The following is a 121896-nucleotide window of genomic DNA, read 5'->3' on the forward strand; positions in this document are numbered from 1 at the left end:
TTTAAAACTTTGATAATTTTTTTGTAAACATTTTAGACAGAAGCTGATATGACATTTTATAAATTTATATCAATCTTATTAAAATAAGTTCTCATCACTTGCTCCTCGATTTTTTATATGTCGCCGTGAAAATCGAGGAGCAAGTGATGAGAACTTACTTTAATAAGATTGTGAATCCCACACGGCGACATATAAAAAATCGAGAAGCAAGTGATGAGAACTTATTTTAATAAAATTGTGAATCCCACGGCATCAATTCTTTTAATTTTAAACGTACCATTATCGGACAAACAATTCCAACCATTAAACATCTGCTGCATTTGTTAATTTTCTGGAAATCAGATATATAGTATCACGCCACTATTTGATTGGCATATTGAAAAGTGCAGTAAAGCTTTATTGGTCAGGGGTTAACCTTTGACATGTGTCATAGTCCATTAATGTTACAAATCATATATAGACACGCCTTCCTCATTAACATATTTAATCTACTCAAAGCTTCGCTTTTCGTGAATTAAATAAATTAATTCGTAAAAGGCGTGCTATATATATAACTTGTAACATGAATGGTAAATTTTCCTTTGATCTTCTAATGAGTTAATTTGGTTATTTTTAGAGGAGAGCGTTAACTGAATATTTTTTTATTTATTTCACTCTACAATCCTGCCGTTGAGGATTCTCGTTTGAATAGCAAAGAATGAAAGGAGCTTAAACCAGTGCCTTAACTTCCATCTAAAAGGTTGTTAATGCACAGTCTAGCTCTGCCTCCTTGGGATAGTAATTAGGGAGTAACCATTTAACTTCAACGGGGGCTATGGTTTAATGTCTGAGTCGGAAATTTGTTTTACGCGCAAAGCGCTATCAATCTTATTTAGTTTTTCAACGATAACAATCAAATTATTTTTTTCAATATTTAAAACTATAAGATAGGGGGAAATCTGGATGCAGATTTATTTGTCATCTGCTTGACCAAAATATGTTTTCTCTCTCATCACAATGGGGATAAGAATATCTTTTTAGAAAAAGAAAACCATACCTCTCCTTCCTTCTTATAGTAAAATGTCATTCCCTCAATGAAAGATTTAAACAAAATGAAATAGATATGACTAAAAATTTTCCTACAGTTGTTTTGCATGGATATGTTCCGGACCATAGGAGTATTTGGACCATACGCGTATGGTCATGACCATATGCGTATACTAATATGGTACGACCATACGCGTATTGTCCGACCGTACGCGTATGGTCGGACCATATGAGTATAATACTCGTTTGGTTATTAGCAGGCCGGACCATATGAGTATTTGGACCATATAGGTAAAAAAAAAATCAAATTACATCATAAACGTTTCAATAATACTGTTTTACAAAAACTTTATCTTAATTTGTGCACGATCCTTTTCATTTACACCTTTTGTTTGCGAGTGAAATCTAGCCTTTTTTGCAGCTCCGTACAGTGATACCGAGGTCTTTGGCAATTTTGATGTCTACATGACTGCAATACACCAAATTCACAAGACAAATTAAATAAACTATGTTTCTTTCCAGTGACTTCTTGTGTAACGGTTCATTAAAAAAAAATGGAATTTATTTTTTTTTAGTCGACATATTGACATTCATTCGTAATAACAAATCGGTAATGACCATGGGTAATGAACATCGGTAGAAAATGTGTTGACTATATTTGACAATTAAGTAAAATTAACCATGCGAAACTTCTTATTTTTATTTAGCCTATCTTTTTATTATGATATAATAATAAAATTACCTATACGATAGCGTCTTTTTAATGAACGGTCATACCATATGAAGAGTTAAGAAATATTAAAAGTAAACTGTAACAGAGGGTTAATTACCCCGACCATACGCGTACGGTCGGACCATATGAGTATATACCCATATGGTTGTGACCATACGCGTATGGTCCAAATACTCATATGGTCCGGAACAGATACATGTTTTATCATGTCAAAATTAATAATAGTCTAAAAAATATATGGCACTTGATGTTTAGTAATTTTCTTAATTTCATAAAGGTATATTTCCGTGTATTGAAAATGCTTCAAACATTTGTCCCTGGATCTTGCACACATACAACACGCAACCCTTGCAATCAATGGAACGATTTTTCTCCAGTTTTTTTTTTGGAATGAAAGAAGATTTTGAGTTACCTTTTTTGTTGGTATAAGGGATATGTTTCCTTTTTATCACAATGTCCATAGAAACTACACGTCTTTTTTTCGGATTTGAGGGCAAATAAACAGAATAAAATTTTGCATTAGCCCGCCTCCCCCCTTTTTTCCCTCCCATCCTCAACCCCTTTTTTCAAGAATTTTTGGGAAGAAATATATGCAATGATACATAAATGACTATCGAGTATGAATACCACGGGAACAATTCTTTTAATTTTCAACGTACCTTTATCGGACAAACAATTCCAACTGACATCTGCTTTTGGCGTCTCAGTGCTACTTCAATCTTGAATGTTAACTTTATAGTGACTTACGGTATAATTTATTTTCCGAATGCTCTAAATATATTGATCACATTAGCAATCTTAATATTGACGGTAAATTTATACAAGTCATAAACTGTTCAAGTATACAACACTATTTGTGTAAAGTATTACAAAAGTTTTTTTTATTCGAAGAAAGCTATTTTCATAGTTAATATATTTTATAGTATCAGAATTTACAACTGTTCTTTAACGCACATATTTTTATCAGTAGAAAATTTTAATACAGGCAATAATTTTTAAGCTTATTACATTGTATACGTTAATTTTAACCATAGTCAAGAAATTGTTCATATATTCAGATTTTTTATTTGTTTTTAAAAACTTTGATATAAGAAAATTTTACAAGTATATAAATAAAATAAATAAATGATTTATTTTATTATAGTGTAACATATTTGATCAGACATATATATATACACAATTACATAAACAACACAAAATAAAATGACCAAATATCCAGCCTTATGTAGACTTATGAGACACTTATGTACAAACATTTCTAAAATCTAAAGGTTAAAAAAAATAAAGAAATCCCTAAACAAGTCATTTTAGTCTATATGTATAAAATTCAAATTCTAAAAAAGATTATCATCACATTGAGCTTTAAAAATAAGAAATAGAGATAATAATTGTCACAGTTAAACTTACAAAAAAATAAAAAGGTTTTCCAGAATGAATAAATTATTTACGTTAAAATCATTGTTTATAAATATAAATAGAAAAACATTAAATATTATTGCTAGATAAATTCCATGTGCTAAATAGTTTTCGCTCTGAAAAGATTTAAAAATTGCGTATGACAAAGAAGTTTGTATATCTTCACAAGACATTATTTCAATAAATTTACTGTCCATATCAAGAGTATCAAACCCATCAATTAAAGTTCTAGCTTTTGCAAACAATTCAAACCTAATATCGTCATATAATGGGCAAAACAACAAAAAATGTTTTTCACTTTCATCATCGTTCCTATTACATAGTCGGCACAGTCATTCATCTACTGGTATTCGCGGTCGGGCATATCGTCCTGTCTCGATAGCCAACGGCAGAGACCCGCTACGGAACAGGGAAACAGTTCGACGCACATTTTTTGGGAGTTGTATAAATTTGACAATTAAGTAAAATCAACTATGCGAAACTTCTTATTTTTATTTAGCTTATCTTTTTATTATGATATAATAATAAAATTACCTATATGATAGCGTCTTTTTAATGAACTGTCATACCATATGAAGAGTTAAGAAATATTGAAAGTAAACTGTGCTTGATACTGTAGTGCTTGTTTGGGAGTTGGCTCCAGGGTACAAAAATTTCAGCAAAAAATTTAAACCTTTATTTTTTCATTACAAGGTTTATTTATTACACTTTAGTTATTACTTTATGATATGGTACAAAAATCAACCCAACAAATTGATTCGGTTTGGCCCCAGATGACTTTTAAAATGTTTATATTATTGAAAAAGCTCCAAATTATCTCCCTTTGGTGAAAAAATGCCATTTTTTGGCATTAAATTTGAAATATCTTTTTTAACTCATCGGTGACCTATATTTTTTATTTTTGTTTTCAAATAAGCTGAAAATAAACTAAATAATTGTAAAATATAAGAGATTTCTGTAATTAGTTTATTTTTTTTATTTTGAAATTACACCTATTTCTCCTATTAGTTCAACAGAAAAAAAGGACATTAACAAAAATGTATGCTTCTTCCAGAGGCAGATTATGAGCTTAAATGAACTGTGACCCCATCTTTTTATTTCATTTTTCTTTTAAGTATATGATAAAGTTCATTTATAAAAAAATATAGCGAAATCCTATATTAGAAAAAAAAATGATTTATACCCAGGAGCCCCCTAGAGGTATCGCTCAGTTTTAACGTTTGTTTTGTATAAACGGTATGTCCTTAGTTTATTTCCGTTTACATTGTTCGAATCGTCAAACAACTTTTGTTTGAATTCATCGTTATCAACAACATCAAAGCGTTGCTTTATTGTTCGCACAACAGTTTTTATAGAAATTAATGTATCATTAAGAATAGCAGTGGCATCAACGGTTTCAGCAAAACTTTTCACTTTAACGTACCATCCTTTACGTCGATATTTAGTCCACTCGGTAATCTTTCGAGTTAAACGCGTATCATCAGATCGCAATATCCGACTTAATAATCGTATACATGCAGTTCTTTGTTTCGTAAAACACGAGGTCCAACCCATATCTCCTCGAATCGCAGTATTTGCCGTGTATCTTCCAACAGACATGAAAAATTTAGATGCTTTGTTCTGAATAGAGTTTATTACTGAATGCACTTTTGTGCCCCATATTCCCGAGCTATAAAATAACACTGGTTCAACCATAGTAGAATACAACTTGGAATACACAGAGTGTGTCATTCCACCTGCGCTTATAAATTTACCATACAACGCACCGAGTGCTCTGCTCGCTGATTTTGATAGTTCGCGTACGGCTTTGTCATACGTTAAATGTTCATCTAACCACATGATGCCTAAATATTTATATGATGTAGCATAGGTAATGTTTTGTCTGGAACAAGTAAATTTAAAGCTACTACGATCGATAGATGGATTTCGTAAATGCAATTTGTCACTCTTGGACGGATTAACATCAAGCTTCCACTGACTACACCAATCTGAGACAACATCTAACATTTTTTGCAAACTATCTTCATCGGGTGCAATAAGCGCTATATCATCGGCGTTAAAAAGGATACTTAAAAGATCATCTCCTATTCGAATGCCGCACTGTAGATTGTTAATGCGTTCGGACAAATCATTAATATAGATCGCGAACATTGCCGGTGATAACAAACACCCTTGTTTTACACCACAGTCAACATCAAACCATGGAGTGTATCTATCATTCACACGGACTGTACATTTAACATTATCGTAAAGTGACTGTATGGCGGAAAGAAATTTTCCGTGAATACCTGCACGTCGGAGTTTATCCACAATAGGCTTCTAGATACTGAATCAAACGCCTTCCTCATATCTATAAAACTGACGAATGTAGATTGTTTTGATATTTTTCTGTTTGATATAACTGAAGTAAGGCTATATATATGTTCTTCACAACTGCGTTTTGGACGAAAGCCATTTTGTTCCTCACACAGAATATCGTTGTCCTCTAACTGCTTTCATAAACGTTAATTCAAGACACTAAAGTAGATTTTGCTCGGTACGGATGTAATCGTGATTCCCCTGTAGTTTGTTGGGAGGCGTTTATCGTTTGTTCCCGGCTTTAATACGGGATTTACAACTCCAGATGTCCACTGTTCAGGCACTTTACCCAGTTCAAAACAACCGTTGCATATAACATGCAGTAAGTCGATCGCATTTTCATTCTTTAGCGCCTCTGATGGAATTTCGTCATATCCAGCTGCTTTGCGTAATTTCGTATATTCACGGCTTTGACTATTTCATCACGGGTTATGTTATTGTTAAGATCAGGTAAATCATTTATGGTTTCCTCATTGACTAAATTATCGAGATCGTCTCTGTTATCATTTCTTGCGTACAATGTTTCAAAATCGGACTTCCAAGTATTGAGAACTGCATCCCTGTCTGTATTTACCGTACCATCCGGGTTCACGATTTCCCATGGTATATTTTCCGTTCTTTCGTTTGCAACACCCAGTTTTCCTATACTTCTCCAGAAATCACGCTTGTAATTCGAATTCAGCTGCTATTGTAAATCTTTTTCTTTCTGATTGTTGAATTTTCTTTTAAATTTCCTGTTAAGTTTATCGAAAGTTTTCCTTTCGTTGCAATATCTATCTTTCATGAGTTTTTTACGTTGTGGAGATCCATGAAATTTCAGCCATTGCTTTTCATATTCGCAAGCAATATTCCACTGATTCTGTAGTGTTTCGTTCCAATACGGTTTATAAAAAGATTTCGACCTTTTGTTTTGTATTTGTTTCACCACTGGTAATCTATTGCTCATTTCACGTTGGACAAGCTCTTGAAATTCATTGTAGGCACTTTGAATATCCTGGTCGACGTGAATAAAATTTTCTATTTTCAAAATTGTGTTTCGAACCATTTGTTGCACACTTTCGTCTGTAAGAAAATCATTTGGAACGTTTTTGGTATTGCGTTTGATCCTTTTACTGACTTTACAATCGTAATTTTCACTGTTTTGTTTCATAACACATTTAAGATCAAATAATAGGATGGAATGATCTGGGATACTTTCCGGGTGATAATTCACAGAATCAATTACATCTGACATTCGTAATACTTTAAAATCTAGAATACGGTTTAATTGCTCATACGGCACACAAGCGTAATCCACAACAGACTTTCCGGCTGGTGATATATATGTATAATCGTTAACGACTAAACGACCATTTAGCATAGCAAAATTGACATCTGATAAAAAATCGCTAAATAGTTCTCCGTTATGGTTTTCAATAGAATCAATAACCGATATAGGTATAACATCGTCAATGCCTTCAATATAATCCGTGTTAAACCCACATCTAGCATTAAAATCACCACAAATAATCGTATTTCCTTTCAATTGATTACAGTAAACTTGGTGTAAAAGATTTTCGAAGAATTTTTCTTGATCATTCCGCTGTGTCGATACACTTGGTGGTAAATAGCATATTCCAAGAGAAAAAATAAGATCACTATATTTACAATTAAAATATATTCACAATATTCCTTCAACACTTATCTATTATTTCAATATCAAATGAGTTAAACAACTCGGAACGAATAAAAGCACCCACTTCACCAGATCCTCGTACTGCGTTTCTATGCAAATTCGTACGGTTATGACCTATCCATTTATATCCTGGGACACTAAGTTGCTCTTCCTCTCGTAGAAACGATTCACAAATCGCAAGAATATCACAATTAGAGTGTTCGAGAACTAGCTTTCTGAACGTCGAATTGTCGTTTCTGCGCGTTGACCATCCTCGACAGTTCCACACCTAACCGCAATCTATCATAGTGCCGTTTATGTACCAATCTGTTACCGACAAATACCATATCTTGTTCCTTTCCCATTTCTTTGATGATTGTTCTCATGTTGTTTTGGACAATTCTTGTTTCTAGAGGCAAGTCATTGTCAATATAAACTTTCTTATAGCCGGCATTGTTCTTTAGTTTATGTTTCTGGCTAAATATTGTTTTCTTCTGAGCTGCATCATCTAATTCAACAATGATTATGCCATTGTGATTTTCCCTTCCATACTTTCTAGAGGTGGACTTTATCTTAACGTCGGGAATTGTCATACCATCTCTAAAAAGGGCTTGTACTTTGTGTACAGTTATTTGATTGTCATCTTTCTCGCGGGCATCATATTCTAAATTCTTAATCACAATGTTTGCTGCTCTTGTAGAGTTTATGGTTCCATTGTCTTTATTCTTGGCAAGATCGTCGTATGATTTCTGTACATTGTCGATTTTTTCATTAATACGATCAAAATCTTGTTGTATGTCTTTTTTTTTCATTTTCCTTCTTCTTTGACCTTAGTATCCAATGCCGACTCAATTTTTGCAGATATTTTTGCTTCAATACTCGATTCCATTTGTGTAACGTTGGTAGCCTATATATATTAACTAAGAGACAAGCCATGTGTACTGATTAACATACTTTAATATAATGTTCGAGCTAAGTAATCAACACAAATACATAAAGCAATACGATGCGACCTTATCTGCTATGTACATCAACACAACACGTGCGTCAACTCTGAACTGTATAGATATTTATGAATGAATGAAAGTTACAATGTTACATCTCTTCTTTTCTCAGATTAAAGTTCTACTTTAATTAATTATATTACTGTCTGTGTAGTCATAAAATCTTTAACTGTCTGTGTAAACAAATTAAGTGATAAGATGCATAAAATTGTATCAATAGAAAATTCGAACTTTATAGTCTGTGATAAATGTAAATTATTCGGTACGCGTACTGTAATGTCAATATAATTAGTGGATCGTCTGATCAATCTGATAAGGATATCATTACGAGTGTGAATAGTAAATTCCACAAAATTGATTTGTATCATAAATTCACAAACTTATAAATCAACATCAAACTTAACTGATACATCAGAAAGAGCACAGGATTATTATGCCTGTAACACAGCTCTTTAACGCACATAATCATCGAGATGTTTCGGTGTTTGTTTTTCTCGTGATGATCTTCTTAATGGTGTGTTTGGTATAATGTCATCATCAATGATTTCTTCTATTTCCTCATCAGTCATTATCTTAGATTTCCCAACCTTTTTGAAGTGTGACGAATTTCGAGTTATATCTTTTTGTTGTTCGTTCGTTGCCGTAATCATACTACCCTTTTTATTCTTGATTGTTAATGGTTGAGGATTGTACGGGGTAGATAGTTTATCTTTCTTTTCCTGTTTAACTAGAACGGTATCTTCTGCTGTAAAATCAGGAACTTTTACTAAATGTTTTTTCTCGAAGTATAACTTCATTATACCCCCGCTTTAAAAAAGGGGGGTATACTGTTTTACCTCTGTCTGTCAGTCCGTCCGTCCGTCAGTCAGTCCGTCAGTCAGTCCGTCAGTCAGTCCGTCAGTCAGTCCGTCCCATGAAACTTTCGTCACATTTTTCTCAGGAACTACACATCCACCCTTTCTGTAATTTGGTATCAACATTTATATATGTTAGCCATACCGTGTGATGCGTTTTCAGATTCATCACTTGACAACTTCCTGTTTACCGAACACTTGTATGATTTTACACATGATAGCCAAGTTGAAAATTTTCGTCACATTTTTCTCAGCAACTACAATACAAGGATTTCTGAAATTTGGTTTCAGGATTTATATAAGTCAGCTATACCGTGTGATGCGTTTTCAGATTCATCACTCGACAACTTCCTGTTTACCGAACACTTGTATGATTTTACACATGATAGCCAAGTTGAAAATTTTCGTCACATTTTTCTCAGAAACTACAATACAAGGATTTCTGAAATTTGGTTTCAGGATTTATATAAGTCAGCTATACCGTGTGATGCGTTTTCAGATTCATCACTCGACAACTTCCTGTTTACCGAACACTTGCATATTTTTACACTATTAATATTATCCACTTGCGGCGGGGGTATCATCAGTGAGCAGTAGCTCGCAGTTTCACTTGTTTTACTTTTGTTCTTGTGGTCTTCTTTTCGAACTTCACTGTCGGCTTGGTCATTTGTTGAAATGTTCGGCATTTTTGTATTGATTTTCCTTCCAAATAAAAGTTCTGCAGGAGACACGTTAGTTGTTGAGTGTGGTGTTGCTCTATAATTGCGAAGAAATGTGTGTATTTCATGTCTCTAACTACGATGTTCCGTTTGAGCTGCACGAATTGCTTTTCCTATAGTTCTCATGAATCTTTCACTTTCCGCGTTAGCGCGAGGCCATAACAGAGTTATTTTGCGGTGCTTAAAACCCATGTTATCTGCAAAATGTCGGAACTCTCCTGAATTAAACGGCGGTCCGTTGTCTGTTTTCAGTTCTTTCGGTATTCCAAAAATTGAGAAAGTTTTGTCTAATAGCGGTATGACAGACTTTGCGGTTAAACTGGTTAAGGTTTCTATTACAGGATACCTTGAGTATTCATCAATTATTACCATAACGTAATATCCATTCGGAAATGGTCCACAAAAGTCCATGCTGAGATTCTCCCATACATTATTCGGTATCTCAGACATTTGTAACGGTTCGAAAACATTTTTCGGGGTTGACGCTAAACATGGTATACATGATTTACATGTTTGTTCAACAAGTTTGTCTATTCCAGGGAAGTATACCTTTTCACGTAACAACTGTTTTGTACGTACTATGCCCTGGTGCCCTTCATGTGCGAGGTCAATTACACGCATCTCTAAATCTTTCGGAATGACAATTCTATTATCATGAAGTATGATCTCCATATCATTAACGGGAACGACTTTTAATTAGTATTGTAATCTTGAGAATGTATCTAGCGTATTACTCTCATACTTGTCCCACTTGTTTGATTTTAATGCAGTAATTACGGTTTGCAGGTCACTGTCCTTTTGTGTACTTGCAGCTATCTCATTAAGGGTCATTGACTTCGGCACAGCGTTGTCAGTTAAGTATCGGACATATTCTTCAGCTAATTGAGAATGTTTACATGCGATTGATGTATTCGGGGTCGGATGTCTTGATAAATAATCGACCGCGTTCACCTTTCCTGGTTTGTACTGTACTTTGAAATTGTATCCCTGTAATCTTAATCTCCATCGTTCAATGCATGCTGGTGTTTTTGCCTTTGGACTGTTGAATATAGTTTCAAGCGGTTGGTGATCGGATACCAATGTAAATGAATGTAAATGAAAATGTTCAATTGCCCATACAATTGCTAATGCTTCCTTTTCTGTTTGCGAATAGCGTGTTTCAACGTCTGTCAATGATCGGCTTGCGTATGCGATTATTTTCCCATTTTGTGTTAATAATCCAGCTAATCCAACGGGACTTGCATCTACTATCAACATTGTTTCTTTGTTAGGGTCAAAGTATGACATCACACGGTCAACAACAAGTTCATTCTTTAGCTTGTCAAATGATTCCTGTTGTTCAGATGTCCATTCCCACTTGGAATCCTGCTTTGTTAATCTGCGGAGCGGTTCAGTAATAGTTGAGTAATTTGGAATGAAACGTCCAACATAATTAGTCATTGCTAAGAAACTACGAATTTCACCTACGTCTTTCGGTATTGTCGTGTTCCTGATAGCGCTTATTTTTCTTGGATCGGCTGATATGCCATCTGCACTAAAAATATGACCATAGAATTCAAGTTTGTTCTTATTAAATTCACATTTTGCCTTATTCAATGTTAAGTTCTTCTCTTTAAGACGTGCAAATAGTTTTTCCAATCGTTTATCATGTTCGTCCTGGTTCCTTCCAAATACGATTATATCATCGGATATATTTCGAACTCCGTATAATCCTTCAAGTGCATTACTCAGTGTGTTTTGAAATAACTCTGCGGCTGATGAAACACCAAAACTGAGTCGTTTGTATCTACGTAATCCTACGTGTGTCGTGAAGGTTGTGATGTTCCGGGATTCTTCGTTTAACTCCAATTGATGATATCCACTTCGAAGGTCCATTTTCGAGAATACTTTAGATCCGTTTAAATCCAAGATCATGTCATCAAGTGTTGGTGTAATATGACGTGAACGCAAAATAGCCTTGTTCGGTTCCCTCATATCCACGCATAGTCGGATTTCGTTCTTGTTTTTCGGTTTAGGGGCCACAACTATCGGGGACACCCAAGGTGTTGGTCCTTCCACCTTTTCAATTATATCCTGTTTTTCGAGTTTCTCGAGTTCTGCTTCTACGTGTTTGCGAATGTGAAACGGAATACGCCTATGTGGTTGAATTACTGGTTTTACACTTCCATCAATATGAATTTTCACTTTTTCATCTTTTAATTTTCCAATTCCATTGAACACATCGCTATATTTATTGCATAATATTTCATGTTTATCTGCTACTGCCGAAATGACTGGCACTATGCTTAAGTCAACAGATGTATCATAGCCCAATAAATTCCCGTATCTTCCTTTCATCACATACACCGGTGCGGTTGTTATTTGATGGTCAGTCTCTATCGTAGCGTGAAATTTTCCCATTAATTTCAAGTTTTTATCTGAACCATATGCAAAGACTTTAGTGTCGGCGTGAGAAAGTTTGGGTTACACTTGATGTTCTCGAATGTGATTTCATCAATAACATTAATAATTGATCCTGTGTCAATTAAGATATCCACATTAGAATTATTAATTTTCACGTTTATTTTCGGTTGTCCTTTCTGTACTTTATTCACAGTATTTTCTCTCAATCCAAATACATAACCATCATCTGAACTGCTGTCATGAGCATCGTCATGTTCGTAATTGTCAACTTTGTTTACTTTTCGTTTGAAAGTGCTAGTTCCATCCATACGTTTGGATCTACATACAGAAGCGAAATGATTCAACTTTTTACATGAGTTACAGCTTTTTCCAAATGCTGGACACTTGTTTGTATGTGGAAAGTCACCTCCGCAGTTTCTGCATGTAGTCTTCTTCTTTACGTTTTGGTCAGTTTGTGTCTGTAGAAATCGTGGTCCGTTTCGACGTTTTCCAACTCCTTTTCTCACAGCATTTGCGGATTGTTTGTCTGATTGTTCAATTTCCGTTGCCTGTTTTTCGGAAAGTTCTAACGCTCTAGCTGATGAAATTAATCCTTCAAGGGTCGTGTCTTCCCAAAGATCCTTTCGTCTTAGTCTAGTTGAATGACAACCTTGAATTATTTGCGATTTCACTTCTTTAGATGTTTCAGTAAATTCACAGTTTACAGCTAGCTGGCGTAATCTCGTGTGAAAACTGTCGATAGTTTCATCAGATGTTTGTTTGGCGTGCCTAAATTTGTAGATTTCATATTCCGTATTCTTTTTCGGAGCAAAGTAAGCGGTTAACTTGTGTTTAGCGGCAGCAAAATCTTCTCCTGTATTGTCAAGGGTATCAAAGACTTCGTTTACATCTTCTCCAGGGTAATGCAACAAGAGTGCTCTTTGTCTTTTACTGTCCTTAATGTTCAAACCAATGAATAAATTTTCAAGTCTACTTATCCATTTACGCCACCTTATTTCAGCATTATTCTCATGTACCGGAAAACTCGGAAAAATTGGTAAAGATGCAGCCATGGTTTGATTATCAGTGTCACTAATTATTAAATCCATAGAAATACATTTTTAAACATTTTCAACTTTTGTTTTTATCCTCGTCGCCAATGTAACGTTGGTAGCCTATATATATTAACTAAGAGACAAGCCATGTGTACTGATTAACATACTTTAATATAATGCTCGAGCTAAGTAATCAACACAAATACATAAAGCAATACGACGCGACCTTATCTGCTATGTCCATCAACACAACACGTGCGTGAACTCTGAACTGTATAGATATTTATGAATGAATGAAAGTTACAATATTACAATTTGGACCATCCTATCACTCAGCATATTAAAACTAACAGTTATATTGGTTACCAAATTCTGTATTGCAGAAAAAAGAAATTTCTCGAACTCTCCCATTACAGGGATTTGTAATTGTTCAGTTACTTTCAGCTTTTTATTTTCTATATCGTCCTTTTCCGAATGTGCCTTTTTCTAGACGTACCTGTTGTGTATTGCCGTCACTGTTTGTAGTATTATAATCCAGCTGATCATGAGTAGGATTTACTTGGCTGATCATGTTTATTTTATTGACGTCGCTCACCTGCATTGTGTATTTTCAACTCACTTTATATCGCACAAAGACAAAATATTTCTACAAACTTCTTTTGCTAAATTGTCTCCAAAACTAAAATAATCCTTCAGAGCAAAAAATAATCTACAGAAATAGCACTAAATTACTTTAAAACTAAGTTTTTTTAAGACTAATATGTTTATGACTTTCACTTCTTGCACATGCGCATTAATCTCTCGCATTAGTATAAGAACTACGATATAAGAAACAATTTTAATGAGTAATGTTTAGTTGTTTTAACTATTGCTCATTATTATATAAAGCTATTAGAACATACTCACCCCTTTTCGTCCAATGAAAAGTCAGTTTTTAGCCCTCTAATTTTCATAGTACATGGTTTTCAATGCACTATGAAATGCTATACATGAATGACTTTCCATTGTCAGTTAATTATGACAATGAACTCTTGATAACTGCACTCACGAAGTGTACAATCCCCTGAGGCATTTTCCATGGGATAAGAGCCTACTGATTAAAGATGAAAGAGCAAAGATTAAAATAAAACGTTTTGAATTTTGCAAATTTTCATACATTGTCTAACGTTACACATATATATAAAAAAAACAATTTGGGTAAGGATGTAGGTAAAATAATACTTATTTAATTTATATGTACCTGACATTTGAGGGATTTTTCTTTCTTTCAAGAAAACAATGCCAGACTGCTCATATATAAAGCAAAGATTTTTTTCGGAGAAACTCAATACATGTACATGTAAATTTATCAATAAAAAGTAAGCATTTAATGTTGAATGGTCTGATTTTAAATATTTATACAGAGAGTTTTATTTTTATAAAAAAAATCAAATTTTAAAAAGGGGATTTATATAACATTGTGTTGCTTTTTAAAATAAAAAAAATCTTAAGATACAAAGTATTTTACCTGTAGCAGAAGAAACATAATTCATCCATTATGTCCTTACAAACTATGTCCGAGCTTTTTCATTCCATCCATTGAAATGATTATTACCTATGTTTTACATTTAGTTCATTATAAAAGGTGAACTCTTATTTAGGTTTGAATATTACAATGGGAAAGGACAATTTTATAAGGTCACTCGAAAGTGTGAATATGTTCTAAATTGGTCAGACTGTCAACGTATATGTATATATGCAAATTGTGTCATGGAATACTTTTTCCATCTGTATTATATTTGTTCCACTGATATTAGAATCTTATATGTTGATGAGTATAACAAATGTTCCTATTATGCTGAAGTTTAGTTTTCACCTGATTGATTATTATATAAATCAAAACAGATTTTAAATGCTGATTATCATGATTATATTCTAAATCAAAACAGGTTTTAAATGCTAATTATATGATTATTATGTAAAATGAAAAGTGTTAATGAGTTGGATATAGTCACCTGTACACAACACCTGAATGTATACTGAAACACAGAGGCTGATGAGTATGAGAAAATATTTATGTTCTTAAATGATGGAACATATGTTGAAGGTAACTAAATATGTTAACAAGTTCAGCTGTGAAATATAAATGTTAATTCTAATGAGAAAAATTTCATTTAAAGGTAAACTATGCATATACCAGTAATTGTGGATAATTCAGAAATGATTGTTTAATATCTACAAGATTGGGAACAATTATTTCCTATATTCACGATACCTGTTCTTATAATAATTGTAAATACCAATTTACCAATCTGGCATTAGTAATGGATAGAAATAATAATACTTTTGGGTCAAAAAAGATATTAAATAATATTTCTTCCAATCGAAATATATATTACATAATTTTTTTTCCAATCGGAATAATTATTACATAAGATTTTTTCCATTTTTTTCATTTTAATGAGTGATATGTCAAAATGATAAAAGTCAAAATGTTATACCAGTCATAAGATGAAATTTCTACCATAATATTTATTCCAAAGATAATTTATTATGTGATAAAACATCCTATTAGAATTTGTTTTATGTTATGAAAATTCTGAGGCATCGGTCCTTTTATTATGCTGAAGGAATAAATATCACATAATAATGATCCCAATTGGAACTTTTGTTACATAATAAATTATCTTTGGAATAAATGTTATGACGGAACTTATATTCTGTGACAATGTTTATGAAGATTTAAGACCTCGGCTTCGCCTTGGGCTAAAATCTTCATAAAACATGACCAAGTATTGTCTAACCTATAATTATTTACGAATCGATTATATTACTCGTGCTTCGTTTTTCCCTATTTTTCTTTTTTGAGCTACTTTTGCGATTTTTATTTTGTTTCCGTGTTCAGTACACAGGCACTTGTTTCTATCCATACGAAGGTCGACTATCCATATAAATATAGTTTATATGGATAGTCGACCTTCGTATGGATAGAAACAGGTTAGTTATATTATCCGGAACGCTTTCCATGTCGATTACGGATTTATGTTTTAACATCTTATTTTCTGTGGTCACATGATAACAAAATGGCAGCGCCCACAAAAATCTGTAGTGTTTTCAGAAATGGTTTATTTAATGGGAAAGTGGCTATTGTTACTGGAGGGGGAACGGGTATCGGAAAAGCAATCACACAAGAATTGTTGTACTTGGGTAAAGATCAAAGTTTGAAAATTATGAATAACAAAAAAAATATTGAAATATAAAAATTTAAGATGTGAATATATATGATTGCCAATGAGACAACTATCTACCTACATTCATATAAAAGTGGGTGCGAGTAATTACAAGCCACCCTGTGGACTCTAACATTGAGAAAAATCCATACCGTATCTGCAAGTTTAGAGAATCCCATTTCTACTGGATACCTTTCTGGACTCTGCTTTATCAGTTTTATAGATTTATAAAGTCAGACTATCTATAACGTTAGGGTACCCAAATTGCTCCTATTTTGACAGAATTTCCCCTACATTTATCCTCGATACAGACAAAAGATTTCATTCTGTTTTTATCATGTTTATATCAAAATAAATTCTCTTGTGTAAATTTTAATATATTGGTTGATGGATAGATAATTTGGTACCGTATGTGATATTGAAAAATTAATATCATATGCATAATATGTTCTGATCAATAATTGGAGAAACCATATATGTTATTTCAAATCATTTTTGGAAAATGACACTTCAGCGGCATTGTTCCGATACCATTGACCAGAACAACAGGAAGTCGATAATTGCCTCCGCCTACCGCACTCGGTTTCATATTTACTATTTTACAAACTAACTGGTATCTGCTTGTATTCCGCTACACTCGAACAAAGTGTTGTAGTCGGAAGGGAACCAGTTTACAGACTTTATTTTATTTACAACAAAAATGTTGACCTGTCCATAGAAAGGCTTGTATAGTCCGCGGTTTTATTCTCCAAAATTGGACCTTCCAGAGGGGGTGCGGACTATAGAGTACAATAAGCAAGAAATAAGAGAACAAGTTATATTTCGCGGCGAGGTGGTTGTTTACTTTCCGCCATCATTTATATTGTAGAGGGCGCTCTCATCATTTTCCAAACTAATAATTTTAACTCATCCATATTAATAAGTAATTTCTATTTAATATAAAAAAAAAAACTGCATGATTAATATAAAAACTAAACCTTTCATTACAAATTTCTCGTTTCTTTTCAATGCATTTGAAATAAACTGGTATCTGCTAGATTGAAACGATCCAAACATAAGAAAAAAGACAACCGTAATCCAGCTTAGAATTTGTAAACTACAAAACGTAATCGGCTATTGTTCATTCTGTTTTGGTGTTTCATACCGACTTATATGGTTTGTATAAGCTTAAGACCCTTCAAACATTAATGTGATAGGTATAATAAAGACTGTTTTACAAGAGGATGGAACTGTTTTACTTTCAAAGTCGTATTATAGTGATAATCTGTACGGATTTCGACTCTTACCGGTTAATTTCTTCTTTTACGCGTGATTTTTAAACTTCCTGTTTAAACATCGCAAGTTTCAAAATTGTTTTTTAAGTGAATTAAATTTATTTTAACAATCATGAAGCGGTTTCATCTAGAATCATTTTGAAGCAGTTTCTACTTCTGTTTGAAAACAGGTTTTCTCAAGAAAATACCGCAAACGATCGCAGAGGATTTGAAATGTACAAGTCAAATCGGCACCTGGTTAAATCAGCATCTAGTAAAATCGGCACCTATTTGAAGTCAATTCGGCATTCAATAATATGTGTTATAATATTTTCTATTCGATTGATTAATAACTTTTACCAAGTACATAGTTAATATGCTGTTGTGTATAAAGGTAAACAACAAAGCCCTTACCCAAGCTGTTGTTTTAACAATGAGACAATTAGAAAAATAAAATGGAAAACTATGAGTCCCTTTCAATAAATCAAACTTTCATACCAAATAATTAGCAAATTTAAGGTGTTTTTTTTTAGGAAAGTTTATACAGCATTAAACCAACAATCCTGTAAAATGCTCAACTGGTTAAAAAATGCATAAAGAATATCCAATACCTCATATATATGATTAAAAATACACATTTAGTTGAGAAAAATAAATATATACAAAATATACAGGAACCCCCAAAAATGTGATAGGTAATATTTTTGGACAATCCCTTCCTTAGGTATTTAACTCTTTTTGCTAAAAATACAGAACAAAATTCTGGCAACCCCTTTCTTATTTTTACTCTTTTTGCTTAAAATACTGTTAAAAATATATATTTAACATGGGTGACGAATTGACTATATCAGGTGTCGATTTAACCAGGTGCCGATTTGACCATACCAAGTGCCAATTTAACTAGGTGCCGGTTTGACTAGAATTCTTTGAAATTACCTGAGTTTCATTAGACCTTTGATAACAGTAACAAAAAGATTATTTACCTAAAATTTTGTGGGGAGAAGGGGGTTCGGACTATGTACCAGTGAGAAATATACAAGCCTTTCTACAGTATTTATTTGTACAATTCAGATAGTCCTATTCATTTGTCTTAAAAAAAAACCAGCCAGTGTCATCTTCACTTCACACACACACACATATACGAATATCAATTATATGCTTACGAGACATGTTGCATTGTTAAACTAATTACGGTATGTGAAAATCAAGACTTGCATAAACAATATCCCAATATTAGAGACAGTGGCGTCATTTTTCCTCAGAGCTTTCAGCTCTTTGATTTATGTTATGATATTTAAGCATGTTCAAAAATATAGCATCACATTACAATGCTGCTGAAAGACACTGAGGATAACACTGATTTAAACCAATATTCTAAACATACATGTAATTTCCAATGCTTTTAAAAAAAATCATTAAATATGATACATATCAATGCATGTTTCAGCTTTTTGTGCTACAACCATTAAAAACATTAGAATGAAATTCAAAACAGTGTGGCTGTGGCCATTGATTGACACATTAAATTCATCCATTGACTGCGACAATTTACGTGAACGTTTGTCTGTAACGACCACTGTTCACGACGTACCTACGATAGACATTTAAACTGTGGGGTCACCAAAGGTTTCTTAACGCCTTTAATTATAAAATAATTCGAAAAATTAATCAGGAATAACCTTTATGTTTTAATTTATATAATTGATATAAATCAAAACATCGTGTTATTTCTGATTAATTTTTCGAATTACTTTATTAAGGTGTTGAGAACCTTTGGTGACCCCATAGTTTAAGTGTCTTTAAAAAGTACATAGTGAGCAGTGGTCGGTATATACAAACGTTCACCTAAATTGTCCCAGTCAATGGATGAATTTAATGTGTCAATCAATGGCCACAGCCACACTGTTTTGAATTGCATTCTATTTTTAGGATGTAACGTAATGGTTGCTTCAAGGAATGAAGAAAGACTGAGAAAGGCAACAGATGAGATGAAAAAGAATATTACTTCTCCTGCAGAGCTAGATCACATGCAGTGTAATATCAGGAAAGAAGAACAAGTAATCTTAATAATGATAAAGGATCATTTTTAAAAGAATATTAGTCACAGTTTTGTATGAGAAAGAACTTTGTAAATTTATTATTATAGTAATTTTTATCATTTTCGATATAAATTCTCAAAGTTTTATCACTCAATAAAATGTTAATCTTTGAAACCACTTGTCCAAAATGTTTGAATCATGTCATTCCCCTTATCAGAATAACTCTTTTACCGGTACTATATGCTGATGACTATCAACGTTATTTAAACGTTTACTGGATCCTTGCATCTTTAACTGGCTAGTAATTGTTCCTCAAGAAGCTTGACAATTATCAAACATCCATCTTTATTCTAATTATGTACATTATCTTACCCTGCCTTAAGATGTATTAATTTTATCATATTTAACATGTATCTAAGCAGTCAATAAGCAAATCATCCCCATAATAGAATATTCATCCCTTTTCTCATCATACTGACGTAGATTTTATATACCCAACAAACACAAAGGATGTTTGAGTCTGCACCTAAAACTAAACTATCAGACAACAAAATAATGATTGGAATCAAGTGACACTTACTTTGCTTTATATCTAGTATCAATTAACAGGAAAGGAAAAACCCCTAATTAATACAGTGTTAAATATGTGGACCATTTAATGATTTATATAACATGTTTATAGTTAAACTAGTCTGACACATAATTTCAGGTGTACAAATTTGTTTTTAAATGAAAAAATTGTACTCTAGCACAACCATTTCTTTAAAATTGAAAAGAATGGTAGACAGCCAAAATTTCAGCAATACAGCCACCCCCTTATATCCAACAAAAGAGAAAATCTTATGGCAATGAAATGGCTATTAAAATGTTAATTGTTAATATATTTCTATTCATTTATGACTCTTAGAGGGGATTTTATTAGATTTAGTATTAAAAGAATATTTTAGGTACAAAATCTGATATGAACAACTTTAAAACGGTTTGGGAAGTCAGATTTTTAATCATTGTAGGTACAAAATCTGATATCAAAAACATTAAAACGGTTTGGCTAGTTAGATTTTTAATCATTGTAGGTACAAAATCTGATATCAAAAACATTAAAACGGTTTGGCAAGTTAGATTTCCTAATCAACAATGGTGGAGGCCAGTTTCCTGCCCGTGCTGAGACATTTTCATTGAAAGGATGGAATGCTGTTATAGAAACCAATTTAACTGGAACATTTCTATGCTGTAGAGAAGGTAGTACTTTACTTGAAAATTTAAAACCTTTTAAGAATCAACTTTTTAACTTTAAACCAGGTTTTCCAAATAATTTCTAACCATACATGTAAACTACAGCTTTATCCAAGAAATACATAAAAGTTACATCTTAATGTAAAAAATTCCAACAACAAAACTTAACTAATTACCACAAGAAGAAAAACAATACCTCTAAAAATCAAAAGAAAAATGGTAAAGGATTATCATATGAAAAATTAAGTTTTGTAAATATTATTTTCTTCTTTTCTGGAAGAGGCTGTCTATGAGAACTCTTGTAAAACTCCAAGAAAGCAAGTTCTGCATAGAACAAAACCACTTTAAGATTATCATTTGAAAAAGAAGATGAGAGATAAGCCTATTAATTTTTTTTTGCATTCTTTGATAACTGTTTTGTTTTGTTTTATTTTATGACATTATTTTTTGTTTATTATCCAGCCTACAACCAATGGATGAATGACAATGGAGGAGTTATTGTAAACATTATTGCTGACATGTGGAAGGGAATTCCCATGATGAGGTAACATCTGATTTTTTGTTATTATAACATATGCATTATGCAAATGTTATTGTGAAAGAAATGAAATTTTTCCACAGAATCATTTGCAGTTCACCTGTCGATTTAAAGTTTTGTCAGTTCGCATGTACCATTGTATAAATGCAATATTTATTGTTCTCTGTGTAGGTTATTATCTGGACAATTAAATTTCTTCTAAGAGCAATCCATTACTCATTGATTAATTTACCTGAGTAAAAAAACAATTTTCTAAATAGATGAAAATACATGTTCCAACTCACAAAACTGCATGGGATTTTGTACTTATTCAATATCAATAGTACATGTATTGAGACTCAATCAGTTGAATGTAATCTGGGATTGAAACATTAAAAGTTAATTTCAATTTTTTTTTAATTGTTCCTATTGAAAATGCACTTTTTTGTGTTTGTTTGGTTATAGCATATATGTTTAAGAAGGCCTTAATTTAAACATCATCATTTCCAAGTTTTAATTTGTCAAACTCACACAATAAAATTTTAACAGTAACAATGTTTTAAATCTTTTTTAGCCACACAGGAGCAGCCCGGGCAGCCGTAGACAATCTGACGAAATCTTTAGCATTAGAATGGGCAGAGAGTGGAGTGAGAATTAATTCTGTGGCTCCTGTAAGCCTCCATAGCAATCAATTAGCTAAGAAAATATAGGTCTTATATTATTTAATGTTATACATGTATTATGATGATATAATATAACTGTGCAAGTAATTGTCTAGCTAAATGGTCCAAAGAAGTATGACAATAGGCCATTTCTCAAATTATGTCTTTCACCTGGAATTACATCACACACCTTTATAACATCATTAACCAGATATGCAGGTGCTCCTGTATCCTTGCTCTATTTTAAAAAGTTTCAAGCAATTTCAGAATCGTCATTCTGCAAGGTAGTTTATATTTTATATTAATAATTATGTTCAGTAAGTACATACTTAATTTCTGAACCACTTAAATTGGGTGACCATCTTATTAGATTTTAACTTTCCAACCTTTTTCTTTGCAGTATATTAACATCAAACTTTTTCACCTATTCACTCAATAATTGTTGGTAGTGACAATGCCTATATTTGAGTCACATGGTGATGGAAGTCAAATGATAGATTCAAATTAACTACCATATCCCAGAACTGGCTTATTGAAAAAATCAGGATTAACCATTATAAGTTATAGGAAGATGTGGTGTGAGTGCCAATGAGACAACTCTACATCCAAATAACAATTTTAAAAAAGTAAACCATTATAGGTCAATGTACGGCCTTCAACACGGAGCCTTGGCTCACACCGAACAACAAGCTATAAAGGGCCCCAAAATTACTAGTGTTAAGCCATTCAAACGGGAAAACCAACGGTCTAATCTATATAAAATAAAAAAACGAGAAACACGTATAAAGTACATAAACAAACGACAACTACTGTACATCAGATTCCTGACTTAGGACAGGCCCCAAAATTACTAGTGTAAAACCATTCAAACTGGAAAACCAACGGTCTAATCTATATAAAATAAAAAACGAGAAACACGTATAAAGTACATAAACAAACGACAACTACTGTACATCAGATTCCTGACTTAGGGCAGGTGCAAACATTTGCAGCAGGATTAAACGTTTTAATGGATCCAAACCTTTTCCCTTTTTCTGAAACAATAGCATAACATCACAACATAGAAAAACACACATTAAAATATCAATTGGCAGGCTTAACTCAATCAAAAAACGTACATACACTATAAACGATAAATTCGATCTGCGATATCTGAATGCAAATGCACAGTTAGTAAAATATTAATCTACATTGTTCAAATGATCGATTTGTTGTTCACAACGGCTAACATTAATGTTTCGCCTGAATGGATTTTCTTGTCATCCTTTTATCTGTATTCTTAACGTCAGAATTTAATATCCGTATCACAATAATATACATTGCACGTTACTATTTACAAATTATACAGGTAAATAGAATGTCATTGAAAATCACACTAATATCAGTAGGTGTTTTCCCTTTGGACCATTCGTTTGGGTGTGTTTGATTATTCAAAATATCCATTGAGCCATTTGTTTGTTTTCTTGTGTATAAATATTATAATAACAATAGTTGTATTTACTTAATTATTTTTCATGCCTTCATGCTTATTAGAAAATAACAAATTTATGTAAAGTGCTATATAAATATTATGTATATTCATGCATATTACGGAGAAGACGGAACTAAGTTGAAAAAACTTGTGTCTAATCCATTTGTTTTGAACAATAAAATATGTTTAAACTAATGGCCTCCCTCACTTGATTTTTCTGAAGACATTTTATTCATGACCTACATCATAATAACAAAATATATTTTTTTACAGGGAGGTTCCATATACTCTGAAACAGCAGCAGCAAATTATGGTGACCCAAAAATATTTGAATACAACATACATAAAATTCCACTCAAAAGACTTGGTACTGTAGAAGAGGTAATATTTTAATCACAGATTCTTCATCTTTATTCGAAGCAAATAAAAAAAAAATCAATTGAAAAGGGAAGAAAATACTTATGAACATTGAATGTCAATAAGGGTTTTATTTGCCTTAATGTATGAAAACTAATATAGTGTGTAATATTTTTTTCCCACATATCAACAATATTTGTTATGCAATTATAAATATATGAGTTGAAACTGTATATGTTTAAAATATTTATACCAGCATATAGGAAGTGAACCCATCCCCCTACCAAATAAAAACAGTGAACAAAGCTGAATTAGTCTGTAATTTTATGTAGGTAACTATGATTTTTCTATGACTATTTATAGATTTCCACTTCAGTATGTTTTCTGTTGTCCCCTGCATCAGCCTATATAACTGGTGAAACAATCAAAGTAGACGGAGGAGGCAGTCTTTATTCAACTATGATGTTTGAAGTACAAGGTAAAAATATCTATTTGATTTTAATCAAAAATTATAAGTTAATTTCATTGCATAGTGAAGTTTATCTGTATTTGAAATGAGGGAAGAAACATAAAACAGCAGGTAAGGTCACATCTTTTCTTGCTAGGCCACTATACCTACATGTATGTGGAGGCCTCTGGTTCTAAATGGTTACTAAATTGCTTAATATCTGCCTTATAAATGACTCCAATCCAAATTTGTCAATCTGGGTTTGGGTTTATACAGTTGTGCAATATATAACCACTGTTGTTCAGTGGTTGTCGTTTGTTGATATGGTTCATAAGTGTTTTTTATTTGTCCTTCTTTATATAGATTAGACCTTTATTTTTCCTGTTTGAATAGGTTTACACTTGTCGTTTTAGGGCCCTTTATAGCTTGTTGTTTGGTATGAGCAAAGGCTCCATGTTAAATACCGTACTTTGATTTACAAATGTATAATGGTTTACTTTTTGTCAAGCCTGCGACAAAACTCGACATAGGGATAGTGATTCGGCGGTTGCGGCGGCGTAAGCTAACTTTTTAAAAGCTTTATATTTTAGAAGGTGGAAGACCTGGATGTTTCATACTTTGTATATATATGCCTCATGTTACGAAGTTTCTGTCAGTCACATGTCCAATGTCCTTGATCTAATTTTCATGGTTCAGTGACTAATTGAAAAAAAAGTTAAAGATTTTTTGTAGTGTTAAATTCTCTCTGATATTAAATAATAGGATACCTATATTTGGTATGTGCGTACCTTGCAAGGTCCTTGTGCTTGTCAGACAATTTTCACTTGACGTCAACCTCATTTCCTGGATCATGGAACAAGGTTAAGTTTTGGTGGTCAAGTCCATATCTAAGATTCTGTAAGCAATAGGTCTAGTATATTCGTGTATGGAAGGACTGTGAGGTATACATTCTCAATTTTATGTCCAACTGGCAGGTGTCATCTGACCTTGACCTCATTTTCATGGTTCAGTGGTTACAGTTAAGTTTTTATACCACGGCAAACAATTTTGCGGTTGTATATTGGTATCACATCGTCAGCGTCGTCGTCGTTGTCATCAGCGTTGTCCGAAGACGGATGGTTTCCGGAAAATAACTTTAGTATAAGTGAATAGAAATCAACAAAATTTTAACACAATTTTTATAACCACAAAAGAAAGCTTGGGATTGATTTTGGGGGTTATGGTCCCTTAGGTTTAGGAATTAGGGGCCCAAAGGGGTCCAAAACAAGCATTTATCTAGTGACAGTACAAAAAGTTGTGTATAAGTATTTCAATTGTTCTGAAATTGTACCACAATGTTTAATATGATAGGTAGAAGGTTGGGATATATTTTGTGGGTTATGGGGCAAACAGTCTAGGAATACAGGGCCAAAAAGAGGCCAAAAACAAGCATTTTTGTAGTTTCAAGACAATAAATTGGAGTTATCTTTCTTTTTCCAGAATGGCTGCTGAATTACCTAAAACAAATGCTTTATTAAGTCTTCTTTGAAAATTGGAGTTATCTTTCTTTGTCCAGAATAGTAGTTGAATCAACTTAAATCAATCATGCTATATACAATATACAATGCAATATTCACTTTACTACCAACTGATAAATTAAAGCAGTCTTTACCATTCAGTGGTTACAAGCACTTTGATTACCATTCTAGAGTTATGCCCCTTTACAAATGGAAAAATTGAAGAATTTTTTAGTTTCTGTTCTCTTAACTTAATTTTGACTCAATTAGATTTAATTAAATGTGTATATAATGCGTATTACCTCTTAACTCAGTTTAAGTTAAATTTTTGGCATCTTCACTTTTACAGTTCTTGAGTTATGTCCCTTTATAACGTTATATGCTAGCGGGGGCATCATCTGTGTCCCTTTGGACACATTCACCATTTATTTTTTTAGAAGTTACTATTAATTAATATTAGTTTTAACCAAGACTGTATGACATTTTATATTTTAATATTTAATGATGTATTTAAATGAGTAACTCCATTAAAAATTTGAATTGAGATCATTTTTAAATAAGGAAAAGGGGGAGGTGAAAACAACATTTGGGGAGGGGGTCAATTTTTCTCATTTCAGATTTCAGAAATTAAAAAGAAAATTTCTTTAAATATTTTTTTTTTTGAGAGGATTAATATTCAACAGCATAGTGAATTGCTCAAAAGCAAAAAAAAAAATAGTTCATTAGACAACATTCATTCTGTGTCAGAAACCTATGCTGTGTCAACTATTTAATTACAATCCAAATTCAGAGCTGTATTCAGCTTGAATGTTGTGTCCATACTAGCCCCAACCGTTCAGGGTTCGACCTCTGCGGTCATATAAAGCTGCACCCTGCGAAGCATCTGGTTGTGTTTTGGTCTGTTTTTCTTATACTGTAAGCAATAGGTCTACTATATTTGGCGTATGGAATTATTGTAAGGTGTACATGTCTAGCTGGTAGGTATCATCTGACCTTGACCTCATTTCATGGTTCAGTGGTCAAAGTTTGTTTTTGAGTTTTGGTCTTTTTTTTCTAATACTATATGCAATTGGTCAACTATATTAGGTGTATGGAAATGTTTTATGATCTTTATGTCAGTTTCGCAGGTTTTATTTGACCTTGACCCCATTTTCATGGTTCATTGCTCAGTGTTAAGATTTTGTGTTTTGGTCTGTTTTTCTTAAACTTTAAGCAATAGGTCAACTATACTTGTTGTATGGAAGAATTGTTAGCTGTAAATGTCTGCCTGGCATGGTTCATCTGACCTTGACCTCATTTTCATGGTTCATTGGTCAATTTTTAGTTTTCTTGGTTAATGTAAAGTTTATGTGAAATTTATAATAAAGCTTTATATTTAGGACTATCAACATAATATCAATGATTAGTAAAGAAGGCGAGACATTTCAGCGTGTGCACTCTCTCTTACTAATTGTGACTTGGATGTTCAGATGTCTCATTTACACTCATACCATCTATGGTAGTCATTTAAAAACATTATAAGGTCAAATAAATTTACCTGCATGCAAAAGAGCTGGACAACAAATTCCAATAAGTTGCAGGTTTACCTGGTAATGCTAGTTTCTTTAATCAGTAAATTGCATTTTTTTCAAATGCACGCTATTATTTTAGCAAGAACTACTGCCCTGTTACAGAACTTCCTTATTCACTCTGGTTTTGGCATTGTTATTGTTGCTCAATTTGTTGTTGTCTGTTAAGTATTTTGTAAACACTGCACTGCAACAAACATTACTGTAAATTCAGAAATTATTGAGATGTTTTTATTATTGTGAAAAATGTAACAGGGATATAACAGCAATAATTTAAACTTGCATTTTGAATTATTTGATATGAATTATACAGGATTTATCTCAATATTGCTAAAATTAAAACCATATTTCAGTCTAAAATAACAAAATTGCAATAATAAATGCGCGCAATAATTTCTGAATTTACAGTATTATATCATAGGCCTCTAAGCAATACATTTCCCATTTTTATACAAAATGGTTTTAGCTATTCTTTTAATATATATGATGGTTTATTAATTCACCATGAAATGTCAACTAATACAAACATGAATTGATTATACCAAGAAATTATCTCCACTTGATCCACGAATTAAACCGGGATTTTCTGTCTGGCATTGATTTTGGGGTCATAAGGTCAAAGGTCAAGACCACAGCACCTTTAAATATGGTAGTCTTAGTTTCAGTATGTTTAAAACTAAAAGAAAACAGAGAGAAGTATTGTATAGTTTTATAGTGACTTGAATAACACCAGTATCACTCAGATTACAATTCTACCTTGAATTCTAAGTTTGTATTTAGCCTATAAAATACTTATGTAGCCTTGAGAATTGAAAGGTCAGTTTATCCCATTCATGCAATAGAAGTTTACCGATGAGGGTCTGAATGGGGTTTACAGAATAGAGAATACATGTAGTAGCAATAAAAAAATAGAGAATAGAGAAAATAAACAACAAAATAAAGAATAGAGAATAATGGGGTGCAAAAGTATAAAGAATAACTGTGCAAAATAAAAGGTAACTTGGGTAACCGCAATGTAATACTGATAAAATAAGTAATCAATGTACAGAATTAATAAATAATCTTGTAACAGAAAGACTAAATAGTAAAATCATTTTTATGAGAATTTTATAGAATGAGAGTTATTTTTAAAGCCAAAGAAAATGCCCTAACAATTTAAAGAATACAGATATTAAAAAACCCTATCCAGGTCCTCATGTCATTTACATTGTTAAAATATAGGACACACCATTGTTATTCCAAGACTAAACTAGACATCTAGTCAAACGGGTTTTAAACTAGACATCTAGTCAAACTGGTTTGGTATAACTGACTGTTTGCTCCTGTCCTAGATGCCTATTTCACAGTGACCTTATGTGTTTGTGCTTAATCAAGATTAATAAGATAGAAATAAAGTCATTCATGTCCAGTGCAGGATGTTTATTCAATATTGTCGACATGGCGATATCTACAATGTTAACACGATATCGTGCAAACATTGTTTACATTGTTTGAACCTTATATTATGTTTACATCGTTGACATTGTTAACTTTTGTATACAATTTTGAAAATGTATTGTGTTAACATTGTTTATATCGCGATGTTAACATTGTTAACATCATGTTGTGTCAACATTGTTTACATTGTTTGAACCTTTTTATATTGTTTACATTGTTGACATCGTTAACATTGCGATGAAAACAATGTAAACACGATGTTATGTAAAAACTGTTTACATTGTTTGAACTGTTATATATTGTTCACATCGTTTACATTGTTTGAACCCTTGTATATTGTTTACATCGTTCACATCGTTCACATCGCGATGTATACAATGTTAAAACGATATCGGGTGTACATCGTTTACATATTGATATTTACAATGTTAACACAATAGCTTTTTTTTTGTTAAAAAACCCCATATAAATGCAAACTGTATGTTTGTAATCTACAAATTTTATTGAATAAGATTAAGGAATAAAAAACTTTTTTGTAGAGATGTAAAATTGATATCTATAAAATAATTACACTTATTATTTTGTTTTAATTAAGTTGTAATGTGAAATAAAAACCCGATACTGGTAAAAATAATAAGAAGAGATAATTATTCATTTGTATTGTCATTTAAATAAGGTACAGGACTAACACTTAGATTTTTTTCTATTTCTTACAAGTCGGTCCCTATTAAACATTTCAGACAGTTTTAACATAAACAAATTATATTTTCCATTAAACATATGCTTAGTTGCATATTTATATTTTGCAACGAATTGGAATGTTTGTTCACATGCTTCTGTGTTGATTTTTTTAAATTGTTCATCTGTGTACGGGTTGACATTACGTCGACACCACTTGTCTACATGGTTGGCAAAATGCATTTTGTCCACAACTATGCTCAATGCTGTTAGAAATTGCGACTATCGGCTTTTATTCACTCTAATTGGATTCATAACGAATTTCTTTAAGTGGCAAGCATTACCATATGCCAACAGGTTCGGGAAATGTTCTAATTCCTTCGCAAACCAAACTAAAAACATGTTAACTTGAGTTGAAGATTCACATCCGTACAATTCTTTCATTCCGTTTATTATTCCATAATTATAAACTGAGGCACAAATTCCGGCTGTTTTACACTTTTTTAAAGGACCATTTTTCTTTAAAGATTTGCAATCTATGTATACAATATAAACACGATGTTGACACGATATTGTCAACATCGCGATGTAAACGATGTGAATGATGTAAACAGAAAGGGATAGACTTTATATACAATATAAACACGATGTTGACAAGATATTGTTAACATCGCGATGTATACAATGTAAACGATGTAAACAGAAGGGGATAGACTTTATATACAATATAAACACGATGTTGACAAGATATTGTTAACATCGCGATGTATACGATGTGAACGATATAAACAGAAAGGTATAGACTCTATATATGCAATATAAACACGATGTTGACACAATAGTGTCAAAATCGCGATGTATACGATGTGAACGATGTAAACAAAAAGGTATAGACTTGATATACAATATAAACACGATGTTGACACGATATTGTTAACATCGCGATGTATACGATGTGAACGATGTAAACAGAAAGGTATAGACTCTACATATACAATATAAACACGATGTTGACATGATATTGTTAACATCGCGATGTAACCGATGTGAACGATGTAAACAGAAAGGTATAGAATATATTGATAGGATACAATGTAAACACAATAACGACACTAAAAAGGTGACATTGCGATGTTGACAATATTGAGAAAACATCGTGCACTGGACATAGTTCAATAAAGTAGGAGGATGACATTATTGGATTGTATTATTTTGTAAATACTAATTATTAATTTACATTTTTGATCCTTTTACAATATTTACAATGAACAAAAAGGTTTGTGAATCAACAGTAGTTGTTCAATCAAAACACAAAATATAATTAAGTTCAGATCATTAAATATGCTACTTTCTTTGCAGATCACAAGAAGTCCAAGGCATATACCTGGAAAGATGACGAGGAAACCAAATCTAAATTATGATATACAAAACACTGTTTACAAACACTTTTCAAATTTACAAACCCTTTAATATATACCAGAAAAAGTTTGAATTCAGGTTGCATTTGTTAGTTTTGCAGATTTACATTTTTTTGTCATTACAGAGTAACAGAACTTGGTACATGATTTTTTCACATTTCATTTTATAATGTAGATTCATTATTATTTGTTGGATACTAATTTACATTGATTTGTTTTTAAATATATTTCAAATTTTTTCATTAGATTTAACCTACTTTAATTGGATCTATATCAATACAAATGTACATGTATTTAAGGTGGTAAAGAGATTTCATATCTACTTTCATCTAATGTCTATCTAATGTTGCTTAAGTGTAAAGGCACCAAGAAAAGTAGATATTTGGTATAAGTCAATGAGACGTCAAGTCTTCAATAATAGACAAGTATCCATACAAAATGTAATTTTCCAAAAAAGTAAAACTACAAAAATACCAAACTCCATGGAAAATTCAAAATGGAAAGTGACCATTAACAATCAAATGCTCAAACATCAAACAAATGGAAAACAACTGTCATATTCCTGACATGGCACAGGTATTTCCTTATGTAGAAAATGGGGGATTAAACCTGGTTTTAATGCTAGCTAAACCTCTCACTTGTATGACAGTAACATAAAATTTCATCATATTGACAGCAATGTGTAAACAAAATTAGCCGTCTAAAAAAGTTATGAATAAATGTTAAAAAGAAAATGCAGATCTGTCATCAACATGACATAAAACAAGACAACCACTTATGTGGTTCCTGGCTTAGAATAGACATTTGAACAGGTGACAGATTAACACAGGATTTTGATTCTTGAACAGTGGAACTAATAGAGGTATATATAAATAATAATAATAATAATAAATTCTTTATTTAAAGAGGGTAAACTCAGTTAGTTACAATAAACTAATCTTCCCTGAGGCCCTCGCATACAAATTACAATACAATCAACACAGATATTTACACATAGTTAATTTACACTCATGTAGTTCGATGTATTGTTAATAACATAAGATATAATGCTGTTTAAGATGTATACATTTGGTCAAAAAATCAAATGAAAATATTAAAAAATAAAAAACATACAAATACATTGTAGCAAACATTTCTTATCAGGGTTGTGTTAGGTACTTCTTGATACTTTGCATAAAAGTAAAAGTGTTTTGAGCTTTACGCATTGTGTGTGGTAGTCCATTCCATAATACTGATCCAGAATAAGCAAAGGATTTCTTAAATAGTTCAGCTTTTGGCTTAGGAACTATCAGATTACCTTGAGTGACACCTCTTAAGGAGTAAGGATTATTATCTGATTTCAGTTTAAACTTTTGAACTAGGTACATTGGTGCTTCCATACGAATACATTTATATAGAAGTAAATATGTGTGGTATTTTATTCTATTGTCAACTGTCATCCACCCAAGTTTTTTAAACAAGGGGGCTGAGGGGGATAAAGGATCTGCATCTAGAATTAATCTTGCTGCCCTTTTTTGGAGTTTTAAAATTTTTGTTATCCCTTCATTTTTACATTCACCCCAAATAATACAGCAGTAGTCAATTAAGGGAAGAATATACCCATTGTAATATGTTTTTTTCTTGCATTTATATCTAAAAATTTCTTTATTTTAGAAAGAAGGTATATTCTGGATGATATATTAGCACAAACTTGGTCAATTTGATTTTTCCAGTTAAGTGTGTTGTCAATTTTAACACCTAATAATTTTTCACATGAAGAATAGTGTAATATTTTTGAATTTATTATCAAGTTTGGTTGATAGGTCTGAATTGATAGTTTCTGTTTTGTTCCAGTAACCAAACATTTTGTTTTATTTGCATTAATGAACATGTTGTTCATTTTACACCACTCTTCAACCCGTATAAATCTTCTTGAACATCATCATGTATGTTTTCTATGTTTTGGCCAGATTTATGAAGAGTGATGTCATCAGCATATAGGTCTGTTTCACAATTTTCAATGCATAAGGGAAGGTCATTTATAAATAGTACAAACAATAGGGGACCAAGTATAGAACCTTGGGGGACACCAAATTTTACATGTTGTTGTTCAGAATAAATATTACAAATGTTTACCTGCTGTTTTCTGTTATTGAGGTATGACTTGAAAAAATTACCAGAAGCCTCACTAAATCCATAAATTTTAAGGTTTAAAGTGCCAGTCTTTGTAAGAATCAGGCAATTTAGGTAAAAATTAAAACATGATCAGAAAAAACCCACCGAGCTAATCATGCTATTTAATACTAACCATCATCCTGAGTTAAAAAGTGTTAGTCTTTCGTTTGTGTGTGTCTGGTAATATCAAATAACTAGGTTAGAAAATTGGTAAGAATGATAGCAAATTACAGAGTTATCTCCCTTTATTCGTTAATTTCTAGTGCATTTCAACCAACTTGTATCTTCTATTACCAAAACAGAACACGGAAATGAATGTGTTTTTTGTGCATAACTACATATTATGAACTGAAATCAATGTCAAATTGGGTGGGGTTTTTTTGTCATGTTTTCACCACTGCCTGATTCTTAGGCAGACTGGCACTTAAACAAAGAATATCATGATCTACCAAATCAAAAGCTTTTTTAAAATCTAATAATTTAATTTTGGATGTAACGCGTCGTCTGATTGGCTGACGTTATTTTGTTATCAGACCATAGACATAATTTAGTCATGTGACCGTGACGTCATCAACGTTTTTTCAAGGTTTTCTACGGTTTAAAATGGAATTTAGAATTAAATTATAAGAAATGACTAATATTTTTTCTGTCTATTCGAAATAACATAAAAAATGTGTAACACACTGTTAAATAACCCGCTACGCGCGTTATTCAGTGTGCACCAAATTTTTTATGTTATTTCTTCATAGACAGAAAAAATATTACCGTCATTAATTCCTTAAATAAAATTGCTAGATTTAAATTACCATCATTCATTTCTTGCAACCATTTGTCAATGATATTGATAAGTGCAGTTTGACAAGAATGTTGCGGCCTGAAACCAGATTGTGTAGGGTGTAAAAGTTAAGTTTAGATAAATATTTGTACATTTTATTAGAAACATGTTTTTCTATTAATTTTGATAAAGTTGGAAGAACAGATATAGGTCTGTAATTTGTTGCTAGAAGCTTGTCACCATCCTTGAAAACTGGTGTTACCTTAGCATTCTTCAGTAATGAAGGATATATACCAGTATCTATCATTCTGTTAAATATATATGTGAGAGGTGATGCAATAAAAGGGGCACTTAATCTTAGCATTTTTGTTCCAATATGCTCAAAAAAGATGGTTACATTATGATTTATGAAATTCTTTGATTAATAGATTTCCTTGTATATCAGAAACATATTTACCAACAGTTAGGACATAAGGAAACTGTTTTTATGTCCCATTTATGGACATTACGTTTTCTGGTCTGTGAGTCTGTCCATTCGATAGTTCGTTCGTCCGTTTGGTCATCTGTCTGTTCCGCTTCAGGTTCAAGTTTTTGGTCGAGGTAGTTTTTGTTAAAGTTGAAGTCCAATCAACTTGAAACATAGTACACATGTTCCCTATGATATGATCTTTCTAATCTTAATTCCAAAATTAGAAACTTCCCCCCATTTTCACGGTCCATTGAACATAGAAAATGATAGTGCAGATGGGACATCCCTGTACTGGGGACACATTCTTGTTTCATCCTCTTTAAAATATGTGTATGGTTGTTGATGTTACATATTTATGATTGACTGTAATTAAACTTTCTTGTACAAAGTTATCTTTTTTTTTATACAAATGATAATAAAAATGAGTATATAGTATTCCGAAAGTTATTTCAATGAATATGTCATCAAAGATTATACAAATGATATTGTTGGGAGATACTACAAGGTATAATTCCTTGACAAGATCTTAAAGAAAATACAGATATTTCAAAGATATCTATTTATTAACTTAACCAATTGTCTTTGTCTTGAATATTATAAAGTAATGTGGAGATCATTTAAAATGCATTTTAACAAATTAAAAAAAAGTTGAACTGTGGGCTTTTGTTTACCAATGTTACCCCACCATAATCATACTGTAAACATGAAGTTGATGAGAGATAGATTTTAAAAAGCATCACACAGTAAGGCATACCAGCACAAAGGCAGATTCAGAATTTAAAAAAACCTAGTTCTAGATGTGTAATTCCTGACAAGAGCATGACCAAATTTTATGGGATTGACAGAACGGCAGACACCCACAGATTTTAACCAGTATGTTTACCCTGACTCCTTTAGGAACAAGATAGAAATAGAACAGTTACATAGCCACTGTAACAAGACTTAAATCCTTAGGACAGTAAAATACGAAGAGAAACTCATAGATATGTTTTTTTCTGGTCCAATATTAGCTTGCTTAAAGTAATCCTGTAAAAAATAATAATTTACCCCATATCATCCACAAATAAAATTCACACTTGTGAATTTCTTTTTAAACTACTTGCAGTCAAAATTGAGCTCATCTCAATTACACCACCTTTCCAAAGTTCTGAGGTTACACAGAAGTCAATCTATTTGCCTGTATCTAAGTCTTGTCTGGACAATAATTTTGAACACCTTAAAGGATATCAATGATACATAAAAGGTATTATTGACAACCATCAGAAGGTGTGTGGTTTTAACAGGTTATAATGTCAGTCTGCAAATAAATGGTCACTGGTTTCTTTTAATTTACATTTTAATAATCATATACAAGTCTCTAATTTATAGCACTTATTTATTTGACTGTTCAAGTTTGAGTACGTCATAAATTAATATTATATATGAAATTCTGCATAATTTTTTAGTGGATTCAAACATGTACATCTTTAACATTTTCAACCCCCGTATGTAAACCTTCATACAAAATAAATAGTGATACTGAATGACAAAATTAATCAATAAATTTCTATCTAACAATGTAAGCTTTATAAAACTAAATGATAATAAATAAATGATGTATAGAAATTTTAAATACACCACCTGTTTATCAAAATATTCATGTATTATCAAATGTAGAAGAAAATATCATTGAGAAAATCGAGTGCACCTTTTTATGTTAGGGCTTGTTTGAGTTGAATATTTTGTCTTGAAATCGTACAAAACCAGTGGGATTTCCAGTGACACTAGAACAATAGAAAAGTCACTCTTCTTATGAAAGAGATAGAAAAGGTCTAAAAACAGGAGAGACAATTTACGCATAAAACCCGATATGCATAGGGATGAATATCTCTTAAAACACAAAACCATTATATAACTTTTATACAACCACTATAAATAAAGTATATGTTAAAGCTAAATGTGTTAATATATGATTTTTTAATTGCCAAACATGCTGTTAATTGAACAACCTATTGTTCAACATAGGGGTGTGTAAAAAACTGCCACATTTGACTGCATATTTTTCTTTTTTTTTTGAAAAAAATATATATCAAACCTTAATAATGTAGCTTTCTGGGTATCCAATTTTTAACGTGTTCCGAAATGTAGTTTCGTCACAAGAATTTTTCAAAGTTGTGTCATTTTGTCTATATGAATGTCGGTAAATTCGTATGATCGAGCACACCGACAAGTATATCGTTGGGACAACTCGATATAATGTAATCAATATACGTGAAAGATTACCTAATGTGAAGTTTATCAAAATCATCATAACATAATTGATCAACACATTATGTTTGAACAACATGAGTCCTACAATATAAGATTTAAAGGTGCATATCATTTACATTCAACGTTTTTATTGGATTTTTTTTTACTACAATGTAACCTCGAGGTTCAACGTTGATAGTTAAAAAAAAAAAATCCCAGAATTTTTTTGAATGATATTGTAAATGATATGAACCTTCGAATTCTTATAACATCGGAATAGAAAATATGTGATCCGAATTAACCATGCACGTGTGTTACAGAAGATTATGAACTTTTATGATTTAAGGGTTTTTCTTAAACAATATTATGATCCCAAATTTGATGAATTTTGTTGGCAATACTTTAATATACACACTACATATAACAAAGTATATATTAAATCTCAATGTATTATTATTAGGAAAAATGTTTGACTCTGTAAAAAAAAATCTTCCCCCTCCCCCGTATTACATGTAATGGTTTAAACCTAAAGGATTCGCACTAACTGCCAAAAAGGGGTCCGCTCCAGTCTTGAATCAGTGATTTTGTTTATCATAAACAAAATATTGTCTCACACTGAAAGGGGCAGTCGGGCAACATGCACAGCCCGGATTGTCAAAACAACTAAGATTTACAAAAATGATTACAAACAAAAACCATCAGTTGGACAATCTTACAGGAATCTGACTATCTCTACTGATAAATAATGCAACACTAATGACACATTTAAGTTTTGGAATGATTTTATTCACAAAGAATGTTTCTCATTGGTATACATTTCTATGCTCTTGTCTTTTCAGAGTTTATATTGGAAATTAAAAATTGCTGCATGAAAGACACTAGCTCCACATTCCTATGCATATGATTTTATATGTATGAGAATCATTCCATAAAATATCCGTTTGATATCCTTTCAATGCATGACACTGTCTAGTGTTTTTTCTGCCACAATTACAAGGAAAACCTGGCTAAACTTGTGCTAAATCAAACACTTAAATCTTACATCGCTATTGATGTTAAGCAATTATTTAAAGGGCCATCCGGAACTGTTGGGTTTTATGACAGTCTTCCTTCCATACACACCATCGCTGCAAAATAATTTGAACATTCAATTAGATGATTATAATATTATTTGGCAATCCAAAGAGAACCTGAAAACATCAGACCACAATAAACAGAGACCCCAAAAAAAGCCAATTTTACTTTACAATGAAATTGAAAAAGTAGTTAGTTACATGTCAAATCATCTTTTGGCTGTCGACAAAAAATAAATGAAATCTAAATTTCGTAGCATTTTACCCCCCCCCCCCCCCTTTTTTTAACTGAATTTGTTCAAGGTATGGTGGTTTTACCCCTTTTCAGATTTCAGTATGTCATGTTGTGTATCTTTTATAAATTAGATGAATTTCTAGCAAGTTTCTACGATATTCTTTATCATTTGACAAAATACAATGCATCTGAATTAAATTGTTTACTATTTGAAAAAGCGCGCCTTCTTTTACTTTAATTTACTTCCCTTTATTTCACATAGCAACAAATATTAAAAACTGCCACATTTGACTGCATATCAATTTTTTTCCCCAAAAAAAATATATGTCAAGCAGCATAATTAACTTTACAAATTGGGAGAAAATCAAGATGTTCCGACTATAGGTTAGTATTAAAAAAAAATAATGAAAGGTTGGCATGATTCCAGGTTTGAACCCTGACGACACTTAAAATCGAAAATTCACTTATTTACCTATCATATGGAGATACGATGATGTGATAAACTTAACAATTAATAATTTACCTGGTGCATTATCATATTCACATTACGTTGACACGTCTCAGTTCGTCTGTGTTAGCTCATTTCAAGCTCGTAAACAATGTACACCATTTTCCGCTATTCTTTACCGATTACCTCTAGTCAGAAGAGCCCACTGTTTACAGGGGCGATAATATTTTGTCACCAGTTCACGCACTGAAAACAAGAATATTTGATACATCATCCCGCTTCAGATTCTATCATTTTTATATGTCAAAGCTACAGGTTGACTTTATAACATAAAAAAAAATCACATATTTGATACATCATCCCGCTTTAGATTCTATCATTTTTATATATCAAAGCTACAGGTTGACTTTATAACATAAAAAAAAATCACAGTACGAAAAGATGAAATATATGGGTCAAGTGAAATACCTATCTAATGAATCACAAAAACAGAGTAGGTGTGTTCGATTAGCTATTTTTTTTACTAAAAGTACTTGACAACCGTCTTTCAAGTTGGGTGATGAAAATGCATATCTTCGAAAAAAAATATTTTTGTGTGTGTGATAACTTGAAAAGGACAAAAGACAAACAAAAAATAATAATAAAATATACGACTGAATTGATATTAAAAGATCATAATTATTATTAATGAAACATAGTTATTACATTTGTACATGTACTCATATAGTCTCGATGCACCAGAGTTATCGTTCCTACAGCCTACAATAACGTCTGGATCCAATTGTAGAGATGGATGTTATATTCATGAGCCTCGCCTTCAGTTTAAGATTTTTTTTCCTAATACGCGATTGGATGGTATTTACATGTTGAATAATAACATCCTCCCTTACTTCAATAACAACAACGTGGTCGAAGAGCACGTGTATCGTGATGTTTTATTTTAAAGAGGAGAGTTTTATCTTTTATTTAGATGCATTTAATGATTTGTGTTAAAAGCAAGATGAACAAAATATTTTCATTCTATAAGTATTTCCATATAAGTCCTTGGTTAAAAATAATATATATATATTGCCAAAGACATATAAAATATGTCTCTGATATTGCCTTTGGTATAAAAGAAGCATTATAAATCTCGAACCCATTCTCAACCTCATCAAAAGATGAATTATTGACCCTATTTTTAAAAGCAAGATTTAATTAAGCCTATTGCTGGCACCACTCTCGTTTTTTTTTTTAATGCGGAAAAAATATATGGGCTGATTATATAGGGAATAGCCTTACCACAGTAGTCTGCATCGGCCCCTCTAAGACAGTCGGTGATTTTTTTAGATACGCAACTCACGACCACTTCATGTATATTGACAAGCATTCACGCTTTGTGTATTATATCAACAAAAATGATCGGGGTTTTAATGGGTACACAAATCACTGATTTGTCAGTATCAATACAATATCGAATATTGTGTTTATCTTGACAACTAATGATAGTGCCTTTACTCCCCCTTCCATTTTCGGAAAGCTGATTGATTTGTTGTTAGGAAAATAGTTCATGTATGCATTTTCCAGAGGATGCAAGCTGTATATGCCAAGCAGCTATACCGATTGTTCATTACTGATATAAAAAATAATGTTTTACCTGATTTATTTATTTTCTTTCTTTTGTATACTTTTGACCGTGACGTTAAACCAAGGAGTTGTGTACTATCCTTCTGGAAAATGCATGCACTATTTTCCTAACAACTAATCAATCTTCTTTCCAAAATGGAAAGGGTCTTTCTAAGTAAATAATTAAACCTCATAGATTTAATCATATTGACTTTATTTTGTTTTCCGTTTTGCTATTATCCTGACACGGTAGAATTGGACATAACTGCTACATGTATACTTAAAATTAAACTTCCTGGTGCTTTTTTTGTATATAATTAAGTTAGAATAATTCGGCTGGGGAGGTGGGTTGCATTTGAAATTAATAAAATGAATATTTTTCACATTGACATATCAAGATTTAATAAAACACTTCTAGTTCAATTTTTGTAAGTCTTTCAGTTTACACAGATTTTTTCTAAAAGCTAACATTGTATCGCTGTTTTACACGGCAAATAGTTTCATGCGATGGTAAAGGCCCCTCTCTATATCTTTGGGAAGAAAGAGGGGGGAATGGATTTATCATCGCACGAAAAAGATGCAATTGTTCAATGTTGCTCCTTGTTGACGGCCTCACTGGTTTTGAGAAGAAAACAGCGCTGTCCATTTGTTTGTATATGCGTGTAGTGATTAACCAAAAAAAAATTAGAGAAAAAGTAATGATGACCACTAAGGCAGAGTAGGGAATTAATAAACAAGGTCAAATAAATTAGTATGACCGATGTGGAAACTTAACTTGAAATTGATAGAAAATAGCAAAAAAAGTGAGTTGTAGTATATTTTAATTCATGACATAGAAAACGGGAAAATTTAGAAAATTTTACGGATATTTGAAAAAGTGCTCAACTATTACTCGGTCCACAAATATCTAAGAAATGTCCTTGGTTTAAGTATTGTAGCCCACCATACGACATCAATGAACACAATTATTACCGTTTAGTCTAAACCAGATCCGACATAACCAAATGAATAAAAATTTAACTAGAGGCTCTTGTGAGCCTGTGTCGCTCACCTTGGTCTATGTGCATATCTAACAAAGGACACATGGGTTCATGAGAAAATTGTGTTTTGGTGATGGTGATGTGTTAGTAGATAGTACTTTACTGAACATTCTTGATGCTTACAAATTTCTCTAACTTGACCCAGTAATTTCAGTGGATTTCTGTAATATTTCTTGTTGCAGTCATAAATTAGACTGTTAATGACAGCTTTACACTTAAATTGATTGGATGTGTGCTGATTGATACTTTAGTCTTTAGAAACAGATATTTTTACAAGTTGTTTCGGTAACTGCCAGTAAATACAAAACAAGTTGTCCTAATCAACTGATTTTCCTAGTTCAAATTCATCTATGGTACTGTTAAATCTTTGTCCCAGGTTAAAAGGGGGTTTGGCGCTGACCAACCACTATTGAATTCTGAATGTGCTTGTTCTTCAGTGGCTGTATATCATGTTTGCATTTAATTCATTTTTAACATAAATCAGACTTTGTTTTCTCTCTGGAATTGTTACACATTTCTATTTTGTGGCCTTTTATAGCTGACTATGCAATGTTGGTTTGTCTCATTGTTGAAAGCAATATGGTCATATTTAGTTGTTATTGAAATAGAATATTCTGCACTGAATAAAATTGAGAATGGAAATGGGGAATGTGTCAAAGAGACAACAGACCGACCATAGAAAAAACAACAGCAGAAGGTCACCAACAGTGGCGGATCCAGAAATTTTCATAAGTGGGGGCCCACTGACTGACCGCTCCAGTCACGCTTCAGTGATTCCCTATATAGGCAACCAAATTTTTCCCCAAAAAGGGGGCCTACCCCCCCCCCCTAAATCCCCCTCTGACCAACAGGTCTTCAATGAAGCGAGAAATTCTTTTTTCAAGACTTGTAAAATAAGAAATTTCACCAAGAGATTGATGCCTAAATCAAGCTGAAATGTGTTTCCTGCTTAAATGATTTTATATTATTCGTTTAACAGATAAAAGTTTACTACAATTTTAAAGATATTTTAAATGGTTATAACAATGAGGTCAAGGTCTGACAGATAAACCAAGCCTGGCAGACTTGTTCACCATACAATCATTCCATAAACCAAATAGACATTTAGAGACATTTTGTTTCTAATATTTTAGAGGAGTATCCACCATTGATTTGAAAAGTTACGCTGACTTTTGAACCATGAACAAAGACAGATGATGCATGCCAGCCAGACATGTAAACTTTACAATCAATCTAAATAAAAGCATCTTTGGGGTTTATTATATTTCATTACATGTAGGTAAATGTTGTCACTTTTATAAAAATTGAAAACTCAACACAGATTTAATCATTTTATGGTTCATAAGTTTTTTGTTTTGCACCATTGCACAGCTTTTTCTTGTTCAAAGAATTAACTGTTATTGTTGTATTAATTTCATCAATACATCCAAATTTCATCCACAGCAAACTGCAAAAATCACTCTTAGTCCTGAATCTTCTCTCTTTTACTGTTGATAGTAGAATTAGCAAGCAATAGTAGTGTAATGTAATCTTAAGGGCTAGAGTTATAGCTCTAAAGAACATTGTAAATATCTGTTTCATGTATACACTTCATGAATGGTTCTCTGCATCTTATTTCCCTACAAAGATATGACACAAATTCAGACAACTGCTTTATTAATTGGAGACAAACATCATGTATTTAAAGAATTACTGCATGCATGTACTCTTTTAATTGTTTGGTATTTGACTGTAGGGAGCATTATGTTTGATTAGACAGTTAAAAAAGTATCTTGATTTGTTCCTTTGGTTATTCTTGTAGTTGAGTTGCTGTCTCATTGGCATATACCCACATCTCTTCAAACAGTGTAAGCTTCATGTAATGATCTGAAAGAAAGGTTCATACGAAAGCTTAAATCAAAAAGGTTATTGTGTACAAATTATGTGCTTTATTTCTTCCAATTGAAGAAATTATAAAAGTAAAACGGAGAAAGGAAATGGTGAATGTGTCAAAGCGACAACAACCTGACCATAGAGCAGATGCATTGAACAAAGTTAAAACATTTTATTTTTCTTAAAAATATGTTTAAATAAAAAAGTTAAAGACTTAAATTATACTTTATAATGTTTTTTATGGAAACTTAAGATAATACCATATGCATATACATTAGTTCCTTAAAGCCTTACAATTTCAGCTTTTAAAGTCTTGAGGCATGGAAAGTCTCCTGTCCTTTGATAAATGAAATTAGTCTCCTTTAGTTGACCATAGAACCGTGGTAAATTTTGCAACTCCATCATTTTAAAAGGAAGTGCTAGAAAATACAATAATGGAATAATCATTAGTTAAAAACTATCAAATTTTATGAGTAACAATTTATCATTATAAAAGGTAAATTTTAATGAGTATACAATGAACAATGTCTCTAGATCTGTTTTAATTTGCAGGGTTGCAAAATAATGAATAATACCTCACAGCCATAATACATGTTATATTGATCATGTTGATAGCAATTATGAATTGATAAAATTATATTCACTCATTGCCAAATATGGTTGTGGTTAGAACAAAATAAAAGATTACTACCGTAATATATCTTTTATTGATAAGACAGGGGGATAGGACCTTTATCGGGAATCCGAGATCGGGTTTTTTTAAGCTCGGGATTTCGGGATTGACCCTTTCGTGATCCGGGAATCTTTTTTTTCGGATTTTGGGACGTCAAGATTTACTTTATTTAAATTCAGGACCTTGGGATTTCGTTTTTTAAAGTAGGGGAATTCGGGATCAGGACCCCTCCTATCCCACCTCATAAGATCATCATAATATCTGGCAATTTTCTATGATCTGAAATACCAAAAAAATCACTGATCAGTGAGTTGTGGTATGCATGCTTGCAGACTATATAGTTCTTCAATCTTGAAAATATTTTCCCCTGATGGTCCTGCAAGAAAACCTGCTGGTCCTTACTATAATGAACTATAACTTCTATAAAAAAAATAAGCAAAGTCATATATCAGTCCTTTAAAATATTTGATTTTCAAATCTTTGGACCACCACTTTATATAGGATTCTGTGCTTGATCACATTATAAATGATTAAATCAGCTTGTAAATGAAAGAAACTACATGTACATTTTTACATGTTGTTTTGGAAATTCTTGGTTATTTAAAAGTCAGTTTAAAATAAACAATTAACGATTCATCATATCATTAAATTTATCAAATAAAGGCAACATGCAGTTGTATACTAACTGCTGTTCAAACAATTTCCATATTCAGCACTCATCACTTTGCCACATTCCATTTGTTTTAATTTCTCTCTAAGATGTGCAAAATTGATCTAAAATAAATATTTAATCTTTAAATGACAAAATTGTAACTTTTATAATGATAAATACAAATACAAATATTTTTATTGGCACAAACTCATTAACAATAAATGGTTAAGACCTATGGCATTACATATAACTAATAATTGACATGGTAGAATGAAAGGTTCCATGATAACATATCATACTAAATTATGAAAAGTTGCAAAATGATGTATCATATAAGTTCACTATATCTTATATTTAGACACTCTGATATGAAAGAGGAAGACAGTCTAAGTAATAATGCTGAGCTAGAATTGGTATCAGGTCCGTTCGCGCCCAATATACTTTCGCACCCTACACGTTCGCACCTCGCACATTCGCACCCAAGGTCCGTTCGCACTCTACACGTTCGCGCCCAATTTAAATTCAAATTCCAGTTGAATATTTGGAAAATCATGATTGTTGATTTTTAATTGATTTGATGTAAATACATAGCTTGGTATGAGTAAAAGATTGAATATTTTAACTGAAAAACCCAAAAGATAATTGTTTTTAACAGCTTGGTCCGATCTGAAACAATGAAATGATAAAATATAGCAATACACTATTATATAAACTAAAACATGATAAAATTTATTCAACTCACAAGAAATATTTTTTCATCAACGGTAATGTTACGCTGTATTTGAAATATATAACATTTGTTTTATTTTCTAATATTTCTCGCTTTGAGGTAAATCTTTTACATTTTAATAAGAATTGTTGTTCATCCTCAATCTCCCCATTTTAACAGGGGGTCTTAATGGGGGGTTCCGATCCCGGATCCCACTTACTGTTTTGTCAGATTCCCATATCCCGCTTACACTATATACGTTAGCAATTCTCATTTTTTTGTCATTTCGCGGGTCCCGCAATACCTCATTCCCCTTTTTCACAACACAATAATTTGCCTTTCGCTTGTCACGCTTACAAATAATCGCCAATCCTGCGTCACGCTTAGACCCCAATGAGACCCACTTTACAGACAGGACAGTATCTTCCCTCTATAGAAATATTTATATGATGTCTTCCCCTTTCAATCATTAAAGGATGTGCACTTATGCTTATTTTGCATATTGCTTCTCTATTTAATTTAAATTGTTTAGTGATGGTCTTTGACCCATTTTGTAGACTTGACGAAAGAAACTGAGCTTAGAAGACTCCTGTATGTTTGCATTTTGATTTTACAAGCACTAATCATAAATTCTCAGTTTTACTTCTCCCAAGTGCTGCTTTGTTAGACAATTTTTTTCAACAAGATATGAATATCTCATTTTTTGTAAAATGCACTGAGTTTTTAGGATCATAATAACATAAATGATAAAGGAGACTGTAAATTAACAAACAGACGTATCTAAAAAAAATGAATGCATGTACTTGAGTATGCAGTGTTTTATTTCATTAAAGGTACCTAGTTCTTATTAGATATAATGAAGTATTTCAAAGTATATTTACAAATGCACAAAACTTCAGATATAATTACCTAGCTTTGCAAATTTCAGGCATGGTGTTTGCTACTTCCTCCGTTTGTTTTTATCTAGTTTTAGGCAGCAACCATTTGATTTTCTGGGGGGGGGGCTATGGTTTTTTTTGAAAAAAAAAGTTTGTTTCCAGTTTTTGGAGAAAAAAATAATTTGTTTTTGATTCTGAGAAAAAAAAATTGTTTGTTTCACCCTCAGCTGCCACTATATGTAATGCTAAAATTGAAAGAAAAAAATTGTTTTCGACTTGTTGCGAAAAAAATAGAATGGTTTTCGCCGCAGGCGAAAAAAAAATTTGTCCAGAAAAAAAAACCATAGCCCCCCCCCCCCCCCCCCCCCAGAAAATCAAATGGTTGCTGCCTTACCGCAAAGGAACGATAAGTCTAGAAACATTTCGAAAATATCTCACGCTTGTGTTTGCATATTTGGACACGCCCTCTCATTACAGTCATTCGAACCGATTGAATCCAGACTCTACATATGCATATGGAGTGTCTGGATTATCGAGACTAGTACTCATAAAGAAAATTATATATATAGTGACATATATTTTGTATTTTGGTGTTATTTTCTCTTCTCGACAATATCTCAATATTGAGAAACGTATACGTAAAAGTAAAGCTACAAACGCCACTGATGGTATCTCACCTAAATTACTGCATTTTGCTTAACCTGCTATTACAGATATTGTTAATTTATCATTATCATCATCGATCTTCCCTGACCGTCTTACGGAAGCGCAACTTGCACCTATTCCCAAAAAGAATAGTGTATTAGAAAAGGGTAATTATAGACCGTTAAGTGTATTACCGGCTATTTCTAAATTTTTTGAAAATACCATAGAAGTACAATTAGTACAGTACTTTGATAAAATCTTCAATCCATTTTTGGCAGCTTTTAGATCAGGTTTTGGATGTCAGTCAACTTTATTAAGAGTGATTGAAGATTGGAAGTTAGCCTTAGATCAAAATAAATACCTTGCAGCTATCCTTATGGACTTGTCAAAAGCATTTCACTGTCTCCCCCATGACTTACTAATACTGCTACTGAAACTAACAGCTTATGGTCTCTCCAAATCCTCACTTGATATGTTATATAGTTATTTAACAAAAAGAAAACAGTGTGTGAAAGTAAACCAAAATTTAAGTGGTTTGCTTGACATATTTAAAGGGGTACCACAAGGTTCCATCCTTGGACCCATCCTATTTAATATTTTTATAAATGATTTTTTTCTTTTTTGTAAAAAAAATGTTCTTTATATAATTATGCTGATGACAATACTTTGTCAAAGTCTGGAAATTCCTTACAAGATGTAATTTCTGCTCTTGAGGAAGACAGCAATTATTTAATACAGTGGTTTTCTTCCAATAAAATGCAGGCCAACCCAGAGAAATTTCAAGCTATCTCTCTTGGCAAAAAAACACATGATAAAAAGATTGTGTTTGATTTGAATGGTATTTCTATATCATGTGAGGATGAGGTTAAACTACTTGGAGTTACAATTGATTTTAAATTAAACTTCAATTTACATACTAGTATTTTAAATGTTTGTAAAATGGCTGCAAGGCAATTAAATGTTTTGAAAAGAATTGGGAAACATCTTAACAAACTGAGTAAACTCACCATTTATTACTCTTTTATTATGTCTAGCTTTAGTTACTGCCCTTTGACTTGGCATTTCTGTGGGGAACAAAATACCAGAAAAATAGAAAAAAAAAGAACGAGCGCTTCGCTTTATTTATCATATGAAGACCATCAGAGCTCATACGAAACACTCTTGCAGATTTCAAATCTTCCATCATTAAAAACTCGTAGAATGCGCTCAATTGCCTTGGAGACCTTTAAAATAATTAATAAAAAATGTCCTTTATTTATTCAAGATTTAGTTGTAATAAAAAACAATTTATATAATTTCAGGTATGTGAATACTGCTGAGGTACCTAGACCTAGAACCTCAAGTTATGGTAAAAGATCCTTTAGATTTGAGGCAGCACAAGTATGGAACTCCCTTCCTAATGAGACTAGACTCATGACTTCTTTTGACCAGTTTAGGAATTATATAAATTCCTGGTGTGGGTGTCAAAAATGAAACTGCAGTTCATGTCGTTTCCATCCAGTGCTGTCTCAAAGCTGAAATTTCTTTCTTTCTTTTTATAATGGCATTTTGCTCTGCTTTTATGCATTTATTGAATACATCTGCCACTAAATGCTAGTACTTATATTTATTAAGATCTTTCCTCTACGCGAGGAAAGACCTTATTGTTTTTTATTATTATTTATTGTTTTTATGCTTTTAGTTTGATATTATTTTATGATCTTCACGTGATTTGCTGACTCCCCTGTGCAATGCACATAGAGGCGCTTGCCACATGAACTTTGACTCTGGAGGCTCACAGATCAAATATATTTGTTTTCATTATACTTGCATGCTTTTTTTCACTTTTTTATTTGATACTAGTAGTATTTGCACGATGCTGCATGATTTGTTTATATATGTGATAGTCGGTTAAAGAGCTCATCAGAGCTCATGTTTTGTCTGTTATTGTGTATATATATGCCGACTCTAAATAAAATTTACTTACTCTACTTACTTATATCTGGAAATATATAAAAACAGTATTTGATGGTGTTGTTTTAAACGAATGTGGTTACTCTAATGATCCAAATATTATTATTGGAAGATGGAAAGAAGAGTATCCCACCTTTTTTGGGTATTCTAATAAAGCGAACTATGAATTTATAGACGGAATAGGAAAATTGAACTGAAGATGGGAACAAGAACTGAATTGACATTGATATTGGTACTTTTTTTATTTCCCAAATTACATAAAATGATCACACCGCCAACACAATTAATGATCAGATCTCCTTAGAAGAAACTAAACAAGCTCTTCGAAGTGTTACACTTGTTAAAGCGGTAGAAATTGATAACTTTCCAAACGGAATTTTGAGTAATGATGAATTAACTACTCTATTACACGAACTATAACACATGCTTTTGAAACAGATGAGCTCCCGATGTATGGTGTCAAAATAAAATAAACGTTTTAGAAAAGTCGATACTATTGTTGGCGCTCGTGTTGGGTGAAAGTTGAATACAATATGATGTGGGGTCATCTCCAAAAGAATATATACCATATCGTTTTTTATTACCTGTATAGCCACCGGAGTAACGCTATTGATATAAATTTGTTTATTAAAGTGTCACATATTGATTGCCATAAAACATATACATTTTGTACATCAATTATAATATTTACACATAAAACGATCAATATCCAGCCATAAATACTGACTTATTAGACACTAACAGTATTTGTAACATGAATGGTAAATTTTCCTTTGATCTTCTAGTGAGTTAATTCGGTTATTTTTAGAGGAGTGAATATTTTTTTAGTTATTTCACTCTACAATCAACGGATTCTCGTTTGAATAACAAAAAATGGGAGGAGCTTAAATCAGTGCATTAACTTCTATCTCAAAAGTTGCACAGTCTAGCTCCGCCTCCTTGGGATAGTAATTAGGGAGTTACCATTTAACTTCAAAGTGGGCTATGGTTTAATGTCTGAGTCGAAAATTTGTTTTACGCGCAAAGCGCTATCAATCTAATTTAGTTTTTCAACGCTAACAATCAAATTATTTTTTTTCAATATTTAAAACTATAAGATAGGGGGAAATCTGGATGCAGAATTTTTTGTCATCTGCTTGACCAAAATATTTTCTCTCTCTCATCAAATTGGGGATAAGAATATCTTTTTAGAAAAAGAAAACCATACCCCTCCTTCCTTCTTATAGTTAAAATGTCATTCCCTCAATGAAAGATTTAAACAAATTGAAATAGATATGACTAAAAAAAATTCTACAGTTGTTTTGCATGGATACATGTTTTAACATGTCAAAATTAATAATAGTCTAAAAAAATATATGACACTTGATGTTTTAATTAGTAATTTTCTTAATTTCATAAAGGTATATTTCCGTGTATTGAAAATGCTTCAAACATTTGTCCCTGGATCTTGCACACATTCAACACGCAACCCTTTGCAATCAATTAAACGATCTTTCTCCAGTTTTTTTGGAATGAAAGAAGATTTTGATTTACCTTTTTTATTGGTATAAGGGATTTCCTTGTTATCACAACGTCCATAGAAACTACACGTCTTTTTTTCGGATTTGAGGGCAAATAAACAGAGAATAAAATTTTGCATTACCCCGCCACCCCCCTTTTTCAAGAATTTTTGGGAAGAAAAATATTCAATAATACATAAATGACTATCGAGTATGAATCCCACGGCAACACTTCTTTTAATTTTAAACATACCTTTATCGGACAAACAATTCCAACTGACATCTGCTGCATGTGTTAATTTTCTGGAAATCAGATAGTATCACGCCACTATTTGATTGACATATTGAAAAGTGCAGTCAAGCTTTATTGGTCAGAGTTTAACCTTTGACATGTGTCATAGCCCATTAATATTACAAATCATATATAGACACGCCTTACTCATTAACATATAGCTTCGCTTTTCGTGAATTAAATAAGTTAATTCGTAAAAGGCGTGCTATAATAACTTTATATAATAATGATCAATAGTTAAAACAACTAAACATTACTCATTAAAGTTGTTTCTTATATATAGTAGTTTGTAAAATTTTCTTATATCAAAGTTTTAAAACAAATTAAAAATCTGAATATATGAACAATTTCTTGACTATGGTGAAAATTAACGTAGACAATGTAATTAGCTCGAAAAATTATTCAATAATATTGCCTGTATTAAAATTTTCTTATGGTAAAAATATTTGCGTTAAAGAACAGTTGTAAATTCTGATCAAAATATATTAACTATGAAAATAACTTTCTTCGAATAAAAAACTTATATAATACTTTACACAACAGGGGCGGATCCAGAACCTTGATGTCTGGGGGGGGGGGGGGTGTTAGATCATAGTTTCTATATTTCCATACTACACTATTTCACTTTATACTTAATTTTCCTGTCAATTGATCTTTATTATATTCGTCATTAGCATGCATCAAATATCTGATACTGGACGTTAAACAACCAACAACATCACCTCTATATTTTTTGGCCTCGCTTCCAGGCTTACTTTTTTGCACATAATTCTAATATCTGTAAAGCATCTTCATATCCTTATAAATGGTGACGTATTTTTAGCCTCATTCATGTACATAGTAATTGAAACAAGAAAAATACAAAAAAATATATAACTGTATACATACTTGGGCTTTTAGAAAAATGTGAAAGTCCCAGATTATGTTACAAAGTAGATCTTAGGAAAATAAAATAGCATTTTATTAATTAAGGAATGACTGTAATATTTTTTCTGTCTATGAAGAAATAACATAAAAAAAAATGGTGCACACTGAATAACGCGAGTAGCGAGTTATTTAACAGTGTGCACCACATTTTTTATGTTATTTCGAATAGACAGAAAAAATATTACAGTCATTTCTTATACTTTAATTCTAAATTCCATTTTAAACCGTAGAAAACCATGAAAAAACGTTGATGACGTCACGGTCACATGACTAAATTATGTCTATGGGCTCATAACAAAATAACCTCAGCCAATCAGAAGACGCGTTACATCCAAAATTAAATTATTGATGAATTGTAAGAAAATGTCAAATCATTTCTCCTGCCGGGAACGATGAAAAAGGGGGGGGGGGTAAACACATTGCACATTGTCTATTTCCCTTAATTGAAACAGATACATATATTGTATGGTATTGAAATATAAATAGTTTAATTTGTTGCTAAATAAATTCACAAAAAGACAGTTTTGAAAAGGAGAGGGGAAAAAAAACACATAAATTCACAAGAAATGTTATTGTAAGTACTGTATTAAGTTGGAATGAAGAGTACACAAATATAGATGTATATCAACATTATCGACATTACACATATATTTGTACCTATTCTTTAAAAACACAGATCATGCAGAAGTTTCACCTGGTAATCGATCTTAATCTGTATTGTTTTATAAACCAATAAAAATTCATTCTATTCCAATCAACATGTAAATGTATTTTACATGTATAAAATTTTTTACAAAGAGACATTAAAAACACACACAGTCTATGGAAGAAGCGATTCGATAAAGACTTTTCTTATATCAACGAGCGATATTGTCTTATATCAACGAGTTGCATTGTGGGAAATTTCAGACGAATGTTAGCATTTGTACGAAGAAAGGCAGATTTCTCGGCATAAAGTAATGACTCTTTTCTTAAAACAGGGTGACATTTAACACAACATACGTCTGGCGTATAAATTCCATGAATTATTTTATGTAATAACAAGCAATATGTATTTAAACGAGAAAATTGAATTGTTGAATAAATTAAACATAAATGCACGATTTATCATTTGTAGGTGTACACATTCTATAAATATCATGTAGCAAATTCAATGGAATGCAATTGAGATGAATTCAATTGTTTGCTAAGCCAACATCACCTATTATAAGTCAAAGATACTGCAATATTTTATTATATCAATGCGATATTTGTCTTATATCATAGCGATGATTTTTTAATATCAAAAATTTATGAATGCGATACTTTTCTAATATAACTGCTATAGTTTTCTAATATAAAATGAATACGATAACACGTCACAATGCATGTCAAGAAATCTGCAAACATAATTCACAAACTTAGATCATGACCGGTTTAATGTTTTAGGATCACTATCACTAAAATTTCGTAACTGTAACAAAATTAACGCTTACATAAACTTATCATTTCGAAAATGCTGCTTGACCATATTGATAGTTGAAAGTGTTAACAACCTGTTCAGTCTTTTGTTTCCAATCACATGGTCTATCCGACTAATTCTATTTGAAGTGATGATGTAATGGCGGAACTTCAATGTGGTTGCAAATAGTCTACCGACCTATTAGATTCTAATATACTGGTCACACTGCTATAGCCTATCCACCTTGGTAATATCGAAATAGACAAAAAATTTCATTACTTAAAAGCCAAACATTCATTCAAACAATCCAATCCAATACAGCTCCAAATTACAATGAATATTCAAATGGTAAAATAAATACTCCAAACAAATTAAAATGCACAAATGCTGATGTCCCAAACTTTGAAGATACCAACTGAGCAGCCTCAGACTATAAATTGGACATTACTTCTGATACAATTTCAGCTCGCCAAGTGGACGCTATTTTACATCGCGATGACCGTGAGGGCATTCCGATGTATTGTTGCCACAGAGATTTGATTTTCGTTTTTGACTAGTAACCGATCGTATAAATACACGAACATTTATTAGTGCAAAATAACAATCCGTATCGCTTGTTATATATTCATTTCTTCAATGAGTACTAAAGAAAATGTTAAGAACACAAATAAATAAGATGTAAATGTCTTTTGACGTTAGAAATGTGTATATATTTTTTATATTTATAAATTTAGATAAAATAACAATCCGTATCGCTTGTTATAAATTCGTTTCTTCAATGAGTACTAAAAAAAATGTGTTAAAAGAACACAAATAAATAAGATGTAAATGTCTTTTGACGTTAGAAATGTGTATATATCTTTTCTATATTCATACATTTAGATCGTTCAGTTTGAGGACTGGAAAGTAGTTATTTATAACGGGAAATTTTTTTAAGATTTATAGATATAAGAAGATGGTGCATGAGTTCGAATGAGACAACTTGCCATCAAAGTAATAATTGTTTAAAGTAAACCATTATAGATCAAAGTAGGGCCTTAAACACGGAGCCTTGGCTCACAGCGAACAGGGGCGTAGCTGCCGTTAGGCACTTTAGGCACGTGCCTACACATATTTTTTTTACAAATAGTTTTTTTTTGTTAAAAAAAATAATGAACAACTTTATCTGTAGATGAAAACCGGTGAAGTTGTCAAAACTCTTTAATTATCGAATGTCATGTGTACACTAGTCTCTCGTCCTTAGTGAATTGAATATTGGATAGAATTGAATGTTATTACGATTTTACCTTATATTGAAACTATAAACTAGAACTTTGGTTCAGATCATTTCACTTCTACCAAGAAAAACTTGAATGAACCTAAACTTAGACACATGAGTTTTTAATTAGTTGTTGTTAGTTTTCAACCATCTTTCCACTTTGTCTTCACCCGACTTGCAAATATTGGTCGTCCGTTTGGCTGTGCAGGATGTATAAATACGCAGTCACGTCTGGTCAGAATGGGGACTAAATCCGATGCTTAGTTGTAGAGAAAATGCAACTCTTTGATGAGTTCGTAGTTGGTCTACTGAAAGGCAAATTTTCTGCTCCTATCCAATAATCCCTCATTTTCCAATGCATGGCATTTTTAAATTTCCAGACCTTCGTCCTGGACGACACCTATTATAGGACCTAGCTCCAAATTGTATTTATTGGCAAAAAAAATTCAACGGTCCTGAACTTGCATATATATTTGACGCTGGTTGTAAAAAAATCAATCAATCAACTGGCTTCCAGTAATTTTGAGGACTCTCAAATCTGCGTTTAATGGTCACAATCAGTGGCGGATCCAGAAATTTTCATAAGTGGGGGCCCACTGACTGACCTGAGAGGGGGCCCGCTCCAGTCACGCTTCAGTGATTCCCTATATAAGTAACCAAATTTTTTCCCAAAAAGGGGGGGGCGGGCCCCCTGTGCCCCCCCCCTTAATCCGCCTCTGACAATTATTCAAAATTCCTAAGCAGGTAGGGATTTTACAGTAGAGGATATAAAGAAATACGAATTTCTTGAATTTTGTTAGGCATCGACTATGGCTGTATGTATTTGTGTGGCTAGGATGAAGGTTAAAGATTCAAAAGATTGATGATTGATGTCTAGCCAAAAGGATAGTTCTATTATACAGTAGTATCATTGTTCACGTGCCTATTTTTTTTTAAAGAAGGATCATCATTATTTACTACTAGTATTAAATAAGTTAAACGTATATATCAATCAGAACGGAATAGATATGATAATAGCAAACAGAGTGCACTGCTTAGTTAAAGGGATATGCTGATCTACGCTGGGCAATCAGGGGCGGATCCAGCCAATTTAAAAAGGGAGGTTCCCAACCCAGGACAAAGGGGGGGGGGGGGTTCCAACTATATGTCCCCATTCAAATGCATTGATCGGCCAAAAAAAGGGGGGTTCCAACCCCCGGAACCCCCCTCCCCCTGGATCCGCCAATGGCAATGCATATTGTATATTTTTTATATATATATATATATATATATATATATTACGGATTGTACTGCGTTATTCAATTCACCAGTCAGATGAACATGGTACATTATTCATAATTCTTCGAGCTTTTCATCATGTATATTATAATTATTATGATTAAATAACCAGTAAATTTAATATTTTTGTACATAAAATTTTGCAGCTAAAACGCTGAAAACCGTTTTCCGTCGAGGGCTTCGACCCCTGAACCCCTTCAAGGGCTCTGTCCTGGACCTGGTGGGGGCCTTAATCGGCCCCAGACCCCCTGCCGATTGGTGCCTACAGTTGACTGAATACCTAGCTACGCCCCTGGCGAACACCACGCTATGTAGGAACAAAAACATTACTAGTGTTAAACCATTCAAACAGGAAAACCAACGGTCTTATTTGTATAAAAAAGGAGATTCAAAAGTACAGGTCAGATTTTGTGGAATCAATCTGAACGAGGACAGTATGATTCATCTTTGTCACAAGTTAGTTTCATTGTTATCAATAAAGAAAGTCTTCCATGCGTGCGTTGCGAGAATATCGGATATGTATTATTTCTGTGCGTTCATTATAAAATTTGCTAAATGTTATATATGTGAACAATCATTTTGATACTTAGCTATTTGATTACGACATTGTTTATTAAACCCTTATTTGATTAGTTTTGCTGACATAATAGGTAAAATTGTCAAAATATTGGTACAGCAGTCTGATATTAATACTAATAAGTACTAATATTGATATAACAAAAACACCGCTATGATATTTTAAAAGTATCGCATTGATATAAGAACTCATAGCATTTGTTTATTTATGTATATAAGAAACACATCACTTCAAATTTTACACGGACATAAACTTGAGCTTCTAACTACCTTCTGAATGTATATTTAGACTCAATTGTTGTTTGTATTTGAACAATAAGTTTTAAAGTTAGTATTTACTTAATTTTTCGTTGCCGACAACAACATTTTCCGCATGGAATGTCTGCATATTTACAATTGATATTAGACAAAATCGCTATGTGATATAAGAAAAGTTTTTATCGATACCTTCTTCCATAGGTAGTCCTATACATGTAATATAAAACTCTGAAGGTTCATATCATTTACATTCAACGGGTTTTTTTATCGGATATTTTTTTTACTATCAATATTGAACCTCAGGCTGAGGTTCAACATTGATAGTAAAAAAAAAATATCCGATAAAAAAAACGTTGAATGTAAATGATATATGAACCTTCAGAGTCTAATATTATAGGACTACTTCCATAGACTGAAGAAGATTCAGTAGCAATAAAATTATGTTAGAATATTTTTTTTTTTGGTGACCAGAACTGGGGGGGGGGGGGGGGGGGGGCACGTGCCCCCTGTACCCCCGGTAAATCCGCCACTGCACAAATAGTGTTGGATACTTGAACAGTTCATGACTTGTATACATAAATTTATCGTCCATATTAACTTTGAGATTGCTAAAGTGATCAATATATTTAGAGCATTCTGAAAATAAATAATACCGTAAGCCACTATATCAAAAGTGCACATTCCAGATTGATGTAGGTAGCATTGAGACGCCAAAAGGTGACCGCTATCATGTCCATTAATAACTTGATGACATTAATGGCTACACGGTCTTCAAGAACGGCTGAGTAATAACTTCTGGTACTTTTTTCCTTATTATATACGATTATATTACTCGTGCTTCGTTTTTCCCTATTTTTTTTTTTTTTATTATTATTTTTTTTTGTGCTACGTTTTTGCGATTTTTATTTTACGTGTTTCCGCGTTCAGTTCACAAGCACTTGTTTCTATAGAAACAGGTTAGTTATATTATCCGGAACGCTTTCCATGTCAATTACGGATTTATGTTTTAACATATTATTTTCTGTGGTCACATGATAACAAAATGGCAGCGCCCACAAAAATCTGTAGCGTTTTCAGAAATGGTTTATTTAATGGAAAAGTTGCTATTGTTACTGGAGGGGGAACGGGTATCGGAAAAGCAATCACACAAGAATTGTTGTACTTGGGTAATACCGCAGTCCCACAAGGCCATGATCGCACTGATCGACGTTACGTACGGTATTCGGTCTATATTTCATTTGACCATTTTATTGATGCAAAAATAGGACAAAAACAAACCAATTCTGCGTATTATTAAAAAGTTACTTGTCTTGATTCATCATTTTAATCGAAATTTAATAAAATGAGATTTTAATAAATTTAATGTTATGTATTATTACATAATAAAGCCATGATTCCGTGTTTAATATACTGCTATTTTTGCCGTGTAAGACGTAACAACAATAACTAACCATCCAAATATAAACGAAGAAAAAACAAAAACTACTGAATGGATTACGATGAAATTTGTGCAGGTGGGATACAATAGGATCATATTCATGATGTGAAACGGGTTCGTTAAATAGCATGTCAGTTCGCAATCTAGTGGCCATTTTCTAAAGGCAGTGTCTGCGCGTACCCGCATGTGGGTACGAATAGTCAAATTGCCGTTCTAGGCTGCACGTACCCACATCCGGTTTTCTATTAAAATGCCATCGGATCGAGAATGAAACGTGAAATGTATACGGAAATTATCGATAATATGGGGATTCGTGTAGAGAGAGTGAAGAGTATGAAAAATAATATTTTGAAATAGTATTTATTAAATAATGATACATAATAAACATTGCAAAATTAATATATAAAACTACTAAAATTAAAGCTTGAGTTTATAAAAATTAAAGAAGCAAGTAATAAATCAATTTAAACCAATTATAAAAGATTCATGTAACTGACTAGTTAAGATTTCGAACAAATTTTACATATCCAATATGATTGTTTTGGCACAGATTTCAACCCTGCACATTTCAAATGTTGCCAGTCTAAACAGCAATCACATGCCAACGAGTCCTGATCGTGTAGGTTTTTTTTTTCCCTTTATACATATCCAGTCGCATGTTTCCCTTCTTTCCGTGATCTTAACTTTTAGTTGTTACCAAGCTTCAGTGGTAAAATATTTTTTAATGCTCTGGAGGTTTACGTTTTCATCAATTGTATGAAATTTAACGCCTGATAGTTCTGTACAAATCTTTCTAATTCATTATAAGTCTGAAATGTCTTCCCTACAGTTATAATATCACTCTCTTCCATTTTAAGAATATTTACTAACTGAGAAAAAACTGTCCACTTGCCTATATATATGCATGTATGTAAAAATTCTGAGTAGTTTTAATCAATTTATTCACTAATTGCAACAAATTCCGTATATATTTCACGTTTCATTCCCGATCCGACGACATTTTATTATAAAACCGCATGTGGGTACGTGCAGCCTACAAAGGCAATTTGACTATTCGTACCCACATGCGGGTACGCGCAGACACTGCCTTTTCTAAATTCCATAGATCTGTAAGATCTGAAAATTCTAGTTAACAAAAATAAAAGCAAGCACTTCGATATTAAAATATTTTCACATAAATCATAGAAAAGGTTAGCCACCTCTACATGCCAATGTGATTTTATTGAATTTTATGAAAACATTTTTATTTCTGACACAGCTTCTCTCATTTTATTTTTTCCAGTATTTTCCGTGTCTCCCTTGAATGTTACCATAGGTCCATTGTTCAAGATTTTTCAGTACCATAATTAAGGGTATTTTAATTTTGTGACAGACAAATGAACTATGAAAACAAATGTTACTACTGAAATGTGATTTTTTTAAAGACTTATTTAAGCCTTCAATGTCAAGGAAACATTTAATTTTTCAACAATTTCAATCAAGTTTTCCATGTCTCCCCAAAATGTTACCTGTCAAATTGAACGTTTTTTGCACGGAACGTCAATGTACATAATTTATATATTTTTTATTTTTTGATAAATATTTTACGTTATCTATAATACAGAACCTTTCGAACCTAGTAACAAATATGTATTTGCTAGTACGAATGTTTGTTGTATACACTTACAGTCATCTCCAGGCATCCAACAAACAGACACATGTGAAAAATACTCATTCTATTTCAAGATCTTTCAAGGACTGTAGATCAGTTTTAAATTTTAAACAAAATGAGCAATTCCAAACTGCTGTTTTCTTTCCAAAAATTGCTTGCTGTTCTGTGTGAGCCAAGGCTCTGTGTTGAAGGCCTTAGCCTATAATGGTTTACTTTTATAATTTGTTACTTGGATGGGGTGTTGTCTCATTGACACTCATACCACATCTTCCTATAGCTATTGACACATCTGTGTCATCTCTGCTAAATATATCGTTATTTGAGCTTTATTGACAAGCAAAAGGTTGTAATTTTGGTTGGATTGGTCTGGAATCTCTACTTGATAAGGATTCAATAATATCAGAGCTCCCTCTGCCTCTCCATCAACCCCTACCACCACGCCCACGTGTTCTAGAAGATTTTGGTTGCATCACTGTATTGTTTCCGAGAAATCTACGTTTTAATCAGAAATAGAAGAATGGAACTGTATTGATATGGAACACGATGTTGACGTTATTGCTGAGAACGTAGTAAGATCGCAGTATGAACGTCCTATAATCGCAGTAAAAGCGTGGTAAGATCATATTGCAATTGGATAAGATTGGTATGGTCGTAGTGAGAAAGTGATGAGCGTAGAAGAGGGTGGTAAAGGGTTATTTTCGTGCAACGTGATCGCTGTTTTTTATTTCACGTTCAACGTGTTTTTAGTTTTTTATTTGACGTTCAGTCGTGCAAGACGGGTGCCTCGTTCAACGTGTTCTGGCTTATTTAATTTTACGTGCATCGTTATTTTCAAAGTCTTATTTTGCGTGCTCGGTATTTTTCAAATAAAATTCAAACAGTTGGCAGGGACGTCAAGAAATACTTTTTTAAAGCCGTTAACCTATTATATCATAAATGTGTATACTAAATCGGGAATATCAAGTAAAACAAAGAGTTAATATATAAAAGAAGACTGACTCGGTCACAAAAGGTTCAAATAAAAGTATTTATTTTTCGTGCAACGTTCATTACAGAAATTATTTCACGTTCAACGTGAAATTATGTCTTATTTCACGTTTTTTTCGTGCAAGCATCCCCCTTTACCACCCTTGTAGAAGGATCTTAGTGTAGTGAGGTCACAGAATAAGCGCGGTGAGAACGTGGTATAATCGTAGAGGGATCGTTCTAGAAGCGTAAGGCAGCAACCATTTGATTTTCTGGGGGGGGCTATGGTTTTATTTTCTGGACAAATTTTTTTTTTCGCCTGCGGCGAAAAACAATCTATTTTTTTCGCGACAAGTCGAAAACAATTTTTTTTTTTCAATTTTAGCATTACATATAGTGGCAGCTGAGGGTGAAACAAACAAATTTTTTTTCTGAGAATCAAAAACAAATTATTTTTTTCTCCAAAAACTGGAAACAAACTTTTTTTCCAAAAAAAACCATAGCCCCCCCCCAGAAAATCAAATGGTTGCTGCCTAATGAGGACGTAATAGCATAGTGTATAAAGCAACGAAAATTTACATTTTCATGCCGCTCATACCACGACTTCACCATGATCTGAATTTATTTTAGATCGTGGTGAGCATGGTGCGATCGTGGTCTAGTGGGACTGGGGCTTAAAGATCAAAGTTTGAAAATTATGAATAACAAAAAAAATCTTGAAATATAAAAATTAAAGATGTGGATATATATGATTGCCAATGAGACAACTATCTACCTACATTCATATAAAAGTGAGTGTGAGTAATTACAAGCAACCCTGTGGACTCTAACATTGAGAGAAACCCATACTGTATCTGCAAGTTTAGAGAATCCCATTTCTACTGGATACCTTTCTGGACTCTACTCTATTAGTTTAAATGTTTTATAGATTTATAAAGTCAGACTGTCTATAACGTTAGGGTACCCAAATTGCTCCTATTTTGACAGAATTTCCCCTACATTTATCCTCGATCCAGACAAAAGATTTCATTCTGTTTTTATCATGTTTATATAAAAATTAATTTTCTTGTGTACATTTTAATAATATTGGTTGATGGATAGATAATTTGGTACTGTATGTGATATTGAAAAATTAATATCATATGCGTAATACATTCTGATCAATAATTGGAGAAACCATATATGTTATTTCAAATCATTTTTCATGTTATGATATTTAAGCATGTTCAGAAATATAGCATCACATTACAATGCTGCTGAAAGACACTGAGGATAACACTGATTTAAACCCATATTCTAAACATACATGTAATTTCCATGTATCTCCCTCATGCAAAGCTCTGATTCCTTTCACGGATTTGACTATACTTTTTGGACCTTTTGGATTATAGCTCTTCATCTTTTATATAAGCTTTGGATTTCAAATATTTCGGCCACGAGCATCACTGAAGAGACATGTATTGTCGAAATGCGCATCTGGTGCAGGAAAATTGGTACCGTTAATGTTATTACTACCACTGGGTCGATGCCTTTGCTGGTGGACTGTTAGTCCCCGAGGGTATCACCAGCCCAGTAGCCAGTACTTCGGTACTGGCATGAAAATACAGATTTTTTGTGTTATTAAAATTTGCTGTTACAAAATGTTAGAAATTATTATAAATTAAGGAATGTATCTCCCTCATGCAAAGCTCTGATTCCTTTCACTGATTTGGCTATACTTTTTGGACCTTTTTGATAATAGCTCTTCATCTTTTATATAAGCTTTGGATTCAAATATTTTGGCCACGAGCATCACTGAAGAGACATGTATTGTCGAAATGCGCATCTGGTGCAGGAAAATTGGTACTGTTAATGTTATTCCAATGCTTTTAAAAAAAAATATCATTAAATATGATACATATCAATGCATGTCTTAGCTTTTTGTGCTACAACCATTAAAAACATTATTTTTAGGATGTAACGTAATGGTTGCTTCAAGGAATGAAGAAAGACTGAGAAAGGCAACAGATGAGATGAAAAAGAATATCACTTCTCCTGCAGAGCTAGATCACATGCAGTGTAATATCAGGAAAGAAGAACAAGTAATCTTAATAATGATATAGGATTATTTTTAAAAGAATATTGGTCACAGTTTTGTAAGAGAAATAACTTTGTAAATTTATTATTACAGTAATTTTTATCATTTTCGATATAAATTCTCAAAGTTTTATCACTCAATAAAATGTTAATCTTTGAAACCACTTGTCCAAAATGTTTGAATCATGTCATTCCCCTTACCAGAACACTCTTTTACCGGTACTATATGCTGATGACTATTAACGTCATTTAAATGTTTACTGGATCCTTGCATCTTTGAACTGGCTAGTAATTGTTCCTCAAGCAGCTTGACAATTATCAAACATCCATCTTTATTCTAATTATGTACATTATCTTACCCTGCCTTAAGATGTATTAATTTTATCATATTTAACATTTATCTAAGCAGTCAATAAGCAAATCATCCCTATAATAGAATATTCATCCCTTTTCTCATCATACTGACGTAGATTTTATATTCCCAACAAACACAAAGGATGTTTGAGTCTGCACCTATAACTAAACTATCAGACGACAAAATAATGATTGGAATCAAGTGGCGGATCCAGAAATTTTCATAAGTGGGGGCCCACTGACTGACCTAAGAGGTGGCCCGCTTCAGTCACGCTTCAGTGATTCCCTATATAAGCAACCAATTTTTTTCCCAAAAAGGGGGGGCCCGGGCCCCTTGGGCCCCCCCTCTAAATCCGCCTCTGATCAAGTGACACTTACTTTGCTTTATATCTAGTATCAATTAACAGGAAAGGAAAAATCCCTAATTAATACAGTGTTAAATATGTGGACCATTTAATGATTTATATAACATGTTTATAGTCAAAGTAGTCTGACACATAATTTCAGGTGTACAGATTTGTTTTTAAATGAAAAAATTGTACTCTAGCACAACTATTTCTTTAAAATTGAAAAGAATGGTAGACAGCCAAAATTTCAGCAATACAGCCACCCCCTTATATCCAACAAAAGAGAAAATCTTATGGCAATGAAATGGCTATTAAAATGTTAATTGTTAATATATTTCTATTCATTTATGACTCTTAGAGGGGATTTTATTAGATTTAGTATTAAAAGAATGTTTTAAGTACAAAATCTGATATGAACAACATTAAAACGGTTTGGGAAGTTAGATTTTTAATCATTGTAGGTACAAAATCTGATATCAAAAACATTAAAACGGTTTGGCAAGTTAGATTTTTAATCATTGTAGGTACAAAATCTGATATCAAAAACATTAAAACGGTTTGGCAAGTTAGATTTTTAATCATTGTAGGTACAAAATCTGATATCAAAAACATTAAAACGGTTTGGCAAGTTAAATTTCCTAATCAACAATGGTGGAGGCCAGTTTCCTGCCCGTGCTGAGACATTTTCATTGAAAGGATGGAATGCTGTTATAGAAACTAATTTAACTGGAACATTTCTATGCTGTAGAGAAGGTAGTACTTTACTTGAAAATTTAAAACCTTATAAGAATCAACTTTTTAACTTTAAACCAGGTTTTCCAAATAATTTCTAACCATACATGTAAACTACAGTTTTATCCAAGAAATACATGAAAGTTACATCTTAATGTAAAAAATTCCAACAACAAAACTTTAAAACTAATTATAACTAAAAGAAAAACAATACCTCTAAAAATCAAAAGAAAAATGGTAAAGGATTATCATATGAAAACTTAAGTTTTGTAAATATTATTTTCTTCTTTTCTAGAAGAGGCTGTCTATGAGAACCCTTGTAAAACTCCCAGAAAGCAAGTTCTGCATAGAACAAAACCACGTTAAAATTATCATTTGAAAAAGAAGATGAGAGATGAGCCTATTAATTTTTGTTGCATTCTATGATAACTGTTTTGTTTTGTTTTATTTTATGACATTATTTTTTGTTTATTATCCAGCCTACAACCAATGGATGAATGACAATGGAGGAGTTATTGTAAACATTATTGCTGACATGTGGAAGGGAATTCCTATGATGAGGTAACATCTGAATTTTTGTTATTATAACATATGCATTATGCATGTTATTGTGAAAGAAATGAAAGTTTTCCACAGAATCATTTGCAGTTCACCTGTCGATTATAAAGTTTTGTCAGTTCGCATGTTCCATTGAATAAATGCAATATTTATTGTTCTCTGTGTAGGTTATTCACTGGACAATTAAATCTCTTCTAAGAAAAATCCATTACTCATTGATTAATTTACCTGAGTAAAAAAAATATTTTCTAAATAGATGAAAATACATGTTCCACCTCACAAAACTGCATGGGATTTTGTATTTATTCAATATCAATAGTACATGTATTGATGCTCAATCAGTTCAATGTAATCTGGGATTCAAACATTAAAAGTTGATTTCAATTTTTTTTTTAATTGTTTCTATTGAAAATGCACTTTTTTGTGTTTGTTTGGTTATAGCATATATGTTTAAGAAGGCCTTAATTTAAACATCATCATTTCCAAGTTTTAGTTTGTCAAACTCACACAATAAAATTTCAACAGTAACAATGTTTTAAATCTTTTTTAGCCACACAGGAGCAGCCCGGGCAGCCGTAGACAATCTGACGAAATCTTTAGCATTAGAATGGGCAGAGAGTGGAGTGAGAATTAATTCTGTGGCTCCTGTAAGTAAACCATAGCAATCAATTAGCAAAGAAAATATAGGTCTTTTATTATTTAATGTTATACATGTATTATGATGATATAATATAATTGTGCAAGTTTGCATTGTCTAGCTAGATAAATGGTCCAAAGAAGTATGCCAATAGGCCATTTCTCAAATTATGTCTTTCACTGGAAATTACATCAATTTCACACACCTTTATGACATCATTTACCAGATATGCAGGTGCTCCTGTATCCTTGCTCTATTTTAAAAAGTTTCAAGCAATTTCAGAATCGTCATTCTGCAAGGTAGTTTATATTTTATATTAATAGTTATGTTCAGTAAGTACATACTTAATTTCTGAACCACTTAAATTGGGGTGACCATCTTATTAGATTTTAACTTCCAACCTTTTTTGTGCAGTATATTAACATCAAACTTTTTCACCTATTCACTCAATAATTGTTGGTAGTGACAATGCCTATATTTGAGTCACATGGTGATGGAAGTCAAATGATAGATTCAAATTAACTACCATATCCCAGAACTGGCTTATTGAAAAAATCAGGAATAACCATTATTAATCTACATTGTTCAAATGATCGATTTGTTGTTCATAACGGTTAACATAATGTTTCGCCTCAATGGATTTTCTTGTCATCCCTTTATCTGTATTTTTAACGTCAGAATTTAATATCCTTTAATATCCATATCACAATAATATACATTGCACATTACTATTTACAAATTATACAGGTAAATAGAATGTCATTGAAAAACACACTAATATCAGTAGGTGTTTTCCCTTTGGACCGTTCGTTTGGGTGTGTTTGATTATTCAAAATTAGAACGTTTGATATCCATTGAGCCTTTTCTATTATTTTCTTGTGTATAAATATTATAATAACAATAGTTGTTATTTACTTAATTATTTTTCATGCCTTCATGCTTATTAAAATATTACAAATTTATGTAAAGTGCTATACAAAAATATTATGTATATTCATGTATATTACGGAGAAGACGGAACTAAGTTGAAAAACTTGTGCCTAATCCATTTGTTTTGAACAATAAAATATGTTTAAACTAATGGCCTCCCTCGCTTGATTTTTCTGCAGACATTTTCTTCATGACGTACATCATAATAACAAAATATATTTTTTACAGGGAAGTTCCATATACTCTGAAACAGCAGCAGCAAATTATGGTGACCCAAAAATATTTGAATACAACATACATAAAATTCCACTCAAAAGACTTGGTACTGTAGAAGAGGTAATATTCTTCATCTTTTTTCAAAGGAAATAAAAAAAAATCAATTGAAAAGGGAAGAAAATACTTGTGAACATTGAATATCAATAAGGGTTTTATTTGCCTTAGTGTATAAAAACTAATATAGTGTGTAATATTTCCCCCCACATATCAACAATATGTGTAATGCAATTATAAATATATGAGTTGAAGAGTATATGTTTAAAATATTTATACCAGCATATAGGAAGTGAACCCCCTACCAAATAAAAACAGTGAACCAAGCTGAATTAATCTGTATTTTTATGTAGGTAACTATGATTTTTCTATGACTATTTATAGATTTCCACTTCAGTATGTTTTCTGTTGTCCCCTGCATCAGCCTATATAACTGGTGAAACAATCAAAGTAGACGGAGGAGGCAGTCTTTATTCAACTATGATTTTTGAAGTACAAGGTAAAAATATCTTTTTTATTTTAATCAAAAATTATAAGTTAATTTCATTGCATAATGAAGTTTATCTGTATTTAAAATGAGGGAAGAAATATAAAACAGCACGTTACAGCAGGTAAAGCTCACATCTTTTCTTGCTAGGCCACTATACCTACATGTATGTGGAGGCCTCTTGTTTCAAATGGTTACTAAATTGCTTAATATCTGCCTTATAAATCACTCCAATCCAAATTTGTCAATCTGGGTATTACAGTTGTGCAATATATAACCACTGTTGTTCAGTGGTTGTTGTTTGTTGATATGGTTCATAAGTGTTTTTTATTTTTCCTTCTTTATATAGATTAGACCATTATTTTTCCTGTTTGAATAGGTTTACACTTGTCATTTTTAGGGCCCTTTATATCTTGTTGTTTGGTATGAGCAAAGGCTCCATGTTGAATACCGTACTTTGATTTACAAATGTATAATGGTTTACCTTTTGTCAAGCCTTCGACTTTTGTCGCAGAAAACTCGACATAGGGATAGTGATCCGGCGGTTGTGGCAGCGTAAGCTAACTTTTTAAAAGCTTTTTATTTTAGAAGGTGGAAGACCTGGATGCTTCATACTTTGTATATAGATGCCTCATGTTACGAAGTTTCTGTCAGTCACATTTCTAATGTCCTTGACCTAATGTTCATAGTTCAATGAATAATTGAAAAAAAAGTTAAAGATTTTTTGTAATGTTAAATTCTCTCTAATGTTAAGTAATAGGATACCTATATTTGGTATGTGCGTACCTTTGCAAGGTCATCGTGCCCGTCAGACAGTTTTCACTTGACCTCAACCTCATTTCATGGATCAGTGAACAAGGTTAAGTTTTGGTCTAAGATACTATAAGCAATAGGTCTAGTATATTCGGAGTATGGAAGGACTGTGAGGTATACATTCTCAATTTTATGTCCAACTAACAGGTGTCATCTGACCTTGACCTCATTTTCATGGTTCAGTGGTAACATTTAAGTTTTTATACTTTGCGGTTGTATATTGGTATCATGTCGTCCGGCGTCGGCGTCCTTGTCATCAGCGTCGTGTGAATACAGATGGTTTCCGGATAATAACTTTAGTATAAGTAAATAGAAATCAACAAAATTTTAATACAATGTTTATAACCTTAAAAGGAAGCTTGGGATTGATTTTGGGGGTTATGGTCCCTAAGGTTTAGGGATTAGGGGCCCAAAGGGGCCCAAAACAATCATTTAACTAGTGACAGTACAAAAAGTTGTGTATAAGTATTTCAATTGTTCTGAAATTGTACCACAATGTTTAATACCATAAGTAGAAGGTTGGGATACATTTTGTGGGTTATGGGACAAACAGTCTAGGAATAAAGGGCCAAAAAGGGGCCAAAAACAAGCATTTTTGTAGTTTCAAGACAATAAATTGGAGTTATCTTTCTTTTTCCAGAATGGTTGTTGAATCACCTAAAACCAATGCTTTATTAAATCTTCTTTGAAAATTGGAGTTATCTTTCTTTGTCCAGAATAGTTGAATCAACTTAAATCAATCATGCTATATATATACAATATACAATGCAATATTCACTTTACTACCAACTGATAAATTAAAGCAGTCTTTACCATTCAGTGATTACAAGCACTTTGATTACCATTCTAGGGTTATGCCCCTTTACAAATGGAAATATTGAAGAACTTTTTAGTTTTTGTTCTCTTAACTTAATTTTGACTCAACTAAATTTAATTAAATGCGTATATAATGCTTATTACCTCTTAACTCAGTTTTAGTTCAATTTTTGGCAGCTTCACTTTTTACAGTTCTTGAGTTTTTTTCCCTTTATGTCCCTTTGGACACATTCACCATTTATTTTTTAGAAGTTACTATTAATTAATATTAATTTTAAACAAGACTGTATGACATTTTATATTTTAATATTTTATGATGTATTTAAATGAGTAGTTATCGTTGCAAACTCCATTAGAAATTTGAATTGAGATAATTTTTTGAATAAGGGAAAGAGGGAGATGAACAAAAAATTGGGGAGGGGGGGGTTTAATTTTTCTCATTTCAGATTTCAGAAATTAAATAGAAAATTTCATCAAATATTTTTTTTTTTGAGAGGATTAATATTCAGCAGCATAGTGAATTGCTCAAAAGCAAAAAAAAATAAGTTCATTAGACCACATTCGTTCTGTGTATTTAGATTTTGGATATTGGACCATAATAGGTAATGTCCATTTTAAAATTTGAAGTTTTTAAGTTTAAGTTCTTAGACACCATTCATTATGTGTCAGAAACCTTGGTTGTGTCAACTATTTAATCACAATCCAAATTCAGAGCTGTTTCGAGCTTGAATGTTGTGTCCATACTAGCCCCAACCGTTGAGGGTTCGACCTCTGCGATCATATAAAGCTGCGCCCTGCGAAGCATCTGGTTGTGTTTTGGTATGTTTTTCTTATATTGTAAGTAATAGGTCTACTATATTTGGTGTATGGAATGATTGTAAGGTGTACATGTCTAGCTGGCAGGTGTCATCTGACCTTGACCTCATTTTCATGGTTCAGTGGTCAAAGTTAAGTTTTTGAGTTTTGGTCTTTTTTTCTAATACTACATGTATATGCAATTGATCAACTATATTTGGTGTATGGAAATATTTTGTGATCTTTATGTCAGTTGCGCAGGTTTTGTTTGACCTTGACCTCATTTTCATGGTTCATTGCACAGTGTTAAGATTTTGTGTTTTGGTCTGTTTTTCTTAAACTTTAACCAATAGGTCAACTATACTTGTTGTACGGAATAATTGTTAGCTGTACCTGGTAATGCTAGTTTCTTTAATCAGTAAATTGCATTTTTTTCAAATGCACGCTTTTATTTTAGCAAGAACTACAGCCCTGTTACAGAACTCCCTTATTCACTCTGGTTTTAGCTTTGTTATTGTTGCTCAATTTGTTGTTGTCTGTTAAGTATTTTGTAAACACTGCACTGCAACAAACATTACTGTAAATTCAGAAATTATTGAGATGTTTTTATTATTGTGAAAAATGTAACAGGGATATAACCGCAATTATTTAAACTTGCATTTTGAATTGTTTTATATGAATTATACAGGATTTATCTCAATATTGCTAAAATTAAAATCGTATTCAGGGTCGTAACTAGGGTTCCAATTAAGGGGAGGCAGGGGTTTGGGGACGGCTGATCGAGCCCCCTTTTGCCCCCCGCCAATCTTTTTCTCTCAGTCATTGGCTAAAAATTACCCGTTTCCCTTCGATTTCCTTACTTTAAGAAACATCAGTATTGCTTGAATCTGGAAGCAACTTTTATGCAAAAACAAGCTGAGATTGCTGTTTGGGGTGAGCCAAGGCTAGCTTCGTCCTGAAGGCTGTACTTTGACCTATAATTGTTAACATTAAATACATTGTGACTGTGGATTTTTTTCTCAAATGATATGGCTAAAATTACTCGTTTTCCTTCGATTTCCTTACTTTAAGAAAGATCAGTTTTGCTGGATACTTGGAGCAATTTTCATGCAAACAATTATTATCTGTATTTTCTGTATTTAAAGATATTCTTTTAGAAACTGGTAAGTTCAAAAAACATATAAAGCAAGATTATAAAACACAAGATATTTTTTTTTATCGAGGATCTTGAATTTCAATATTGTTGAAAGCTGAACAGACATGTATATAACACCAAACAGGGACTTTCTATACTAGTCTAGTATAAACTTAGTATAGAAAGTCCCTGTTACAACGAATGGGAGCGTTTACCTACTAAGGCATTGACCATAATGTTCTCGTACGATCGGGAAACTTAAAAAAAGGATCCAACAGCTGATTCAGCCGGTAACGAATTTCCGATATCTTAAAAGATTCACAATACAAAAGGAACTTCCTCTGCTTAAATAATTGAGCCCCCAAAAAAATGTGAATAGTTAAGTTTTTATTCAAAATTATCGAAAGCAAAGTTTCATATGTGTTCTCATACAAATACTCACCCCCTCAATACTGAATAACAGACGGACGGCCACACGAAAAAAAAAACAAAAAACAAATACTGAAACGGTTTACTTTCGATCAAAAATCCGAAAAATGACAGATATATCACGTATCATGATAACACTGTTAAAACTGTTAACTTGTTTTGTTTATAATATAAATTCAAGTTCTTCGTGTTCATATTGTCAATATTTTATTTTTTTACTTCAAAAAATAATTTTTGGTGTAGAAAATTCAGGGGAGCCTCCCCTGCCTCATAAGTAGTTCCGGCCCTGGTATTTTAGTCTAAAATAACAACCAGATGCTCCGCAGGGCATAGCTTTATACGACCGCAGAGGTTGAACCCTGAACGGTTGGGGCAAGTATGGACACAACATTCAAGCTGGATTCAGCTCTAAATTTGGATTGTGATTAAATAGTTGACACAGCATAGGTTTCTGACACAGAATGAATGTGTTCTAATGAACTTAAAATTTTTGTTTTCTCTTAGAGCAATTCACTATGCTGTTGAATATTAATCCTCTCAAAAAAATGTTTGAAGAAATTTTCTTTTTTATTTATGAAATTTCAAATGAGAAAAATTGAACCCAATTTTTTTAATCACATCCCCCTTTCCCTTATTCCAAAACTAATCTCAATTAAAATTTCTAATGGAGTTTGCAACAATAACTACTCATTTAAATACATCATAAAATATTAAGATGTAAAAAAACTGCTTGTTATCACTGAATGGTAAAGATTATTTTAATTTATCAGTTGGTAGTAAAAAGTGAATATACATTGTATATTGTATATAACAAAGATTTAAGTTGATTCTGGACAAAGAAAGATAACTCCAATTAAAAAAAAATCTTGCTATTGCACAATATTTTGCAATTAGATATTTCTTGCTTACTATTCTGGACAAAGAAAGATAACTCTAATTAAAAAAAAATTTGCTATTTCACAATATTGTGCAATTAGATATTTCTTGCCATTGCGCAATACTGTGCAATTGAAAAGACTTGCTATTGCACAATACTTAATATAATAATTTTAGATCCTGATTTGGACCAACTTGAAAACTGGGCCCATAATAAAAAATCTATGTACATTTTTAGATTCAGCATATCAAAGAACCCCAAGATTTCAATTTTTGTTAAAATCAGACTAAGTTTAATTTTGGACCCTTTGGACTTTAAATTAGTGTAGACCAATTTGAAAACAGGACCAAAAATGAAGAATCTACATACACAGTTAGATTTGGTATATCAAAGAACCCCATTTATTCAATTTTTGATGAAATCAAACAAAGTTTAATTTTGGACCCCGATTTGGACCAACTTGAAAACTGGGCCAATAATCAAGAATCTAAGTACATTTTAAGATTCAGCATATCAAAGAACCTAACTGATTCATTTTTTGTCAAAATCAAACTAAGTTTAATTTTGGACCCTTTGGACCTTAATGTAGACCAATTTGAAAACGGGACCAAAAGTTAAGAATCTACATACACAGTCATGACAGTTAGATTCGGCATATCAAAGAACCCCAATTATTCAATTTTGATGAAATCAAACAAAGTTTAATTTTGGACCCTTTGGGCCCCTTATTATGTTGGGACCAAAACTCCCAAAATCAATACCAACCTTCCTTTTATGGTCATAAACCTTGTGTTTAAATTTCATAGATTTCTATTTACTTATACTAACGTTATGGTGCGAAAACCAAGAAAAATGCTTATTTGGGTCCCTTTTTGGCCCCTAATTCCTAAACTGTTGGGACCTAACCTCCCAAAATCAATACCAACCTTCCTTTTGTAGTCATTCACATTGTGTTTAAATTTCATTGATTTCTATTTACTTAAACTAAAGTTATTGTGCGAAAACCAAGAATAATGCTTATTTGGGCCCTTTTTTGGCCCCTAATTCCTAAACTGTTGAAACCAAAACTCCCAAAATCAATCCCAACCGTTCTTTTGTGGTCATAAACCTTGTGTTAAAATTTCATAGATTTCTATTAACTTAAACTAAAGTTATTGTGCGAAAACCAAGAAAATGCTTATTTGGGCCCTTTTTGGCCCCTAATTCCTAAAATGTTGGGACCAAAACTCCCAAAATCAATACCAACCTTCCTTTTGTGGTCATAAACATTGTGTTAAAATTTCATAGATTTCCATTCACTTTTACTAAAGTTAGAGTGCGAAAACTAAAAGTATTCGGACGACGACGACGCAGACGACGACGCCAACGTGATAGCAATATACGACGAAAATTTTTTCAAATTTTGCGGTCGTATAAAAATGCAATAATAAATGCACACAATAATTTCTGAATTTACAGTATTATATCATAGGCCTCTAAGCAATACCTCTCCCATTTTTATACAAAATCGTTTTAGCTATTCTTTTAATAAATATGTTGGTTTATTAATTCACCATGAAATGTCAACTAATACAAATATGAGTTGATTATACCAAGAAATTATCTCCACTTGATCCACGAATAAAACTGGGATTTTCTGTCTGGCATTGATTTTGGGGTCAGTAGGTCAAAGATCAAGACCACAGCACCTTTAAATATGGTAGTCTTAGTTTCAATATGTTTAAAACTGAAAGAAAACAGAGAGAAGTATTGTATAGTTTTAAATGGTAGCAAAAATGTGTAAGTTAGAAAATCAAGATTAATAAGATAGAAATAAAGTAGGAGGATGACATTATTGGATTGTATTATTTCCTGAAATACTAATTATTAATTTACATTTTTGTTGGTTTTACCATATTTACAATGACAAATGAACAAAAAAGTTTGTGAATCAACAGTAGTTGTTCAATCAAAACACAAAATATAATTAAGTTCAGATCATTAAATATGCTACTTTCTTTGCAGATCACAAGAAGTCCAAGGCATATACCTGGAAAGATGACGAGGAAACCAAATCTAAATTATGATATACAAAACACTGGTTACAAACAGTATTCAAATTTACAAACCTTTAATATAAACTGTTTAGGTATTCAGAAAAAGTTTGAATTCAGGTGGCATTTGTTAGTTTTGCAGATTTACATTTTTCTCATTACAGAGTAACAGAACTTGGTACATGATTTGTTCACTACATTTCATTTTATAATGTAGATTCATTATTATTTGTTGGATACTAATTTACATTGATTTCTTTTTAAATATATTTCAAATTTTTTCATTAGATTTAACTTACTTTAATTGGAAACATATCAATTCCTGTATTTAAGGTAGTAAAGAGATTTCATATCTACTTTCATCTAATATCTATGCTTAAAGGCACCAAGAAAAGTAGATATTTGGTACAAGTCAATGAGACAGCAAGTCTTCAATAATAGACAAGTATCCATACAAAAAGTAATTTTCCAAAAAAGTAAAACAACAAAAATACCAAACTCCATGGAAAATTCAAAACGGAAAGTGACCGTTAACAAAAAGCAAATCAAAAGCTCAAACATATCAAACAAATGGACAACAACTGTCATATTACTGACATGGCACAGGCATTTCATTATGTAGAAAATGGTAGATTAAACCTGGTTTTAATGCTAGCTAAACCTCTCACGTGTATGACAGTTACATAAAATTTCATCATATTGACAGTAATGTGTGAATGAAATTACCCGTCTAAAAAAGTTATGAATAAATGTTAAAAAGACAATGCAGATCTGCCATCAACAACACATACACTGTATGACATAAGACAAGACAACCACTTATGTGGTTCCTGGCTTAGAATAGACATTTAAACATGTGACAGATTAACACAGGATTTTGATTCTTGAACAGTGGAATTGTAGGTATATATAAATATGTTAAAAAAAAAAGATGGTTACATTATGAATTATGAAATTCTTTGATTAATAGATTTCCTTGTATATCAGAAACATATTTACCAACAGTGGGACACTTTTTTGTATGCCCCATTTATGGGCATTATGTTTTCTGGTCTATGCGTCTGTTTGTTCATCCGTACGACTGTCCTGCTTAAGGTTAAAGTTTTTGGTTGAGGTAGTTTTTGATGAAGATGAAGTCCAATCAACTTGAAACTTAGTACACATGTTTCCTATGATATGCCCTTTCTAATTTTAATGCCAAACTAGAAATTTTTCCCCATTTTCGCGGTCCACTGAACATAGAAAATGATAGTGTGAATGGGGTATCCCTGTAATGGGGACACATTCTTGTTTCATCCTGTTTTAAATATTTGTACGGTGGTTGATGTTAAATATTTATCATTGACTGTAATTAAACTTACTTGTACATAGTTATCTTTTTTTATACAAATGATAATAAAAATGAGTATTTAGTAGTCAGAAAGTTATTTCAATGAATATGTCATCAAAGATTATACAAATGATATTGTTGGGAGACACTACAAGGTATAATTCCTTGACAAGATCTTAAAGAAAATGCAGACACTTCAAACTTATCTATTTATTGACTAAACCAGCTTTCTTTGTCTTGTCTTGAATATTGTAAAGTAATGTGAAGAACATTTAAAATGTGCATTTTAACAAAGTAAAAATAAGTTGAACTGTGGGCTTTTGTTCACCAATGTTACCCAACCATAATCATACTGTAAACATGAAGTTGATGAGAGATGGATTTTAAAAAGCATCACACATTAAGGCATACCAGCATGAAGGCAGATTCGAAAATTTAAAAAAACCTAGATGTGTAATTCCTGACAAGAGCATGACAAAATTTTATGGGATCGACTGAACGGCAGACACCCACAGATTTTAACCAGTATACTCTGACTCCTTTAGGAACAAGATAGAAATAGAACAGTTACATGGCCACTGTAACAAGACTTAAATCCATAGGATAGTAAAATACGAAGAGAAACTCATAGATGTTTTTTTTCTGGTCCAATATTAGCTTACTTAAAAGTAATCCTGTAAAAAATAATAATTTACCCCATATCATCCACAAATAAAATTCACGCTTGTGAATTTCTTTTTAAACTACTTGCAGTCAATATGAGCTCATCTCAATTACACCAACTTTCCAAAGTTCTATGGGTATACAGTAGTCACTCTATTTGCCTGTATCTAAGTCTTGTCTGGACAATAATTTTGAACACCTTAAAGGATATCAATGATACATAAAAGGTATTATTGACAACCATCAGAAGGTGTGTGGTTTTAACAGGTTATAATGTCAGTCTGCTAATAAATGGTCACTGGTTTCTTTTAATTTACATTTTAATAATCACATACAAGTCTCTAATTTATAGCACTTATTTATTTGACTGTTCAAGTTTGAGTACGTCATAAATTAATATTATATATGAAATTCTGCATAATTTTTTATTGGATTCAAACATGTACATCTTTAACATTTTCAACCCCCATATGTAAACCTTCATACAAAATAAATAGTGATACTGAATGACAAAATTAATCAATAAATTTCTATCTAACAATGTAAGCTTTATAAAACTTGTTTCAATGATGTATAGAAATTTTAAATACACCCCCTGTTTATCAAAATATTCATGTATTATCAAATGTAGAAGAAAATATCATTGTCAGATTCTTAACAATCTTTATCACATGATTACATATTTCAGTTGTTAAAACACTCTAATGATGTCAGTATCATCATAACTGAAGCTCCCTCTCTTCTGGAAGGGGAGAGAAATACCATTCAACTCTTTGTGGGGTCACACCCTCTATAACAGCTGGTTTCCATTGAGGACTTTGATCTTTGTCGACTAAAACTGCAAGATAAAAAATCATGAAATTACATTATGAATAATTTCACAGTGGTAGATTTGCTCAAATTGCTTCTATAATGCATTTGACATGTTAATAAAAGTCTCAAAAGTTTTTAAGAAATACCTGAACTGTATACATAATTAGTGATGCCTACCGAGCAAATCCGATGTTTATGACTTAAATCCCACCTTACACAGGTAAAGCTTTCAAAACAAGAACATTTGTCTATTCTTATACAATACTTGTAAAACTTTCAAAATAAAGCATATGAAATATCGCCTAAATGTTAAATGTGATTGTGCAATAATGTTGTCAAAGACGCAGCTTGGCTATGATATGTCAACTTTTTATATTAATACAATCAAAAACAGGGGGGGGAGGGTAATGTTATATGACCTTATATTAGATAGAATTATTATTCCAACATATAGAGAATTAGTAGCTAAGTAGATGGATGCAAAAGGGACTCGAGGTTGTTATTAAAAAGTTTTTCTGTTAAGTTAAGCATTGTTTCAAAATTTTTGCATACAACTTTTTTTTAACATCTCTGTATCTAGTCTAGTTGTAATCACCACATTATATATTTGTAAAACAGGATATGAATCAGATGATTTATTATATCTTGGGGAAACATTATTTTTAATCTAAAGACCACTTAATCTTTAGCCTTTTCTAATTACTTTTTGAACAACTGAATTTCATATTCAAAATTATGGTTAGAAATTATCTCCCCTTACTGGCACAATTGTCTGAAGTAGATATTCTATTATCATATTTATTCCTTGTTACTTTCATGAAATATTTCATATGTATGAATTCCATTATAAGTTTTTTTTTTTTGTATAATATACTTCTAAGTAAATTTGGTAATAAAGTTAAAATATTTGTATGTGAAAAATTCAATTTCATCTCATCTCGCTAATGTGAATCGGAAAATAATATATTTCTTTACCTATACATTAACAGATTTTCACAACAATATTCAACTGACACATAACTTTTAATAGATTTCAAACATATCCAGATTATTTGAAACAGTATTGTGCAACACAAGTTCAGACAGTATTGGCGCTTTGAGAAGCCTTTTGTAATAAAGATAATGTTTTCTGTTTAAGATTTATTAACTCTCCTGTCCTATTTGTTTATGAAACTTACCAGCTCTAACCCCTTCATAGAAATCCTGGTCCTCTATACATCGCTGACTAATTCTGTATTCCATGACAAGACAATCTTGTAAAGTCATTGTTTCTCCTTCTAACAGCTGACGTAATGTTACTTTCATTGATGTTGGTGACTGTAAAAGATGCAAGCTATCTGTATTAATAGGAAGTATAACATAAAAGAAAAAAAAAGTTTTTTTTTTTTTTTTGTTTACTTTTTATGCCCCACCTACGATAGTAGGGGGGCATTATGTTTTCTGGTCTGTGGCTCCGTCCGTCCGTCCGTCCAGGTTAAAGTTTTTGGTCAAGGTAGTTTTTGATGAAGCTGAAGTCCAATCAACTTGAAACTTAGTACACTTGTTGCTTATGAGATGATCTTTCTAATTTTTAAGCCAAATTAGACTTTTGACCCCAATTTCACGGTCCACTGAACAAAGAAAATGAAAGTGGGAGTTTCAGGTTAAAGTTTTTGGTCAAGGTAGTTTTTGATGAAGCTGAAGTCCAATCAACTTGAAACTTAGTACACTTGTTGCTTATGATATGATCTTTCTAATTTTAATGCCAAATTAGAAAATTACCCAATTTCACGGTCCATGGAACATGGAAAAGGATAGTGCGAGTGGGGCATCTGTGTACTTTGGACACATTCTTGTTAGGATTAATTTCAGCAATTTAAATGGCTTATGAAATTTTGTACAATAAAATATTTACACTTCATAAACAGTATATCATGAATATCTCTGATAATTTTGACAAGTAAGGTTACAGGTAAAAGCAAGGCAAGGCAACCCCATTCTGTTAGCTTGAAGAATGTTCTATCAAAGTTACAGTAAAATTGACCTCACAAAAATTCAATCTTGATCTGTTCTTTGTGGTGATAAGCTTTGTGTAAAAGTTCCATATTTTTTGTTATTTGTAATAAATTTAGCCATTGTTTCCTATTTGCATGTCAAGGCCTTTTATAGCCAACTTTATGGGTTTTAATATCTCATTATTGAGGACTGTACTGCTGCCAATGATTGCTTCATTTCATCTTTGGTCAATAGTTGTCTCATAATAATTATAGCACATCTCCTTAAATCAGTTTACAGGTAACCACTTATGATGAGCCATTGATAATTGGTTTATTATTTCAAATTCCTTTACCATTTTCTTTAATGTATTTAGTTGTGTTGTTGCCCATTCTGAACCATCTTTCTCTAAATTTTGGTAAATTTCTTCCATGGTTTTACCATCAAATAGTCTGTTAATCTTCTCCATGTCTTTGGCAAGTATAAAATCTTTATCAGGAATATCTGTACTCTGTAACAATAATACACAAATAGTGTTCAACTGTATATTTAGAATCCAATCATATACATACATATGCAGTTAGATTTATATATAGATTCTACCACAGCATCAAGTGTAATACAATATTTATCCACTCAAGACAGTTAAGTTGCCAAATTTAAAACAAGAGGCTCACCGAGCGATTTCAATATTTAAAATTAAACTGTTGAGAGTGGATAAATATTTTATTGCATGAGATTTTGCAGTGGAATCTGTTATCTGAATATTAATAGATGATATCAACATTCTTTTATACTTTTTTTCTGAATCATCTGCAAAAAAAATGTGTTCTTTCTATTTGACTTCATCAGGCATGGTCCCCTTTTTTCATGACGTCACAATAAGAAATTCAGAGAATAGCAAGAAAATTTGACGTAACAATCAAATTTTTACCAATGAAAACTGAGATCAAACTAGCCACACATTGATTAAATAAAAATTATCAACAGGTCAGGAAAGGGATAAATCAGGTCTGAGACTACAGTTATTTCGTAGTGCATTTCCTATAGACAATAAATGAAAATTTTAAAATCCCACCTACCCTTTCTAAATAATATTTTCAGTGTGTTGTACTACTTTTGGGACAAATTATATCAAAATTATAGAAAACTACATGAGCTCTAAGTCAAAATATGAACAATGTTATGTTAAGGGGGTCATGAAATCTTTTGACAGCTTCCGAAATGCTAATTTTTAACCTTTTTTAGTTGGACCAAATCACTACTTGACTTTCAAATTCAAGACCCAAACTTTTTAACAGTGTAATTTCATCCCCCTACTTGCTATTTGAGGCATAAAACATGAAGAAATAAATTTGGAAGGGGTATAAAGAAAATTGGCAAGTAACATACTGTCCACACTAGGGACTATATTTGTGGACAACGAAAATCAAAGGACGATAACTGTGTACTCGGACCATCAGCTAAGCATTAGAGAAATTGATGTTTCCTTCAGTCTCATATCAATTAAATATGATTAACACAACTATCACCTGTCAAGAAAGCTGCTGACTCAATATTAAGGCATTCTGTTCAGCAGTACTTGAGAAAAGTGTAAAGGAACATTTTTAAGTTTGTTAAAAAATTTGAAAATTTCACAAGTATATGCATTCAAAATATTAAAAATTTCACAAGTATATGCAAACAAGAAGTAGGTATCTAATAAGTATGTTTTATGTATCACTATCAAGCTGGTGAGCAAGTATAAGGTAATTCAGTTTTATAGTAACTGAGAAAAGATTGATAGAAATATTGATATATAACAAATGGAGTGACAGGGAAAGGTGAATACAATTTAGTCCACATCTCTAGAGATTTGTTAAAATTATATAGTAATTAAGGAAGTTGAAGTGATACAAACTTGTTATATACTGTATGGGCTTTGTTCATTGTTGAAGGATGTGCAGAGAAACTTAAGTTGTTAATTTTTGTGTCATTTGGTCTCTTGTGAAGATTTGTCTCATTGGCAATCATACCACATCTCTTTTTTATATAGACACCGGTATGCATTCAATTTTGTACTTACATTTTTCTGAAATTTGTCTAAAATATGATGAATATCTTGTGCAGTTGGGTCATGCATTTCAAGTAATGATTTTTCTAATTCTTCAATCTGAAAAGAAAAATGATATCTGTAAGAAATGATATAGAGCTAAAATTGGAAGATTTGAGGGAAGCAATCTAGCTAAAACAAAACTTTTACATGATCTTTATCAAAAGTGTGAAGGTTTATGAACCTAACCATACCAAATTTAAAACTTTGCAGATAATGATGACACTTCCAAATTCAGTTTAAAGAATGATTGATTGTTTGGTGAACACGACTTTCAGCATTGTTTGCAGTTTTTAATTTTGGAGGAAGCCGAGTACGGTACCATCAATATCAGAAGAAAAACTATCTATTAAGGTAGGAGTTGATGCACCTGCCACAAGTTGGGTTTAAAATCTCTACCACAGTGTTGATAGACTAGAGGTAACTGCAGAAGAACTACATGGACATCTTAGCGACAAGGGCTGGTGCATTCTATAGAATTTATCTTCTATGCATAGATTTTATCCTGTATAGAACCATTCAGTACAGTGATTATTCAAGGGGTGTTTTCAGAAATTATGTATAAAAATATAACATACTTTAAATGACAAATCTTAAAAGTCATATGAAACGAGTGACAAAATGTTTATCCAATTCTTGAACCATGCATGCATATATCATAAACTTAGTCTTCTTTGCACAATTTAAAACTAGAGGCTCTAAAGAGCCTGTGTCGCTCACCTTGGTCTATGTGAATATTAAAGGAAGCAGATGGATTCATGACAAAATTGTGTTTTGGTGATGGTGATGTGTTTGTACATCTTACTTTACTGAACATTCTTGCTGCTTAAAATTATCTCTATCTATAATGAACTTGGTCCATTAGTTTCAGTGGAAAATGTTAGTAAAAATTTACAAATTTTATGAAAATTGTTAAAAATTGACTATAAAGAACAATAACTCCTAAGGGGGTCAATTGACCATTTCGGTCATGTTGACTTATTTGTAAATCTTACTTTGCTGAACATTATTGTTGTTTACAGTTTATCTCTATCAATAATAATATTCAAGATAATGACCAAAAACAGCAAAATTTCCTTAAAACTAACAATTCAGGGTCAGCAACCCAACAACGGGTTGTCCGATTCATCTGAAAATTTCGGAGCAGATAAATGTTGACCTGATAAACAATTTTAACCCAGTCAGATTTGCTCTAAATGCTTTGGGTTTTGAGTTATAAGCCAAAAACTGCATTTTACCCCATGTTCTATTTTTAGCCATGGCGGCCATCTTGGTTGGATGGCCGGGTCACCGGACACATTTTTTTAAACTACTAACCCAAAAGATGATTGTGGCCAAGTTTGGATTAATTCGGCCATGTAGTTTCAGAGGAGAAGATTTTTGTAAAATATTACTAAGATTTACGAAAAATGGTTAAAAATTGACTATAAAGGGCAATAACTCCTAAAGGGGTCAACTGACCATTTCAGTCATGTTGACTTATTTGTAAATCTTACTTTGCTGAACATTATTGCTGTTTACTGTTTATCTCTATCTATAATAATATTCAAGATAATAACCAAAAACAGCAAAATTTCCTTAAAATTACTAATTCAGGGGCAGCAACCCAACAACGGGTTATCTGATTCATCTGAAAATTTCAGGGCAGATAGATCTTCACCTGTTTAACAATTCTACTCCTGTCAGATTTGCTCTAAATGCTTTGGTTTTTGAGTTATAAGCCAAAAACTGCATTTTACCCCTATGTTCTATTTTTAGCGATGGCGGCCATCTTGGATGGTTGGCCGGGTCACCGGACACATTTTTTAAACTAGCTACCCCAATGATGATTGTGGCTAAGTTTGGTTTAATTTGGCCCTGTAGTTTCAGAGGAGAAGATTTTTTGTAAAAGTTAACGACGACGCCGGACGCCGGACGCCAAGTGATGAGAAAAGCTCACTTGGCCTTTTAGGCCAGGTGAGCTAAAAAATGTTATGCATCCAATTCGTACAATCATCGAAAACATATTTCACTCGGTCAGTGTCACCTTTGTAAACAATCAACAAAGAAGCATGGATATTCAGGTAAGCAAGTGTATAACATTTATAATAAGATATAGTGTATTTTTATGACGGAACGATGTTTACATTTGTTGACTATCTCTCCCAATTTGGGTTTCCCCTTCGCACTTGGGTATTGTGATCACAGGATTTTTTACAAGATAGGTCATGCTGAGGGAACTGCATACAGAAAAACTGTTGGCTTATTGTTGCCAAGGAAGCCAACAAATAAAAAAAGTCAATTTTATTTAACTTTAGACAAATTAAAGAAATTTCTTCAGAAAAAGTATAAAACTAGCCATTTAATTACAAAAAATATATGCATCATTTTTTTTTTAATTTGAAGTTTTATATGACTTAAATCTACAGCAAAAACTATATTTAAACAAAGCATAAAACCGCAATTGCCAAAACAAACTTTATTTCTCAAACCAAGAAATTGATACCAATAAATTAAATCAAATTTATTTAGAATTATCTCCCTTTCCAAAGGCACCAAGACAACGACTAACACTTATTCTTATTGTGCACAAATTACACTTACTTTATTGTCTTGAACAAAATGTGTTGCTACTCCTGCTTTATGTACATCTCTTCCTTTTAATCTAAATCCTGTCAAAGCTAGGTAGATACCTAACTTACCCCCTAATCTAGGTAAGAAATGACCTCCACCTACGTCTGGGAATAAACCTGCAAAAATAGTTTAGTTTTTTACTGCCCGAAACTGAATAGTAAGTTGTCTATTTTTTAAAAGAAATTAAAATTGCTGAATAGTAAGTTGTCTATTTTTTTAAAGAAATCAAAATTGCTGAATAGTAAGATGTCTTTTTTAGAAGAAGAAATCAAAATTGCTGAATAGTAAGATGTCTTTTTTAGAAGAAGAAATCAAAATTGCTGAATAGTTAGTTGTCTATTTTTTTTTTAGAAGAAATAAAAATTGCTGAATAGTTAGTTGTCTCTTTTTTAATAGAAATAAAAATTGCTTAAATGCAGAGGACCCCAAAAAGATCTGTGAGATAAACAGTATTTGTAATATCACTGCAAACAGTTTCCCTAAAATAGGAGCGAAATACAAGGAGACAATATTTGTATAATCCACAAATAAATCAAACATTTTTCTGTGTACTTATTGTTTGTAAGAAAGTGGGTAGATTATTCATGTCTTGAAATGTAAGAATCATTTGTTTGAGATTTAAATACAGGCATTTTTTCCCCTTTTGAACATATATTTTATTTGAAATATGATATTTTTACCCTAAATATGTTTCATAAATATAAGTTTACTGCAATGATTCAAACTATTTACACAATAATGAATTCACAACAACATATGTGTATTAATGGGAAATCTTGACTTAGTGACTGTGTGTAATGATATTTGTATGGTCAATATATGTCATCTGTTCATAGTACTGTAAAAGTTTATTTACAAACCTATAGCTGTTTCTGGCATAGCAAATACTGTTTTTTCTGAGGCTACTCTGAAGGCACCATGTACTGATAATCCAACTCCCTGACAATTGAAAATAAACAGAAATTTAATCACACTGTTATTGTCACTAATTTAATTTGCATTATGGGTAACATTTAATAACTGTCATCATATGTCTCTCTTTTTTGTAGTTTACATAATGCAAATGTTGAACTAAAATAGCAACACTTTGACATGTAAGTTTCACAAATATTTAAGGTCAATGAACCATGACTGAAGGTACATGGCTTAACAATCTCCATGGAAATGAGATGTGCCAATGCTAACACAACTGCATACCAAACACCATTATCATAAGTAGTTCCCTTTAAACAAACATAAACACAAACTAATACATGTAAACTAAGGGAAATTCCAAACTCAATAAACAATAAGGCAGGCCTTTCATTAGGAGGCAGTACCCGGTACTTTTACCCTCCTATGCTATTGACAAGTACCGCCTACATGTAGGAATTTTTATATAAGATATTCAAGATATTCATGGAATAGATTTAAAAGTACCACCTAGAAATGTGGAAAGTACCAGTCAACATGAAAGATAATGAAACCCCTGATAAGGGGGCAGGGGCAAATAATCTCCATGGTAATGAGATGTGCCAATGCTAATACAGTGAAACCTGGGTAAACCGAACCCTGATAAAACCGAATTTCAGTTTAAACCGAACAATTTTCAAAGTCCCACAAAATTTTCCTATCAATTAACGTTAATCTAACCTGAAACTAGAGGCTCTAAAGAGCCTGTGTTGCTCACCTTGGTCTATGTGAATATTAAACATTGGACACAGATGGATTCATGACAAAATTGTGTTTTGGTGATGGTGATGTGTTTGTAGATCTTACTTTACTAAACATTCTTGCTGCTTACAATTATCTCTATCTATAACAGTAATTTCTGTGGAAAATGTTATTGAAAATCTTCAAATTTTAAGAAAATTGTTAAAAATTGACTATGAAGGGCAATAACTCCTTACGGGGTCAATTGACTATTTTGGTCGTACTGACTTATTTTTAGTTCTTACTTTGCTGTACATTATTGCTGTTTACAGTTTATCTCTATTTATAATAATATTCAAGATAATAACAAAAAAACAGCAAAATTTCCTCAAAATTACCAATTCAGGGGCAGCAACCTAACAACCGATTATCCGATTCATCTGAAAATTCCAGGGCAGATAGATCTTGACCTGATCAACAAATTTACTTCCTGTCAGATTTGATCTTAATGCTTTGGTTTTTGAGTTATAAGCCAAAAACTGCATTTTACCCCCATGTTCTATTTTTAGCCATGGCGGCCATCTTGGTTTGTTGGCTGAGTTACCGGACACATTTTTTTAACTAGATACCCCAATGATGATTATGGCCAAGTTTGGTTAAATTTGGCCTAGTAGTTTTAGAGGAGAAGATTTTTCTAAAAGATTACTAAGATTTACGAAAAATGGTTAAAAATTGACTATAAATGGCAATAACTCCTAAAGTGGTCAACTGACCATTTTGGTCATGTTGACTTATTTGTAGATCTTACTTTGCTGAACATTATTGCTGTTTACAGTTTATCTCTATCTATAATAATATTCAAGATAATAACCAAAAACAGCAAAATTTCCTTAAAATTACCATTTCAGGGGCAGCAACCCAACAACGAAATGTCCGATTCATCTGAAAATTTCAGGGCAGATAGATCTTGACCTGATGAACAATATTACCACATGTCAGATTTGCTCTAAATGCTTTGATTTTTGAGTTATAAGCCAAAAACTGCATTTTACCCCTATGTTCTATTTTTAGCGATGGCGGCCATCTTGGTTGGTTGGCCGGGTCACCGGACACATTTTTTAAACTAGATACCCCAATGATGATTGTGGCCAAGTTTGGTTAAATTTGGCCCAGTAGTTTCAGAGGAGAAGATTTTTGTAAAAGTTAACGCAGGACGACGACGACGGACGCCAAACGCCAAGTGATGAGAAAAGCTCACTAGGCCTTTCGGCCCGGTGAGCTAAAAAATGAACCCTGTCAACACCAAATTCTGAACGCTTTTTAAAGGCTCGTTAGTAAATATGTTTATAAAAATTACCTGTCAAAATCGATCGCTAGCAATCAAAACAAAAAAGTATTTTTAATTGTTAGCCTGATTTAATTAAACAAACACAGGATGACAGAGTATCCACGAGGGTATTTGAGGTAAAATAAACTAGTGAGTTGTAATTACAAATTAATTAAAATGTTTGTGTCCATGTATTCAGTGACAAATGATTTTTTTGTAAAGAAACGTTAAACTGGTCAACTGCCCCATCACTGATAATGACAAGAAAGGAACTATCCGGTAGATCAATTAAATGCACGTTACTCAAATTACGGCCACAAAAAAAACTGCTATTCTGTAGCTAAACTGTTTAATTAAATAATAGTTTTAAAGCCTTTAACTGGATTAAGAAGTCGTACAACACAACAGGGCCAATGGCTTTCGAATCACGTTTACAGGATACCGGATTCCCTTTAGAGGCCCTATATATATAATTCAGATGCTCCTAAAGACTTCCGTTAGCTATTTAGCGACGATAAAGTCAGAGAATAAACTGGACCCCTGCTGTTGTTTCACTCTTATCTTGTTGCGAGGTATCAATCAGCTGGTGGCCAGATTAGTCCGAGAACTCGTGTGTACAATGACGATCTCAATTCAACTACGGATCGTCATTAGACAGTGACTGGAAATCTGAATTGGTCAGTGAATTAACGGATGAGAAAATAATTATAAAAAGCAAAATCGCTCCATGTCAGACATCATTGAACGATTTATAGTTTCACAACGACAAGCGTAATTGACGGAGTGGCCTTTTATTTATAAACAAAAATGTAGCAATACGTGTTTAATCTTCATCTCCTGATATTTTTACATTTACATCTAAATCAACATGAAAATAAATTGTTGTCTTTTGTGTCACCTATTATCCCTTGTCAGTAGTGCCAAAGTAATTTTGGTGTCGACTTTGATTTATCTCTACAATCCGAGCACCTGTGAAAACAAAACACAAAGTCCCATGGGTGTTTGGTTTGGACAGGTTTCACTGTACAACTATATATATATACCAAATATTATTGACCTACCACTAGTGGTTCCCCATAAACGAACCTAATCACAAATTAATACATGATAACTAAACAAAAGATTCAAAGTCAATATCCATGACTGAGGGGGCCCAGCAAAACAATCTCCATGGAAATGAAATATATAGATACTTATACAACTGCATACCAAATGTCATTAACTTGCCACAAACCAACCTAATCACAAACTATAACATGTACATTGTTGACGCCATTGCCACCGCAGCCATCGCCTGTAACAGCGTAACTATGTCTCCCTTTTTTACTCTGTCAAGCGAGACAAAAACTACTCACTAGAGAATGTGTCACTCATCTAGGTGGTAATAAAAAAAACCTTTCAGCTAGGTCAGCTAAAAAAACATCCAGACATTGTTATTTTTAATAGTCTTAAAAAATTTATACACATTTTTAGATTTTTTTTATTAATCTTACCTAAATTCATTTTTATTTTTTCAAAGTCATGTAAAATGATAAACTGGATTCTTTGTTTACCTATATTAATTTTGTACCAATTTTCGTTGATAGGGTAAATTGGTATTTTCATTGTTATCTAATATCATTGTTTTTCCAAAGTCATACAAGCTTCAAAAGATGTGTTCTAAATGAACTTCTAAATTCTTGATTTGCCTATACCCATGAAATCTATAAAAGCTTGTATCCAACAAATAATAATGAATAGACAGCAGAAATCAGTGACATCAGATCTTACGTTACTTACCCCTCCCATTGTGATCCCATTTATCAATGCTATATATGGTATCTCATATGTGCCTGCAATAAACTAAAATTGATTTAATACATCTGTTGAAGTATTAGTATACATGATTATCTTTAAACCATTAATGTTATGAATGTTATCTGAACATTTTTAAATTATTTTTCAGAAGAGGATTATTTGTTGTTTTGACCTTATACTTGTTTTCATTTATAATGTTTTTATTTCAACAAGTTGTGCCCTTAAAACCTACCAGAATCGCATCACCTTGGTAATTCATTAAAAGAAATTGATAACAAACATGTTTCATATAAATTATAAAATGAGCAGGATGTAGGAATGTATGTTTAATTTCACAGTATCAGTCCAGGATGTAGGAATGTATGTTTAATTTCACAGTATCAGTCCAGGATGTAGGAATGTATGTTTAATTTCACAGTATCAGTCCAGGATGTAGGAATGTATGTTTAATTTCACAGTATCAGTCCAGGATGTAGGAATGTATGTTTAATTTCACAGTATCAGTCCAGGATGTAGGAATGTATGTTTTATTTCACAGTATCAGTCCAGGATGTAGGAATGTATGTTTAATTTCACAGTATCAGTCCAGGATGTAGGAATGTATGTTTAATTTCACTATATCAGTCCAGGATGTAGGAATGTATGTTTAATTTCACAGTATCAGTCCAGGATGTAGGAATGTATGTTTAATTTCACAGTACATGTATCAGTCCAGGATGTAGGAATGTATGTTTAATTTCACAGTATCAGTCCAGGATGTAGGAATGTATGTTTAATTTCACAGTATCAGTCCAGGATGTAGGAATGTATGTTTAATTTCACAGTATCAGTCCAGGATGTAGGAATGTATGTTTAATTTCACAGTATCAGTCCAGGATGTAGGAATGTATGTTTAATTTCACAGTATCAGTCAACTTTCTTATGATTTTTTTTTGTTTGTGTGGAAAAATCACTTCAATACCTGTTACATGTACATAGGCTGATCCAGGGGGGGGGGGGCCTTCGGGGGCCTAAGCCCCCACTTTCGTTGAAAAAATTTGGTCGATTATATAGGGAATCACTGAAGCATGACTGGAGAGCCCTCCCCCCTTAGGAAAAGTTCTGGATCCGCCAATGATGTAGTTTATCTCTTTAGAAAACTAATAAATGCATCTGACTGGTTAAATAAATGTTAAGTTCAACATACTAATTCCTCAATTTGGTATGAGGATCAGGGGAGATAAGTAGTGTATTAACTGATTTTACCTTCTTTAAATAAAGTATTTTTTATTATATGGATAACCGTATTTTTACATGATACTTTTTGTTTAAACAAAACTTTATTTGCCTTTAGCTTTCCATCAATGATAGTTTTCAATATTTTCTGTGCATTTACTCATACATTTAAGATGGTCTTGCTGTGCTCATTCATATAAAGAAAAATTTAGAGGAACTGAGCATTAAAATATCAAACTATGAGAATATGTATCACAATGTTTTCTAAGCTCCCAAATGTCTATATACTTACCAATTTTATTATTAAGAATATATTCTTCTTTAAAGAAATCTTGTGATAATCTGTCTCCTACTTTTCCAGCTTCAGTAACGGCTGCAAATTAATAAAATTTGTAAGGGTTCCGCAAAACCCAGTGTCTTGCCTACGTTTGCTGTTAATCACAGGCTCAACAAAAATGAGGAAAAAAAATCAATAAAATTATTCCTTTGATACTATCTTTTGATTGTAAAAAGCTTCTGTCCAAGTTAGGTAAAAATCCAAGATAGTTTATGAATCTAATAAATGTTTTAAAAACTTTAACTGCAGACTGTATGTAATGTTAACTGGAAGAAAAACTAAGTCCATTTATAAGTAAAATACAGATACACAGGTACAAAATATTAACAACATTTCATTCTAGATACTAGCTTTTGATCATAAAAAAGCTTCTGTCCAAGTTTGGTACAAATCCAAAATGGTATAGGAAAGTTATTAAAAAAATTTAAAACTTTAACCACAGAGTGAATGTGTTGTTTCCCAGTAGCAAAACTAAGTCCATTTATAAGTAAAATATGGGAAAAATGGAAATTCATTTTTTCAAAATTTACTTCTGGATACTATCTTATGATCATAAACAAGCTTCTGTCCAAGTTTGGTAGAAATCCAGTATACTTTAAGAGAGTTATTAAAATTTTAAAAACTTTAACCACAGAGTGAATATTTGTGAACGCCACCAACAACATTGACGCTGATGGAATGTAGGATCGCTATGACTCACTTTTTCAACTAGAATCGAAGGTTCGACAATAAAATAAATAAGTTTTATATGACATGATTGCAAATGTCACTTTATAGGATGAAATTCTTGCATAAAAAATTATGTCTCTTGCTTTATTTCAAATGTTAAAACAACTGTAAATACTGCAGGGGATTCAAATATTTAAATATAAAAAACAATATTGCATCTTTGTATTTTTGATTCTGATAAATATCAACTAGTATGTACTTAAAGTTATAAGAAACCTCAAATTAAACCAATTGCTCCGCAGGGTGTAGCTTTATACGACCGCAGAGGTTGAACCCTGAACGGTTGGGGCAAGTATGGACACAACATTCAAGCTGGATTCAGCTCTAAATTTGGATTGTGATTAAATAGTTGACACAGCATAGGTTTCTGACACAGAATGAATGTGTTCTAATGAACTTAAAATTTTTGTTTTCTCTTAGAGCAATTCACTATGCTGTTGAATATTAATCCTCTCAAAAAAATGTTTGAAGAAATTTTCTTTTTTATTTATGAAATTTCAAATGAGACCAGGTGCTCCGCAGGGCGCAGCTTTATACGACCGCAGAGGTCGAACCCTGAACAGTTGGGGCAAGTATGGACAAAACATTCAAGCGTGATACAGCTCTGAATTTGGATTGTGATCAAATTTTTGACATTACATGTTTTTTTTTACACAAAACAAATGTCAAGATTTTACAAATCAATTAAAGATTTTGTCTTCAAACTTTTTAAATCTAAAATTAAATAGTTGATCATGACACAGCATAGGTTTCTGACACAGAACAAATGTGGTCTAATGAACTTAAAAGTTTTTTTTTGCCTTTGAGCAATTCACTATGCTGTTGAATATTAATCCTCTCAAAAAAATGTTTGAAGAAATTTTCTTTTTATTTATGAAATCTGAAATGAGAAAAATTTAACCCCCCCCCCTTTTTTTTTCACATCCCCGTTTCCCTTTTTCCAAAACTGATATCAATTCAAATTTCTAATGGAGTTTGCAACAATAACTACTCTTTTAAATACATCATAAAATATTAAAATGTAAAATATAGTGCTTGTTATCACTGAATGGTAAAGATTGGTTGGTAGTAAAAGTGAATATACATTGTTTATTGTATAAAACAATAAAAAAAACTTCATCAGGAACATTTTATATTGGCAAATTTCCAATGAAGTTATTTACATAAAATTATTGGCAAATAAAAATAGAAAATGACATCATAGTCATGTCTGGCAAATGTCCAACATACATTATCTAAAAACATTTTAGATAAGATAAGGAAAACTAGAGGCTCTAAAGAGCCTGTGTCGCTCACCTTGGTCTATGTAAATATTAAACAATGGACACAGATGGATTCATGACAAAATTGTGTTTTGGTGATGGTGATGTGTTTGTAGATCTTACTTTACTAAACATTCTTGCTGCTTACAATTATCTCTAACAGTACTTTCTGTGGAAAATGTTATTGAAAATCTTCAAATTTTAAGAAAAATTGTTAAAAATTGACTATGAAGGGCAATAACTCCTTAGGGGGGTCAATTGACTATTTTGGTCATAGTGACTTATTTTTAGTTCTTACTTTGCTGTACATTATTGCTGTTTACAGTTTATCTCTATCTATAATAATATTCAAGATAACAAAAAAAACAGCAAAATTTCCTCAAAATTACCAATTCAGGGGCAGCAACCTAACAACCGATTATCCGATTCATCTGAAAATTCCAGGACAGATAGATCGTGACCTGATCAACAATTTTATTTCCTGTCAGATTTGCTCTTAATGCTTTGGTTTTTGAGTTATAAGCCAAAAACTGCATTTTACCCCTATGTTCTATTTTTAGCCATGGCGGCCATCTTGGTTGGTTGGCCGGGTCACGCCACACATTTTTTAAACTAGATACCCCAATGATGATTGTGGCCAAGTTTGGTTAAATTTGGCCCAGTAGTTTCAGAGGAGAAGATTTTTGTAAAAGATAACTAAGATTTACGAAAAATGGTTAAAAATGGACTAAAAAGGGCAATAACTCCTAAAGGGGTCAACTGACCATTTCGGTCACGTTGACTTATTTGTAAATCTTACTTTGATGAACATTATTGCTGTTTACAGTTTATCTCTATCTATAATAATATTCAAGATAATAACCAAAAACAGCAAAATTTCCTTAAAATTATCAATTCAGGGGCAGCAACCTAACAACCGATTATCCGATTCATCTGAAAATTCCAGGGCAGATAGATCGTGACCTGATCAACAATTTTACTTCCTGTCAGATTTGCTCTTAATGCTTTGGTTTTTGAGTTATAACCCAAAAACTGCATTTTACCCCTATGTTCTATTTTTAGCCATGGCGGCCATCTTGGTTGGTTGGCCGGGTCACCGGACACATTTTTCAAACTAGATACCCCAATGATGTTTATGGCCAAGTTTAGTTAAATTTGGCCCAGTAGTTTCAGAGAAGAAGATTTTTCTAAAAGATTACTAAGATTTACGAAAAATGGTTAAAAATTGACTATAAAGGGTAATAACTCCTAAAGGGGTCAACTGACCATTTCGGTCACGTTGACTTATTTGTAAATCTTACTTTGATGAACATTATTGCTGTTTACAGTTTATCTCTATCTATAATAATATTCAAGATAATAACCAAAAACAGCAAAATTTCCTTAAAATTATCAATTCAGGGGCAGCAACCCAACAACGGGTTGTCCAATTCATCTGAAAATTTCAGGGCAGATAGATATTGACCTGATAAACAATTTTACCCCATGTCAGATTTGCTCTAAATGCTTTGGTTTTTGAGTTATAACCCAAAAACTGCATTTTACCCCTATGTTCTATTTTTAGCCATGGCGGCCATCTTGGTTGGTTGGCCGGGTCACCGGACACATTTTTTAAACTAGATACCCCAATGATGATTGTGGCCAAGTTTGGTTTAATTTGGCCCAGTAGTTTCAGAGGAGAAGATTTTTGTAAAAGATAACGAAGATTTACGAAAAATGGTTAAAAATGGACTAAAAAGGGCAATAACTCCTAAAGGGGTCAACTGACCATTTCGGTCAAGTTGACTTATTTGTAAATTTTACTTTGATGAACATTATTGCTGTTTACAGTTTATCTCTATCTATAATAATATTCAAGATAATAACCAAAAACAGCAAAATTTCCTTAAAATTATCAATTCAGGGGCAGCAACCCAACAACGGGTTGTCCGATTCATCTGAAAATTTCAGGGCAGATAGATCTTGACCTGATAAACAATTTTACCCGATGTCAGATTTGCTCTAAATGCTTTGGTTTTTGAGTTATAACCCAAAAACTGCATTTTACCCCTATGTTCTATTTTTAGCCATGGCAGCCATCTTGGTTGGTTTGCCAGGTCACGCCACACATTTTTTAAACTAGATACCCCAATGATGATTGTGGCCAAGTTTGGTTTAATTTGGCCCAGTAGTTTCAGAGGAGAAGATTTTTGTAAAAGATAACTAAGATTTACGAAAAATGGTTAAAATGGACTAAAAAGGGCAATAACTCCTAAAGGGGTCAACTGACCATTTCGGTCAAGTTGACTTATTTGTAAATTTTACTTCGATGAACATTATTGCTGTTTACAGTTTATCTCTAACTATAATAATATTCAAGATAATAACCAAAAACAGCAAAATTTCCTTAAAATTATCAATTCAGGGGCAGCAACCCAACAACGGGTTGTCCAATTCATCTGAAAATTTCAGGGCAGATAGATCTTGACCTGATAAACAATTTTACCCCATGTTAGATTTGCTCTAAATGCTTTGGTTTTTGAGTTATAACCCAAAAACTGCATTTTACCCCTATGTTCTATTTTTAGCCATGGCGGCCATCTTGGTTGGTTGGCCGGGTCACCGGACACATTTTTTAAACTAGATACCCCAATGATGATTGTGGCCAAGTTTGGTTTAATTTGGCCTAGTAGTTTCAGAGGAGAAGATTTTTGTAAAAGTTAACGACGACGGACGACGACGGACGCAGGACGACGACGGACGCAGGACGACGGACGCAAAGTGATGGGAAAAGCTCACTTGGCCCTTCGGGCCAGGTGAGCTAAAAAAGCTTCATCAGCAACATTTTATATTGGCAAATTTCCAATGAAGTTATTTACATAAAGTTATTGGCAAATAAAAATAGAAAATGACATCATAGTCATGTCTGACAAATTTCCAACATATATAATCAACTACTATTCTATACAAAGAAAGATAACTCCAATTGAAAATTAATTGCTATTGCACAATATTGTGCAATTAGATATTTCTTGCTATTGTGCAATACTGTGCAATTGAAAATTTCTTGCTATTGCACAATACTTGATATGGAATCCTGATTTGGACCAACTTGAAAACTGGGCCCATAATCAAAAATCAAAGTACATGTTTAGATAAAGCATATCAAAGAGGCCCAAGAATTTAATTTTTGTTAAAATCAAACTTAGTTTAATTTTGGACCCTTTGGACTTTAATGTAGACCAATTTTAAAACGGGACCAACAATTAAGAATCTACATACACAGTTAGATTTGGCATATCAAAGAACCCCAATTATTCAATTTTTGATGAAATCAAACAAAGTTTAATTTTGGACCCCGATTTGGACCAACTTGAAAACTGGGCCAATAATCAAAAATCTAAGTACATTTTTAGATTCAGCATATCAAAGAACCCCAAGGATTCAATTTTTGTTAAAATCAAACTAAGTTTAATTTTGGACCCTTTGGACCTTAATGTAGACCAATTTGAAAACGGGACCAAAAATTAAGAATCTACATACACAGTTAGATTCGGCATATCAAAGAACCCCAATTATTCAATTTTTGATGAAATCAAACAAAGTTTAATTTTGGACCCTTTGGGCCCTTTATTCCTAAACTGTTGGGACCAAAACTCCCAAAATCAATACCAACCTTCCTTTTATGGTCATAAACCTTGTGTTTAAATTTCATACATTTCTATTTACTTATACTAAAGTTATGGTGCGAAAACCAAAAAAAATGCTTATTTGGGTCCCTTTTTGGCCCCTTATTCTTAACTGTTGGGACCTCAACTCCCAAAATCAATACCAACCTTCCTTTTGTGGGCATAAACATTGTGTTTAAATTTCATTGATTTCTATTTACTTAAACTAAAGTTATTGTGCGAAAACCAAGAATAATGCTTATTTGGGCCCTTTTTTGGCCCCTAATTCCTAAACTGTTTGAACCAAAACTCCCAAAATCAATCCCAACCTTTCTTTTGTGGTCATAAACTTTGTGTCAAAATTTCATAGATTTCTATTAACTTAAACTAAAGTTATAGTGCGAAAACCAAGAAAATGCTTATTTGGGCCCTTTTTGGCCCCTAATTCCTAAAATGTTGGGACCAAAACTCCCAAAATCAATCCCAACCTTCCTTTTGTGGTCATAAACCTTGTGTTAAAATTTCATAGATTTCTATTCAGTTTTACTAAAGTTAAGAGTGCGAAAACTAAAAGTATTCGGACGACGACGACGACGACGCCGACGCCAACGTGATAGCAATATACGACGAAAAATTTTTCAAATTTTGCGGTTGTATAAAAATTGAACCCAATTTTTTTAATCACATCCCCCTTTCCCTTATTCCAAAACTAATCTCAATTAAAATTTCTAATGGAGTTTGCAACAATAACTACTCATTTAAATACATCATAAATATTAAGATGTAATAAAACTGCTTGTTATCACTGAATGGTAAAGATTATTTTAATTTATCAGTTGGTAGTAAAAAGTGAATATACATTGTATATTGTATATAACAAAGATTTAAGTTGATTCTGGACAAAGAAAGATAACTCCAATTAAAAAAAAATCTTGTTATTGCACAATATTTTGCAATTAGATATTTCTTGCTTACTATTCTGGACAAAGAAAGATAACTCTAATTAAAAAAAAATTTGCTATTTCACAATATTGTGCAATTAGATATTTCTTGCCATTGCGCAATACTGTGCAATTGAAAAGACTTGCTATTGCACAATACTTAATATAATAATTTTAGATCCTGATTTGGACCAACTTGAAAACTGGGCCCATAATAAAAAATCTAAGTACATTTTTGGATTCAGCATATCAAAGAACCCCAAGATTTCAATTTTTGTTAAAATCAGACTAAGTTTAATTTTGGACCCTTTGGACTTTAGTGTAGACCAATTTGAAAACAGGACCAAAAATGAAGAATCTACATACACAGTTAGATTTGGTATATCAAAGAACCCCATTTATTCAATTTTTGATGAAATCAAACAAAGTTTAATTTTGGACCCCGATTTGGACCAACTTAAAATGGGCCAATAATCAAGAATCTAAGTACATTTTTAGATTCAGCATATCAAAGAACCTAACTGATTCATATTTTGTCAAAATCAAACTAAGTTTAATTTTGGACCCTTTGGACCTTAATGTAGACCAATTTGAAAACGGGACCAAAAGTTAAGAATCTACATACACAGTCATGACAGTTAGATTCGGCATATCAAAGAACCCCAATTATTCAATTTTGATGAAATCAAACAAAGTTTAATTTTGGACCCTTTGGGCCCCTTATTCTGTTGGGACCAAAACTCACAAAATCAATACCAACCTTCCTTTTATGGTCATAAACCTTGTGTTTAAATTTCATAGATTTCTATTTACTTAAACTAAAGTTATTGTGTGAAAACCAAGAATAATGCTTATTTGGGCCCTTTTTTGGCCCCTAATTCCTAAACTGTTGAAACCAAAACTCCCAAAATCAATCCCAACCGTTCTTTTGTGGTCATAAACCTTGTGTCAAAATTTCATAGATTTCTATTAACTTAAACTAAAGTTATAGTGCGAAAACCAAGAAAATGCTTATTTGGGCCCTTTTTGGCCCCTAATTCCTAAAATGTTGGGACCAAAACTCCCAAAATCAATACCAACCTTCCTTTTGTGGTCATAAACCTTGTGTTAAAATTTCATAGATTTCCATTCACTTTTACTAAAGTTAGAGTGCGAAAACTAAAAGTATTCGAAGGACGACGACGACGACGCCAACGTGATAGCAATATACGACGAAAAATTTTTCAAATTTTGCGGTCGTATAAAAAATTATGCATATGTTATTTTTAACAAAATGGAAAGTTTTCATTATACAACTTATGCACATATTCTGAGGAAGAAAATTCTTTAATTTGTCCACATTTAGAAGGTTTACTTATTTTTAATTGCTTGCTTCCAGGAAGCAATTCGCAGACAAATTTTCCATATGCATAGTGACCGGAGCGTAACCCTCCTTGTAAAAATATGGTGATCGCAATACCCATGGATCTGTCATTAAAATAAACAATTATCTGATTGTACATGTTAAACACGTGCTCAATACCCATGCTTTTTGTTGTTTGTTTACTATAAGGTGACAATTGGTAAACTTGGGCTTTAAAACACGACATTTAATGAGCAGCCATATTTGTTAAATCATAACAGACAGAGAGAAAGAAAATTGAGGATTATACAATATATTTGCGTAAAAAATGATAAAATTGTGCACAGAGGACTAAGTTTATGATATATACATTCATTGGTTCAAGAATTGGATAAACATTATTTTTCACCACTAACTCGTTTCATATGACTTTAAATTCAATATCTAATTCAAAGTGCACTGATCAGTTATGATCAAATGGAAATCAGGAAATTACATACCATATGAAACCAAATAAACACATTAATTGATATCAACATTTAAAATGCTTAAAATCTTTCAAAAACCTTATCCTACAGATCAAATGTATGATTCTCTATTCCAGACAACAATTTCATCTCTCAAGTGTAAAAGATAACTTTTTCCCACCTTTACAGTACTATCTTCTTATTATTCTTTGATTCCCCCTTTTTTTAAGAGTTACCTCTAACATCTCCACCAGCACAGAAAGCTTTGTCTCCAGCCCCTTTTATAATCACCATTTTTGTTTTCGGATCATTTTCCCATTCCTGAAATAGGAATAATTAATTCAACAAATAAATATGATTTGATCTGTATTTTGTGGTAAAAAACATTGTGTATTAAACTTTCATAACATTTGATTGCAGCAAACTAAAGTGATTTTCAATTTGTTAAGGGGGCATAACTCTTAAACAGTTAACTTAATCTGTGTTTTAGTAATATTCATTGTGTATAAGTTTCACAAGATTTGGTTGAGATAAACTTAAGTTAGAGAATGGAAACCAATTTAGGGACATATTGACGGGCAAGGGTATTATTAAAGCAAAAAAAGTACTCTATTTGGCATTGGATAACAATGTCATTGCGTTTTAACTTACTGTTAACACAGGAAAAATCTGTCTGATCATTGATAAATTCAAGGCATTTAAAGCTTTTGGTCTGTTCAGGGTAATAACACCTTTTGTGTCAATCTTCTGGAATAAAACTTCATCTGATGCTGATGTACACATGTTAGCTGTTATCTTCTACAAAATAGTGGAGAACATTAATTGTTACTGTGTGACACATGTTAGCTGTTAATTTTTCCAAAATAGTTGATTACTTCAAATAGGTCACATGACAAAACACTTCTTTAAAGTAATCTTGACTTTGTTTTAAAATTACATTGTATCAATTTTGTAATATAACATTGTTGTGTTTGGAGACTTATGTCATGCATTCTTTTCCATTGTATGATTGTCTATGACTAAAACTTTGCAGACTTTATTACAATATGACTAAAATCCTTTGTTTAGAATGATAGCATTGCTCTATCTAGAGAAGCTGGTTCTAGTCTGATTGCACACTCGAAGGACCTTGTGGTGGTTTTATAAATAGCAATTTTAGTCAAATCCCTGATTCATATTGAATGTTCAGGATATTTCTACCATACTTATATATTTTTCAAGTCTTTCTCAACTTGTACGATTCGCTCGTGTATGTAACAACGTATTAGATTTTAGCAAGAGAAATTTATGTATTACTAAGTTTTATCATCGGCATAACATTGTTTTAGGAAATAATTCATAAATATAGCTGATCAACATGCAGACATCTTATACGTTCAGGTATTTCACAGCCAATCTTTTATGGTAATATTCTTTACAAAGCACTAAAATGTCAGTATTCACCTCAAAAGCTTACAAAACCTTTGAACAGACTAATTAAGAAGGGATATAGTTACGATACTGTTGTCAGGTCATTAAAGATTGCATATTTTGGCTTTAATATTGATTCACTTATAGGGTCTTTGCATCAGAACTAAACACATTAATTTAAAAAACAGTTGTTGGCATAACACGGGTTATGTTCTTCTCATAAATTTTATGATAGTATGATACTAAACCCCTCACGGGAGGGATTGTGCCTGATATTCATATGATGAAGACATAATCTTTTAATCAGTTTAATTGAGGTCTGCAGCTGGCATGTCAGTTAACTGCTAGTAGTCTGTTGTTATTTATGTATTATTGTCATTTTATTTATTTTCTTTTATTACATCTTCTGATATCCGACTCTGACTTCTCTTGAACTGAATTTTAATTTGTGTATTGTTGTCATTTACTTTTCTGCATTGGCTAGAGGTATAGGGGGAGGGTTGAGATCTCATAAACATGTTTAACCCTGTCGCAATTTTGCGCCTGTTCCAAGTCAGGATCCTCTGGCCTTTGTTAGTCTTGTATGATTTTTAATTTAATTTTCTTGTGTATAATTCGGAGTTTAGTATGATGTCCATTATCACTGTACATTGTACTAGTATCCAAATTTTTTAAGGGGCCAGCTGAAGGAGGCTTCCGGATGCAGGAGTTTCTCGCTACATTGAAGACTCAATGGTGGCCTTCGGCTGTTGTCTACTCTATGGTCGGGTTGTTGTCTCTTTGACACATTCCCTGTTTCCTTTCTCAATTTTATTTTTCTGTAAATTTCAAACCTGTTAAAATTATTTGTTATTTTGATTCCTTGTGATTTCTCTGACAAAACCAGTTTTTCTGATTATATATATAATAGATCATAATACATACCACATGTTTGATAACAACAGTTAGTCTTTGAACAGATCTGAAAAAGGTAAAATAGAATTTCAATAATGACTTGAATCATTCTAATGGAGTATTCATAATTCACTATTAACAAAGTTCACATCTCAAATATTAACATTTTATTAATTTTGTTATTGCACATTAAATTAAGAATTATATTTGTATATTGCTATAAAGCTAGAAATGGTTTTGTTTTATTTTCCTTGAGTACAGTCACAGTGTGGATTTATTATTATTTGTTGGATGCGAATTTTCATGGATTGCTTGGGTACAAGTGAACCACGAATTAAATGTTCAAGGTATGAGATATTTTCTATAGGATTGTGTACTACAGACTTCTACAAAACCACAAAATTAAATATCCACAAACACGCAAGTTTTCCTTAAACGATGAAAATTGGTACCCACGAAAATAAATCAATGCACAGTAATTACTGAGAAAAAAATTATGGATGTTTGTAAACATACAGATTAAGTCACATGTAAAAACATGTATACATTATGTAGGTAAACTTACCCCAGTGGCAGATCCAGAGGGGTAGAGGGGGGTCCCGACCTGTGTTGCAACACCCCATTTTTTTGTACTATCAATGCATTTAAATGGGGTTATATGGTTGAACACCACCCCACCCCTTATATCCTTGGTTGCACCCCCCCCCCCCCACCCCCCCAATCCTTTTGAAAATTGCTGGATCTGCCCCCGAACCCTTCTATCATGTAGATTCATGGTCAGTAAATGAAGAAAAGTACTCACTTTCTCAACATTTCCAGATCTTTTCCTTCTTTTTCTAAAAGGCAAAATGATGCAATAAGTTTATAGATCATAAAAGTTCCTGTATGTTTTAATTTATTATGAGACATTATTTGATTTAATGAACTTGTACTCAAATTTAAATCATTATTAAATCTAATACATGTACATTGTACCTGAATTTGACACTTTTGCTTATTTAATTTAAGATACCTCTACGCAAGGATTTGTATACTATACAAATCCTTGCTCTACAGAAATAACTTACTGATTATGTGATAACTATAACTTCCCCATGTGGGGCCTCACATAAAATGTAAACAACAATTCCACCCTAGTTTTGCTTCACAAACACATTTTGTAGTTGACATATAAATTTTCCAAATGACATTTGAACACATGTATATATTTCTCTCTCTAATTCTGTGTGCATTTAAACTGGATCTGACCAGTTTGGTTTATTTTGATCAACAAGTTTATAAAATTGGTCATGTGTCTATTCAGAACATTGCTGTTAACATTTTACATTGAATCATCACAGAAAAGATTAAGGGTAAGGGGTCTGACCTTTATCAGGACACTAGGATCAGGTACTTTTAAGCTAAGGATTTTCAGGATTGATCCTTATGGGATCTGGGAATCTTTTTTTTTTAAATTGATGTTGGGATTTCAATTTCTTTACATTTCGGGACCTCAGGATTTTATGTTTTTAAGCCCAGGATTTCAGGATCAGGACCCCTCAGACCCAACCTCACTATACCGTATTGTTATTTTAATATACAAGAAAATTTGCATTATCATTATTTTAAACTATTTTGCATTGCCATTGGTAAGGGACGTAATGGGTTTTGTTCGGGACGAATAACGGTAAAAATCATGCCAAATGACGATAACAGTAATTTTTGGTGCATGACAATAAAATGAAACTTTTTGGACGATAATATAATCAACTGATAACAGATTTTGACAAATCACATTACCAAAAATATTGGTATCCATAATTGTTTGAGACTTCTGACATTTCAAGATAAATTTTAACGAATTTGATAACGATGTATTGATAAATGAGTTTCAGTGAATTTCATGTATCTAAGTGAACGAATATCAAAGGTACAGTACAGAAATTGGACAAAAATGTCGCTGAAACATATTTACAATGTATGTGACAATTAAACATTAGCTTATACTGCATTACATGTAACGGTATTCATCTAGACCAATTTTGAACAAATAAAGTCATCTCACAGGCCTCCAAATTTTTTGAAAAAATTTAGTGTTCACCAGTTTTGCCACAACATAAAAATTCCAAAGTTTATTTACAATTTTCACAGTATGTATATGATAAGTTAGTTCAAATAAACATATGTTCCCATAGTCAGGGACTTTGTTCATTTATGGTTGAGAAATACAGGCGAAGTTTAGATGTTTATGTAGTATCCTTTATTTTGACTTTAGTGGAACCTTAAAATGTTGCAAAAATTTCCACTAAAGTATTTATTTTTTCTTCTAATCTATTGATTTCGTCCTCTTTCCAGTGTTTCACTGCAGATAACACCTGTCTCATATTACAAACTTTTTTCCATTCATGCAAACCAGTTTAAACAGTCTCTTTTATAATGATCCTGCACTGTCATTAGATGTGACTTTACTTACCCCTGATAAGAAAATAGATAACTTTTCTTGAAAGAGGAGAAATTAGTATCTGGTCCTATTCTGCATCAATCAGGCGTTTAAAACAATCGGAAATATTTGTCAATGGTCACGTTTGTTTTGATTAAGACTGCAAAATTGACAATGCATTGGTTTCCTTCCCCCTCCTTTAATTTCCCTGACAATGGCAACAACATGGAAAGATTTTCTTGATCAGACCGAAAAGCCAGATAAATTTGACGAGAAATCGAAAGAAATAATCGAATTTGTGAAATTCCAACTGCGTTCAAAACGCAACATAGTTCTTGTCACAGTATGTTTTTGTTTTACCTAAAATTTTTCCAAAGCCAAAGGTCAAAGTTTATGATTTATACAAATATTGGTGAAAAAAAATAAACTTGAATTTCGTTATTTAAATATAAGGCTCACATCATGTTGCATGCAATGGTAAAGAAATCATACTCATAATCTGTCTTTGGAAAGATAGTATCAGGTTCTTTCGCGCCCATTACACTTTCGCACCCTACACGTTTGCACCTCGCACGTTCGCACCAAAGGTCTGTTCGCACTCTACACATTCGCACCCAATTTTAATTCAAATTCCAATTGAATAATTGGAAAAATTCCTGATTGTTGTTATAGATTGCTTTGGTGTAAGTAAAACATTCAAGATTTTAAATGAAAAACACAAAGGATAATTGTTTTTAACAGCTTGGTCCCTGTGGTATCAGGTTCGTTCGCACCCAGAACACTTTCGCACCCTACACGTTCGCACCTCGCACGTTCACACCCAAGGACTGTTCGCACCATATTTTAAATAAAATTCCAGTTGAATAATTGGAAAATCCCGATTGTTTTTATCAATTGCTTTGGTGTAAGTAAAACATTCAAGATTTTATATGAAAAACACAAAAGATAATTGTTTTTAACAGCTTGGTCCCTGTGGTATCAGGTTCGTTCGCGCCCAGAACACTTTCGCACCCTACACGTTTGCACCCAAGGACTGTTCGCACCAAATTTTAAATAAAATTCCAGTTGAATAATTAGAAAATCAAGATTGTTGTTTTTAATTGATTTGATTTAGATACTGCATGTATTTAGCTTGGTATGAGTAGAAACAATAAAGATTTTAAATGAAAAACACAAAAGATTTTAACAGCTTGGCCCCTTTGATCTGAAACTATGAAACAAAAAATCATAGCAATGCACTAAACATGCTAAACAAAACATGATTAAAATTTATTCAACACAAAAAAATAAGTTGTAATGTATCACTTTATTTTGAAACAATAAAATAAAAGTTAGCAATACACTTAACCAAAAACAAGATTAAGATTTATTCAACACAAAAAATCACGTTGTCTCACTTTAATTTAGAACAATGACAACAAATATACTTATAGGAATACACTTGCCAAAACTTGATTACAAAGTTATTATAGACACAAAACCAATAAAAATTGGTGCGAAAGTGAAAGGGGGCGAACGTGATAGGGTGCGAACGTGAATGAGCGCGAACGGACCCGGATTCCATCCCTGTGATCTGAAACAATAAAATATAGCAATAAACTATTATAACCAAAACATGATAAAATTTATTCAACACAAAAAAAAAACGTAGTCAGAATCTCGCTTTATTTTGAAACAAGTCAATGAAACAAAGTTATAGCAACACACTATAAACCAAAACATGATTACAGTCTGCACCAAAAACTTTTTCAACTACTAGTCCGAAGACCAATATTCTGACATTTTTCTTATTGGGCCAAACAAAATTTTGCAAAAACTTACTAGTCCGAATGAAATTTTACTAGTCTGGGGCATCGGACTAGTGGCTAACCGTGCAGACTGTGATTAAGAGTTATTCAACCCAAAATAAAACGTTGACAGAATCTCACTTCATTTAGCATGTTTAGAAAGGATTATTTTTTTTTTTAACAATACACTATCCAAAACATGATTAAAATTTATTCATCACAAAAAGAAAATGCTGTCTCACTTTATTTTGAGACAATGACAACAAATATAAAGAATACACTTGCCAAAACTTGGTTACAAAGCTATAGTTATTAAACGCAAATTAAATTTGGGCGCAAACATGTAGAGTGCAAACGGACTTTGGGTGCGAACATGTAGGGTGCGAAAGTGAAAGGGGGCGAACATGAGTGGGTGCAAACGTGAATGGACTCAAACGGACCCAGATTCTGGAAAGATAAAGAGATGCAAGGCCTTTGGGACCTTTGGCTGTAGCTCAAGTTACAACTTACAACCTAAATTGTCTAAAAGAACTACATTTGGTGTAGAAATGACAGATAATATAAGGATTAATTATCTGACAAACTTGTCCTTTCTTCATTGATAGCAATAACTATTGCTAAAACGTCTGTGTGATGCACACAATGATTTCTGAATTTACAGTATGGAAGAATGAAAACAATAATTGCAACTTAAACAGGTTTTCATCTCCATGGCCTGTTTAACGATGGCACCCAGCCATCGTTCAAATGTCTTGCGCCATTGTCAAATGACCCGCGCCATGGTTAAATTGTCTTCCGCCATCTTTCAAAACTGTTACCATTTTTATAGCCTGACGCCATTTTTTTGGCAATTATAATCAAATGCATGTAATTGCACAACCCTCAGGCTTTTTTTATATTGTAATTCAATACAGTTCTTAACGCCTGAGGGATATCTGGATTAAAATCGCTAATCACTTGTACCTGAGCTTGTACAGGTAGATCACCATACAAGACAGGAGAATACTATCTGAAGATAGTAGATTCATTTGTCGATTATTCCACTAAGTTTCCGCAAATGCTTGTGATAATTCATAAAAGATAAATAAATTATTAATCCAATTAATTATCGTTCAATTTTCATCTATGGAGATCCCTGATGTGTAAACAGATTTTCCTTTCATAATCTGCCTCATGAGGTTATACCCTGCCAGCTCAGCAGTTTACGTTACTGGTAGAGAGGGTTCGGCCTCTGCTTTCGCAGCAGGACTTCTGACAGCATACTGACAATGTAAGGAAACAATAAATTCAATAAATGACAGGTATTAGAAATAACCAGAGATGGCGATTCCACCAAGCAATGCACCTGCTCAAACAACAAATAACCAAGAATTATGAAACAGTTTCATGTTTAATAGACAAGACAATAAATACATAAATATCGCGATATCTCCATGTGAAAATTTAAATTCTTTAGAACTTTACATTTTTGAACTTCTCCTTTTAGGATAAAATGAGGTGGTGAAAAATACCTAAAAAAGTTAACCAATTCAATGAAGGGTTTTGCCTTAGGGCTAGTTGAATAAAAGAATAGGATACTAGAATTTAGAGTGTCCGTTCACTTAAAATATTGAGAGCTGTACACTAGTCGTCTTTAACTATAAACTAAATTCAATCAATCAATCATGCTCGTGATATCCCCCCTTCCGAGATAAAATAAATATACCCACTGGTTCCCACTGACTTTGTTAGATTAGATCATGAAGCACTTAATTCCATCACTAAGAAACAAAACCTATCCAGTTAAAAAAACATCGCATTAATTCTGTTCCCGTTTAATTCTCGGTCCAACCAGAGCAATGTCTGAAACACATTTTTCAATATCATTAACCAGTTCAAGACCTTAAATAAAACATGAGATAATACCATAATTAATTTCAGAGTAAGGCACGAACAATTCAGAAGATTGACGACCTTTACTCCAAAATATCCCTCAGATTAACCATCTTTCTAAATATCGCTATCAAAATGAACCCGGGATCAGATCTCTTTATAAACCCGAAATCAAAATATCTAGCTAGTTTACCATTCTCTTTATTTGTTTTGGAACAGAAATGTAAATTAATTTAGAAATGTTTGACCCTTAAACTGAAAATAAATATCAAATGTAAAGAAATAGATACTTAAGTCAAACATCGAAAAACAAAATAAAATGAAATTTAAAGTACAACTTACCAGTATGAAATTTTTCCCCAATCTAAAGAAATACTAGTATCCCCGATAGGTTTAAATATCTGGTCCGGACATTGAGTCTCAAGCATGAGAAAAACGATACTCGCCAAAAAAGTGACCAGACAACTATAGTTTATATGATATCTAAAAATAGAAAAAGGGGAATTTACGATGACCCATAAATATGGGACAGTACACTGTACAACTACTGGTATTTACAAAATGTATACGAGTGCCCACTAGAATATCATACATGAGGGTCAAATTTGGGTATCTTCATGACGAATAACATTAAAAAATCTTACCAAATGTCGTTGATGTTATTTTTTGGTGCATGACCATGAAATGTACACATTCTTTTTAGAAGATAAAAAAAAATCAACTGAATTTGACGAATCTAAACCAAATCTCAAATTTCATTCAATCAGGTTTCAGTTTAAATTTGTAAGTCATGTCGGGCAAATACGACTGTTTCCAGACCCTTGATTACCTAACAAACCACCTACACTCTACTACTCTTATCATGTTGATGGTCAGCTATACGTTTAAATACATGTACCATTTACTCAATTTATTACTTATTATTATTTTATTTAAAATTTCTATTTCAGAGTGGTGGAACAACTGTACCACTAGAGAGTAAAACTGTGCGTTTCCTTGACAACTTCAGTGTGGGAACCAGAGGTGCCTTATCTACAGAGTAGTACTTTATTTATTTTTTTTTATCTACAATACATACATTATTTCATTTTGAAGATCATACTTTAATAGAACTCATGCTGTTATTAATTCACTACATTCTTGGTCTAAAAATACATACTGAGTATAGAAACACAACATAGAATTAAATATGATAAATAAAAAATTTCTTTCTAGGAAGTGCGGGCTTAAAATTGATTATTGATTAGATTCTGCCTTTGAAGACACTGTAAACCAGTTTTGCATAAACTGTGAAATAAACTGAATTATAATTGCAGGTATTTCCTAAAGAGAGGTTATGCTGTGATATTCCTAACAAGAAACAGAGGGTTACGTCCATTTTTAAGACATGTGCCAAAAACAAATATTTTAGACTTGCTAACAATAACTGACAACAAAGATGTAAAAGGTAAGAGCTTTGAAGGTCAATTGTTTTAATGGGAAGGTTTAAGGTCAAATTTTCCTCACATCCATTTGTCTTTCAAAAGAAAGGGTATGATAAGACCACATTCTTTACATCTTGAATTTAAAAATAAAATTAGGGTAAATCTATGAAATTACGTTCTTCAGATGTTTATAAAACATTATCTCTTTTGATATAAGGTACTCCCTGAAATAAAAATTTGGTTGCATATAGTTCTGGCTTTTTCATTTTTCTCCTCCAGATAATAGCTCAGATGTTTGTTGTTCTAAATTAAACTTGATACACATGGAAAATATTAGAAAGAAGAAAAAACCCTATTCCTTTTAAGGTCAAAGTTCAAATTAACAGCTGCTTTAAATAGACTTTTCACTAAAACTATGGCTGTTCGTAATATGAAATTCTTTACATCTTTGTTTCTAGATCTATTCAAAAGGCGTTTGGTTCATTCAAATTTCACTGTTTTATTTTTTCATTAAGATGCAGTTTCACTTGTTCTTAGTGAGTTGCATGCAAATTTGCAAAAAATTTAAGTAATTAATCATTTTCATTTTACAATTTTTTATTACATTTAAAACTTTCCTGACTGTGACCTGAAAACTTTTCAATTTATGGGAGATCCCTGCCATGAGAGGGGTTAGCTTGACTCTCGAAATCCTTTATTATATATAAAGAATAATCAAATTCAGAGATACTTAAGTATTTATACCATGGAATTTTTCATTTGATATAGGTATACGTAAGACATTATAAGTGAAGCATAAGGTCCTTATGGTGCTTATAATCTAGCATGGAGATTTTGAGAAGTTGGAAGTTGTGCCTGATAAATTGTTTTCTTTCCTATAACTTAATTGATGTCACATGAATAAATTTGACATCAGTATTTGTTTAATTATGAAAAGAACTATTTTATATCTCTTGATGATCATTCACTTATGCCGACAAAACCATACTCCAAATTTTCTTGTTATATTCTATTTTGACATTTATTGTAAAGTGTGTCGACAATAAAGACAACAACACTCATGTTTTTACCGCATAGTATCTGTTTATTGGGTCTACATGTTTCGCCTAGTAGATAGGCATCATCAGGACAATTATACAAAGAAATATGACACTGAAGTACGAATCTTGCGGTTTGGCGGTTTAACCGGAAGTGTAAGTTACATAATAGTAGTTATAGTGACGTTATATAAATAGAAAGTAAAAGTGAAAGTAAATTAAAATAGCAAATATATAAATAGAAATGTTAGTATTTTCTTGAATGGTAACAGCATCTCGTGTGGTTGACATCTATCCCCTTCTGTGTAGTTAGTCTCATGGGAGGTCCTTGGTGGTATTGTACGTTATTTATTCTAATAATCATGTCAGTGAATTCCAGATTGGACAACACCTCACTGTTCATTCCGTGCAGGATCCACCCCCCACACTTGCGTTGTACCTTACGACCAACAGCATGGATGATACCACAGACCAATACCAAGATTCCCAATCTTTTCCTGAAAATGATCAAGATTCCGCACTGTCCAAGAAGAGGAGGAGCAAGAGAAGCAGAAACCGCTACAACCGCTGATAACACTAATAAGAAATCAAGACCACCTAGCTGAATTTATGACACTACGCAAAATTAACATAAAGATTTAATAGAGTATTACAAGACTTTACCACTGGTTTAGAAAGAAGAAACCTGCTGGAAGCTCTTACAGATTCAACATCAAACCACAGCAAAAGCTTTAATCATTAACACAACTCATAATTGAATATTTACGGATCTACCACTATTTTAATTTCCAAAATGTGCGACGATCATACACTTCACATCATTACCGACACAATTGGAAGCAGTAACTCGAGGGTCCCAGAGCGAAGCCAGTTGACTGCACGGAATGAACAGTGAGGTGTTGTCCAATCTGGAATTCACTGACATGATTATTAGAATAAATAGCGTACAATACCACCAAGGACCTCCCATGAGACTAACTACACAGAAGGGGATAGATGTCAACCACACGAGATGCTGTTACCATTCAAGAAAACACTAACATTTCTATTTATATATTTTCTATTTTAATTTACTTTCACTTTCACTTTCTATTTATATAACGTCACCGTAACTACTATTATGTAACTTACACTTCCGGTTAAACCGCCAAACCGCAAGATTCGTACTTCAGTGTCATATTTCTTTGTATAATTGTCCTGATGATGCCTATCTACTAGGCGAAACATGTAGACCCAATAAACAGATACTATGCGGTAAAAACATGAGTGTTGTTGTCTTTATTTTCAAGATGACTGTGAATACCTAGCGGTATCCACTCGTTTTTACCCTACCGCACCATCACCGCTTCAGGTGTTGCTTCACTCGTATTTTTATTTATTGTAAAGGAACAGTACAAGTAATGAAAGCTGATATAAATCGAAGGTACTTAAATAACCATAGAGGTTATCCTTCACTATAAGTTTTATCCTGATTTGACAAAAAAATAATTACCTGTATGATTAATTTGTTATATAATTATCTGTACTGGGTATGTTGAATCAGTATTTTCTGGAACTGTATTGCCTTAATCATGATTGTTGTGATTATGACATGTAACAGCCTCTTTTTGTGTTTGAATCGAAAGTAAATAGATGTAATTTGAAATCTCCTCGTTTGATTTTTATTTATACTTGACATTAGTCCCTAAAATCTAAGTCAGGTACATTATAAATTTCATTACCAGTGGCGGATCCAGAACTTTTCCTAAGGGGGGGGGGGGGGGGGGGGGGGGGCTCCAGTCATGTGTCAATGATTCCCTATATAATCAACCAAATTTTTCCCTCGAAAGGGGGGCCGCGGCCCCCCCTGGATCCGCCTATTTTAATTTATATGCATTTACGTATACTTGTTTTTGTACTTACAGTCAAACCAGAGTATGAACAAAAAATTCTAAAAGTTTTACAGACTTATCAGGAAATAAAGAATGAGAATTTATTACTGACCGTGGAGTTCCAGACATTAAGTGATTATCTACAGTTATTAAAAGCATGTTCCTTTGCTCTACAACCAGCAGGGAACCAGGCTGTTCTATATTTAGCAGCTGCTGTGTCAGACTTCTACATCCCAAAAGATTTAATGGTAATTTGTATACAAATTATACTTAAATTGGAATATCAATAAATAGAAAATCAGCTTTGTAATCAAACAGTTTTAAGTTTGAGGATCTTATGCACATAATGAAGTTTTCATGCCCCTGCAGTAGCAGAGGGTGCATTAAATTTGACCCTTGTCCGTCTGTATGTATGTCCATCCGTCTGTATGTACGTCCCAAAGTTGATTTCCCTTCTTTAACTTTAGTTTGCCTCAAACAAATATAATGAAACTTATACAAAAAGCTAATTTCCACAAAATAAAGATCAAGTTAGATTTTGAAGTTATCACTCTAACCGTTCTAGTGCTATGCCCCTTTGCAAATGGAAAAAATGCTTAATTTTCACTTCTATTCTGTAACTTTAGTTTGTCTCAATCAAATGTTTTGAAACTTATACACAATGCTTATTTCCACAAAATACAGATCAAGTTTGAATTTAGGTGGCATCACTTTTTATGTTCTAGAGTTATGTCCCTTTACAAACAGAAAAAAATGCTGAATTTTTAGTTTCTGTTCTCCAACTTAAGCTTGCTGCAACCAAATGTTATGAAACTTATACACAATACTCATTACTACAAACTCAGAGCTAATTTGAGTAGTATCACTCTTACCTATTTTTTGAGTTATGGCCCTTTATAACTGGATATGATATTGGAAATTTTTTGGTCGTATATTGGTATCACTTTGGTGTCGTCGTTCGAAGACATTTGGTTTTCGCACTATTACTTTAATAAAAGTAAATAGAAATCTATGAAATTTAAACACAAGGTTTATGACCATAAAAGGAAGGTTGGGATTGATTTTGGGTGTTTTGGTCCTAACAGTTTAGGAATTAGGGGCCAAAAACAGGTCCCAAATAAGCATTTTTTTTTGGTTTTTGCACATTAACTTTAGTATAAGTTAATAGAAATCTATGAAATTTTAACACAAGGTTTATGACCACTAAAAGAAGGTTTGGATTGATTTTGGGGGTTTTGGTCCCAACAAATTAGGGGCCAAAATTAAACTTTGTTTGATTTCATCAAAAAATGAATTATTGGGGTACTTTGATATGCCAAATCTAACCGTGTATTCAGATTCTTAATTTTTGGTCCTGTTTTCAAATTGGTCTACATTAAGGTCCAAAGGTTCCAAAATTAAACTTAGCTTGATTTTAACAAAAATTGAATTGTTGGGGTTCTTTGATATGCTGAATCTAAACATGTACTTAGATTTTTTATTATGGACCCAAGTTTCAAGTTGGTCCAAATCGGGGTCCAAAATTATTATTTTAAGTATTGTACAATAGCAAGAAATTTTCAATTGCACAGTATTCCGCAATAGCAAGAAATCTTCAATTGCACAGTATTCCCCAATAGCAAGAAATCTTCAATTGCACATTGTGCAATAGCAAGAAATTTTCAATTGCACAATATTGCACAATAGCAAGAAATCTTCAATTGCACAGAATTGCACAATAGCAAGAAATCTTCTATTGCACAATATTGCACAATAGCAAGAAATTTTCAATTGCACAGTTTTGCGCAATAGCAAGAAATATTCAATTGCACAGTATTGTCTCGTTTCAAATTGGTCTACATTAAGGTCCAAAGGGTCAAAAATTAAACTTTGTTTGTTTTCAACAAAAATTGAATATATGGGGTTCTTCAATATGCTGAATCTAACCATTTATTTAGATTTTTAATATTTGGGCCCAGCTCCACATTGAGGTTTAAAGGGTCTAAAATTGAACATTATTTGATTTCATCAAAAATTAAATTCTTTGGGTTCTATGATATGCTGAATCTAACCATGTATTTAGATTTTGGATATTGGACCATTATAGGTAAATGTCCAATTTAAAAAAAATTAAGTTTAAGTTCTTAGAACACATTTATTCTGTGTCAGAAACCTATGTTGTGTCAACTATTTAATCACAATCCAAATTCAGAGCTGTATCAAGCTTAAATGTTGTGTCCATACCTGCCCCAACTGTTCAGGGTTCGACCTCTGCAGTCGTATAAAGCTGCACCCTGCGGAGCATCTGGTTACTATCTCTTTTCTGTTTTTATTGAGAAAAATAATTCTTAATTGTATAAAAGAATGTATCAGATTGTACTTCAAGTCTTTTTGAATTCTCTAAAAGATACTTGTAGACATCATGATCAAAAAAGTTTGATGGCAGTATTAGATTTACGTTAAAATTGTCACAATTTTGAAAAAATGTTGTTTTTTCAGCCAGAACATAAAATTCAGTCATCAGGTGGTCCATTGAAGTTATCACTACAACTGGTTCCTAAAATGTTAGAACCATTAGTCAAAGAATGGGTTCCTGATGCTTTTGTTGTTAGCTTTAAGGTAAATTTACTGTATGGATATAAGAAGATGTGGTATGAGTGTCAGTGAGACAACTATCCATCCAAGTCATTTTTATGTAAAGGAAACCATTATAGGTCTTCAACACGGAGCTTTGGCTCACAGTAAACCACAAGCTATAAAGGGCCCCAAAAATGAAAAGTGCAAAACTATTAAAAAACAGGGAAACCAACGATCTAATCTAAATAAAAAACGAGAAACACTTATGAACCACATCAACAAACAACAACTACAGAACATCAGATTCCTAACTTAGAACATGTGCAAATAAATGCAGTGGGTTTAAACATTCTTATAGTACCAACCTTCACCCTTATCTGAAACAATAGGGTAACATCACAAAATAGAAAGACAAACTATAAAATATCAATAGAAAAACATATTAATACAAGTGGACATACACTAAATGAATAACTTTGATCTATGACACAATGTAAATACAAAATGAATAAATGTATATGTATAAATCCTGTTCTCTTACTGTTTTAAATACTGGAAGCTACTAGTGCTGTCACATATTTAGAAAGTACATCTTACCTCAGTTTATAGGAATTTTTCTTTTCTGGATCATTATATAAAGTTGTTTAGTCAGGGTAATTATTGATTTTTTTTAAAAAGCACCCAATTGAAGATAAGTTGGGCTAACATGAGCATCGTTGTAAAATGTAAGAGAATTTGATACACATGAACGGTTTTGACATTAATGTAAATTGAATTGGGATCAATATATTCACACTTTTTTTTTTGTAACCTTGTAAAGCATAGTATTATTATAATATTAACTTTACATAAGTTTAAATATAAGCAACAATTATTTTTAAGTAAGGAGATGTGGTATGATTGTCAATGAGACAACTATCCACTAGATTCCAAATGATATGGATGTAACTAGTTATAGGTCACCATACCTCTGAACAATTAGAAAAGCCTGTACCATGTTGCCAAAGAAGAAAAGTAAAGGCCTTATTTATAAGAATACAATTTACAAAAAAAAAAATATGATATACAAGAAACCATCTAACCCCTAAAGTGGAACAGTGATGTAACTGTGCAAAATAAGAGTAAATGTTAGCAGTCAGTTGAAAATGGCTTGACTCAATACATTGATACCAAGTGCAAAAAAACCACACCAAATACATTGTAACACAAAACTAATTGACACAATGCATTGATATAATGAAACTTGCTGTCACTGAAAACTAGTTCAAGGTGATTTGTCCTTGCTTCATGTTAATGTGTTTGACTCTTGTCATTATAGATTATTTAATGTGTTTCTATTTTGGTTATGTTTGGTTGAATCTAAATGTTTGTTTACATTGATGGGTTTATTCCTGAAGTCAGATCTTTGGTGGTTGTCACTTTTGCTTGACATTTTGTCAAGGCTAAAATTTGATACATGTAGTTATGTTAACATTTGTTTGTTTTTGAATACCATATTTTAATGTTAGAATATCTATGTAACATTTATATAATAAAATGTTTTGAAGTCCCTATGATGTTCCAGTCATTACTGTTCTGCTGTGTATTCAGAAAATTGAGATTCTAATGGCCTATTTTTGTTATTTGTTTTCAGCTTGAAACAGACAAAGATTTATTGATATCCAAAGCATTACAAGCCATAGACAAATATCAACATCAGGTAAAAAAAGCAAATTAAAAAATATAAAGTATATTCTTGAACACAAAGTAACATGACACTTCAAATAATAAAAAAAAACATTACTTAAACTTTTAAAAGTTATGTATTATATTTTACATAATATTGCAAGCACATTGTCAGTCTATTCTTATGTTCGTCCATCCAGTTGTCCGTCTGTTCATCAAACACATATTTTGTGACCATTAGAATTGGTACTTCTGCTTTCCTGAGAGTATCATCAGCTCAGTAGGCAGTGCTTTGGATCTAGCATGATACTTAACATATTTTTCTAAAACTATATGATGATGAATTAGGAATTACTATGGGCTGTTTAAGATTTAAACGCATAGGGGATGGGACACACTTTTTTAGCAGGGGATTTCTGCTTGAAGATGCTGACCAAATATACCTTCACTACTCCCATATTATAACAGGACCTTTTGTTTTAGTGAAAAAGCATAATTGCAGTTAATTTATACTTCAGAAATTTCCAAAGTTTGTAATACTGATAAAAAAGGTGGGTTTTTTTTTAACTTTTTCTCAATCCATTATTATAGCAGTGGCCTATGGTAATATTCAGCCAGAGTATTCTTAAAGCCATAAAACACACAATGTAAAAAAGATCACATAAAATAATCAAATAAACTGTTAAAATCTATACATTTAGGTCATGTTGTTATTTACTTTTGGTATATGATTATTTTTAATTTTTACTTCCAGATAGTCATTGCAAATTTATTAGAAACAAGAAAGAAAGAGATTTTTGTTGTTACAAAGGAAACACAGGATTGTGTATCATTATCAGATACAGACATTAAAAATGGCAAAGAAATTGAGGAGCTCATTATTGATTGTCTGGTTGAACGCCACTCTCAGTTTTGTTCTGTATGATGTTCAAGTGTTTTAGGTTAATTTAATCATCTATATCTAGAAATTTATAGATTGATGAAAAATATATATAATCAGATTTTGGTAGAGTCGAAATAAAATTTCCTAAAACAGGGATACCTACTATGAATCATATAATGCTAGTCTACATTATCAAAGGTATGTCTTGTTTTATGCAAGTATCTTTTAAGTGATTCTCATCATTGTCATTTTAGAATAACTGTAGATACACTTTTTTATGTGCAATACACCTTTTTATTACTTTAATGTTAACCACTAATCTTTATTTTGAAATAAATACAAATTTTCTGTAGTCTTGTATTCAGAATTTGGCAAATCCATGAAATTGAAGAATTTGTACCAACAAAATTAAACAAATCCAAAATATATCCAATTACAACATTTAATGACAATCTTTTATTTTGAAAGTAGTGATGAAAAAGGGATTTCATTGATGTTGATTAACCAGTGGCACATTTACACAATCTAATGATTTGACTATATTTGAAAAATTCAGAAATTTGTTATAATTGCTAACTATCCACTAGAGATTAAATCCATTAATGTAATCAACAATAGGTTAATGTACTACTTTCAATAACACACATATACCATACCATCAAGTAAGCTACCAAAGGCCCTGACAGAATCTAAATTCAATTCTAAGGCTTTTCTACCTCAGGAATCGATTACCTTAGCTGTATTTGGAAAATTTTTAGGAATTTTGGTCCCAATGCTCTTCAACTAAGTACTTTTTTTGGTCTTTTTAACTTTTTGGGGATTTAAGCGTCACTGATGAGTCTTTTGTAGACAAAACACGGGTCTGGTGTTAATACAAAATTTAATTCTGGTATCTATGATGAGTTTATATTCAAAACAGAAAACAAAACTCCCTGATTTATACTATCATTAAACAAGAAAGATGGCAGACCGTAACCAGCTGCATCCACTTTATTACAGGTTCCTAGCTTGGGACATGCACATACATTATGTGGGTTACACATGTTTTGGATTGCTCAACCCCCTTCTTAACCTAATGTAACAACACAATAGTAGAAAAAACTGTAAAAAAACAGTTGGAAAGGGAAAGGGAGTATCTAACTGGCAAGAAAAATCATATTGAAAATGAAAAATACCTGTAAAAATACAGTAAATAAAATTGCTGCAAGGTACATTTTTTTAATACATGTAATTTGTAGCTAAAAATTCTAATTTTGTTAATATTTATTGTATAATTGTTTGGAAAATGCCAACATATGGTTTTGTAAATAGTCTTAAGATTTTTTTAATAATCTTTATAAGTAATAGACAAATGTTTTTATACTGTTGTTTAAGAGGAATAAATTTGTTTTGAATATTCAAAATGAGTTTTTTTTAAACCCCAGGTGAATAGTAAAAACATAAAATTATTTGTGACCTGGAACATTGGCAGGATGCTCTAAAAAATGTACTAAGAATATATATATTGTTTGGACTCCAAAGACCACATAAAAAAATGTTAATCAATGTTATTTTACTATTGTCAATCTGGTTGCAATACAAATGTGATACAATACATCATTACATTTGTGTGTGTGTGTGTGTGTGTGTGTGTGTGTGTGTGTGTCTAATTTTTGCTCTGTTTGAGGTTTGTTTGAAGTGCAGAATTATTATTAGCAAAGTTTTCACTATTCTTTTACTGTATTAGGTTAAAACTTGAACAAGAAACGCAGCAAGGGTTACACTACTGTCCCTTCTAAGGCCCAAACCACAACCAATGCGAAATAAATTGATGTACAGTAGTAAGTTAATGCAACAGTAGATTACCAATGTTCAAAATGTCAATGGATTAAGAACAAATAAAAGCAACAATAGTATACCGGTGTTTAAAAGTCATAAATCGATTGAGCTAATGCAAATATAGGTTGCAAACCAAAACCAAGGAAAACACATCAACTATAAGAGGAAAACAAAGGAACATCAGGAACACCTAAGTGCAACAAAAACAAACGCCAACACACCTAGAGAAAAACTATTATGTAACTAACAAAATCTGAGGGAATCGCTTTACCTCTTAAACAATACAGCCCTGAAATAAATTCAATAGGGTAAGGGTCTCCTGCTTTCTTTACATCCCCCACTATACCAATCCACCATCAGTCAAAATGTTACAAAAGGGGGATAAGACACAGTTGGTACAATTAAAAGATTAGACTACTATTCTGGTATCTAAAGATCCTCCATAATATAAGTTCCAAAAGGAAACATTCTGGAATATTATTTCCTAACAGAATAAATGGTATAGAATATTTGTTCCAACAGTAATAGATATTATGACAATGTTTATAACAAAGTTTCCGTTGGAACTTCTATTAAGTGGAACAAATATGCGGTTGACAGAATTCCACAATGAACCATGTAGATATTTCTAAGGGTTTCTCTGTCCAAACTTTAAGATGCCTTCTCAAAGTCTACAAAGTAAATCAGTAGGGCCGTGTTCCCCGCTGAGGACTCTTCTTTTATTATGCTTAGTGTGGCTGTCTGGTCTACTCCAGATGGGACTTTCCTTAAGCCTGCTTGGTGTTCTCTTCGTTTTTGATTCCGCCATGGTGGATCTATGTAATCACTCTGGTTTGGGAGATGGTGCAAAATTCTATGTTGAAGACAAGGCAAAAAAATAATGACTTGCAGAAGCTGTAAACACAATTTTAATCATCAAGTGCTAACTTAAGTAATGTTATTTGTCCTTAAATTAAGAAAAGGTTGGGCTAACAACTATTTTATTTTAGATCTACACTTAAATATAGTTCCTTTGTAAATCCAAATTGATATTAATAAAATTAACAGTACCAATTTTCTTGCACCAGATGCGCATTTCGACAATACATGTCTCTTCAGTGAAGCTCGTGGCCAAAATATTTGAAATCCAAATCTTATATAAAAGATGAAGAGCTATCCAAAAGGTCCAAAAATTATAGCCAAATCCGTGAAAGGAATCAGAGCTTTGAAATTGTACACTGTAGATGGAGAAGTCTCTGCGTGCCTTTATATATTTTCAAAATATCAAATTTAAAAAAAAAGTCTTGACTGAATATGCGGACTTTTGGTATATATATTTATACTAAAGTTGACATAAAAAAAACTTTGATATAGCACTCCGAAATAAGTTGTATAAACCATTAACTACATCCTTTATACCGATTAAGTGAGGGACAGGCGGCCAAATAGACACGGGTAAAACAGTATGATCGCGGTATTTTGTCGAGGGAACAAAATATATAATAAGCGTTTATATGATTGTATTTAATTTGTGTTCTATTTTTCAAAGCATTTGGTGACAACAATTATTATTGAATAAGTAGTTCATAGTGGAATATAGTTCAGAAATCATCAATTGTACATCATATCCAACTCAACAACAAGACACACCCATCCCTGTACACCCAAGTGTACATTAACAAGAACCAAAATGATGTTAAAATGTTGTGTTTTTTTTCAATTGGTTTCTGCATTTGACGAAATATAGGCAAGCAATCATTTCTTTAAATTTTTTAATTTTTTTTTTTTTTTTGGCGTTCAGAGTGCTTTTCTGGGTTTACCTTCATCAAAGCACCGATTATTCATTTATTGTTTGCCACTGGGTTTTATTTAAGGCAGTGGCTATTTAACCGGCACCGGCAAAATAGCAAATTTTGAATCGTTGGATTGTGAATTTCAAGAAATGATTTGTTTTGAAATACGGAATTGAGTGAAAAAATATGTAACAGGGTTTGAATGATCTAATTTTATTTCGTCCCAACGGGTGTGCATTAATTAAGTGTTGACAACCCAAAATGACAAGCCTTTGTTAACTTTTTCCTCATTCCGATGTTGCTGTCCTGTGTAAACTGCACTTATACGATTACAGTATTGGCAATCTATTTCTTACAAGCTTCTGGAACCATATTTCCTGTTCAGTCCAATAATATTTAAAAAAAATGCTTACACTTGGAACATACAGTGTAAGTTGTGCGCCAAAATAGCTTTAATTCTAAAAATCACTTTCTGCCTGATTTTCAACGACTGCTAGTACTATATGTATTTTCGATAAATTAATCTGTATTATCTTCCAAAAGAATTTTTTTTTTTGTTTTTTGCAAGCAGCGTTTTTCGGAAACCATTTTAAACGAATTGGTCTCTTAAAGAAATTGCACTTATAGTGTTACAAATATTCCCCGTATTTTAACACATTATCCTGCGGTTCTATAGTTTGGATTTATACTTTAAAAAAAAAATCATCGGGAAATTGCATGATGCATCAGAGTTGCAAATTCAACGCAAACAGACAGCTTCACAGTCAGTGAAAAAGTAATAGAGGTTCTTGAAGCAGAATAAACAACACTTCTATCTTGTGAGAGGACAAGACGTGGACGAACAATAAAAACAAGACATTTGATCGATTTCTTTAAAAATTAGCATCCTGTAGACTATTTTTTCATGATGCAGGGTGGGAGAAAGGAGAGGAGGGGCGGGAGAAAGGAGAAGAGGGGCGGGAGAAAGGAGAGAAGGAGTGGGAGAAAGGTACCCCCCTTTCCACCCCCTCATGATTCCAATTCTTGCATTAGACAAATTAGATTTACTGATTATTGGTACAATATGAGTATGATGTAGCATATTTACTTGACGATATCGGGATATCGGATCTTAAAATGTACTTATGATTTGTTACAAACCGGTATTTTTAAAAATAAACAAACAAATGTGGAAATGTTCAGGACTTCATTTAAAATCTGTATTTGGGTAAGATGATGCAAGCATACGATTTTTATAGCGTCTTGCACTTTGAGAAGCAAATAATCTTTTGCTACTTTATTAAAATATTGTGTAAAAACGTTAATTATGAGCTATGAAAGTCAAGTGGCTCAAGCATTTTTCTGAGGAATTTTTAAAAAATTTCAAAGAAATATTTTTTACAGTGTGTTGGCTTTCATTAGTCTTCGCTATCCTATAGATCAACAACTTTTGGTTATATTTATAATTTAGAATCTTCATTGAAGGTGGAGCACGAATGCACAGTTAATTAATTTTATTGATGTGCCATTTATATGCAGGAGTGACATTCCTTTGTATTATGTGCCGATTCGAAAAAGATATGCGAGTATTGTCTCCCTTTAACAGGTTCATAATTTTATAATTAAGTATAGGTTTCTGATATAATTTTTAATAAAAAATGTACCAATTCAATATATATTTCAGCTTCTGTTAATGGTGTATCAAAAACATTGATGTACGAATATAATTTCATAAATTTTAAACGTTTAAAATGATTACATACCAATATAAAGAACCGTTCATAATTTTTGAAAAAGACTTTAAATGAAAGTCGAATTATTTATCTCCCCATCATGATAGATTGATATGGAAAATGAAGAGGTATTTATGTTTGGTTTATTTGGATCTATCAAAGGCGTAAATGTAAGTTTTGTCAATTTCATGTTATCTGTAGCAAGATATTGTATCTTCAGAAGAAGGAATTTTCTTAAAAATTTAAACAGTAATGTTGATCTTATTAGACTATTTAAATACACTGTAAAACATTATATTACTTGCCTGTATGAATATTTGTGTGATGCAAGATGTATGAGAAATGTTTTTGAGAAACACTTTTTAAAGAATAATATTCTGGTACAAGAAACCGAAGGGGTCATAACATTTAATTTCTAATTATTGTGCTGATTATATATGTGATTACACTTAAAAACATTGCCTTGTGATATTTTTGTGTAATATGTAATATATCTGTTGTATATATATGTTGAAGAATTGAATACAGATAAAAAAAAAGATATGGAAAATGACCAGAGTTATCTAATATTAATCACAGAGAGGGACTATCAAGCATTTTTTTTTTTATTGTAGCTTATTTAACGTTAAAACTACTATAAACGAATGTTAGTTTATACAACTACAAGGACTTTGTTAGCTAAACCTACACATTTTATTAGATATTATGAATTTTTATTACAATAGATTAATATGCTATATGATGGACAGCTGCCTTGATTTTTAATCAATTAAACTCATAGGTGTTTTATGATACTGATAGTTATGCGATTTCTCTTTAATGTTTGCATCTTCAAAGGTTGCCTTTTTTTAGTTTGCTTAGATGGCCTTCATTCCATTCGTGAAACATTTCCTCTTGCTTCCATATATCATAGACTAGCTTATGTAAATGGTTAGCTGTAAGGTCTGGGCAGGCATTTAGGGCTTATGTTGGACTATGTCTGTACCTACTGCCTTACCTGATTTCAACCTTTTTACTGTTGATTTTGTTTCTACTTTTATTGGTAGTTTTAAGGTTTATTTGGAGCTCTTCATCTGCTGTCAATAGCTGGGTTATCAGTCAGTGGTGGTATATTAAGAAGTTCATCTGACTATCTGTTCTTTTATAGTGGTAATGAACTTGCCATTTTTGTCTTTAACTTGTTGATCTGTTTGTCTTAATTTGACAGTTTTACGTATTTGAACCATGGGCAGAGCTTAACATTTTGATCAGTGTTGCACTTGTCAGATTTTCTCTACTTGCTATGGTCTTCAATATAGTAAACAAAACTTGCATGTCACCCCTAT

The 121896-nt window shown here is 32.2% G+C and overlaps 4 protein-coding genes, 2 long non-coding RNA genes and 1 pseudogene across 9 annotated transcripts; 3 read left to right on the forward strand and 4 right to left on the reverse strand.

Moving 5' to 3' along the window:
- The first annotated feature begins 16232 nt into the window (after positions 1-16232).
- Positions 16233-74682, forward strand: LOC143063206 (peroxisomal trans-2-enoyl-CoA reductase-like). 2 transcript variants are annotated; one of them, XR_012974975.1, is made up of 9 exons: positions 16233-16387; positions 19593-19720; positions 20776-20941; positions 21398-21479; positions 22027-22123; positions 23859-23966; positions 24306-24420; positions 30929-31066; positions 73391-74682. XR_012974975.1 is itself a non-coding variant. In XM_076235191.1 (8 exons), exons 1-8 carry the CDS (start codon positions 16264-16266, stop codon positions 30988-30990), a joined length of 882 nt encoding a protein of 293 aa, XP_076091306.1. In that variant the 5' UTR covers positions 16233-16263; the 3' UTR covers positions 30991-32107. The 2 variants fall into 2 exon arrangements, 1 of the variants encoding a protein (XP_076091306.1); XM_076235191.1 differs by lacking the exon at positions 73391-74682 and having other exon boundaries at positions 30929-32107.
- Positions 29205-30227, reverse strand: LOC143063208 (uncharacterized; annotated as a pseudogene).
- On the reverse strand, positions 37378-38626 carry LOC143063199 (uncharacterized). Its single transcript, XR_012974972.1, has 2 exons — positions 38446-38626; positions 37378-37741 (listed from the first exon to the last, which is right to left on the reverse strand). It is a non-coding gene; the product is annotated as an uncharacterized LOC143063199 (long non-coding RNA).
- On the reverse strand, positions 42334-43341 carry LOC143062180 (uncharacterized). Its single transcript, XR_012974595.1, has 2 exons — positions 43182-43341; positions 42334-42634 (listed from the first exon to the last, which is right to left on the reverse strand). It is a non-coding gene; the product is annotated as an uncharacterized LOC143062180 (long non-coding RNA).
- On the forward strand, positions 56936-73557 carry LOC143063207 (peroxisomal trans-2-enoyl-CoA reductase-like). Its single transcript, XM_076235193.1, has 8 exons — positions 56936-57092; positions 61935-62062; positions 63346-63511; positions 63970-64051; positions 64599-64695; positions 65844-65951; positions 66270-66384; positions 73242-73557. Exons 1-8 carry the CDS (start codon positions 56969-56971, stop codon positions 73301-73303), a joined length of 882 nt encoding a protein of 293 aa, XP_076091308.1. The 5' UTR covers positions 56936-56968; the 3' UTR covers positions 73304-73557.
- A 923-nt stretch (positions 74683-75605) lies between the features above and the next one.
- LOC143063203 (3-hydroxyisobutyryl-CoA hydrolase, mitochondrial-like) lies at positions 75606-102279 on the reverse strand. Of its 3 annotated transcripts, none has more exons than XM_076235188.1 (13): positions 102208-102279; positions 100558-100591; positions 99786-99822; positions 98103-98249; positions 97688-97772; positions 89019-89099; positions 87494-87546; positions 83616-83694; positions 82726-82871; positions 80116-80202; positions 78406-78561; positions 77255-77393; positions 75606-76101 (listed from the first exon to the last, which is right to left on the reverse strand). In XM_076235188.1, the coding sequence occupies exons 2-13, from the start codon at positions 100566-100568 to the stop codon at positions 75983-75985; spliced, it is 1140 nt and encodes a 379-aa protein (XP_076091303.1). In that variant the 5' UTR covers positions 100569-100591; positions 102208-102279; the 3' UTR covers positions 75606-75982. The 3 variants fall into 3 exon arrangements, with proteins under 3 accessions (XP_076091303.1, XP_076091302.1, XP_076091304.1); XM_076235187.1 differs by lacking the exon at positions 102208-102279 and adding an exon at positions 102128-102181; XM_076235189.1 differs by lacking the exon at positions 102208-102279 and adding an exon at positions 100823-100927.
- Positions 102280-102326: 47 nt separating this feature from the next.
- On the forward strand, positions 102327-116672 carry LOC143063205 (phosphopantothenate--cysteine ligase-like). Its single transcript, XM_076235190.1, has 7 exons — positions 102327-102517; positions 106784-106872; positions 107150-107280; positions 110199-110413; positions 112644-112763; positions 114355-114420; positions 115141-116672. The coding sequence occupies exons 1-7, from the start codon at positions 102389-102391 to the stop codon at positions 115309-115311; spliced, it is 921 nt and encodes a 306-aa protein (XP_076091305.1). The 5' UTR covers positions 102327-102388; the 3' UTR covers positions 115312-116672.
- The last annotated feature ends 5224 nt before the right edge of the window (positions 116673-121896 follow it).

The sequence above is a fragment of the Mytilus galloprovincialis genome, chromosome 2 (assembly GCF_965363235.1).
Source record: "Mytilus galloprovincialis chromosome 2, xbMytGall1.hap1.1, whole genome shotgun sequence".
In the NCBI taxonomy this organism is placed as follows: domain Eukaryota; kingdom Metazoa; phylum Mollusca; class Bivalvia; order Mytilida; family Mytilidae; genus Mytilus; species Mytilus galloprovincialis.

Excerpts from the sequence above, each read along its gene's own strand:
- LOC143063206 (XM_076235191.1), top strand. The coding sequence starts at position 16,264 with ATGGCAGCGCCCACAAAAATCTGTAGTGTTTTCAGAAATGGTTTATTT. Across the intron at positions 21,480-22,026 it reads AAGGGAATTCCCATGATGAG|CCACACAGGAGCAGCCCGGG; the intron begins GTAACATCTGAT and ends AATCTTTTTTAG. Across the intron at positions 23,967-24,305 it reads GACTTGGTACTGTAGAAGAG|ATTTCCACTTCAGTATGTTT; the intron begins GTAATATTTTAA and ends GACTATTTATAG.
- LOC143063207 (XM_076235193.1), top strand. The coding sequence starts at position 56,969 with ATGGCAGCGCCCACAAAAATCTGTAGCGTTTTCAGAAATGGTTTATTT. Across the intron at positions 62,063-63,345 it reads ATATCAGGAAAGAAGAACAA|GTACAAAATCTGATATCAAA; the intron begins GTAATCTTAATA and ends TAATCATTGTAG. Across the intron at positions 65,952-66,269 it reads GACTTGGTACTGTAGAAGAG|ATTTCCACTTCAGTATGTTT; the intron begins GTAATATTCTTC and ends GACTATTTATAG.
- LOC143063203 (XM_076235187.1), bottom strand. Across the intron at positions 89,100-97,687 it reads TGCTGGTGGAGATGTTAGAG|CCGTTACTGAAGCTGGAAAA; the intron begins GTAACTCTTAAA and ends ATTAATTTGCAG. Across the intron at positions 80,203-82,725 it reads ATTTTGTTCAAGACAATAAA|ATTGAAGAATTAGAAAAATC; the intron begins GTAAGTGTAATT and ends TTTTCTTTTCAG.
- LOC143063205 (XM_076235190.1), top strand. The coding sequence starts at position 102,389 with ATGGCAACAACATGGAAAGATTTTCTTGATCAGACCGAAAAGCCAGAT. Across the intron at positions 102,518-106,783 it reads GCAACATAGTTCTTGTCACA|AGTGGTGGAACAACTGTACC; the intron begins GTATGTTTTTGT and ends TTTCTATTTCAG. Across the intron at positions 107,281-110,198 it reads TGACAACAAAGATGTAAAAG|TCAAACCAGAGTATGAACAA; the intron begins GTAAGAGCTTTG and ends TTGTACTTACAG.